We start from the raw sequence: 122,145 nt of genomic DNA on the forward strand, positions 1-122,145 counted from the left end.
CACCGGTTTCTTTGGGGTGATAATTCAGCTACTCTTATCCAAATAATATTCTCCAAACACCTTCATACTTGTGAGCTGAAGAAACTCTATCATTTACAGAACAAGATGTTGTTACAGCTCTATTCATTTATCGTGCTTTTAACATACTCTTAGGAGAAATTAAAAGTTCCTATTCAAGTTCCCAACATCCCATTTATCCATATGTATCCGAATCAGTGCCTCAGAGTCCATTATTTCCACCTTTTCAGTTAAAAGATGCAATTCTCCCTCATCCACGGCACTTCCTGAAAGTTAATTTTGTAATGAAACACCACAGAACCTCACTCGTCATCTCAAGGGTAATTTTTATTGATGAGAAATGTTTTTGCAGATAGAAAAAGACAGCTTTCTTATTTGTATGACATTTTCCGTTTTGAAAAATTTCTTATTAAAGATTCCAACCCTTGAAGTACTGTTTGAGAAAAGCAGCTTCGCCATCAATAAGGATCCCACCCTTTATCAAAAATGAATCGATTGATCATGTCGAAAGCTCTCAGAGGCTGGTCATAGGGTAAAATGTGTCCTCCACCGCGAACAATGATCTGATAGGAGAAAAAGAAAAGAAAAATAGCAATGTAGAGAAATGCATATTCTAGATAAATGGGAAAGTGTTGGTTCAGATTGAAGCATTCTGGAAGCTTACAGGAACACAGAATATTCTAGAAACTCATGCCTTGGGCTATGCCAGTGTCTTCCCTTGGACAGCTTCAGTAAGAGGCACTTTTAAGGTGGGAAAGTTTTGAAGTTGTGTATTGAATTTTTCACAAAGTTGGGTTCATCATTACCTTGCGTAAAACTGGAAAATTTCTCCTTGTTTTTCTCCTCTTGGGAGGGAGTTAAGAGCTGTCTGCTCTCCCCCACCCTCCGCTGAGCTATAATTCTTACCTGGTTAGGCCCTGACGTGGGGAGCCACACCCAGGTCAGCTCTGTCTACAACTGAGCGGAGAAATGTACCCAACTTCACCCTTCAGTTATCTGGTCCGCCTGACCCCTACACTGAGCAGTACCTTCCCATTAGCCTTTACCATTAATAAAGGGGACATTGTCATTATCTAAAAAAAGTAACGCAAAAACTCCTTGCCACCTGAATTTTAAAAGACCATTTTTTTTTAGCAGCATAGAGTTAGAACATTCTCTCCCCACCCGATTATGAATTTTTTTTTAAACATACAGCAAGTTTAAAAGATTTCCACATGCACCATCTAGATTCTCTCATTAACACCCATGTTACTCATTTTCACGCGTAAGGGTTCCACTATTTATGTATTAATCCACCTTGTTTTTTTACACATTTTAAAGTCAAGTGGAGGTATCAGTACACTTTCTCCCAAACTGTGTGCAATACAAACACACAACAGCAGGCAGACTCACCACGTCTGGGTAACAGTGAGCCCTCTCAGGAAGTAAAAAACATTCTTAAAACATCCAGTTGAGGTGAATTCAGACCCACACATGGTCCTACAAAGGGTCCACCCTTGTGCTAGGCTCCCCACTGACAAAAGGGGACCAGTGTCTACACTCAGAAAGCCTCGAGGTCCAGCAAATGTCCCAGATAGAGGACAGGGGGGCCTGCGTGATTCAATTCCCAACAGGAAAGGGCTGACACTGAGGTCAGGAGGCCACACGCAGGAGAGACCAATGTGGCCTGTGCTACGTGGACAACACAGGGGTTAGTAGTGGATGGCGGGAGTGGACACACGCAGTGCAAGCATCACATTAGTAAGTTCTAGCTGGTGAATCACACCCAGCAATTAAAAGCCACTGAGACGAGGCCCTTCCGGAGAGGCTGTGCCCATTTTACCTGCTCCAGCCTGGGGGGCGCCGAGGCAGGAAAAGGTACACATATATTACATAGTGCATTTATGGTATGGACCCCCCAACCCACCATCGTACACGCACCCTTGCTGGGAGGTAAGAGGGACCAGCCTGGCTGGATGAATTAGACTTAGCAGCTCTCCCAGCTGTGCACCCACAAACGATGAGAGCGCATTCACACCGGCTCCCTCGAGGTGGCTGAGCTGTTTGGAGCTATTGTGGCCTGTCCGAGCCACACCATCGCAAGGGAGAGAATCAGCTGGAACCCTGGCTTCCGATGCAAACACCAGTGTTTTCAATCAAATTGTTGTTCTGGTACCATAATTCCTTCCTCGTGGGCCAAACTTTACAGCTTAGTCACAGAACATTTCACCCACTTCTCAACAGCCCGCCGAGGTAGGTGAGGGGAGGAGACCACCACTGCAGACATGAGATTGTACCTACTCCTGCTCTGCGATTGGAAACACCTGCTTTGCGTTACAGTCCATCGGGGTCCTCTGTGCCCTGCTGCACTAACGGCGGGGCCCACCTACCACACGTGTCCGGGCTTGCGTCTGGAAACCCACCACGTCCCATTCTGTCACAGACTGAAAGTAAACAGATGTGCGACAAGGGCCCCTGCGGATGACTCTGAAGGAAAATGTTCACTGCCCCCACCCTCTCAGGGTACAATTCTCTTCCTGTAACTTCCCATCCAAATCTCTGGCCTTGGCAGGAATCCGATGAGTGATTTTTATGCAACTTCAGCTCAGCAGAGGACACTTAATGAAGTCATGTGTGTGACAAAAGCCAGCTGCTTCCACTGGAAATGAGTTTGGCAGCTGTGGTCCAGAACAGCAATAAACCGAATACCCCGGAGCCAAGGTCACCCTCTGTCCAGGGCCAGCCTGCAGCTCATGGGGACAGCACAGTGTGGTAAGGCCCGGGCTCAGGGGAGTGAGGGCATCAGAACATGACTCCAGGCATGGCAAGCTGTGACTCTGGCCAGGTAACTGAACCCTCTAAGCCTCTGTTTCTTTGTACGACGGGGAAAGAAGTGTCACCACGGGGGACAGTTGTGAACTATGTGAGAAATTAATGAAATCACGTCTATGGGACACTGAGCACAATGTGTGACCTGGGGAGATACTCAAGAAATACTAGTCACTGTCATTATTCCCTAACAATTATCCTTCTTCAAAATGCAGCATCAAAACGCTTGTATCAACGCCCCTCGAATATTGTCTTCCCACGTTAGCATCGACAATCTTGGTTGAAGGAAGTGGCGTAAAACTTGAATGTGCATAACAACTCCTGAGTTGGTTGAGTGGACTCCTGGGCCCTGCCCATCGAGGGTCTATTTCTGAAGGGCTGGGGCGAGGCCTAAGGATGTGCATCTCTAACACTTCCGAGGGAATGCTGCTGCTGTTGGTCCAGAGCTTCCTCTGTGGGAACTACTGTTTAGAAGAACCATTTCTATCCTGTGACAGATCAGGCAATTTATTTACTTTGTGGGAGATTACAAACAGAGATTTGTTTAACACCTATGTATGACCTCACCTTAGGGTATTTCTTCCTGATGTTCTGCTCTCCTGGTACCACACACACACACACACACACACACACACACACCATGTCCATGATAATCATGTGGTCAGGAAGGGATGACACAGCTGGGTATTATAATTCTTATTCTCAGAGACCTGCCTGACCCAGTCCAATGCTGAGCTGCCATATGGAATGGCCAAGGGCCATGAAAAATGGTGTCATTAAGATGGGGAAGGAAATTCACTTGCCGCAGGTTCTCAAAGGATGCTCTCCAGCACACTCCTGGCCAGCATGCTGCCGAGGTCAGCCTCAGGAATAAATGTGTGTGTGCTGACAAATAGCGCCTCTGCTGTTTGCAGCCACGCTGCTCCCCACTCACAGAGGGCGGGCACAGGCCTCCACAGCGTTAAGGTGTGCAACAAGATGTGACAGCGCTGTGATCACCTGTTTAAATGTGACAAGATTAATCTCAAGGCTCCCTGGATGGAAATGGCCTCGTCACCAGAAACGGTACGTCTGGGCTGTTTCCACACTGGAGCCGAAACCGCCGGGCTCATGTGTTCCAGATGTCCCAGGGGTCGCAAACATGTCATGGGTTTTAAAAGGTTCTATAAAACACATTAAAACCTCAGTTCACTTCGTGTTTTAGAAAGCTGTACAATTCTGCCTGGAACTAGAAACATGGACTCGGCAGTAAAGGATTTCCCAGTCGTACCTTTTTAGGGGACAAAACATAGAGGGAAATTCCCAGTGGGCGTGTGGATGTGGATTGTCGGGGCTTGCAAGGGAATCTTGGAGGAAACAGATCACGGGACAGATTGCAGAGGGAGGATGAGGAGAGGGGAGCATTGCAGACAGAGGAAACTGTGTGTGTGTGCAAGCACTGGGGCACGGAACTCATGGCACGTGCCATGCCTTAACCTGCAATGGTTCAATTTATGAAGGCATAGAGGGAAAACAGAGGGAGGGTGAACAAGTAACCCTGTGTGACATGGTGCTGAAATGCATCGACCTCATCTGATAAGATGTGTGTGTGTGTTAAAATACACATGACATAAAATAAAATGACTATTCTAAGCATTTGACAGTGACCAGTTCAATAGCACTTAGTGCATTCACAACCTGTGCAGCCTCGTCACTCTCTAGTTGCAGAATGTTTTCATCACAAAGGAGGCCCCATTACCATTAGCCATTGCTTCCTCTCCTCTCTCCCTGCCAGTACCTGGCAGTCACTGCTCAGCTTTCTGTCTCTATGGGTTTACCTGTCCCAGAGGGTGACATATGGTCCAGGTAAGGACATGCTCAGATGTGCATTAGAGAAAGATGACTGAGGGTGTGCTGAGGAATGAAATGATACTGGGGCAAGTGAGGCGACTAGCTGTTCAGGTGACGTAGGTTCGTAGCACAGGTGATGAGAAGGGGAAGGGTGGAAGCAGTGAAATTAGTGATTAATTATATGTAAAGATGGAGTAAAAGCAGCCCCCCTAAGTCACACCCACATGTCCCCCACTTCAGGCTTTTGCGCAAGGGATTTTGGCTTTGACCAAGACGGAAGAAAAGAAGCCCCTGGGAGATGCAGGCTGAAGAGGCAGAAATCAGCACAGATGTGTAGTTCTTGTTTGTCACGATGGAATGATGGAGACACAAGGGAACCTTGTTTGTTATGGCTTCTGACTTACACTAAATTATTTATTATTTTTTATTTCATTGCACATTTATGAAATCTTACCTGTTAGCTTTCAGAAACAACCCATACATAGAAATAAAATAAATATGCACTCAAATAAAAATATACTAAGATGTAAAGGTACTTGGGAAGGAGAATTAAAAACAAGCTGAAGCTTGTTAGCAGCCATTTCCCAACTAAGAATGAGACAAGTCACTTAAAAAAAAATACACAAAAAAACAGCCAAAATCAAGGCTCACAGTTACTCCCATGACACCCAGGGACAACTCCTGAGATTTACAGCTCTACACCTCTAAGGTAGCAAGTGATCATTAAATAAGAGGGGGAAGGCTGCTTTTGCTCAACTACACGTGCCCCTTGCAATGGTACACATTTTTAGAGTAGTCAATAATTACTGTTGGTATTGCCTTAAAGTTCCCAAAGGGCCTCCCAGAGGCACCATCTTGCTTAATCAGTTGCAACCGTATTGTAATTCGGGATTTCCACTTTTGCCTATGTCACAACAGCGTGTGCCACACCACTTCACTCCAGTAGAGCATACACTCAGGTCCAGCTTTCTGGCTTTAAGCCCAGCTCCATGACTTTGGCCAGGGACTTAACTGCCTCTACTTTCTCATCTGTAAAATGAAGTCAACATATGGGTGACCAGTTGTTCTAGTTTGCCCCGGATTGAGGGGCTCCTGGAAACACAGACATCTAGTGCTACAAACTGGAAAGTGCCAGACAAGCCAGGATGGTTGGTCACTCTAAGGATATTTAACCTTTTGTGGGATTCAAAGGGAGAATGCATATAGAATGCCACATGGCATTCAGCCCGCAGGTATGGCTTAAGCTTGAATCATGTGCCATGTTGACAAATAATAAGCTCTCAAGCAGTGGTCATCATGCTACTATTGACTGACTTTTTATGGTCAAAGGAATAGTTTTCCTTTTAAGAGTGGAGGAGGAGCATATGTTACAACTAGAGGCCCAGTGCATGAAATCTGTTTATGGATAGGTTTCCTAGACCTGGCTGGTGATCAGGGCCCATCAGGTCCCCCACCTCCTAACCTCCCCACCGCCTCCTTTTCTTGCTCCTTCAGTGCCCCACCGCTGCTGCTGATTGCCCACCATGTTCCATGCCACCCCCTGGTGGTCAGTGCACATCATAGTGAGCGATCAAACTCCCATTCTCCTGGTTGAACTCCCAAAGGGACACTTTGCATATTAGCTTTATAGATAGATAGTAATAACTACAAAATGCATTACTATACTTTTTCAGAGAGAAAAGATGATAAAATATTCACCAGGAGTGGGTATTTCTCTTCCAGGCTTCTTTCATTTCCATGCGATGAGCCCCTCCTTCCCATGGGCAAGGTCCCAGTGACGGTAAGAAAGCAGCTTGAACATGAGCTCTAGCCTCTGTCAATAGACTTGACTAACTACCAAGACTGAGTTTTAGCCTTACGTCTGCCAACACCAGGATCCACCCCATTCTTTCCCTCCACCGCCTTCCGCCACATTCAATGCCAAACACCCTCTTCTCCCCACACAGAAATGTCAAGCGAGCAAGACCTTACTTGTCTTAGCAGAATGAGAGAAAGCTGTTCTGTCTTTTTTCCCTTTTAAGAACCCACTTAAACAACAAAAGGATTTGATGCAATTAAAAAGTAATAGAAACTCCACTTCCTCCATGTCCAGTTTTATATTTGACAGCCACAAGAGGATAAGAAGCACAATCCAGGTCATTAATGGCCCTTCCTCAGGATCTGGCTTTACGATCTGCATTCATAGTTTTTCTTTGAGGACAGACTGAGTGGGAGGAGAGGGCACAGGGGCAACAGGGAATGCTAATGGCAGTGTCCTGAGCACCGAGAGCCTGACTCACTCGCCACTTCTGGGTGACATGGAAGCCAGAGCCAGCCAGCCTGCTAATACTGTGTCTCCTGCAGACACCGCAGGTGGACTTCACAGTGGAGTGCTGGGCTCTGGCACCTGTGCACATCGCTGCCCCGCTCCACACCCAGGACGTTGCCTTGGTAGCTTGAACCCAGCTGTGGTGGGCATATTCCCACCAGGGCAACTGACAGCCACTACAGATCAGCATCTCTCCCCCTCCAACCCCGTTCACCCTCAGGCCACTGGTTCTCTGACGTCTTGATTCTATTGGGCAAAGATGAAGTATTTGGGCTTTCTTCCTCTTTCTCAAAATAAATCACCCAAATGGGTAAATGAATGACCCTTCCTCAGTATCTACAATAGCTTTACAATCTGCATTCGTGGGTTGAAATGTCTCTGACACCTTGGTTCAGGAAGTCAGACGGGCCGGGTCGCAAATACCCGCAGGAAGGCGAGAACACCCAGTCGCCTGTGTCCAGCCCTGCTCTCCCTCTTGGTTCCAGTGAAACTGGCAAGAGTCCTGGAAGGGCACACCACCGGGTTCCGGGAACTTCCGCTGGTGTCAGAGCCCTTGAGGCACTCCAGAGCCGGTCTGTTTGGGACAACTGGCCAGACAGGGCTCCTAGGTTTAACTGTGTTCCTGGCCCACAGCCTAAGAGGACCCAGAACCTGCAAATGTCCAGGGACTTCTGATACGGAACATGCCAAAGGGCACAGCGTTTTCGTGATGCCATTACTTGAAAGAAAACAAGGTCCACAGTTGTTACTGCCAAAGCAAAGATGGCGCAAAGCAAAACGGGGCCCTGAGTCCAGGGGACAATGGAACAGTTTCAACATCTTCATTTTGTTTCGCCCCCCCTAACCATTTCTCTACCCCACTCCACCCTCCACCTTGTTAATTCTCTGGCTCTGTGTAACATTCCCACAAGCGATTTCTTGACCCGGCCTACACTTCCTTAAGTTAAACAACAAAAAAGCCACTGTTTAAAAAGCAAATCCAATTCCTTCTTTGTTCCTCAAATAGTATAAATTTTTAAAACCCATCCTCCCTGTGTGGATTGTACTTTAGATGTGAAACTTCTTCGTATTTATTCACTTCCCATGATGAAATGGTTCTCTGTGAAATTTCAATAGAGTATTAAAGACCACTCAACGGCTAAGAGAAGATTGTGCATCATTGCCTAGCAGCTATACCTCGGTAAATAGATTTGCTATCCAATTTATGTTTTAAATAATACAATAAATTAGCTCCTTCAGAATTAGCTAAGTGCATATTTGGGTAGCTTAATTTAGAAGCATTCTTTTATGCGAAGTCCTCTCTCATGAAAAAGAACCACATAAACCAAGAGGACTCTTGGCAAATAATCAGAGTAAAATTGGGAGTTGCTATTGTTTATTATTCCCTTTGTTTTCAGGAAGCAAGCTGTGTCCTTTTTTAAGGAAAGGAAAATAAATCAAATACCAAGGGTTCGATATTTTAAAAGGAGAGGACACTGCAGTCAGCCCCGGAGATAATGAAACTTTTGCACGATCTTCCATAAATTGGTTTCCCAGGCTGCTTCCCCTCACTCCCCCTATGTCACACAGAAAGGAAATAGTCTTCAGCTGACATCAGCAGCGCATCCTTTGGCTCCGAGTGGATTGTTTTGAACTATTCATTATCTCCGCATGTCTAGTCTGTTTCCAAGAAGACATTGTGGTGTGTACAAGTGGGGAGTGACAATAGCATTTCTTGAGAATTATAGTACACACACACACACACACACACACACACACACACACTGTGGGAACCATGCCAGGTCCCCGGATAGTCAAGGCCAGTCGCAGCAGAGGCCTTGTTATCAATACACCAGAATGGCCAAAGGCTGCTCTGGGCATGAGCCTAAGTAGGATGTTCAAGGACTCTGAGCCTGGGACTCCTAATCAGGCCAAGAGACCATGAGCAGGTGCAAGGACACACAGCACACTGTGCCCTTCAGTGGCCAATATGATTGGTGTAACTATTGGCACAAAGCCTTCTTTGTCTAAGTAGTGTAAAATAGGGTACTGACCAGCAAGTTGGATGGAGTAGGCTGGAGTCAGCTGAGGATGGAGTGAGAAGAAGTCTGCTAGAGAGAGCAGCTGGGCAGGAGAGACAGAGGAAGCTGCTGAGCCAGAGAGCTCAGATACCGCTATGATGTAAGGCAGTGAGTCTGGGAGGCAGCGTGTGACTGTTCAGATAACAGCTGTGGGCACAGAGGCTGCTGCTGCTTTCTGGGAAAGATAAGTGTTCACCAGCACTGGCTGCCTGCCTATGTGGATTTTGCTGTGAGGACTGTTCTTGTCTGATGGCTGTGTGGCCACTGGTTTCAGCAATAAAGACTCATTCTCATGCACCCACAACCTCTCATGGCTTCTCTGTCTGAGACCTGGCTGCTTAGGAGGTCCAGCCCCAGGCAGAGGGGCTCGGACCCAATACCTGCTGTCTGGTGAGCAGAGGATAAAGGAGGAACTTGGACTAAGCTCCCAACAATTAGTAGAGTGGGCAGAGTTCAAGCAAGAACCAGCCCTGGCGTAGTCTGATAGGAAAATTTAGAAGACATGGACTCACAGCCTCTCAGAGATATTCAGAGCACCAGAGCTTGTGCAGGGCTCTTGCTACTGGCACACACACACACACACACACACACACGAGAAGGGCATAGGCATGAGGCAGGGGCCAGTTTGGTTTTAATTCTAATTTGTTGACCATTTACTGAATGCCAGGATCTGTGCTCTGGGCTTGCTACCAACAGAAAAAATACATCTTTCCTGCCATCAATGAGCTCAGTGTGAAACGGGACTACAGAGTTAAAACAAACAAACAAACAAACAAACAAACAAACAGTGTGCCCCTGTCATGGGAAAGTGACCCAGAGAGGACAGTGAGGCATTCTGGGAGCAGGGCTTCCCACAGGTGACGCCTCAGCTTAGCTTTGGATGGTGCATGGAGGCTTCCAGGCAGTCAGTCAGAGGAGGAGAAAGGGCCTTATGAGAAAGAGGGAGGGCAGCCCATGGGAACTGCTGGCTGACAAAACAGCAGGGTGTGTTTGGAAAATTATAAGGAGTTTTGTTTTCTTTTTCAAAATTCTAATTGGGAAAAAGGGAGAGTGAGACGTCAAGTTGGTGAAAGAAGCCTAGGCCAGATCAACCATCATCACCGTCCCAGTAAAGAGCTTGGGCTTGGTTCTGCAGGTAGTAGTCAGAGAAAGGTTTTAAACAGAGAAAACACGACCAGACTTGCTTTTCGGAAAAAGCACAAAGAGGAGGGGAGATTGGAGAGGAGGGAGACTAGTTAAGACCAGCTATGGGGGCCCTTGTAAAAGGCAAAACATTTAAACAACAACTTAAAACACATATTTAGAGAGTTGTTCAATAGCAGCTCTTAAAACTTGTGCCTTTTCTTCAAACACCACAGGGAGAAATTGTTTTAGTTTAGAATTTATAATGTGGGGTAGCCATCATTTTTTTCCCTAGTGTCTCCACAATGCTGTATAAAATCAGTGTTTTTCTTTTTAAGTAATTCTGTGTGGTTTTTGTGCCGAGCACTGGGAAATGAATCAAGCCATGGCAATGAGAAGGATATTGGAAAGCAGATGTGAGAAATGCTAGCTCAGGGACTGGGTGAGTAATATTTGCCAATTACAATTTTTCTTAATTTTCTGGTAAGACTCAGAGCAAAGCAATTTCTAAATAACTTCCCTTCCTTGTTGTTTTAATGGAAAAGTAATGGAAGTGAGGGGCCTTGTGCTGTGTCAGAAAATACTCAGGTCCTTCTCCCAAATGGTCTGCAAAGCCATGATGTCAGTTGAAATCTGTCTATTTTATCTAGTTGCTTCTTATACTGAGCCACTGTAGATGAGTGGATGTAAAAAAGATGCCAAAAGAATACATTTCTTTTTTTTTAAAGCTGGATATTTTGGTAGCCAGTCTCAGCTCAGGACATCCTAAAAGAAAAATGCCTCTGAGAAACCGAAGCAGCACCAACACTTAGATATGACATGTTCATCAGCCCCCGTCACTGCGTGGATGCTGGTCTCAGGCTGATGATAGCCAGAGAAGAAGACGAGAAAGACAGCAAGAGAAGAAAGCAAGCCATGAGTGTTAGACATGGGAAGGACATTAATCCCTTCTTCAACTGAAGCCCGAGGAAAAGATGACTAGAGACAGGTCAATAAAATTTGACAAGACGGTGGAATAACCAGAATTCTTACACATTACTGGCAAGAATGCATCAATCTGGAAAACAAGTTGGCATTACCTTACGAAGTTGAAGACACTCGAATCCTGTAAACTCATCAATTCCACCTCTAGGCAATATTCTTAACAGAAACTCTTATACACAGGGCACAAGGAGACATGTACAAGAATGTTCACAGCAGCAAAATTTGTAGTTGTAGAAAACTGGAAACAACCCAAATGTCCAGTAGCAGTGGAATGGACAGAGAATAGAAGCACACAACAGAATACTATACCGCGATGAAAAAGGATGAGGCACAACTGCACATATCAACATGGGTGAATCTCACAAAGGCTTGCATAGCAAACGTATGTTATTGCAAAATACATACAGAGCAATCATTAAAATTAAACATAAAAGTAAAATATCATTTATGGAGATATAATATGTTGATGGAGATGCATATCTGTAATAAAACTACTAATTTTTAAAAAGGGCAAAAGGATGGTAGAAACAAAATCTAGGGCAGTGAGGAAAGGGGATGGGTTTGGGGAGGGCAAACTCACGCTTATGTTGCATTTCTTAAACTAGCTGGCTAAGTCTAAGGGTGTTCATTTACCACTGTTTGTTTACTTTTACACAAATAGTATACCTATTCTTTGGCTATTATTCAATTTTTAATTTAAGAAAAGAAAAGCCACCTTCTGATGTTGCCAACTCACAAAAAAAACACACACCATAAATCTTTAAAAAATTAAACATGTTCTCTGCTGTGCTGTTTTCTTCTGGCCAACCCAGAGAGGATGAGATGGGCTGTCAGCCTAAAAGCCAATCGGGAGGAGATAGAGAAGCAATTGAATGGAAACAAAGGCAACCTCGAGAAGTCCCCTTCTGGAAAGCAGCTCAAAGGAGACAGAGCTGCTGCCAGAATCTAAACCTTGGGACTCCGGTTGCTGCATAAAAAAATAAATGTTCGGAACAAAAACAAACACCCACATCTCCATGCTGGACAGCAGCAGAGCAAGTTGCCAAATATTTGACTGTCTTTTTTTTTTTTTTTTTTTTCTGGATTGTTTTTTACTCTCTAAATCTAAACTCCATATTCCTCTTCTTCTCTGTTCCCATATGTTAGAAGCTAAGTCCAGATGGGAAAAACAAAACAAAAAAAGGTTGGGTGCTCCATTTATTGTCAACAGGGATGGCTCAGATTATTGTTCAACTAAGGAGCTCAGTGCTTTAGAAACATCTCATTATTTGATGTAGCCACTTCTACATGCTATCATTAGACTGCCATGGAGCAAAATGCAGAATACCTCACAGCCCTCTCTAGCAGTATTTCTTCCATGTATCATCAAGAGTTTCCTTATTACAGTGAAGATGAACCTGGATACAATTACAGTAGGTCCAGGCCTTTCTGATAAATAATATTCAGTCCATTTAGTCATTTGAGCCTTTAAGTATCTCTTAAGGACCCTCTTAGAGAAAAACAGATTAATGCTGGACATCAATAAAGGCAGTAGAAGTATTTATTACATGCTTACTAGGTGCTAGGTAGAGTGTCAAGTAATGTATAAGCATTCTTTCAATTAATCCTAATAATTAATCCTCCCTTAAGAGAGATGGGAGTTAATATTATCCCAACGTCACAGATGAGGGATCTCTTGGCGAGCTTAATTTGCTGAAGGTCACACAACTAGGAAGTGGTGTAACAAGGAGGGAAACCGGGTCTAACATAGTATCTAGCCCTAATCCCTATACTACAAGGTCACTGGAGTATGATGATAGTAGAAGTAGTTAGAGTTGCCATTGAAATACATTAGAAATAAAATTCAAGTCTACTTGATAGCTATGCTTGTAACTTCTCCATCTGGAGTCACCAAAGGTGGTCAGTGGTTTGGGTTGGTGAGGGTCTATAAATTATTTTTAACAATTAAAATAGTGTAAAACATGGGTTCTTGGTCTTTTAGTGCCATGGATTTCTATGGCTATTATCTAATGCAGCCAGGGACACCTCTTAGAACAATGTTTTAAAATGTAATATATATATATTTAGTGTAATATGTACATTATACAAATATTTATCTATATAAAAGCTTAAGCGACCATTTAACCATTTGACCAGTAGCTATGATGCCCACTGACCACCAGAAGACAGCTGCTCAATCACAGGCATGAAAACATGGAATAGACTGATAAATCTCAGAGGGAAGTAGGGAGGGGGAGGGAAGGAAGAGATTAATCAAAGATCTTATATGGATACTAGAGGCCCAGTGCATGGATTCGTGCACTGGAGGGGTCCCTCTGCTTGGCCTGCAGGTTTCTGACGTACCCTGAGTGTACCAGATTGCGAGAGGGTGCAGGCCAGGCCAAGAGACCCCACCAGTGCACAAATCCATACACTGGGCCTCTAGTATATAATAAAATAGATCACACATGAAGCCATTACATTGAAATTATCAATCTAATAAGAAACACATTTGTGATATAGTAACGTACATATTTATACATCAACATATCCAATAAGAACTACCAATGGGTCTGATAACTACTATAATTTTAAAGTAGTGATGGCCATAAACACTGTTTTACGGTATTTGCAATGACATGTGTATTTGATATGGAGATACTTCTGCTTTCTAATGGAGACAAAGTCAAAGGCACTGCCAATGCTACTGTGGTTTGTTGCCTGCACTCATAATGGCAGGAAATGCTAAATTTTAAAATTCATAATGGCAGGAAATGCTTAGCAGTTAGTACAAATAAAGCTGCAATTCTTTTTCCCTTCTGAGTTCACTGACCCCTTGAATCTTAAGCACAGGCCTGAACCCAGGTTAAGAACCCTTCTTCAATAACCTAAAGATCACCTCCTGGAAGTGCTAAGCTTATTCCTGATAAGGCTTTGATGCATTTGAATTTTTGCTTTGACATGGAATCAGTTGTATTCATCCATTATAGCACATGAACAAAGAATAAGGACGTAAAATCCAGGAACAAGTTCACTGTGACTGGTGGACCACATATTGCTGAGAACTCTGTGGATGGTGTTTACAGTAGACCATGCTTGATCTAATGGTGTCTGTGTTGGAAAGCAACACACATCCACTGCTACCTAAAGACTTTGCATGGAGGATCACCTTGTTTCAGGATAGGGCCAAAACTCTGCTGGGAAAGGGAAGCTAATGTTTTGAATGAATGAGTTTTTCTACAAGTCTGAATTACCTACGTACGGTCTGTCAGTGTTTTGAGAGAACAAAGGCCACTTGTAAACCTACGATGCATGGTGGAGACTGTGATCTGAAACTTGACTTCAGGTCTTGGTTGAAGATTTCAGAGAAGCAGTGGACACTGTGGACTAGGAGGCACTTTGCTAAATGTGATGCTTCTGCTCAATGGCTGGTTTGTTTAGAGTAAAACTATGTTCTCAGGTTTCTGATTGGCCTGGAAGTAAATAACATAGGTCAGAGTTTAGAAAACAGAGTTTAGAAAACATCAGAGTGGAAGTTTATCCAAACAGAAGCCACACAGGATTCCTGTAAGATGAAGGCCATTTTAATACCAATAAAGGGACAAAGCACATACAAAGGACAAAGCTATGTATTAGAATTCCCTAAGAGAAATACTGATGCTCAAGTCCTGCCTCAGACCAATAAAGTCAGAATATCTGGAGACAGGGCCTGGGAATCTGTACTTGTAAAGATTGAGACACACTGATTTAATTAATGTAGTAGATCAACAATGGCCCCAAATTCTTTGCTATTCTTCTCATCAAGATAAAATCTGGCCTTGCTCTGTGATTTGCTATGACCCAGAGAATGAATGGGCTTTGGAACCCTGGTTTTACAAGGACTGGTATCTTTTGCTTCTCAATTTGGGGGACCAGCCATCATGCTGTGCAGGCCAGGCCAGGACACTGCATGGTTAGAGGCCATCTGGAGAGAGCCTTGGAGGAGAGGAGACCATCTTGGATAGACTAGCTCTCACCAAACTCTCAGCTAATGCATTTGCATATGTAACCTCAGTCTGCATCATGTGTGACCTTCAGTCTGAATTAGAAGAACCACTTGAGCCCATACGCCCCATATCATTGTGAGGATTAATACATTACTGTGTTTAAGTCACTACATTTTGGTGTGACTTGTTATTCCATAAGAAACAATTTTTTTTTTCTGACAATGCTCTATTCTTTTCTTGAAAGATCTGTTGTTCCTAGCTTGGAATCTTGACATGAACTGAAAAGCAAGGCAGATAGAAGACATGGGCACACTGGGAGCTTAGGTGAAAGCTTACCTAATACAGACAAAAAAAGACCAATATCCCATGTGGTCTTAAGTAAACCTCCTGCTCCTGTGAGTGGGGTGGCCATTGTGATGGACATAGAGATCCACCATCAGATCCCCCTACAAAGATGCACTTGCTGCTCGGCTGCAGGGAGTCCAGGCAACAGAAAGCCTCCAGCCCCTTCGGGGTCTGCCTCAGCTGCACAGAGCAGTCTTTCCTAAGATGAGGCCTACATTTGGTGACTGAGTGAGGTGGGGATAGAAAGGCCTGGTCATTTTAGCCTGATGTGAAAGACTCTGGATTCCCTGCCGGTTGGCCATGGTTTAGATGGCCTGGGCCACAGCTGGATTTCCCACCCCTTCCTTTTACATGTGTCACTTCCTAATGTAAACATCTTGTATCCCAAACTTGGCCTCAATGTTTGCTTCTGGAGAACCCAACCTGTGACTGCCATGAGATTTAGGCCGTTTTACTTTTGCTATGTTCTGGTTTTGCTGGCCACAGACTGATTCCTATAAATGGACAGAAGAACTTTCCTAGGTCTAAAAGATGGAGACAAAGAACCCATGAATCAGGACTTCCCTCTTTGTGGAAGGGAACAACGCTGGGAGAGAGATGAAGATCCTGTTGAACAGTTTCTGTAACAATGCCAAAACATTTTCCCAGGGAATTAGCTGCATTTGGTAATCATTGTCTCCGATCTGTCTAGCAGTTACTTTCCTCCATTACATAGTGTCTTAAATGCTCACTCCCTCTCAACCAGTCACATTTACTGCTCATTGCTTATTCTGAGTTTGTCAATGCAATCAAGAACTTGGTAAAGACCTGCCTGGAACTGTTATTTCCTTCAGAAATAGTTCATAATGCTCCCAAAGCTGTTTAAAATTATTTTTAAAAATGATCTGTCAGCAGGAAATTCAAGAAAGGCAAGTGGCCAGCTCTCTGTGGATTATCTGAGGAAACCCTCAAATCCTTCCACTCAATGGTTATTCTCTTCTTAATTGTGTGTAGTCAAAGAAACACAATAAAGACCATGTTCGTTTTGGAAAAGCGCAGTTGGGAAGCTGGAATTATGCTTTCTGTCTGCACAACATGCTTTCCCCATCCTCCTCCTCCCTGGAGGCACTCTTTCCTGTAGGGGACAAATGATTCCATGTGGACCAGATGCGCTGCCAAAGACTGTCCATCGCCAACACTCCACCCCAACTTGGTGACCACCACCACCTCGTACACACCCAAGGGCAGCCATATGGGCTAGTTCTGGCCAACCAGAGTGTTCCACCCCACTCCACTGCCCTCTCAGGCTCAAAGGCACAGTGGTGCAGGGGAAAGGTTGGTTAGGGTTGTCAAATCTCAGATACAACTACTATTTGAAGCCTTAAGTGAGTTTCTAGGGTGAAACTTCTCGTTCCCCATTTATAAAGTAGTAAATTCAATCCCATAATTTATAGGGGAGCTACCAGAATTTCACAAAAAGGGGTGTGGCAGACTACAGGCCCAAGGGCTTGCTCATGCTCCTGTGGCCTTCCTGATACCCTGTGAAGTAACTGATCTCCCTCTGAGTTTACAGAACAAGAAACCAGCCCAAAGCTAGTAAGTGACAAAGTTGACATTCAAACCAGGTTTGTCTAATGTCATAGTCTACCTTCCTCTCCTGATACCAGACAACCCACCATGGATCATGACTCTCCAGAATGACCCAGCTTTGAGGGTGGTGGTTCCTTTGCTCTGGACTCAACCTCTAGCTGAAGGTATCAGGAAGTTCGGGGAGCACCTTCTTCCCATAAAGCTCCTAATATATCCCCTGTTTTCCAGGGACTTCCCTACCATGACCTCTCTCCACCCTGAATTCATCCTCTTGCTGACATTTTAAACTTCTCGAAGAACACACGTGCTTAAACACCTTCCATGGTGACAAGTGCTGTCTGCTGCCACTTTGAGATACTTAGAGGAGTCAAATTCATGGAGACAGAGGTAGAATGGTGGTTCCGGAGCTAGGGAGAGGGTTGGGGTGGGGATATACTATTCAGTGGGCCAGGGTTTCAGTGTTACAAGATGAAAAGTGCTATGGAGATGAATGGTGGTGATGGTTGCCCACAATCATATGCAATACCACTGAACTGTACACTTAAAAATGGTTGAGGTGGTAAATTTTATGTTTTGTGTTTTACCACAACAAAAAATGTGGGGGAAAACCCAAACAACCTTCAATGGCTCCCCAGTGCCTATACTCACCCCTTTGCCTACCGCAGAGGCCCCACAATCCCCTTCCACTTTCTCTCCCAGCTTTTACTATCCAGACTCCAAACGAAGTGCCCTGTCCCAAATACTCTAAAAATACTCAAGATTCTGCACACCTACCCTGTTTTCTCTGCTCAACTTAGTCAATTTTAGCATCTGTTCTTTTAGCACAAATTCCCAGATAGAGTCATAACTTTTCCTATCAGTGCATGGACCTGGTCTTACCACCTACTTAGCAACTCTAGTGCTTTCTGAAAACCTGATGCTCTGTCTATGGGAGGTGAGCTATGTGACCTCAGAGCTAATCCTAGAGGTGAAACACATTATTTCTCAGACCTGCTGTAATTATAACTAACATATGTGGACTCCCATTTTAAATATATTAGCATATTGCTGCCAATCTGTCATTCCAGAGGTGGGTACTCTTGAGAAGCAGAAAACCACTGGACTGGAAACCAGAAGGCCTGGGCTCTCAGCTCCGACATGGAATTGGTAGGAGACTTTGGGAGAGTCCCTTAACCTCTGGGCTTTGTTCTCCATCTGGAACAGTAGATCTGAAAGTCATTCCAGCTGTAAAATGTTACCCCTCTGAGAGGTTCCATCCTGTAATCACTAAATAAAACTAAATAACCTGAACTGATATTGGTAATGAAAACAAAACAAAAATACAATGACATAAACTACAACCATGGAAAACAGACTTGTTGGATATTATGCTAAAGGCATAATATTAGAAGCTATGTCCAGTGAGGTTTGATAGGAACGAAAACTGACCAGTGCCTTTTCTTTCAACGTTCATATGAAAAATAATTTCAATAAAAATATTTTCATACAAATAAAGATAGAAAAACCTGTAATGGTTTCCATGCTTTTGCCAGAAAAATGTAGCTTAATAAAATTTGTTCAAGGAAAATGTTCTTGAAGAAAGTTATCAGTGTTGCTTGTATTCCGATTGCAAATTTATATTTCTAAAGGTGGAGTCAAAACTTCCGTGGGGTTCAGATGACGTTTCAGTAATGTAGGAGCAAAATGTCCTGCATTTCAAAGACCATGACAACACCGAAAGGATCATGGCAGCCACTCAGACATTCGGAGGACAGAGAAAGACCCCGAAGGAAGCAGCAAAGTGGCCTGGACAGCAATGGCCATGGGTTGTCACCAGCCAAGGAGAAAGAGAATTAGACCTCTGATCTACCTGTAACACTATTCAGTCAATATATATTGACTTGACTAGACACACACACGCATACACATATATACACACATGTATACTCACACACACATATATACATATACACACATATACATTTACACACACACACACACACACACACACACACACATAACATACCTGAATCAATGCTAGTATATCTATACCTATAAACATATACACTGAAGGCCACTATGCTGTTCTATATTTCTTGCTAACCGAGCCCCTTTGGGCATTACTGAAAAGCAGATATTTCAGCTATTTCTTAGAAGATATCTTAGTGATAACTCAGTCCAAACCTGGCATTTTACAGATGAACAAACTGAGGCTCAGAAAAGGCCACTGCCCCAGATCACAAGGCCCTGTCCGATTGTTAGGATGGTACAGATGCCAAAGGCCCCCCTTGCCCTTCACCTGGCCTCTGAGGCTGGCTGCAGCTGCCTGGTTTCCCTGGGCATCGCTTGCTGGGAGACCAGGGGACACCTGCTCCCTCTCCCCAGCACCCCGTTGTTCCCTGCGGAGAGCTGCCACTCCTTTAAGTGGGCATTTTAAGGAACCATCCAAAAATAAGTCTACTTTGGTTTCAATTTTTAAATTAAAAGCTGTGGCGTTTGGCAGGGAGGGAGGTTTCTTTTTTGGCAGACACACATGCATGCTTCTGTTCTGTGTGTCTCATGCTGAAAAGCCAGTCCATGGCTAAGGTCCGCTGTTTCCATGATCAGTCGCTTGACATTTGGACGGTGCCCTCAGTCCAGCCGGACGGAGGACGCCTTTATTAACACCCGGGACCTCTTCCCTCCTCCATCCTGCCCTCATCTCCACCCACCACCCCTCCCTCCACCAAGCACTTCAGGGCAGGAGCTCTGCCAACATGTGTAAATCACCTACATGACATGCTGCGCGGTGAAGCCCTCCCTATCACAAACATATGTGGGCCTTGTTCCTTTTGTTGCCCGTTTTTGGCAGCCGGGGGAGTGCCATGCCGCTCTCAATGTGTTTTGCATTCACGAGAAGGGTCAGCGGGCGCCTGTGATATTTGCCACCAGCTTCTGAGTGGCAGGTGATCCCTTTGTCCACCTCTGTGGCACATGCAGCCGCGATCTGGTCTCCCAAGCGGCTGCTCTATGCACAGAGCTGCACGGGACACATGTGCAATGCCAAGCCCGGCATCACTCACAGGCTGGGCTGGGACACGGAATAACAGGTGGTGGAAGCAGCCGTGAAAGGATCTGGAGGACACACAGAGTGTGCCCGCTGCCACCCTCCTCATGAAGCAGAGAGCAGCTGGGGGCCCCCTGACTTGTCCATTGCCCCCAAATCTGCCCTTCATGGCCTAAGAAGAGATTCCTCTCACTGGAGCCCAGAAATAGGCTTTTCATCCGTTTCTTTTGTTCAGCAAGGCAGTTAACATTTTGGGCAATATTTAAATTTCTTACTTGCTTTTAATGATTAGAATGACTAGGGTGGGGTAGGCAAATTAGAACACCCGTAATTTTACTTGATCTATCAATTCTTTTGACATAAAAGTACCTCAGGAACCCCTTATGAAATTCTTTGTGATCTCTCATTTATTATGTCAAATTGAAGTACCTTCAAGGAAGACTGTGTCTGATTAATTTCTGTTTGGAGCATGGATTTGCCTAATGGAAAACTCGAACATTTAGAATCCCAAATACTCAGGGAGCCAAAACCGAGGTCCCAAAGTTGCCTCAAATAAAAAACTGAGGGCCATAAAAATCAAGTCCAAAACATTTAAATTTCTTCTCTTGACTAAGCAAATGCTTGCTGAGGGGCTTTCTTAATTTCTCCAAAAACTTTCTGGAGGGGAACAGTGCAACCGTCATGTAATCATTGGAGAAGCCTTCTCCAGAGGAGCCAAGATCCGCAAAGGTGCGGTGGACCAGTGTGGCCAGGAATAATATCTGATCCCTAAAAGGGAGGTCACACTAGGGCATCAGGTAGAGAGATTTTGTCTTGGGCTCCATGTGTGATACACAAATATGATCATAGATTGGCCAGAGGAGATTGCATTGTCCTTTCCTCATGGAATTGGCTCAAGCTCCCCCTTTGTTCCCAAATACACAAATTCTCTTCTTAACGATCCACCTTCTGGGGGCTGAGTATTCTCTTTCTCACTGCTGAACAATGCCTACACTTTGGTCTTGTGTACTTCAACAGAAACTCAAACCACTCTTCCCTGTGGAAAGCAAGGCCACAGGGGCCACATTTTGGCTGCTGTGGGCCTCTGCCTGAGGCCAGCCGTGCCTGATCGGTGTTTTCAGACTTTGTTTTCAACCCACTCTCCCATTCCCACAAGCCGAAGGCCCCAACGCACGTTCCTACCTGATGGAAGTTACCCACTTGCCGCACATAACCAGCCACTTCCTTATCAGACTTAAAGATCTTCCAAACTTTTCGTTCTGCCTTCTTGTATTCCCGGGATCCTTTCCAGCTCATGGCCATCAGGGAGCGCTCTGTCAGGGCAGCTGCCACGATGATGTCCAGCTGGCCGTTGTAGATGAGCACCTACAGGAAATCGAGCCGGGTACAAATGCAGGAGCCAGTGAGTAAAGCCAGTGACTCTGTCTAGGTAGAGAACGTGCCCACGCACATGCGCATGTATGGGAGAAAAGGAGCCGTGAGCTTCTCCCACGTGGTGCTCACAGAGGCCCAGCTCCCAGGCCAGTGGGGTCATTTTCTTCCAGTTGGCCACATGCATAAACAACTGGAAATAAACTGGAGCCTTAGTCTCCACCATTGCATTCTCCCAACATTTGATTCTTCATAGGAATCTACCTCAAGGCCTCTCTTGGTTGCAAACATGTTTGTGCTGTCTCACTTGATGATATTACATACTCGGAGGTATGGCTATGTCGAAGAGTAGGACTGTACTTAGCACATTTTAATGGAGCTGAGGAATACTACACCCCGGGTTTTCATGAGGCCTGTATTTCATTAACTGGGCTTTCAGGCACCACAGTAGCTGGCGGGCTGGGCCTTCTCTCGGGGTTGTTAACCCATATGGCTCTCCTCTCCACATTGATTTCACAGTGGCCACTATAATTCTTTGAGGCAGACAGACAGATGCAGGTGCCTCAGATTTGTTACTTGTTAGAGGCAACTGTGTCTGGTATGCGACTCCTAAGACCTCCTTTTCTTAAATAAGACAGCTATTTGTCAACAGTGAGAAGTGTCCTTCCTTCCCAGAATGCATTTGTACTTCTTGCCAATTTGATGGATATGATAAAAAAAAAAGAAACAAGCCTGGGGAAGCTCTTATCTTTTCTTCCCAAACAATGTCCAATTTGCTTGGAAAAGAATCCGGTCGCACCCGGCGCAGGTGAAGCTGTGGAACTCCCCGGACAGGGTAACAGCCGCTCTTCTCTGCAGAGCCATTCGACACAAACCCTTTCAATGTTGAGACCTTCCATCTCACTAGTCCTGATTTTTTAAATGATTTTTTGGGGGGGAAAAGCCCAAAGAAACTATATTCATTGGTCTTATTATAAAGAAAAACTCAAACACAATTTAAAGGTACCATGATTAGTAAGTAATTAAATGAACTGTGGTATGGACATTCTATGGGATAGAGCAAAACCATTTGCCTGAACCATAAAGCAATGTGGAAAACCCTTATTCCATAAGTCTGAGAGCCAAAAGTCAAATATACAGAGTGGCCAGATTATTATGACCTCTGAACACATAATAATCTCATCACTCGGTGTATATCCTTTATAATAAAAGGCTAATATGCAAATTGTCCCCTCAATCAGGAGTTTGACCAGTAGGCAGGCTGGCCAACCGCCCATGTCCCCTCCCCCTGGCCAGGCTGGCCAGACCCCATCCAATGCACGAATTCATACACCAGATCTCTCTCTATTTCTCCCTCTCTCTTTCTCTCCAGATTATTATGCATTCAGAGATCATAATAATCTGGCCACTCAGTATATATATCACCATTAGGAATGGATAAAATATGTATACATATTCTCATGTGTGGAATGAGACTATTTTTTAAAAAATGAATACAACCCATTAATTTCAGTCCTTTTCTTAGCTTTCTACTCTTCTTAGGCTATTTTTATGCAACTCCCACAGTATGAATGCTCACACCGCACTGTCCCTGTCCCCAGCAAGGGGTGTTCCTCAGCTCCAGGCCACTGTTCATCTATTTGGAAGCTGGTTTGGCTCAAGTGAAGACTTTTGGTTGAATCCTTGAACCGATAGAAAAGATTTCCATCCTGGCCTCCCTGGTATAGGCTTCTTAAAAGGCTCACACATAATTAAAAAGCCCGGGACTTTGACACACTGCAAATCCTCCGGTAGTCCGGGCCGGGCTGGTGGGAGATGAAAGAGCCCTGGGCTCTGCCGCAAAAATGCGGGTCTTTCATGTCCTTCCGTCACCATCACCACTTCACTCCCCTCAGCAGAAACCCAAAGGGGAAAATCCTGGTCGATGTAAAGCATCTTGAAAAGACTCAACTCCCCCACAGCAATAAAATTTCGCGTTGTTTATACAAAGACGCTGCCTCAAAGTCCCTGAGTACTTCAGGCTCAGGCAAAACTCCTCCAGCTGGCTCGCCAGCAGTATGGAAACAATTATATACGATCTGTACCAGCAAACAAGGCTTAAATGCTTCCCCATTCTAGGAAGGCCTGATTATAGCTGATTAACAAAGATAATCATCGCTAAAGTCATTCCTCTGCTAGACCTCAATGGAAAGATGCTCATTCACTAGGGCCGTGGTCGGCAAACTGCAGCTCCGGAGCCACAGGCAGCTCTTTGGCCCCTTGAGTGTGGCCCTTCCACAAAATACCACAGCCCGGGTGAGTCTATTTTGAAGAAGTGGCATTAGAAGAAGTTTAAGTTTAAAAATTGGGCTCTCAAAAGAAATGTCAATCGTTGTACTGTTGCTGTTTGGCTCTGTTGACTGATGAGTTTGCCGACCACTGAGCTAGGGGATGCCCCGGAGTCTCTGGCATTTTCCTCTCCATGAAGCTTGCTGAGGGTCTCTTGTAGCAACTTGCTATCAACAGTCTATTCTGAAATTGATTTAAGGGATTTCATCAACCAATGTCATCTTTAAGGGATGAAAACCCACAGATTACAGCAAAAACAGGCTAAGATGTACAGCATTAGTGTGCATGGTGGTTGAACTGAATTGAGGTGAATCCCTGCCCTGAGCTACGTCCCTGGTAGCGTCGGCTGGTCCTAAACCAGAGCAGTAGCTCCCTGGAATGCTGCAGTGAAGGGCTGACCTGCATCACTTTGCAGAGAGAGGGGCAAATGGAAATCCTTTCTTTATAAAACAAGGAAAACATTTTTAACTTTTAAAGGGCACACAAGTCAAATGCAACCAAAAAAGAAATCAGATTCATGTGCAAGTGAAGCGATTTCAGGGCTGGCCTTTAAGGTCGCCAGCCTTAAATATAAGAAATTCCTGAGCTTTTATTTTTATCTAGATGTCATGTTTATTCTCGGCAGACCTCACAGGACTATCCCAGCTGCCTTTGGGGCTAGGGGAGTGGATGCAGTATCCCAGGGGGCACTGACAGTGGGCTGAGAAGCCAGGTGGGTGAAGTGCATGGGTGGGTGGTCCTGAAGCCCACGGGCACATGTGGGCGACCCCCATCCTAACAGAGAAGTTCAAGGTCAAGGTATACACCCTGATGAGTTGGCCAGTTATGCAGGATCTGCACACACACATTCGCTTCATTTCTTCCTTGGAGGTTGACCAGCTGTCCCGGTTTGTCCTGGGCTGAGGAGTTTCCCAGGATGCAGGGCTTTCAGGCTAAAACTGGGACAGTCTGGGGCAAACCTCCCCCGGAGGCTTGCTGGTATTTTAAGCAGCGGGATCTAAAGACAGAGTGGAGACAGAAATGAATGCAGCCTTGAGCTACACCCCCCCTTGTCAGCAGCGAGGCTAACAAAACCCGGAGCAGGGACAGGGCTGCCGGGAGCTGGTTTCCCAGGCAGCATCCGGAACACGTGTCCTGGGTGGTCAGCTGTGAGGCCTCCTTTTAGAGAATGTTCTTTTCTTTCAGCACTTGGAGGACTGGCTGGTGAGCTTGTTGGAGGTGACGGTTATGTGAAGACATGGAAAATACTTCTTATTAAAAAAAAAAATCAATGAACAACTATGATTCCACTGTCTGTGCTCTATAATTACTATAAAAAGTTGCTTCCAATTTGGGAAAAGAAAACATCCAATCCAAGCAGCCAGGGTAGTCTACGTATGGGGGATCTGTTTTAAATTGACTGTTTTCTAGGTTTATTTTAGAAGTGTGGTTAGGATGCTTTTATAATGAAAAACTAATTTTTAAAAAGACCACAATGACATTAAGAGGTTAGGCACCTCCGTTTGGCAAAAGGTGGGTTTTATTGCAGAATCGTCTGTGCAAACTCCAATATTACCTGTTCCCAAATTTTCATGACAACTAAGTCAAAAGCACAACTTTAGTTCGTTCACAGCTGATCCTAAAGACTCATTCCAGAATTCAAGCTTTTGCAAGAGACAGTACTAGGCAATCTGGATTACAAGCATCTTTCCTGGGGTTGGGGGAGCGTGTCAAATGACAGAGATGAGAAAAGCATTTCTATGATGTTCTTTACTTTCTGAAGTGCTTTCATGTCCACGTGGCTTTATTCTCATTCTGCTCCGCGTGGTTGGGATGGAAGTGTTACAGAGCTCACCTCCGCGTTAGGAGACTGTGACACAGCCAGGTGCCAGAATGCATCCTAGATCCCGACTTGCAAACTTGTACCTGGAACTCCTAGGGAAAAGAGCGGAGGTCCTTCGAACCAACCAGCATGCGCTGATTCCCCACAGCTAAGAGCGCGGTGCCCTGGAAACGGAGAGTTGGTTGAGCATGACAGAGCTCGCATCTCCAGTTCAGAAACAATCTTGGCCTGTGTGCCCAAGTCCAGTGACATAGCTGTGGCATTTCTCACTTTGGCTCTATGGACAAGGATGTGTGCAAGAGCATTGCTCAGCTGGTGGCAGATGTCTCACTTCTGCAGGAAGTGGCCTTAGTGAAGCTGCTGTGGGCAGCATCAGCTCCTGGAGAGGGAGGCTCCCTGAGGACCCAGTCCATCCACAGCCCTTGCACAGTGCCTGGCACCCCATGGGACAGATGGACACTCACAAGGCATGGTCAGTTGCTCTCCTTAGGCATTCTGCAATCCTGTAGAGTGATGAATGCTGTGGCTTGCCCAGGTCCACTCTTCCTTCTCCTGATGACAAGCCTCCCAACCACCTCAAAGGATACAGCCCTAGTGGAGCTGTCAATCACAGAGTCCCACCTCTTCTGTGTCAGGGATGAGCACGTGACCTAAGCTAGGCCTCCTGGATGAATCTGCTCGGATTTTTCCTAGTCCCTAGCTTTCCTCTTCATGCCAGCTCTTCAGCTTTTCTGTGAATTCTGTGACCTCTCACGTCTTCTGATGAAGTCCTTTCATGCTTCAAGTAACCAGAACTGTTTATGTTGCTAAGAGCATGCCATCCATACCCATGCACCGTCAGAGCAGTGCACACAGGCTCCAGCATGCAGAATAGGGAACCCCTGGACCCATGGTTTACCCTCCCTGAGCTTCAGTTCCCTTTTCTGGACATGCAGACGGTAAGGCCTCCGTTCCACTGCAGTGAGGGTGAATGAGGTCATGCGAGTACAGCTCCTAGGACAGGGCCTGGTACAAACTGGCAGTCCAGTGAGAGTTAGGACCTCTTCATTGTTAGGCAGGTTGATCATTTGATAATGACTTGATTCAACAAAGCACTTCTTCTAAAGCAAACCCCCAGTGTGTATGGATGATCTTTTTGTGCTCGATAGTTGGTTGCCAAGCTCACTCTTCCGGACGAAGGCCTCTGGTAGGAGGGAATCCAGCCAGGGTAAACCTGAACTCTATGTATTCAAACTCCTGAAATAACACACCTCTCCCTGGGGCTTTTATACACATTAGGCATAGCATCTCAGAAATATTTTCTTGATAGTCAGAGCCATAAGTTCGTGAAGTCCTCTTTTTAAAGGAACTTACAGATTTGAAGCATGGGATTCAAAATGACAAGGAATTTCCCCACATTTAAATGCTAGGGAAGTATGGTAAAAGTATAGCGTTGAAAAGGACATTTTGAATAATAATCGAACCCGTCCATCCTTGTTATGTTACAGAAAGTGTGCTAACCATTTTGCATCCCTGACGATTTCATAACACCCCCAGAAGGCTGGCGATAGTTATCCTTTTTTCAGATACAAGGAGTCAGAGGTGCAGGGTCGTGAGCCAACTGGTGACAGGTTCAAGTTCAGATCTGCCCAAGTCCAAAAGGTTGTGCTTCTAACCTCTCTTTTACACTGTCTCCCTGCCCAAGTCCTTGCCCTAAACGAACACATGATCAGATGGTGTATTCTGTGTTTGTAATTCCACGTGCCAGGAACAAACCTAATGATAAGTGTGACTCCTTGAAATGAAGAATTCATGTTTACAGTTACGAGCACAGGCCCTGTGTCTGGGTTTTGAATCATAGCACGGCTACCTACTAATGAGATTGCCTTAATTAATTACTCATCCTGTCTAGAGTTCAGTTTCCTCATCTGTAAAATGGGAATAAGGGAAACAAATAGGACAGAGAGTCACTGGGAGAATTTCATAATATAATGCATGTAAAGCGCTTTGCATCCTATGCACACAGTAAGTGCTCAATTAATGCTAGCTAGTATTATTGTCACCACATTTAAAGAGCTCAATATAGCTATTCAAACAGCTGCATAATTTCCAAAAGAAATGTCACCTGTGGGTTACAATTGTGAGTTAGGAAGAAGGACTTAGCATTCTAACACAAAGGCATGAGGTCATAAATTTGGTAAAACATATAGCAGGGCCTTAGGAAAGTAGTATCTTGCAAACAGAAGGCTTGAGACCCAGCCCTGGCTCAGCCTCCAAGGCCTGACTTTGACATGGCACCTACTCACTCTTAGCCTTAACTTCCTCCTCCATGAAGTGAAATAGCTACGTAGCAGAGTTGCTATGAGGGCCACATGAGATACGAGGTGTAAAAATGTTTTGTAACTTGATGAGTAGGGTTTCATCAATGGTTTTGTTACTCCTTATGAAGATTAACCTGAAAATTACATTGCGATAGTGGGGTGCAGAGGTTTGAGATTGGCTGCCTGAGTCTGCATAGTGGCACAGTTTTTGCAATTAGATGCCAGCATTCAAATCCCAGGAGATCTGACCCTGCTGGGCCTGTGTTCCCCCTGGGCCACCGTGCCTAACCCTGGACTTTAGGTGTCCCTCTTACACACAGCCCCACCCCTTCCTTAGTACCTCCTCCATCCCCTCCACCCTCTCAGGTGCAAGGGCAGTTGCCATTTTTTTCAGTGCTTATGCTATTATTTTTCTTCAAAGAGAAAAATATTTCTTCGTATCCATGACTTTGTCATGGGCAAAACAGAAAGATCAGTAGGTCTCAATCCAACCCTGTCCATTGATTTCATTTCCTTCCTGGATCCTCAGGCAGCTGAAGTTCACTTCCATCCAAAATGGAAGGGAAGTGTGGCCTTTTGTCTGAGTGGGAGAAGAGCCATGACTTACGTAAGGAGTGTGTTGTGTCTGTTTGTTTACTCTGCTCAACTGAAATGTCAACTTATTCAGCAGCAAATATTTATGAAGTGCCTAAGCCTAAGGATTAGGCACTTGGGGGACAGATAGGAAAAAATGTGACCTCTGCCCTGCTGATGCTCCAGTTTTGTTTTGTTTTAACTCTTCAAAACATGACTCATCAGAAGAGGAAAGGCAAGTTTACCCTTTCATTCTCTAAGTTTGCCTTAAAGGAGAGGTCAACAAAAGTCTCTTTCACATGCTTCTTCCTAAAACCTAATCACTTAACCACAAACTTTTCAAGTTCGGATGTATATAAATCAGTAGTTGATTTCTACATTTCCCTCTCTCAGCATGGAAAAATTCTCCCCAGTACAGACCTAGTGAGCAGAATCAAAGGGTGCTGAACCCTTATTTTGCAGTGTATGCCTTTCCAAGGTATTTTCTGGGCAGATATAAAGCAAGCCACTGTTAGCAAAACAGTACTTGCTCACCACTTTACCTGCAGACTCAACTAACAAGATCCCATGTCCTCAGAACTCAGATCTGGGCTCCAAGTAAGTTAGGGGGTGCCACATGCTACTCATCCGGGAAAGAGACATCTGGCCCTTCCATGGTCCCGCACAACTGGATTCTTGAAAGAAGGGGCTGGGGCCAGAGATGTATATAAATGTGCATTTTGTTGTAAATGTCATTCCTCCCTTCTCAAGGCAGAAGGATGGAAATAAATCATGTGAGCGCTACTGACTGATCGAAACTTTAACTTCTTTGTTAAATCAAATCAAAAGAACACAAAACTGTTCCCTCTGTCTGCCCGTTTGCGCAGCTCCTATTAGGAAAATGACTGAAACGCCGCTGGAGGAGGTTTGGTCTCTCAGCACAACGGGAAAGCAGGCGTGCTTGTGTGCGAGGCGTTTTGTTGTTGCACTTTTAGACGAAAGATTTATGCTTATATTTTGGCCCATTTACAAGCCATCATAATACTTTGCAGACAAAGTTATGCTCTTTTCCCAATGATCTAGTGACCTTAATCTCTAATATTTTGTGGTTTCCTGTTTGGGGAAATGATTGAACAGCAGCCTAAGCTATTCCAGGCGGCCCCGGCGTTCCCAGTTGGCCGCTATCTGTCTTGGTTTTGAATGTTCTCCTGTTCACCAATCAAAAAAAAAAAATTGGTTTAAAAAAGCTTTTCCTACAGATGCTAAATCAATGAAACTCCTACCAAGCGGCCCTCCATGCTTCCTCCTCTGGCTGCCTTACTTATCATTCTTCTATTACAAACCCGGCAGCGCCAGGAGTCCTTTCTGCCTGAAGCAATTAGCATGCTCGGCCACTGTGCTCTCTGAGCAGAAGGGAATTAATTTCACTAACATCCAACTTGACCCAGGGCCATTCCCTGGGGCTTCTCACCAGCTCAGCTGCAAAAGAAGAGCCGCACTTCCACCCAGCACAGTGAGGTTCCGGAAATGTTCCCGCCTGGAGGCAGGGCTGTTGTCCCTTCCCTGACAATGCCTGGCCCCCAGGCCCCAGCTGCCAAGGCTCCCAGGACTCCCTCTTCCTGGTGAATTTGCAGGAATATCGGGCTGGAAGGCTGGAGAAGCCCAATCCCTGTGGTCCACTCGGAGAAGACGGTGGTAGAACACTAATGCCACCGCTGAATGAAGCGGCAATCACGTCTGCCACCTCGTTGTGCTTCCAAAGGGACATGTTTTGCCTCCAAGTTTAAGGACAAGGGAAGACAATGAAAGGGAGAAAATGAACTTGGCATAAACACCCCCATGTGCCTGCCATCCGCCTACCCGCTAGCGTTGCCAAGACGAGCAAAGAAAAATGAGAATGGAGCAAAACAAGGTTGAGAGTGTGTGCAGCCATTCTACAAATAATGTCTTGCAGCCAAAGAAAATGATTCCTGCTTTCTTGCAACTTAACTCTAAATAATTTTGTTGCTCTTAGAGGGGAACAAGGAGCTAAGCCAGAGTGGCAAAGAGCCAGCAAGCCATCACTCCAACCCAGGCATCTCTGAGGAGAAATTAACCACCTTGCATAGCACACTTAAAAGGACTGAAACCGTCCTTTCAGCCAAACTAGCTGAAACCGGTTTGGCTCAGTGGTAGAGCGTCAGCCTGTGGACTGAAAGATCCCAGGTTCAATTCCGGTCAAGGGCATCTACCTTGGTTGCGGGCACATCCCCAGTAGGGAGTTGTGCAGGAGGCAGCTAATCGATGTTTCTCTCTCATAGATGTTTCTAACTCTCTTTCTCCCTTCCTTTCTGTAAAAAATCAATAAAATATATATATATTTTTAAAAAAGGACTTCTCAGGATGGCCCAGAGTAATATTTTTCTCTGGTTTGAACAGAGAAGTCCCAGGTGCACTCCAGGGTCTTTCCTCTGCCTTCTCACTCCAGGCTCTGCTGTCAGAGCCCTTTTCTGACCTCACCTCTCCGGGGTCTCCTATGATCATCGTCCATCCCTGGGTTTAGGGACTGAGAGTGCCCAGGAGCAGGCCGCTGCTGCCCACACTAGTCCGTCAGGAGGGGAAAGTCCTCCCTGGTTGTCAGAATGTCAGTCCCAAGGCTTCAGCAGAGGGCCACCCTAAAAGACTGCCACCTGCTTGCCACAGTGGTTACCCCAGTCCCGTGAAAAGGGGGCAGGTGCCTGGCTGCCCAGCCTACTTTCCCTCACTGAATTCACCAGAGAAGCCCGGCTGATGTCTGCGGCCTCTGAGGTCTCAGCTGCATAGGAAAACCTGCTATCAGCAGGTGCAGGATCCTCTGCCCGCACTCTCAATGGGGCTATTCACCAGCGCCGCCCCGTTAGTCTGCGATTAGCCTTTTCCTCCCCCAAACACAACTTCCCCTTGTTCGGTAAGTAAAGCATCCTTTTCCCCGCTCTTTCCTGAGAATGTCAGCCAGGCTCCAAAGGATTGTGCAAGCCACTGTAAACAACACGGGGACTGTCAGGAGGCGGAAGAGACAGACTTGAGTATTCAGAGTGGGAGGAGCGCAGGGAGACAGGGAGATCTGGACAGAGGAGGTGGCTCCCCCCCCAGAGCTCTCTCGTTTCAGATAGCTGGGTTGAAGGTTGGGGCTTTCACGCAGCCACACGCAGTTCAGCACGAGAAGCCTGCGCTGTGTTGCCTGTTACCGTGAGAGGATGGGAGCTTCTCATCAGCAGCGAGTAGATGGCTCAGACCGAGCCACACAGGGGGAGGATTTCTACAAAGCAGGCCAGGCAAGTCCAGGGATGAAAAGCTCCCAGGGAGACCCCTAGACTAGAGGTTGTGACTCTGGCTTTCATGGGCACTGCGAAGGGTGGGAATGTGCCTTCCCCTTTGGACTAATAGCCAGGGCTGGCCGCCCCTGGATTCAGTCCCCTGTGCTCAGGGGAAGAGGAAACTGCAGTGGAAAGAGCACTGGACCTGGAGTCACATCTCATGGCCAATGGACTCAGATGGTGATGACCATGACCAGAACCAAAATACCAGCTTTGCATTTTGTCTCTATGACTCTAATATGGGACTCTCACATACAGTCCAAAAAAGTGCCCCAGTGCCAATCCATTTAGCCATCATTGGCAAAGCTTTTTGTCTTGTTTTCCTTTGCAAAATAAAAGCTGAGGCTGCACTATTGCCCTCCCACACCTCCAGGGAGGGTGGTGGCACACACGGCTTTGGAGGCATCAGTCTACCCTCGTCCTGCTCCACTGTGACACGAGGCATAGACTGAGAGGCAACTACCGAGTCCTGACATTTATCACATGCAAACTACTCCTCACTGTATCCAGAAAGCTGTGCTCTCCCCCATCCCCCCGCCATTTCTCTATTTAGCTTTTCAAAGTAAAATCAGCTGATACAATGGCCTTTGGTTCGGAGAAGTTGGATTTCACAGCAACTGAGTTTAAATACAGTCATTCCTTGGTGTCCATGGGGCAGTGGTTACAGGTTTCCTGCCGATACCAATATTGGAGGATGCTCAAGTCCCTTCTATATACTTGCATACATCCTTCTGTTCAATTTAAATTGCTCTAGATCACTTATAATACCTAATACAAGGTGAGTGCTGTATAAATAGTTGTTATACTGAATTGTTTAGGGAATAATGATATGAAAAATAGTCTGTACATTTCAGTGCAGATGCAATTATCATTGACCTAAGTATATAGGAACAACAAAAGAACAGTTTTTCTCTGGAATGTTATTGATCCATGGTTGATTGAATCTGGGGCTGCAGAACCTGTGGACACAGTGGGGCAACTATATTTGCATTTCTTAACTTAATGATTCTTAGGTTCCCTAGAATCTGCATAGCAAATGGTAGTGCCACTTAATGTCTTTCTTCTTACACCACCCTCTGCCCTGCCACATTTGGGTGATGCCAGGAAAAATTCTCCTTTTCCTGTTGCCAGAGATCACAAATGCACCTTCTAATGTTTGAGCATGAAGTCCCTTCAAACAACAAAATAAAGCCCTTGCAAAATGATCGGAGTGCTCACCAAGCAAAGCAGTTTAAAACAAGCTGGTCCACATGGCAGAATATAATATCAAAGGGTTTTTAAAAAAAAGTCAGAGAACATAAAAATACACCCTGGTTCTCCTTTGAACATTTCGTCCCAACATAAATTTAAGGACAGACAAAAAAAAAAAAAAAAAAAAAAAAAAAAAAAAAAAAAAAAAAAATTGTCAAAAGCATGGCAAGTTTGAGTGAAATCGAAGTCTGTTTCATACTATATAGGTATTCTCATTTCCCCATAATCATTGAAATCCTTACAAATCAACAAAGTCCAAAAGTATGTCTCATTAAAAAAAAAAAAAAAAAAAAAAAAAAAAAAAAAAAAAAAAAAAAAAAAAGCTAACCTGCACTTGGATTATAACTGAAGCAGGTACAATGACCTCACCAGGCACCCTGCAGTATAGAGTATAATACACTATTTTATTTGCCCATAAAGTGGCGCTGGCTGATCTATGGGCTATGGTTATATAAAATAAATGTCCCAGGATTAGCTTCCTCTCTTCCGTTACGCTTCACTAGGAGCCACTTCCTCCTCCCAGACATTCTTCACGGAATGACACTGGCATTCTCTTCCTGGCCTTCAAAGGCTTTGGAAAAAAGCGATCACATCAGCCTACAGTCAACAAAGCCAAGGGTTTCCCGTCATGGTTTCATGGGCACTTGGATTCCAACTGAGCCGCCGAGGAACCAGGCCCATGGAAGCGTAAACTTTTTCTTGGTTTGCTAGACACTTATCCAGCCTCGTTTCCTGGCCACTTTTGCTATTGACATTTTGTTATCAGGTGATGTTATGGAGGAAAATGTCACAAGCAAATAGAATGACTGTGAGAACCAGTCAGTTTTACTAGATGTATGTATTCCTCAAACCTCTATGCCGCCTCCTTTAATCAGGAACTGCCCATTCCTAACTGAAGACCTTTGGCTAGCCCCGGACAAGTAAACAAAACTCCAACGACCTGGGTGTTAAGATTTCAGTCTGGTGGGGAAGCTGAGAAAATAGTAAGATCCCGGATTCTGAAGATGCAATTAGTGGGAACTTAATGAGCTGCAGAATGATAAGTGACAGGAAAATGTAACTTTATATTTACAATTTCCTGACTAGATGAACTTTTAAACACAGCAAACTAAGCCCTACCCCATGGCAATTTAACCTTTCGAAGCACAGGCATATGGAGGTTAAGAGCTGGCACTTGGAGATAGTACCCCCTACCAGTGGGCTTCCAGACAACGTAGCAATGGGGACAGCCTCAAATCCAAGGCCAGTGCTTTGCTTTGAATCCAAATTGCCTCCATGTATAGAGCTGTGGCTCCTATTCGTTAAAAAAAAGATTTCACACAGGAAATGCACTACACACCCCCAACACACCCACACTGATACTCATTCTCATGTCTTTGAAACTATAGCCCATATATTTTTAGAAATAACTATAACCAGACAAAGAAAGAGAGGCTAAAAATATGCAGAATCTTTAGCAGGAATCTTCGCAAGAACAATGTACCTTCTATATCAGAAAGAACTAAGGACCAGGGGACCTCTACAAAGTTCAAGGTTTTCAAAGCCAACAGCTCTTAGGGAGAATGAGTCACACTTCTTAGGTTTTAGAGATGCCCTGTAAGTACTGTCATTATTCCCGTTTCACAGATGGGGAAGCTGAAGCTACGTGTTTAAGTATCCTTCCCAAAGGAACCCAGCCAGCGAATGGTGGAGCCAGCATTCAAACTCAGACTATCCAACTTGAGAACTCACGCTCCTAACCACCATGTTCTACAACCCTGCTGAATCCTAAAAATCCTGACAATATTGTGACTTGATTGAATCATGAAGAATCCCAATAACCCAGCAGATTATTTCCCATTGTAGTTATTTTGGAAATTATTAACATGATGTTGTAATTTACCACCCAAACGTCTGAAATTACTGAGTAGAGTCAGTTTGAGTACTCATCCCCTAGAGGTCATTACAAGAAAAGGTTTATGTTTCATACAGTTTGCCTAGAGGTGCCACAGGAGTTCCATTAGTTCTCAGGAGCTGAGGAGGGTCTTCCCCTGTCCAAATGAGATAGTCCGCATTGGCTAAAATGAACCTACCACAGGAAAAAGACTTCCAGGTTCCCAGGAATAGAAATGTGTGCACCATTTTCTATGACAAATTAGCACGGAGTCTTACATACATATCACTTTGAGAGTACTAATGTTTTAAGCCCATCTACGTTGTTCCAATTCCATTGCATATGCATTGAGGGTCACCACCATCATGGATAAGCCAAAGATATTCGCTGCCCTGTGGCTCTGCCAGCAGAGCACTGAGTATGCAGTCTGTCTGAGCAGATTTGTAATAGCGTTGTAGACTCTGCATGTCACTGATGCTAGATTATTTTCAAAAAGGGTTGTGTGTTTAGAAACTCAAACTCTGTGCTAAAGCAGGACCAGAAAAATGACCTCCAGGATCTGGCATATTCTAAAACCCAATCTTGTAATTGTGCATTTAGCCAGAAAATCTCTTGACAGTACTGAAGGTTGTGCACAGAACAATCCCACGTGACACTATTCCTGACATAGACATTGTAGAAATGTGTGTTTCTCGAGATAGAAAATGGCAGCAAAGAGTGTAGTTCAAATAAAGGCAGTATATTAGGATAATTTTTGACAGATGGGAATAAAGTATCTTTATTAAAGTAATGAATAATACTTTATTACTAAAGTACCTTGAGAGGTTGCCTTTTTTTTCCTTCTAATTGATACAAAAGTATGCTGGCTACTGGCTGCTCTGTGTGTTTTTTTGTTTGTTTTTTATTCCAAACACTAGAGGTACGGTGCACAAATTTGTGCATGGGCGGGGTCTGGCTGGCCCACCCCAAATCAGGACCAATTGGGCTGGGCTGGCCTGGAGGATGGGATGCTTGAGGTTGGCCAGCCGGCCCCATCCCCTGGTCAAACTCCCAAATTACTAAAAATAATAATTTGCATATTAGCCTTTTAATATATAGGATTATTCTTGCTTCTGCCAGGAAATAGAGAGGAAATGGATTGGCTCTCTGGTGGTCTCCTCTATCATGTAAGCACACTTCTCCTGCACAGATGCCCCAGAGACCATGCCTGGGACAAATGACAGCAGCCCTGGAGGATCAGAACTGAGAAGAGAAGGGGGAGGGGATGCACAGGATGACTGTCCCTATGGCACTTGCTCATGGTATCCACCCTTTTGGTGAGAGTCCGTGGCTTCTTTCCAGAGCCCTCAGGGCTTCCTTTCCACAATTTCACTTTCTTTTAGTACCTCCAGCAGCAAATCAGGCAAAACATCTCAATCAGGTAACGTAGTGGTAGGCTTTCCACACCTCCAAACAGAAACCCTTTCTTATTCATTGTTTCAACCTGACAGCCTAGCAGTGTTTGGCTTCGTGTGGCTACAGAAAGAGAAAACTGCCTTTTGAGCAACATGAATTAATTCAATTATTAGGCAATATGCATTGTGGAGTAATCAGTTGGTTCCCTTTACTCCTGACTTCACTGGGATTAATATTACACAGCAAACAATAAGCAAAAATTGGCTCATCCTTTTAGCTCTGCAAAGACTTATTTTCTTAGGAAACGATGAGCGGTGGCATGTGCCAAGGAGAATTTCACATTAGGAACTATCGGGGTATGTGATTTAATTAGAAGAAAGAAACCACAAAACTTTTCATTGAAAGAAATCTAACAGTGAAAGGGATTGTTATTTATATCTGTAAAACATCATACAAGTAAAGAAGGAAAATGGTAGGAGTCAAATGACAAATCCAAGAAAGCCCCCTTTGCTCTGGGCAGTCCAAAAAGTTTCTAAAATAGTAACTGAAGTAACTTTCTCACCTTGTAGTGATTCATGATTTCCGTTAACCATGGCTTGACTGACTTCACTGTGTCTTCTCGCAAGTACTTTTCAACTTTGGATCCATCATTAAAAGTCCGGTTCCCCACATGGATGGCTCGTCTCACTTCTGAGAGGGTCAAGAATTGCCCATAGTAACTTTGGTCCTGGGGTTCCTGTCAGAAGGAGGCACCCGAAAGATATTAAGGAACTTGAACAGCCTACATTTGGCCAAAGCTTCAAATTTCTCATAACCTGCACCGCAAGGAACAGGACAAGACATGACTATTTACTTGCTCCCACCCTGAAAATTTTAACTTGGGGGTTTTGAATTAATTTAAATTTCACTAATAACAAATCTGGATGATCTAAGGAGACTCTTGAAACCAATAACAAATTTGTAAATGCTGGAATTTTTTTTTTTTTTTTTTTTTTGGAAATGCATCTTTTGCAATCTGTGACTCCAATGAACAGTCCCATTGGAGGTAAATACAGGGAAATGGAAGAGGTGAGATTATCCCAATTAATTTGCTCCTTGCTGGAGAAACTATGGGAAGAAGATCAAAGGAATACCTGGGCCCAAGGTGACGGTGAGTGGGTCACAAGCTGAGGATTTCTTTCCCATGTCCCTTTTGCTAAAGCCACTCACACCAAATAATCGGCTGACTGTGATTTAAGGGGTACATACAGAGTGTAAAGACAGATGATATACTTTGTGGGGGCACTTAACACTAAAGAAGTTATTCATGTGCCTTAGTTTTAAAACAATACTGTGTACAAGTCTCTGATATCCATTATAGATACCAAAATAAAAAGGACTCCAACATGTTTTAAAAAGTAACAAAAGGATAACTGTCAGAGTTTGAGATAAACAATTTTGTGCATCATCAACAGTTTTTGCTAACTGTGAATTATTACTTTGAAAAAAATCAATTAAAAATTTTATTTCTCTTTTGATACCATGTTTTTCTCTTGATAAAATCTAAAACCACAAAGCTGGAAAATTCCATTGATGTTAGCTTTATATTTTATTTACAAAGTAGTTCATGAATAAGGCAATTTTTATAAACAGAATTCATTGCTATATATACACTAGACAAAGAATATACTACCCATATCCCCACTTTGGTTCACTTTGTGATTAATTCTACCCAAAAGGCATCAACTTTGGCCTACCTTAATGAAAGACACTACTTGAATACTTTGAGAAATACTCAAGGGCTCAAAGTGAGGCCTGTATTAAATGCAAGAATCATCTTAAGTAAGGCAAAGCAAATATTTTCATAAAGGCTTTGGCAGTTTTGGTTATCCAAACTGTCTTAAGTACAGAACAAACAATGTGGGCACTTCCAAAAACTCACTGCAGGCTTGGAACTCAGAGACCTGCTACCCAGAACTGCAGTCCCAGCCTCTGTCCATCACAAAAGAACTTCCGTATCACAAACTCTTTGGGGTCATTGGGGGTGGGAGGGAGAATTGTGTTCATCAGAGATTGTTCTGAATTATCTGGAATATCACACAGTCTCAATGGTCAGATTATAATGTTTACAACATTGAGGGGAAGGAATTCTACAGATTAGTAGACCCAATAATGCATATTTGTCTAGTATAAAGTCAACTATAATATTTCCACATTTCTTTTTTTTAAAAAGTTTGATTTTTGCCAAAGATTTTAAGCAAACACTATGGTGGTATTTTTAAATGCCATTACCGTGCACTGTAGAATGTTATAGTAGTTAGAACATCCTGTAACATTCTGGAAGTAAGAAGGGTTTGTTAAGTCACCATCTAGTAGTTCATCCATCACCTAGATCAGAAGAGAGGGGGGAAAGAAGGAAGAACCACATCAGGGCGGGAAAAAATGTACATTTTTTGCATTTGTCATTTCTTTTATTCAATGGCTTTTTCACTTGTGCACTGTTCCATTCCACAGCCACTTACTGCACCTGTCCTCTGGGCTAGCCACTGTCCTGGACATTGGGGAAACAGTGGCGATCAGGAAAGACCCCAAGTTCTCCCTTGTGGAGCTTATACGGATTTGATTCTGAAAAGAGTCAAAATCATTTACTGTCAAATCACTCAGGTGGATTGTCAAGACCTGTGAGATCCAGTTTCTAATCAAAACTGTTTCCCCAAGAGAATACTGTCATGTGAAAAAGACAACACAGGACCAGTGATGGCCCAGGCACATCTTACAGAATCATTAGGATGCCCCAGGATTTTTCTAGAAAGCAGGAAAATTACTATGGGAGAAGTCCTGGGTGGGAATTGGGGAGGAGAGGTAAGTCTAGCCCCAGACCTCCCACAATCTGTCATGTGGGAGGGAGCCTTTGGGTAATTGATTGCACCCTCCCGGCCGGCCTCAGCATCCTCATCAGGGAACGTGGTGTGTGTGTGTGTGTGTGTGTGTGTGTGTGTGTGTGTGTGTGTGGAGAGATGCTCCCGACCTCCCCTCCAGCCCTGATGAACGGAATCGTTGTCAAGGAGCAAAGCATCAAGCGGGCTTTGTTATTTAGGCCTGCGATGCTGACAGCGCTTTCCTCTTGGGTTTCGGGATTTCTTACAGTTTCTATTACTGATATTGAAACACATTTGACCACTATTTTCGAACTTTCCTAAGAATCATTTTATCTCTTTCCCTTGAAAAAGCAACAGTCTTTATGTTTTAATTCTTCACTCAAGATATTGGACCGGTGGCCGGAGAGACATTCCAGGGTTTGGGGTGGTTTCTTTGTTTCCTAATGAATCTGGGTTGAGAAAGATGCTACCTAACCTCAGGCACCATCTCCTCATTATCTCTGGATATACAAAATACTTGAACTTTTCAACAGGGTCCCTGGATTCCACAACTGCTAGTTCACTTCACGTACAACAAGCATATTTCTGCCTTCCTTATCCCTTCGGGCCTATGAAATATTTTTGCTCTTGACACTGCTTAATCCCTGTATGCTTTGCCAAAAACACATCAAATGTCTCACTTGCAGATGGGTCTCCCAGGATGTGAACTTTGATAGGAATGCTAAATTCTAAAGGTTTAGTCCTTTTCGTGCTAGCACAATTGATAGCCCAAAACCAGCCTTGAAAATTCTGTCATTGTGGCCCTGGCCCGTGTGCCCAGTGGTTAGAGTGTTGGCCCACACACCGCAGGGTCCAGGGTTTGATTCCCAGTCAAGGGCATGTACCTCAGTTGCAAGTTTGATCCCTGGCCTGGGTAGGAGTGCATATGGGAGGCAACCAATGGATGTCTCTCTCTCTCTCTCTCTCTCTCTCTCTCTCTCTCTCTCTCTCTCTCTCTCTCTCTCTCTCTCTCTCTCTCTCTCTTTCTCTTCCACACACACACACACACACACACACACACACACACACACACACATCAATGGAAAAAAATATCCTCAGATAAGAATTTTTTAAAAAGAAAATACTGTTGTTGTGAATTGAAGAATGATCCTACATCTCCCCATGAAGCTCCCTCTTCCTTCATACTTAAAATCGCCCAAGAAATTCTGAACCACATTCCGCAGCCACGGCAGGCATCCTGATACAGAGAAAGGGGAGCCGGGACTTCCTGCGCCCCCTCCAGATGCACAGCTGGCTGCAACCAGAATTCCTGGCAGGGCAGGCACTGCCTGGGGTTTCAGGTAGTGCTAACCCTGGCACCCACGGGAAGACTGGAGTATAACTTCATGTTCCTCCCCTTCTCCCTAAGTGAGTCTGCCTCCTGCTTTGATCTGAACCAGCTGACCTGCAGCGCCTAGAAGACCATTAACAGCAGGCTTCGGTCTTCCCAACAACAGTGCCCTTAGCCAAACATCACCAATAGCTTCTGGTAACAAAGGTTCAAGTCCTCCAAACTGAACCTGGCCTCATCCACATGATGGCTCCATTCTAAAGGTGGCAAAACCCCTGAGAAAGACTGCTTAAACCTCATCTCTGTCTGCACAGGCGAACAATAAAACCAATCCCAACCTCCCATATCCTAATATTTCGGAGTCTAACATTTTAAATAACAACAAGGGTGAAGAATGTAACCACATTATTTGATTCTCAATTTCAATATTAGGGGGGCAATGTGCCAATGTTTACAAATACCAAAGGCTCTTGGTAAAAGTCTCCAATCACTAATCACTATGCTTTATCATCTTGGTTCCTGGCACAAGGAACAGGTGACATTTGTTACACATGCTGGTCACATCTTGGGCTGAAACCCTGTGTGTGGCTAACGGGGGGGTCAGAGGGTTCAGAGCAGATGTGGAAGCACATGGTCCACTTTCCAGGCTGCCTGCCTCCTCTCCCCACCCAGGGCGTGCCTTCAGGGCCACGCGGTGTTGAAAGAAGTCAGGACAGTTAATGAAGGACATGGTGTCAGGTGGGACATAGAGCCACAGGACACTCAGACAATCCCACACCATCCTTCTCTCCATTAGGAGTCCCCTGTCTCCCTCCTGAGCTCGGATGGCATAACAGATACACCTTCTCTAACAACAACAAACAGCCTGAGCACCGGGGTGCTTCCGGGACCCTTCAGATGGTTCTCATTGCTCCGGGCCACGTGGGCCCCAGGACTCACTTCAAAGGCTTGAAGCCACTTCTCCTCCTTGATGTATTTCATGCACTTCTTGCTCTGCTTCTGGAAGTACTTTCTCTGCCTCTCATCCAGCAAGCCAATGTGGAACAGCAATGATGCATAGCCGCCTATGATCTGGGGAGAAAAGAGACAAACACAAGAGCCACAGGGTGTGGAAGAAGTCAGGGAAGCCCATGTGCTTGGTGAAGTAGCCCTTTGTAATTTGTCCATCTAGGGCTGGAATTAGCCAAGCAGGACAATCACACCCCCCACACACAACCACACCCACGTACCACACAACACACAGTACGAATATAAACACACCACACATCAAACATATACAAACACACAACACACACACACACATGCTGTACAAACACGCCCATGCAATACACAGATACATAACACACAACATAGACACAACTTTACAAACACACACCACATAACACAAACATATACATGCACACACACACATACACCCCTACACCTTAAACATTTGGGGAAATTTAGAGGATTATCAGACATCTTTATCAGTTTGATTTCCAAGGTAAGAGGAGCCTCCATCAAATCAAAGGAAGTTTATTCTCTTTAAGGAACAAAACGGAAAGGAAAAGGAGACACCTACTGATTCAGGATCGGAATATGCATCTCCAATAGCAATTCCTTTCAGGTTGATCTTCACCGTCAGGACGGGGTTGAGCATGTGGATGTAGTGTGCGATGGCCGGCACATACTTGCCTGCATAAGACTGAGAAGGGCAGATGCTAAAATGAACCATCAGAAATGTACGCTGACAAAATCACGTGTTTATTAAGCTCATTCGATCACAATCACAGCGGCATTTTCACCTGAGCCACGCCAAGACTTTCCCAGCCTCACATGGCAAATTCCACAATAGCTGAGAGCACTGTCTCTTATTCCTTTGTCATCCCAAGTTGCACCCAGTGACACGCATCTCACAGGTTAAGAACATACAAAAATAATGCATGAACATGGAATAGTGAGCGTTTTCATCTTCTTTCAAAACAGTAAAGAAAAATGGACCAATGAACACAATTCTGTTCCATTCGGCTTTTCTTAGAGAAAATTCCATTAAAAGGTTTATTTTATTTTATTTTTAAATCTCTAGGCCAGAATTAGGATCTCAACTTCTGTATAATGACACAAGTTTTGACATCAGCATGTGCTCAAGGAAGAAGAAATGGGAAATACTACTTATTGTCCACTAAAATTGTCACTTGAACGCACCTCTATATCCAACCTTTTCCAGTATAAGGTTCTTTTCCGGTTTTGAAACATTTCGTGGACACAAACATAATAATAATGCTGCTTTTAAGGGTATGCTGAAAACGCTACTATGAGTTCAGTAATAGTTTAAAGCCAACTTGTATTTTTTCCAAACGTCACTTTCTTACTTAACATGTTTAATATTAAACTTCACCTGTTCAAAATGCAGCTCCATCCCAAGGCCTCCTTGCAGCCTCCCTTTCCGTTCCCATGAACTCTGACCTTCCCCTGCTTAGGCCAAGAGCAAGTGCCATTCTTCAGCTCTGGTACCCCACAAAAGTCCATCATTGACATGTCTTCTCACACCCCCGCTCCACCGCTTTGTTCCAGGTAGACCATCTCTCACTCGACTGTTGCAGTAGCCTCCTAGCTGGCCCCTGCTTTCACCCTCCCCCTTGTCCAGGCTACTGTCAGGGCAGGGATCTGGATAAAGCAGATCATGCCACCCCTCTGCTCAAACCCAAGGACTTCCCACTTCCCTCAGAGGAAGAGCAAAGGGTTTATCCTGAGACATAAGGGCTGACGTGATCTGGTCACTTCACTAACATGATCTCCTCCACCCTCTTGCTCATTCCTCTCCAGCCCATGTGGGACCACAGTCATCACTGTAATGCTCACTGCTCCCCCCGTGGCCTTTGCAGCAGCAGTTCCCGGCACCAGGAATGGTCTCCCAGATATACCCACACGCTTAACGCCCTCCCTTCCTTCAGGGAGGCCTTCTAAGGGATGCCTTCCTGGCCACCCTCTCTAAAATGGTCACACCTCCTTTTTGTCTGGCCAGAATGGCTCAGTGGTTGAGCATCAAGCTATGATTCAGGAGGTCATGGTTTGATTCCAGATCACGGTACATGCTGGAGTTGGGGCCTCTATCCCAGTAGGGGGCATGTAGAAGACAGTTGATTGATGATTCTCTCTCATTATTGATGTTTCCCTCTCTCTCTTTCTCTCTCTCTCTTTCTTTCTCCCTTTGTCTCTGAAATCAATACATCTGTGTGTGTATGTGTGTGTATGTGTGTGTGTGTATCTTAACTAATAAAAGAGAAATATGCAAATTAACCATCACTCTGCTATGCCCACAGCCAATCAGAGTGGGTATGCAAATTAACCCAATCAAAGTTGGAGGTTTATTTGTGTATGCAGGCACAGAGCGGCTGGTAGGGGCATGATGAGGGGAAGGGGGGTAGCGGAGGGAGTTACTGGACAGAAGCAAGGACTTGCTGGCTCTTAGGCGGCTGGGAGTAAAGCCAGGGGAAGGAAGGCCTATTCTTACACGAATATTGTGCAACGGGCCTCTAGTGTGTGTGTGTGTGTGTGTGTGTGTGTGTGTGTATAATTGTCACACCTCCTTTTTTTTTTTTTTTTTTTAACATTTTTTAGTTCCCTTCTCTCCTTTTTGATCTTATTCCTAATCACTTGCTAACACTCTTTTACTTGTTTATCTTGAATTGTTATTCCCTCACCCAGACTAAAAGGTCAGTGAACACAGGGATATCGGTCTGCTTATTTCGGCCTGATGCTCTTTATTTGTTAGTGCTCAATAAGCAGCTGTTGAATGAGTCTTGAATTAACCTAATGCATTTGAAGAACAGCAATGCAAAGTAGACTAGAGGCATTATGTGGGTTCATCTGAGTTTATAGACCCTTCACAACATTTCCAAGGCTCTCCGTGGGCCGGTAGTTCAGAGACTGGGAGCTCTCATTTATTTCAGGCCATGATCATATGCTGGAGACAGCACTGTTCCCATTGCAAAATGTGGACACTGAGGCTCAGAGGGGTTGACGGCTGTCTCATTATAAAACCTGGCAATAAAACACCTCTTCTGAGATGGAAGGATATGTATTTTAACTTACTAACCAGGTAGTGATGACAAACGTAGGCTAAAGCAGCCAGATTCTGAGGGCACTCCCCCATTATGACCATCATGAGTATCTGGGATATATCCAGGCAGGAAATTAAGAACAAACGCCCACTCAATTTCTGAGCATCTATTAAAAACTAGGCTTTTCCACTTACTTTAATTTAAGCTAAATAAGGTTAACCTTATCTTCCTATATTTTAAAATGATGGAAACAAGGGCCTGTGCATTGCCGTCACATGCCTGGCTGGAATTCTATCCAGGCTTGGCTGCCTCCATGGCTCCCATTTCTCACATCAAATCATCTTCCAGTCAATAGACCTGGAATAGATTATGGGTCTCTGGTCCCCCAAGTTGGGGCTCAACCTTGGGTTTATCCACGACAGACCTGCCACTTCTGGAAAACGAGAAGTGAGGTGGGTAGTTCTGTAACAACATCTAAAACAGATTCCTCAACGTTCAGTCGCATTTGCTAACCTAACCATGATGGTGTTTACCTCGTTTTTCCTTCCTAATGACTATCACACACTTCCCTGCCCGTGTCAGTGTGACAAATCCTTCGCTGCCGTCCCCATTCATCATCCCTCTGGCTGAGTGACTCTGGCTGTCACACAGAAGACAATTACAGGATTGTTTTATGGAAAACAGACTGAAACAGGATAGTGAAATTGCAATTATTTTGGCTCTGCTGTTGATAGATGTTTCTTCTTTTTATTTATTTTTTTGCAAGATAAGACTTGTTTATTCTTCCTCAATTATTTATTTCTCAAGTTAATGATTCTTTGATCACCATGGGCCCACACAAAGGCAACCAGACCATAAATCACAAATCCTGTTTTATTTTGCCCAGTGTTCCCTTTTCTGAATATATATATATCTATATACATATCTATATCTATATATCTATATATCTATATATCTATATATCTATATATCTATATATCTATATATCTATATATCTATATATCTATATATCTATATATCTATATATCTATATATCTATATATCTATATATCTATATCTATATCTATCTATCTATATATATATATATATTAGAACCCTTTATTTGGGAGGAAGACCTTAGGTGTGGCTGTCTGCTGGATCACAAGTGGGCTAAACAGCCACTCGGGACTTGTACTTGGGATCCTGTAATTTTATGAACTCTTGCTTCTTTTGTTCCGAGCTCTGCCTGTTACAAGGACAAAGGCAACAAACCGGCCCAGCGGCCGGCCCTGCGGTTCCTCTGATCTCGCTCTGGCGCTCACCAATGTGGGCAGCAGCTGGCCACAGAGGCTCCCGAAGTCTGTGAATTCCCACTAACCTTCCACCACGGGGGTAGGCCCTGGCCTCATAAAGGCTCAGAACAGCATCAAAGTGATGATAAAAGAAAAGCAGAAAGGCGAGGCCAGAGAGTATCTGGGCACGCATTAGTTTAGAACTCAGCAGTGACCTTCAGATGGGGAACTCAGCCACAAAAACATGTGTATTTGACGCTGGGACGTAAAGCAGCAGCGAGCCTACAGCCTTCCTTGTTGCATCAGAAGGATCTCAGCATTCAGCTCCGTCTTTTATGTCCCCCAGGAGAGAGCAAGGTCTCCATGGCACCGGGGAGCAGTGGTTTTGAATCTCGGTCTGAGATCTTTCTGAGTTCTTAAATGATGTTTGGAACAGCCTAATGGAAATCACATTAAGAGCACATTGTACTTGTAAAAATAGTCTGGGGAGAATGTAATGCTTGGTTAATTATCCAGATGTGTAAAAGCACAATGAAATTGGACTTTAAAAAACTTGTAACTGTGTATTCCGTCTGAATCTCTCCCTTCTTACATGCTTCAACAATATTCGTAGCAGACTTCCAATATCTATCCCTGCACCCGGTGACTTTTAAGGGAGGGAAAAACATTTCGTATCTAAAACCAAGCTTTAATCTCCTCCTCCTGAAGAAAGAAAAAAATCGTGTCGGAGAATAATACTATAATGGAAACAATGTCCTCTTACAGAAATTTCACATGTGTTAGCAGTTACTATTGTTTAAGCTCCTCTCAGTGGTCTACATTTCTTACTCAAGTTTAGTTGTTAAAAAAAAAAAAAAGCAGTTAATACATTTTCATCCTCTGCCTTGCTTCTAAGTTTCCATTTTATGGTGAAGCATGCAGCTTTATGGGTGATAATGAGCAATGGCCTTTGAAATGAGACACACCTCGACCCAGACACACACAGTGTCACCGTCCACAGCCCCTCATTCCCACCTCTGCTTGGCCAGTGGGAAAGGGGGGGTGGGTGTCAACCTCAGCCCTGGTATGCTGAGGAAGGTCAGGGTCATTCTACACCTTTCTGCCTGTTCCACCCCACCCCAGGCACTCCAGCTGAAATGAAAGTCTCTTTGAAGAAGTTCCTGGGGGATGATAGGAACTTCTCCATGTCCCCAGTAGGAGACAAGGTGGGCTGCCCTTCTTGGGGAGAGTCACACCAGTGCCGGGGCCTTTAGCTGGCACAGACTATGGTAGAGCCCCCCACCCCCAACACTTATGGGGGCGATCAGAGGAAATATGCCTTGGAGAGAATTTTATACACGGATTGCAAACCACAAAACCTAATGGAGTAACACAGGAAGCAGCGGCCAAGAGGACAGGATTAAGTAAGGGCGACCTTGACTTCATCCAGCCTTGGGGGTAGAATCTAATTTCACGGGACCGTTATTTTCTCTGAGGAGAGAAGAGGTGTGGCCTTAAGAAGGGCCACTTCAGAAAGTTAATGAATGGGGAAAGCTGAAACTTTGGTATTGTGGTAATCTCTACAACTTCCTAGACATTTCTAGACCATGCGTCATCCAATTTCATGACCACACTGCTGCAATTAAAAGAAAAGAATATGGCTTCTAACAAAAATATGACTTTATCTAAACATCTATTGCTCTGGAACATGAGCTTGTAAAGGAGCTCAGAATCTACAGGAGTAGGCATAAGAAAAAAAAAAACACATTTAGATCTGTACCCAACTTTTAGCTACATAAATTTAGGCAAAAAGACATACTGCCTTCCAAATGATAAATTCTTATTTCATATTAAAAGGATGCTTCTTTTCATTCTTCTTTCTTTTTTAATTGATTTCAGAGAGAAAGGAAGAGGGAACGAGAGATAGAAATATCAATGATGAGAGAGAATCATTGATTGGCTGCCTCCTCCATGCCCCCGACTGGGGATCCAACCCACAACCTCAGGCATGTGCCCTGACCAGGGAATTGAGCAGTGACCTCCTGGTTCATAGGTCAAGGTTCAACCACTGAGCCACACTGGCTGGGCAAGAGGATGCTTTAAAAAAAAAAATCCATCAATGACTACAAGCATAGGTGAAAAAGATGCACCTGCCCACCCCTTCCCCTGCAAGTGATTTTGTGTAGATTTGGCAGAAACCTAGCTTGCAGCCAGGTGACTCAACCAGATGAATAAATCCTTATGTTTAAAGAGACTACAGATAATTTGACTTTTAAACAAAGAGTACAAACATCAGGCCATGATCAACAAATTGAGGCCTTTGTTTGCAAACCACAGATAAAATCAGAAGGTTGAAGCTGCATAATAGATAAAACTTAGCATTTCCTGTCCCCACCATCTAATCAGGCACTACCCAGGTGGCAGCATGGTAGGTCACCTCAAACAAAGTTATAATGATTTCCCATTTACTCATCTTCTTTTCCATGGAACCAAGGAATCAGTAAACATGCGCTGACTCCACTCAGATATGCTATCCAAAAGCCTCAGGCCTAATTTGCAAACAGTTCCATATGTCCGTGTTCAGTTTTTCAGGTTGCAGCTTAAAGTTTAACTTATCTAAGATTAAATGCATTAAATGGTCACCAACCCATTCTCAATGCCAAACGAAAATATTGGCAAGTCAGATAAACATAACTGAAAAGAGATATTTGTCGTGAGCTTCAGAGTTAAAGCAGCTTGGATGTTATCTCATAAAATTCAGCAAGCTCCAAGCTTTTGGAAATAATTGCATTCCGAGGACGTCAAGCCTTTACATCACTTGAAACTTCCATTTGCCCCATAAAACTTGGTGATCAAAGCCAAGTCTTTATGATTAAAAACTAAGTCTTGGCCAGAAAGACAGGCACATCCAAGAAGCTACGTCTTTTCCATTTGTGTTAGATTGAAAGATTCTGCACAAAGTATGGGAAGGATGTTTGACTCCCTTCTACAGAAATGGGTGTGTTTTATGGGAAGAGGCAGGTCTCAGAGGCAGTGCAGTTTCGAAGAGAGGGCACCCAGGCTCCAGATTGCACCTCCACAAGCAGGGTAACAATCTTTTGCCAGCTCTGGAGCTGGCTGGGAGTCCTTAGTAAGGCCTCCATAACCTCTCTGAGCCTTAGTCATCTCATCTGTAAAATGAGAATGACAATAACAGTGTCAGCTTCGTAAGGTAGCTGTGAGGATTAGGCAACGTAAGCCATGAAACAGTGCTTAGCATTGTGCCTGTCATATGATCCACTCTCAATAAATATCCTCAAAGAAGACCTACAAATAAAACAAGTGAACCCTTGGGACCCCTTTCAGCTACCATAGTCAATGATCACAGCCTGGGCTGATGGGATAATGGTGCAGACCTACAAAGAATGAGGACAGGCCCACTGCTAGAAGAGTTCTCCCATCTCACACACCTTAGATGTCACCCCACAACTTGTAAGTCCCTGCTTGAAATTCCCCATTACAACTATCTTTTTATGATCTAGCCTCTGTACTGCAGTCCAGCGGTCGCCAACCCGTGGTCTGTGGACTCCTGGTGATCTGTGAGGTCCGAAAGTTTGGCATCCGCTGCTGTCGTCAAATACAAGTCTATTGGGACTACGTTTAATTTTTCAGATCCTTTCTAATAGATAGCGAGCTGATAACAAGTCAGAATGGAGGAGAGAAACAATAAATCATGATGGAGATGAAGGAAGTGTTGGAAAATAGAATCTGAGCACAATACAGTCAAGGAAAGGAAGGCTGAGAGTGAGTGGGGCATGGGATAGCCCTGGGAAATAAGGATGTAGGAAGCAGGGCCCTCAGGCCTGGGAAGTACAGGGAGAGAAGGGCCATGAAAGGAAGCTGGAGAGAAATACCACTGATATTTTCATTTCATCTAGTAACAGCCGTGGAAGAAGCCACTCTCTAACACTCATTAAGTAATGTGCTCAGGCCTGGCCAGTGTGGCTCATCAACCTATGAACCAGGAAGTCACGGTTCACTTCCTAGTCACATGCCCGGGTTGTGGACTTGATCCCCAGTCAGAGTGTGCAGGATGCCACGCAGATCAATGTTTCTCGTCACTGATGTTGCCATCTCTCTCTGAAATCAATATATGTATATATATATATATATATATATATATATATATATATATATATATATGTAATGTGCTCAGTATTATATGAAACACATTAAACAAACATGGCTCGGGCCTACAGGGAGCCTGCCCCTCCTGTTTCTCCCAGCCCAGTGAACCATGATGCTTTCAATCAAGGCTGTCAGGCTCCCTGATGCCAGCAGGACTTCGCTCATGCAAATGAAGATAAAGTATCCTGTTAAGCTCACTAATTTTTAAATAGCTTCCAAGTTTTGCCTTTATTGGACCCTGAAATTAGCCATGGTTGCAAAATGGCTTCTAAGGAGCAGAGGCCCCTTCTGCTGATCGGAAGAGCAGCCAGAGTTTCCACCAGGCGCCCTGTGCCTTCGAAAGAGCTCCATCCGCCCATGCACTGCGGCCGCCCCCGTGAGCGCTGGGTCTTTCACGGGTGGACAGAAAGCCACATGCTCCCAGGACAATGGAGGGCCGTTTGGTTTAAGGTCTCCCTGGGCCCGTGTCCCCTGGCGAGGAGGCTAAGTGGGCCTGCACCTCAGGAACAAGAGGCACCTCTCCAATAGTCGCTGGCTCAGAAAGAATAACACTTTGAAAGCAAGTTAATGATGTGAATTAAATGCAGCTTGTTTCTCCTCTTTGAAGTTCTTTTTTGCTCATGCCTGGAGGAGGGTGATTTACAGACACATTTTTCTCTCTTTAGAGCAAATTAATTCCAGTTGGTGTTCCGGGCAGACATGGAGAGAAAGCAGTCCTTCCTCGTCGCGCTGACTGAGGGCCGCACTGAGCCTCGTGGTCTCGCCATGGTCTCGCCATGGTCCACAGGGAGCGATGAGGAGCCTGGGGTTGCTTCTCATGCATCTGCTTTCCAAAATGTCCAGTATCAGCTTATGAGCTGCACTGTCAACCCGTAGATGAAGCAACCACTTCTTTTAAAGATGACGTCAGGATGACAGGGGAGACAAAGCCACATCCCCAACCAAGTGAGAAGAGCTTTCTAAGCGCCCAGCTCCAGTCCTCGTGCATTAAGCCATTGGCTTTGGAGCCATGAGACATTAGTGCAGCTTTTCACCATGAATGGTAATAATAGTCATCATGTGTTGGGCACTCACTGCAGCCAGGCACTCTGCTAAAGATTTGAGGAGGATTACCTAATTAAACGCCCAAAACAACTCTATGCAGTAGGTACTATTATTGCTTCCAGACTTCCTTGCATGAAAGTTGGGGCACAGAAGAGCTGCTCCAGACCCTTGGAGAGTTAGGCTACCCTCATCCATAGTACTAGCAGGTCAAGGACATTTAGGTCCAGGGCATTTGCACCGAGAAGTTGAAAACTCTCTCAAGTTTACCTATTTATTTTCCAAGGACGATTCTACAAATTGAGTGGCATTAATTGTTCAATCTCCCAAAGATTGCAAGGAAATTAAGAGTTCAGAAGGAAAAAAAAACTGTCCTCTTCTTGAAATATCTTCTTCTTCTTCTTCTTCTTTTTTTTTTTTTTTTTTTTTTTTTTTTTTGTAGTGGAGACAGGAAGGGTGGGTGGTATTATATTAAAACTGCAATGGCCCACAGATGCTTTAAGAGTGCGTGTAGGTAACTCCAGTTGGATTTCTGGTAAAGTAAACTACCCCTGGAAGTGATCTAATTTACACACCCACCCCTCTGATGGGAAGATGAGAAGCAGAAGGCTTCAGACATTAAAGAGCATGTTTGGAATCATCCAGAGAGAGGCAAGGCCCGCCATGACTGCTTATTTACCGAGTGCCTTCCACTTCTCCATCCTGCCTTGAAACAAAAGACCAGATAGAGCAAACCAGCCTGCAGAAACATGGCTTTCTAAGAACAATAAATCATCCAGGCTTTATTTATTTATCGAATCTGGGGTCTTCCTTCTAGGTGACGTGCCCCCAGATTCGATGTATCCTGTGGGGTCTTTATGAAGGGCTGCCTGCCCTGGCTCAAGTCTTCCTTCATCACTTGGAAGGCACAGGTTTCCTTAAACGTATCCATCCTGGCAGCAAAGCACGTAAAAATGAAATGGCCCTTTCCTACCCACATCAGAAATTACATGCGTGGAAACCACCAGGCAGACGTGAAATAGACAAACTGTCATCCGGAATTTGGCAGCTTTGCTGGAAGTTCACCATCATAGTTACCAACATCCCCACATTATTTGCAAGACAAGGGATTACACTCTAGGCCGATGGCTCTTCCATGGGCGGGGGTGGGGGTGGGGGAGACTGGGCATTCTCAAGGTTGCTATCAAGAATGATGGGAGGGTCTCTTCCTGCCCCTTTGAAATAGGTTAAAAGGCAGGGAATGGCAGGTAATTATTGGTAGAGATCCCAAAATAATCCCAACGGAATAATTAGCTTTTTAGCTTTAAAAAATAAGCAGTCAGAATGCCCTTTCCAACTGGCTTAGAAGAATGCAGGCTGAAGAGAAGGAGCTCCCAGATCCATTAACTAGTGATTTCCTTGGAAAACAAAGTCTATTTTTCATGGTGAGTCCCTTTGAGTGGACATCTGTGATTTGTGCTGGCCCAGAATTCTCCCAGCCCTCCCTCATCACTTGGGTATGATCACTTGGATTGTCCTGTGGAGACCACTCATCTCCCAGGCCTGCAGTTCAGGGGGTGAGGGCCCTACTATGATCCTTCCCTCAGGTTCCACTCTGGCCAGTTTGATATCCCACCCCCCAATGCCAGTTATTAGTTTTAGAATGGGCATGGGATCCAAATGGATCATATGAGATTCAGGAATATGGGTTGGATTATTGGGAAAGATAAGTTGAGCTGGTAGGCTATACCAGAGCTCCGGAGGGGGTGGAGGGGCAAGGGCACAGGTGAAAGAACTTACACAAGAATAAAACCAGTGAAGTGCAAAACCAAGTGAATAGATTGAGAGATAATGAATGACAAGATTCCAATGACTATGTTTGACCACCCATATTCAGCCTTATCAAGTCAGTCTGCCTTAAGCCACCTTGAATAGGGTTTCTGTCACTTGCAAGCAAAAGGGCCTAGAGTAATATACCCCTCTTCATCCTCCAAAATCCAGTTAAACTTTTGCCTCCTCTGCCTGGCCTTTCCTGATGATCCCATATAGAGAGGTAACTATTTGCACTCTCCTGTGCTACTTATTCTTATAGCTGCTTCTCTGATTGCACTTTTCATTCTGTATTGTGCTTAAATTGTTACTTTCAGCTATAGGATGGAGTCAATGTCATATGAATCATTAAATTTCCAACACTTATCCAATATCTCTGACATAGTAGATACTCAATATACGTGTGTTGAATTGAATTTGATTCTAACTACTCTTTCACTGCGCCCTGCAATGATTTCCCATTACACTTAGAATGAAACTGAAACTCTACCATGGGCATCAGGGCCCCACGTGACCTGCCTGCCCTTCCCATCTTGGCTTTTTCCTCGGTGGCTTTGTGCTTTCCCTTGAGTACACCAAGCCTGTCCCCACCTCAGAGTGTTTGCATTTGCTGTTCCTTCTTCCAGGAAAGCTTTTCTTCCAGATACTACAGCCAACCTTATGACATTATTTGTCTCCTTACCAGAGAGTCTTTCTCTGACCACTTTGTCCTAAGCAGCACTTCTATCACTGTCTAACCATAACTCTGCTTTTTCCTCCTCATGACACCTGTCATTGCATGACTGTACAGTGCATATTTCTTTTTTATTTATCACTGTCTTCTCTTAGAATATATAAAGGCAGGGAATTTTTTTTCTGTTTTTCTCACAACTGTATTTCCAGCACCTAGAAATTTTTCTGGCCTCAAAATACTGTTTGCTACACATTTTTAAAATAACCTTAAATGTAAATGAAAGAAAAAACAAATCACAAAATTGCAACCAATATATGCACGTGAACCTGTATATTCAACTGTAACATATCACTCTAAAAAGAGAATCAATTCTTATAACCTTTAAACATAGTACTTTTTTTAAACCTGCGGTGAAATAATAATCTAATGATAAAAATAATTACAACAAAAATATTGACAGTAACTTGGAGGTTTCTTGTTGTGGTGGTAAGTAATTGTGAAACCATTTTGCATACGTTGTAAGAATAAATACACCGATGCTGTTGGGAACCCTGGTCTTCGAAGTGAAAACACACACACACACACACAAAAACCCTGGTCTTCGTAGGGGCATACAAATACAGAATGGGAGGAGGGAAGAAGCTTGTGACATTGAAATAGAATGATGAGATGACTTTATACCATTTTGTTTCCTATCTCTGTCCGTAGACCAAATCTAAACGAAATTGCATCCCAGTAGTAATGAGCACACTTAGTACTCGGGTCTTGGTTTCTATATACCATTCCCTATTAAAAGGAACCAGGATTCCTTGAAGAAATGATTGGTTTCAGGGAAAGCACAGGATAATCCTAGAAATATATTTGTGCCAAAAGCGCAGACGTGCTCAAAGAGATAGAGATCTGTCAAAAGGACATAGGAACCAGACAGAGGGGCACCCATTGATCAAATGTGGGACAATCTGAGCATCAAAAGCAATAATGGTAGCAGGAAATTTTGAAACATCAAACAGAAATTACAACCTATGAGCTCACAGTGATATTTTAAAATGTAAACTACTGAGAAAAATAGGAGTGAACAATCTCTTTAGAAGACTGACAGATGCTATCCGCTAAGATATTCCAGTCCTCTTGGAAGACCACAAGAAAACATGATTTCAACTCACCTCTCCAGTGGCATAGAAGTCATTCTCTTGGTATTCAGGGAACAACTGGAAGAACTGGATTAGGGCGCTGCAAAAAGCACAGCAAGAAAAATCACATGGAGTCGAAAAGGCTTCATGCTACCCAGCCCAAGCCTTTGCACAACAGGTTTCACATGTGAGTTGGGTACCATGATGGCATAAACTCCTGCAGGCATCGCTCTCCATGTCTCATGTGCACAACACCTCATATTTGATGGTTAGAAAGTACTTATGGTCTTACTTTGTGATACTGAGAAGTTGAGACAAGTGGACATCAACACCCTGGGCACGATTGCAAATCTCTGGGCTAGCAACTTGGATCGTTTACTTTGAGCCCTGCAATCCAGGCTTTCACCTGGAGGCAGTTCTGCAAACCTTGTGACCTCATTAACTCGGGTTTGTGGTGAGGTAATGGGAACCTTCAGTGCTCACCTCCCTCTCCCCGTGGACAACCCTGAACGTTTCTAATGGTGCTCCCTGCTGTCAGTATTTTTAATAACCAAACACAGAAAAGATGTGAAATGACTGTACTCTAAAGGAAGTCACTGAAAGGCCACAGGTATGGAAGGAAATGTACCATGGCCTCTAGGCTCCAAAAAATCATATTTACTAAAGAATGCCAAAGCCACTTGGGTGAGTTATGCTGAAACAGACTTAAACAGACACAAGGAATCAAAACCGTGTGAAACGCAGATGCTCTGTGACTGTTTTCACCCAGCTTGCAATGCCTTAGGAGCCAGGCAGGGATTTTGTTCCAGCTTCCTGCTGAGGGACTTAAAGCCATGAACCACCCAGGAAAGATGAAAGGCAGGATGCCCTGCAAAGTCAGGAGGAGGAGGAAGTTCCAAGCTTACAGAGAGGCACAACTGGGTCATTACAACCCCCATGATCCTGGCTACACTTACTTTCCAAAGGCTCCATAAAAACCCACCATTACACACTACTATAGAGTTTCAGCGTACTTCTCTATTTATTATTTATAGAAACTAAGATCTTTGGAGCAACTAAGTCTTGGAAACTGCTCTATACAGCTTCCATGTGAGTGCTGACGATAAGCTGGCTTTGGAGCACAGAAAAAAATAGGAGTTGATCCTCCTCCCTTCCCTCTCTCACCTTTAGGCTAAAAGCCACTTCCCTTTCGTTCTTTCTGCTAATTGGGAAAAGGCAATATAATTTAATTTAGTACATTTCAGTTTAGCCATATGCCTTAGGTTAAAGCTTATTTGCTTGGAGAATTTGTTGTTGAGTTGTGAGGGTTGCCAGATTTAGCAAATAAAAATACAAGATGCCCAATTAAATTAGAATTTTAGATAAACAACAAATAATGTTTTAGCATAAGCATGTCCCAAATATTGCATAGGACATACTTAGATTAAAAAAGTATTCATTGTTTATCTGAAATTCAAATGTAACTGAGCACTCTGCCCTTTATCTGGCAATCTTAGTTGCTTCTAGCTCGAAGGAAGCCAGGACAATCTAGCTGAAGTAACCAATGCAAGGCTCTGCTTGAGGAAGTTATCATAGTTTTAACTTAACAGTAAGATCAGAACAACAACAAAAAGGCTAATAATACCAAGCCGTTGGTAGGTCTTTCTTAAATGGGAATGACAAATTTAAAAAGATAAATTTAATGAGTTAGATTTATTAGTACATATGGCACTTGCTCATTTAACTGTGTTTTACTCAAGGATTCTTCTTGTTACATGCTAGGTTTGCCTAAAACTATAATGTAGCATTATGGTCACATAAAAATTCAAATTTTTGAAGTGAAATTGCTAGAATATATAATACGTAATGTGTGTGTGTGTGTGTGTGTGTGTGTGTGTGTGTGTACGCACGTGCGTGTGCACTAACTCCATGCATGTGTTTAGGCACCAGGAAGCATGCCACTTTCAGGCAATTCTATTTGACAACCTTGCTGGCTTTGATCCAAGACCTTCTCGAATAATTAGAATTTAAGTCAAAAGCTACCTGATGGCGGAAAGGTGCATTGAAAGACAACAGGAAGAAACAGAGCTTGTAAGAGAAAATGACTAGAGATAATACTCCTCAGATCCAAAAAGGGAAGACAAGTTCGGGTCCGAGAAGGTGTGTGAAAATGACAATGCTTGAGAGACGCAAGACAGCACTGGGTCTGACAGTGGCAGAGGCACAACAAATATAAGACGTTCGGGAGGACTGAGGTTAAAATAATCTAAATAAAAGCTCCATAGTCACACAAGCCAAACAAGGAGCATCTTTAGTCACCAATGCTTTCCCAAAACAAGCTAAGCAAGAGGAATCTTAGTGGTTTCGTGCTGTTGCCACAGATGGGGCCCACCCTCTGCGTTCATTCATTCCATCTCTGGAGTGGCTGGGCCATGATCTTCTCCAACCTGTGAGGATTGGGCCACGTTCTCACTGAACACATAGCTATCTCATAGTCATGAGGTTGTGAGACTTTGTGCAGCAATAGACATCATTGCCCAGGCACTCCAGCACTTGGAATAGAATAGCGCTACCATTTCCATTTGGCTGTGTGAAAGGAGCATGGAGCAATCTCGAGAACAGGGCCGTGGGCTTGCTGACCCCAGCACCAGGAACAGGGTCTAGCACAGGGCAGGCAATCGATCAATAGGGGTGGAATACTCCAAGTCAAAGGTAGTAAAGTTATGATTCTTTGGCACATTTATTTTATTTTCTATACCGGAGAGGCACTGTGGCTCACTAGCACAATTCAAGCTCAAAGAACAGAAACAAAGGAGACATGAACATTTAAACATCTGGTCATAAAAACGTTTCATTTCCAAACACAGAAAAGCAACCTGAATGTGACTGTCAGATGCCCCTGGAGGAATTTTCTCCATACAGGCGGGCACTAGTAATAGCCCCAAGAAATGGGGTTTTCAGAAGAAAGGTGGTTTTCAAAGGGAGAAGGAGAAAGGTTTAATTTTTAAACCAGCAGTAGCCCCTTTACAGGTTTCAAAGAGACCTTTTTTATTCCGACCGCCCATCTGGGGAGCAGAAGAGAAGAAACAAATAGTGTAAACTAGGAAGGGAACAGCTGAAGTCAGTTTTCTGCACGACCCTTGATTAGCTATTTTCCAGTTCTGAGAGCCTAAAGCGAAAGAACTCAAACAGCTATAAACAATGCATGCTTTGAAATAGGTTCCCTTTACATGTCATGCAAGAGGAGATGGACCACATGTCCGCAGTAAATATCCACAAGGAGGGTCAGCTGGAAGCGGGGACCACCCTGGGTGGGGGAGGGGAAGGAGAGACCGAAAAGGAATGGCAGGGTTGCAACCCCCTGGCTTAGAGGGGATTGATGTGTTTCTTTAATACAGAACCTCCGCCCCCGGGGTGTTTGCTAGTTAAACAACTAAGCTGGTTTGGATTTAAACCAAAAGAGAGCCCACAGTCAGTACTAAATGAGAACGACATGGAACTTGAGCACACTGGGAAAGACAGCCATGGAGAGTGTGTCTGTGCAGGGAGGTGGGGGAAGGAACCAGATCGAGGGGCGGGGGTGGGGACCTCTGCCAGGATCTGCCCCACCTGCTCCCAGGATCCACTGTACCTGGAAACATGAGGGTGGTGCCCTATGCAAACCCCCTGGAAACCGGGCGGAAGTGTTCAAATAATGGGATGCATGGCCAATGAAGTGTAGGAGACAATAGCCATGTTCTTTTCTGGGTCAGACAGCAGAGGAGAGAGTGATGTCTTCGGGAGAAAGGCAGGGAGTTCCTGTCCTCTCACTCCTACCCACCACCTGCCTGGGGACAAAGAATAGAACGGAAAGCTTTCTGTCAGATGAAAAACCTCTGACTCTGTTGGATTCATTTTCACTTTTGGACTTGGCTGTGGTTCCCTAACCAAGTAATTAGCAGAGTAAGTGTTTGACGAGTTTGGGGGTCAAGGAGCCGGTTAACTCTTTCTGGCCACTGGGGTTCTTGGAGTGAATAATTACAAAGAGTGGTGGCCCAATAATTGGAAAGAACTCAGGACTTGGTCTCTAGTAATAAGTTGCAGGCTGGAAAAATGTGCACAAATATGAAAGATCACTTACTTTTAAAAAATATATGCATATACTAAAAATAGCTATGGTCATGTAGAGAAAAGAAAGGAAGAAATTATATGTATACTTTTTGATCAAGCTTGCAACTTTCCATTTTCCTTCAATTTTTTGAGTAAAGTAGTAATTTTGTAAGATGAAGGGGAAAGGAGGAGACTAGCTAATGAGCTGAGCTTTTAGCCCGAAGAGTCATGAGAAGATGCAAGAGAATGAAAAACTGCCTCGAAGGCCACACGAGGGGGAACCCTGGGAGAAGAACAGACATCCGAGATGAGATGCTGCTTCCTGGAATGCCAAGTTCATGTTGCATGGCCAACAGAAACCTCCAGGCACCTGGTCAAAAGGTCTGAAGATCACGTTTGGTTGAATAATCTGCTCTGTTCCCATTGTTTCTTAAAGGGTATACTTTATCCAATCATAATTATGTCTTAAGCTTTTCCCCCTCCTTGTTACTTTCTCTGCTGGCCACTTTTACAATGATCAGGGATAAGGTAACAAAGTGGAAAGTAGACTGTGTGTGCCTTAAAAAATGTCTTTGGGAATTATACTAGTGCTGGGAGGACCAATCAGTAATATTTTTACTACCACAAGCACTTTCCTGCTGAAAGAGAAAAGGGTTGAGTCTGAAGAGAGAGTCAGGGCCTCTTACCTGAATAAGTCTTGAGCCACATCATCCTCGGTGACTGCATATCCCTGTGGGTCATCAGTAAAGCTGAAACCAGTGCCCACCTGAAGGGGAAATAATGAGCAGGTATAACCACAGAGAAACATATGCTTTGGAGCCCTGCAGAGGGTCACCACACCGGAAGGAAATAGACCTGTTCCAGGGGCCACGCCTCTGACCTGGGCTTTGTGCCATCGCCATGTGCATAGTCATCCTCCCAGGAGGATGCGACCTTCCACCTACTTCCCTTCCCCCCTCCAAGCCCGAATACAAAGCATCAGCACAAAACTCTGCCCGAGGTCAGTGGCCTAGCTGTCCTGATTCGCAGTGGGGACCCTGCCAGATGTTGATTTAAGGACCAGGAATTCACCTTTCCTTGGCCCCTGCTACAGTATCAAAGACCCAAAGCTGTCTCCTCTCTGAAACCTGGAGAGTGCATTGCTGTCCTGCCAAGAAGGAACTCTCTAGGCTGGAGGTCCCAGATCGTGTGAAAAATATGGCCACTAACCCCTTTCACCTTCAGTAGACAAGAGGTTTTAAAACAATTAACATTTAGTTTTAAACTCATGTTTCCTTCTACCGAGAAGTTCATAGATAACTGAGTTGTAACTAAAAGAAGCTACTACTTATTCTGCATGAATAATTTGTCTAAGGAAGACACCACCTACAGGATATAAATATTTTCCCCCTGAAACACACAAGGGAACAGGACATTTAATTCGATGTGTATTTTATTATAATATTAGTGGCCCGGTGCACAAAATTCGTGCACATTAAAAGGGGGCTAATTAGAGGAAATGTTTTAATATTACTATATGCCCTTTCTGTATAATAGAAGTGTCAGAGATGAAAGAAAATTAGTAAAATGTATATGAAAATCTCCTTCCTGTCAGAGTCTGAGGTGCACCCTGCCCACCCGCATGCACCTTGAAATTGTGCAAGACCCAGACCCTGCCAGCCTCACTCCCATCAAGCTCCATAAGGAGGAGGCACAGCCTCAGGTCCCCCAGCCTGGTGCCAGGTGCAGCCTGAGGTCCCCTGTCAAGCCCTGCAGGGTGGGGTGTGTGGCTTCAGGTCCCCTGGACACAGCACGAGGGCGAGAAGGTGCAAGGACATGAGGACCATTTGCATATTTCTTTATTATCTGGGGTGCAGTTACTGACCAGGAAAGAGAATGGTTGATGGGGAAGAGCAGGGACAAGAATGCTGGGACATTTTTCCTCGCTATTTACTTGTTTTCTTTTTAAACCATCTGGGAAGTGAGAGGGGTTAAAGAAATGAGGGGGCACACATCTGCAGAAGCTGGTCCTACATTCACACTCCTACTCTGCAGCTTATTGGACTCAGTTTCAGAAGAACTTCCCAAGGAGAAGTGTGCTTTCTGTGCCGAGAAGAGGCATTCTGCCCGCTGTGACAGTGAAGGAGACCAGTTTTGGCTTTTTATATCTAGAATTCTATTGGAAAGGTTAGGATTCCTGCCACCATATAATAACCATAACATCGGGAAGTCACATCATCAGTGGAAAGGAACGAATCCCTCAACCTGAATGATGTCATTCAATGAACAGGGCATTCCATAAGACTGACGGATGGAGAGAAAGCACCAAGCAAAACCCCCAAACTTAGATGTAATAATCCATGAGAAAAACTACATCTAAAAAATAAGTTTTAATAGATTAAATTTTACTTTAAAAAGAACAAAACTAAATCTCTATTTCCCTTTCCCCCTATTTCTTAAATGTACTGAATCAAAAGGACAAAGATGAGAGGCCTTCATTGCCCTGTCATGGGCCACTGTACTCACTGGATTATCGATGTAGAGCATGGACAGGGTGTTGGTCCAAGGAAAGTCTCGGGCACGCACTGGGGAAAAAGAGAAGAGGTTAGCGAATTGGTCATTAACCGAACATCCTACCAAAGGTCCAGAGCCCAACATGCCTACCTGTCCCCACCATGTCAACACGGCGCCCCTCCAACTGCTTTGTCTTCTCACAGTGGAACGGACACCAGCCCTTTCTCCTCTCTTCTCCCTTACTTTCCCCAACCCAGAGGGTCTCTACATCTAAGAGGCAATTTGGAAACAAAACTCTGTGCAACTGCCCAGCTAGTGTGACTCAGGAGTTGAGCATCAACCTACAAATCAGGAGGTCACAGTTCGATTTCCAGTCAGGGTACATGATTGGGTTGTGGGCTCAATTCCCAATAGGGGACATGAGGGAGGCAGCCAATCAATGATTCTCTCTCATCATTGATGTTTCTCTCTCTCCCTCTGCCTTCCTCTCTGAAATAAAACAAACCCCTATGCTACTTGGTTCGTGTAGAACTCGCATCAACCAACTATCCGGTATACCAGTCTCTTCAATCCAAGGGATCATCCTCATGTTCCATCCTCCCAATCCTCTTCCTCCCACCTAACGCCTAAGAGAGCAACCTCAACAGAGTTGGCACACACTTTTCTGCTGAGTCACAAGCTGGGTCACCCTCCAGATTCTAACCCATGGAAAGTAAACACCCCCCTCCCACACCCCAGCCCCCAGAATAGATGGAGGCTAACCTGGGTTACAGCCAAAGTGGCTCCTCCTCCACCCCTTTCTTCATTCCAGTCCCCACCCACAGTATCCTGCTTCCAAGATATCCAATCACTTACGTGACTGAAGTGCACAGTGTTCAATTCCTATGAATAATTAGGGATATAAAGCCACCCATTAGGCCCATGCAAAAGAGCTTGCCCAAGTGGTAATAAATACCACCTGTTTTCATAGGCCCAGATTGCTTAAGTTAGCAGCAGACTGCAAGAAAATAGCTGAGAACCTTTCACCCAAATTTCAAGGGAGAAAGCAGCCCAGCTGGGAGGCTCACCCTGCTGGCCCCTCCTTCTTGGGTAGACATTGTTTTTATAATCTGGAACTGTTAAGCTCTTCCTAGGGGTTCAGTGCACACTCTAAATTACTCCTGGAGCAGATATAAGGTTCAGATGAAGAATTCTCCATAGGAAAACAGGGTCCAAGCAATACTTACGGGTCAGGTTTTTTGTGACAAAAAAAGGTCCATGTTCCACAAAGAGTCCAAACATGGAGGAGCCTCCCGGCCCGCCCTGCAGCCAGAGAACCACTGGAGCGTTCTCTGGATCTACCTGGAGGGACAGAGAGGCCAGTGACCACACAGAGCAATGAGGCGGTGCAATACGCATAAGCAAGTTCAGGCAAATCTTCTGTCTTCCTAGTCTGGATTGCACCTCATGAAGACACCCCACACCCAGTGACCCTCTCCACCACAAGCAAAGTAATCCCCCTCTTTCGTAGTTTTGAAATAGTGTTTGCCTCATATCCTGGGGTCTATCTTATGCCCTTGTCTGAGTTCTCACCAATAGTCATAGTCAGAAAACCTGATGAATACAGAAGCCGTGCCTTTGTATGTCCCTAGGTACTCAGCACACTGTCTGGGACACGGTTACAGCTTTTCAGCTGTCTAAGCTTTCCAGGGACTCTTCCATTTGACCAACATAGTCCCAAAGAGGCACAAAGAATCCATCATTCTCAATGACCGTTTGCCCCCTTCACTGGCCTTTCTGATTTTATTCACTCAGAAGGTGTCCCCAGGGACACAGCAATTTCATTCAACACAAGGAAACTGAGAAGCATTCAGCCCATGCAAACAGTAACAAAACCCTGAACATCAGACAGGTGAATGGAGGAGATGCTGAAGACGGAAATAAGAAAAGGTCCCTGGCGGGGTTGGGATGTTGTAGCAGTGTCAATGTCATCACTCTCAATGACAGAGGAGTCCTTAGTTCTTTCATTCAGCCCACACCTGTGCTCTGGAGCCCCTCCTATACTTTATAAATAGTATTCCATTTAATTTAGTGATAACCACAATCAGTGATTATCACTAAAGAAATAGGTAAAAATGGTAGGAATCCAGAGTCAGAGGGGCAAGCTATAGTTCCAAGAGTCAGCACAGTATAATGGATAAGTCTGTGAGCTCTTGCACTAAACTGGATTCAAATCTGGGCTTTGCTATCCACAAGTTGCGTGACTTCAGGCAGGTTACCTAAGCTCTCTGGACCTCAGTTTCCCCACTTGTAAAATGGGGATCAATCATAGTACCTATGCCATTTAGTTATTGGGAGGACTAAATACATTTATTTTCAGGAAGCCCAGTGGGAGGCATATAGCATGGGTTCTGCAAATGTTAGCTATTGTTATAATGGATAAATATGAGGAAGTTATAGATGCTTTTAAGGTAAACCATCTCTACAGGAGAGAATAGAAGGGGGTGATTTGGTGCTTCTCCTTGCTCCTTTGGCCGACATTTTCTCTAATTAATTTTTTACTGCTTAGTCCTCTTGCCTCAAGTGTCGTGAATGTACATAAGAAATTCAAGTGAACGAAGGACTTAGTGTATATATGTTGAAGTAAGAAAAATTAAAATCAAAGACAGCCTTTCAAAGCTGCTGCAGGGAAGCAGAATGAGCCCTGGAACTGAGAGCCAGATAAGTTCTGGTCACCTTGACCACATAATAGCTGTGGGGGTTTTTGGGGGGAGGGTCCTGGCCCTCAGTTTCCATCATCCAATGGTGATAAAGCCCACCTCATAGGCTTGCCCGCAGCCCCAGTGAAAAAATACATATTGGCACAACACTCTAAACTCTCCGGTGCTGAATAAATACAGCCAGCTCCAACTGTGTGTATTTTGTTTGAAGAAGTGACTTTTATCTCCGCTCAGATCCTCAAAGCTGCTATTCAATACCACTCACCAGGACCACCTCCCACTTGTGTTCATGCCTTAGAAGATACTAGCTGGGGAGAAACAATAGGATCTGAGTGGAATGAGTCCTAGCCCCCAGGAGGTGAACTACAGTGAGCCCACCCATCCAGTGGACATCCAGCACCCCACCTCAACCCACACACCCTTCCTTCCTTCCTTCCTTCCTTCCTTCCTTCCTTCCTTCCTTCCTTCCTTCCTTCCTTCCTTCCTTCCTTCATCCCTCCCTCCCTCCCTTCCTCCCTCCCTCCCTAATGGGCACCTGAGCTTCTAGAAACCTCGGTGTGCTACACACGAGCTCCTGGTTCTCAGCCTCGGTTCCCATTAAAATAACCTAGAGAGCTTTAAAACACACATGCCCAAACAATCAAACAAAAAACTACTGCCCAGGCCCAAATCCCAGAGCTTCCAAACCAATTGGTACGGGGTGAGCAGACATCAGTCTTTTTAAAGTTCCCTCATGGTTCCATGTGCAGGCAGGGCTGAGAATCTGGCTGGACCATGGCGGGGTGGGGGGTTGCCCTTTTGCATGCCCCGGGCCATCTGGTCTCCACCCTATCCTCCCAGCCTTTCATGTCCCTTCCTGTGACCTGGCACAATGAGGGAGCTCCCACTCTCAGAAAAATAGCCTGATCCTGAGAGGCCACACTACAAAGTCAAGCAGAGCACCTTGGTGCCAAACATCTTTATTACGCAACTTGGAAGGCCAGGTCACTGCATTCTTGGGATGCTTACACACTAAGAGACCTGCTTGCACACCTCTCACCTCAGCCGCCCTTGCTCCTCGAATTTACTTTCCTGAAGGAGGTGCAGGAGCTCAACCACCCTTGAACAAGCCCGTTTTTTAAAGGAAACTCCATGCACACATCTTTCTTCCCTGACAGGCCAACCAACCTGTCTACTAATACTGCCCTTATCTGGAATGACATGCGAAAGTCAGATGCTGGAAGATAAAGATTTACAAGGTCAATGCTAGAAACCTAAGTTAGGGTTATCACAGTATGTAGACTTTTTAAATACTGTGCGACAGTGTAATATAATAACACATAAAATAATTATTCTACAAGAATGGCACAGAGTTATTAGGTGACAATTCTAAGGGAATATACTTAGCACTCCATCGGGAGAATGCAGCCCTTCTTGCACTCTCCCCCCAGAAATTAGGCAAGAATAAAAGGGAATGAAAACATGCTGAACATAAATACATTGCAGAGCTTGTGGTCAAATGAAGTAAGAAACTGCTTTAATTCATTCACAGTTTTTTACAAAATTTAAGGCTAAAAATATTTATTGTTTGAAGCCTTGATTCAACAGTGTGTGAAGCCAAGAGAGATAGGGCATTGATTTTTGCCAAAAGTTTTAAAACTTTTACTTAAAACATTTTATATTACAAAGAAAGGACTTATTCATAATAATTTTTATTCAAATAGGGTATACGAAAGTTTCCTAGAGATGATCATGGGATATTTAGTCTTTCAGATTTTTCTGATAGATAATTATGTATGCTATATAATATTTTATTCAAAAATAGTATCAGGCTATAAATAATACTCTGTATTTGCTGTATTCATTTATCAACCTGCTGTGAAAATTTCTTCATGTCAGTGCATATCATCATCTAGCTGAGGAATATGACACTGAAGTTATGACAATGTATTAATTCATTAAACCTATACCACAGACTATCTACAGGCCTTGCTCTAGAGCTGGGGATGGAGACCCGTTCCCACTCGTGGACAGGTCATGTACTGAATGATTAAGAGCATGGATTTTGGCACCAGACTGCCAAGGTTTGAATTCCAAATACACGATTTTACAGCTGTGTGTCCTTGGGCAAGTTGCTTAACTTCTCTGTTTCCCAGTGACCTCTGCTTAAAAATAAGAAGACCAAGAATGTTTATCTTATATGGTTATGGTGCAGATTCAACTAATGAACATATGCACAGCACTCACAGCAGTGCCTGGCATACTTATCTACACATTGGATCTGATTAATTTTTCTGGTGAGGTGGAGTGTAAAGAAGTAAATAAATGGGTGCTACTGGAGAGCAATGGAGGGAGAAGATAGTGAATACTTAAAGAATGCCTCTGGTGATAGCTTAACACTTGGGCTGAAAGATGAGTAACCCCCTAATGATAAGCATTTATATATTTAATTAAAAATCAAATCAAATCTCTCTTAAGGACAAACAGGTTAGAGTAGTGTAGCAAGTGCTGATAATTAAAAAAAGGCACAAATAAATTCCAAATATAAAGAGAATTCTACATAATTAAGTGAGAAGTCTCTCTTGCAACTGAAGAGTATGGGCCTGTGGGTCCCACAAACCAGCATTTCTTGTTAATAAACAATAACTGTGGCTTTGCCTCAGAAGCCCTCTTCAATTCTCTGGTGACCCCTGGTGGCCAACTTGAACTTGTGCACGCTTTCCTCTGTGTTGGCTCCAGAATGAACAACCCAGGAGGCAGGTTATCTATTCCAGTTTTTTGTTTGTTTGGTGTGTTTTCCTTTATTTTTTTATTATTTTATTTTATTTTTTAAAATCCCCAAAGGAGAATATTCCACAATTTCTCACATCAGCGCATTCCATTGTCCTGATGTCTTTACAGGTTGCCATTTGAAGAAAGTAAAACTCATTTATTTGGTTGAACATTCTGTGTATAAAGAGATTCTTAGAAACTGGGAGTTTTTTCCTTTCTCCTGGCCTCTAAGCGAGCACAGTGGAGCTAAACTAGTACTAATCCTCCTGCCCCATTGGACGTGTCCCCTATGGATAGCATCCCCTGATACTCTGAGTCTTCCTTCCGCCCCCCATCAAGCCATACCTGTCTCCTGGTCCATCCCCCCAAGCCTCTTCTACGTAACATGGTAGAGATAACCTTCTATTCAGGCCTTACACATAGAACTGAGGCAGTACGTTCATACCCTGGGGTGTGGGGGAGGGTGTCGACTAAAGACTTGTCAGTTTCAGCACTTTCAGGTACCATGACTGTATTTACCCAGAGGACTCATTGGAGTGACTCCAGGAAATCATGGGTATCTCGGCAAATATTAGGGCAATATTTTCTGCCAATGCCCAGGGCTGGGTATATAGTCCAGCCAACCCCTATTTCCCATCCCAACAAGGAACATCACACTTTATAAGAGAAAACAGCAACTAAACCAGCAACAGACCAAGATCAATGGTACGGCTTAAGATGAGAAGCACAATTGGTAAATTAATTAAGGCTCTCTTCAGACTTCTATATGCAGAGGTGGATCATCTGTTTGGTTTAAGTAACATGCTCTATCTTAATGGAAGTCATTAGTGTCCCTAGCAAATGTCTTGAAATCCCCCCAAGTGTGTTTGAGTGGACTCCCATTTTGCCACAGAGATTCCAGTTCAGATGATACTTTAGCTGCTACACTAATAGTGTTTATCAGGGCAGAGCTTTTTATTTAAAGCCATTGGTTCATTAACTAAGTACCTTAATAGCATTTTAATTCTATACACACACACACACACACTGCCAGCATATACTAGCCACTTGCTTAAGATGTTCTGTGCTTTTCAGAGGAATTTTACTGATAGTGGTTGGCGTTAACCACTCACAAAATCTTCCTCTCTTATGATGGTTGCCACTATACCATCAGATGGAAAATTAACTTATTCTTTTTTTTTCTTTTTTTTTCTTTTTTCTTTTTTTTTTTTTTTTTTTTTTGTTTTTAGCCTCCTTACATCATTCAAGCGCCCACTGGTTCTTGTCAAGGTTTGAAGTGTCTCATTTATCTGAGCCAGCTCAGACCACACTAGAACCCTTCCCATCTTTCTCCTTCCTAATCTTTCTACTCACCTCTCATTCCTTTGCAAGGTAGTTATGTCTTCTGTTTGTGCTTCTTGTCAGAAAGTTGGACTTTAGAAGGAAGGGCAGGAGGGAAAGGCCTGACTTTCCTTACTTGATGCAAAGATGCAAAGAAGGAAATGGCTGGCTGAAACCAGTTTGGTCAATGGATAGAGGGTCGGTCTGTGGACTGAAAGGTCCCAGGTTCGATTCCGGTCAAGGGCATGTACCTTGGTTGCGGGCAAGAGGGGGGTGTGCAAGAGGCAGCTGATCGATGATTCTCTCTCATCAATGTTTCTAACTATCTATCCATCTTTCCCCTCTGTAAAAAATCAATAAAACATATTAAAAAAAAGAGAGAGAGAGAGAAAGAAATGGCTGAAAGAGTTAGTTGCTTTCTTTCTCTGTTAAGTTTTCATTTCTCAAAGGGGATCATGCACACATAGGTTTCTGCACAGTTCAAATGTATCTATGAATGGAATTTTAGCTACTTTCTTCCTGTTTTGTCTCACCTACCTTCTATTCTTCCAGATTCCTGATGCCCTACATACACAGCAAAGAGAAGATGGTGACAGGTCAGAGAAAACTAATGTCCGAGACTTCCAAATCTTTGCTGTGTGGCTACTGGTTTCACAGCCATCTATGGTTAAGACATATTTTGAGAGATCTGTTCAGCCCACACCCCCTTCTCTAAAAAGTAACTCCGCATGGACCATTAGAGAGGGCCCATTGCCCATGTTATGTCACATGGCCCAGCTCCCTCAGCCTCAGCTGACTGGCTCAAGAAAAAACACCTGACCCAAACTGGACCAATCACATTCTGTCCCTAGGAGAAGTGCTAATTGATTTTTGTTGATTGAGACAGGTAAACTCAGAAACTGTAGAGTAGCCGTCTTCTCCCAAACACCTGGAAAAGCAACACCTGTTGATCTGCCAAGAGAGAAGAATGAAGCACAGATGTGTGACCCTGTGATCTTGGGCAGAATAGGGCTGAGACAGAAAGACTGGCTGCCCTTGATCCTGATTTCAAGTCCTGGTTCCTTAAACCAGACAACACTTTTTGCCCTTGGTGTCTCCAGGAAGGAAAGAAGGATTTAGAATCGGGAGACTATCTGAAATTAGGATCCAACCAAACGATAGAAACCACAGTAACTTTAATATTAAAATTTTCCTTTCTTTGGCCTGGCTGGCATGGCTTAGTGGTTGAGCATTGACATATGAACCAGGAGGTCATGGTTCAATTCCCTGTCAAGACACATACCTACGTTGTGGCTCCATCCCCAGTATAGGTATGTAGGAAGCAGCCAATCAATAATCCTCTCTTATCACTGATGTTTCTAACTCATTCTCCCTCTCCCTTTCTCTCTGAAATACATAAATAAATAAATTTAAAATAGTTTCCTTTTAAAAAAAAAGTATTATTATTTATTTTACCTGGAAAGGTTGACCTTCAATGTTACAATTCTGTTACAATTTCCAGTGTTTGCTCTGGCCTGCATCAGCCATGAGCAAGCATGTGGAGCTACATCCTCAGTGTTGGCCAAATACTGGGGAATAGGAAACATTTCATATAAAACGTATTCATTATAATGGGAGAATAACCATAAACATGTAAAGTGAATTCTAAAAACAACCTGGGTTCAGGAGGAGCACCCATGGATGGACAAACCCATAAGTGTGAATGGGGTTCTTCCCAAGGCTACAGTCTGGACCTCATTGGAGAAGGGAAGGCTACAGCCCACTGGGTGGCTGAGAAGTTCACTAGGGGGCCTGGCCCAAAGTTGCCAACAACCCTGGACAAATAGGAAAAGCCTCCAGAGGCAGTGGGCTGTGGCTGGAGGGGTTGGAGGTACAAAGGAAGTCAGAATATTGGGAGCCCAGTTACTTGAAGGGTGACACACCACCTGGAGTGCATGGTACCAAAGATGGGAGGGCTGTGGGAAGCCACCCTTGGGGTATAGGTGATCAAGGCTGGTGAGATGGCTGCAGAGAGAGCTGGATTGTAGGAAGCTTGCTCACGGGCAAGGCCTGAGATGAATGGTGTCCATGTTGAGGGGACCATAGCCAGGACTGTGTGCCTGCTGGGTGTCTTCATGGTCTGGGTCCCCAGCTCAGGCAGAGCGCCACTGAATGTCCCCACACACATACTGCTGACAAACTAGGCAGCAGGGTGAAGGGAAGGCAGAACAATGGACAAGGGAACAAGAAGAGATGCCAACCCCCTCCTGCAATGTCCCTCCAGCACCCTCTGCTGACGAAGCTTCATATCATGTTCGCTGCATAAGACAGTGTTTCAAATTCTATTACTACAAGAGCAGGCAAGAGAGGAGAATTGAATCTGAGAAGAAAAAAAAAACAACAACAAACAAACCAAAAACAGTAACAAAATACTGGCAGTCACCACTCTGGAAGTTCTAGTTGTTCCAAGATGTCCAGTAACAGCTCAAAAGACAAGAGGCCATATTAGTATCTAATGCTGTGTAACATGTCTCCAGAACTTAGTGCTTAAGACAATAATCACTTATTATCTCTCCTGTTTTCTGTGGGTCAGGAATTCGGGGGGTATCTGGCTGGACAGCTCTGGCTCAGGGTCTTTCATGAGGTTGCAATCAAATTATCAGCCAGGGCTGCTTTCTCTTGAAAGCTCCACTTGGGCTAGAAGAACTTCATCCCAGGTTGGGGGAGGTCCCACGTGCTCCCATATGGGGGTGTGTCTTCTTTAACCTCCCAAATTATGCTAATAATGAGAAAACTAAATAAGGATAATGATGATAATAATAAAATTGTAACAACAGCAACTTTACTTACTATGAATCAGGCACCAATGTAAGGGCTTTCCAACATTATCTCATTGGTCTCAAAACCATTGTCAAGGAGGTATTTTGGTCTTCATTTTTAAACAAAACAAACAAAACAACCAATGCTCAAAGAAGTTTTTTTGTTTTGTTTTTTAAATGTGCCCAAGGTTGTATTTTGCCCAAGGAATGGAGTCAAGATTTTATGATTGCTTGACTAACTCAAATGTCTTCTGGTTTTGTTTCCTCAGGATCACTGCATGACCATCAAGAGCAAAGATCCCTCTGTCCCAGATCTAGTTTTAAATTCCAGTTCTGCCAACTTCTTGTTGGGCAACAGGAGACTAATTATTTAGTCTCTGTAACCTCTTCATCTACAAAATGAGGATAATAATTCCTTCCTTGGGTGGTTCTTGAAAGGATTAAATTTTTAAAAATGCACAGCGTTCAGCACAGAGTCAATGTTCAATTAACAACAGCCATCATAATTGTTACATTTTTATTGGCTTCATTATACTTTTTCCCCATGCAAAATGCCTATTCATTTCGCTTGCAGAGTGCATCCCCACTGCACACCAATTTCCAGTCCTAGATTCCATTATGACCTGATTTGTATACAATAACAGGGGAGTCTCGCAGAAATAACAGGAAAACAAAACTAATTTGAGAAACAGCAGCCCAAAAAAATTACTCGGAGGATATTACAAATGTGGCATCCTTCCTGGATCTCTTATTTTCTCTACCTCCAGATTTTCTAAGGGGTCATTTCTCTCTTGATGACAATATCAGCTGCTTCCCCGAGACAGGCAACGGATTAATATTTCTGCCAAATAAAAGGAACTCTTCCCCCATCTGTTTTTTCTTCCCGCATGCTTTATCTCCTTCACCCAAACTGGCCGGTTCCATAATTTATAACTCAACTGACTGGGCCGGAATGGTTGCTCTGGTGCCTCAGAGAAGGGGCTCTGCAGGTGGACCCTCCCTGTCTCCCGCCCCTCAGTAGGTCATGGAATAATCTATCCTGGATGCCTTGAAGTGATAGCGGTCAGCGACACTGTCTTTTCATCTCTGCCTCTCCCCTAAAGCTTGGTATATCGTGTCCAATAGAACACTATGCTTCTGTGTCTTCCTTCCAGGCATGGCAATGCCTTGTGCCTTTTGTACTCTGGGATCATCTTGCACGTGTTTAGGGCTACATGACTGGTCCCCCAAAAACAGAATCTGGTCAGGAGATGCACAGCTAGGTCTTCATTTAAGTAAGGGGGGAACCCCAACAGCTCAGCCATTGTGTCATGCAGGGGGTGGGGGTTTCAGAGCTCAGTCTCACAACCAGGAGAGGGTGCAGGACCTAAGCCCATGTTCCTAACCAGCTTTCCCGCCCCCTGTGGTACCTGCACTGTAGACAAAGCTGGTCGCCCTAAGACCTAAGAGGCGACCCAAGAGGCAACCTAAGAAAGAGAAGACTGGGTCTTTGTTTTGTTTTCAAGACAAAAGATCTCTTTCCCCACCGTTAATTCCCGTTTTCACAAATCAGGATCATTATTAGAGAAGACTCACTATGCAGAAGTCATTGAGGAACTTCCTGGTATCAAAAGCAGCCACAAAGCAGAAGCGGAAGTAAGGAATGAGGTTTCTGGGGCCAGGGCTGGGGTGGAGGTGGGGGTGAGGGTGGGGGTGGGGGCACAGGGAGTGCAGTGGAGGCTGAGGACCAACAGGCTTCAGAGAAAAACCAAGCAGGATGAGGGGAGCTGATCCCCACAGGCTGCACTTGCCTCCTCAGCCCCCCATTCCAGCCCTCATCCCCGGGGGCATTCAGGGGACAGTGCCACCTGTATCTGGGTTTGCCTGCTCTAGAAGTTTCTGGAGAAAAGAAGTATGAGCCACTTTGGGGTCAGGATCACTGAACACAGGGGTAAGGTCCATAGGCTAGAGTGATGATTTCTCAAGCATATTCTGCCTGTTAATTCTCCCAATTTTAGGTCACAATCATTGGGGGGTAAGGGGGTAGCCAGGGGGGATTTGGAGATAATTCTCAAATACAATAAAGTGTGGGAATCATTGAGAACACATTGAGAGCCACTAATCTAGGCAAACTTTTCAAGCATTCATTTTACAAAGAAGACTGAGATATCACCAAAGATATCCACACCCTAATCCCCCAAACCCGTTCACCCCATGGCCAAGGGGAATAACCATCGCAGATGGAATCAAGGTAGTTGGTCAACTGACTTGCAAATAGGGAGAGTTCCTGGGATTACCCAGGTGGGCACAGTGTAATCAGAAAGGTCCTTCAGTGTAGCAGAAGGAGGCAAAAGACAAGAGTCGGAGAAGGCAAAGTGACTGTGGAGTCAGCCAGAGCAATGCATGTGAGGCCTCAACCTACCAAAGCAGGCAGCAGGCAGCTTCCAGAAACTGCAAAAGGCAAGCAAACAGACTCTCCCTGGAGCCTCCAGAAGCACCCCGGCCCTGCCAACACCTTGATTTTAGCCCAGTGAAAACTGTCAGACTGCTGGCCTCCCGAACTGTGAAACGATGCATGTGTGCTGTGTAAGCCACCACGTTTGTGATCATTTGTACAGCAGCAATAGAAGACAAATGGAAGACATGATAAATGTCTGTGCTTAATTATATTAACAAATGTGATATTAAAACACGATTGTGCATTATGGGTTCTAAAAGGTGTAAAGTTTAATAAGAGACTTCCAAGAACACATGGATAATTTCCACCTGTTAGATTAGGTCATATTTCTAGGCTTCATCTCTATCAATTCTCCCTAAGATAGATGTGCTGGGTATTTGCATGTTTTCCTGATTTACTTTGAAGGTCTATTCTCTGCTCTGTGGCCTGGAAGGCAGACCTCTATGGACAAACTTCCTCGCCCTCTGGGTTCCAGTTTGTTTCCATCAATGGGATGGACCAGCAGGAATCTGGAGGACAACCAGCTTGTACCTGTACAATCCCGTGAGTGAATCCCTCCTTAGATCTTTGCTCTAGTTTCCTCACCTGCCTCACTCTACGGTAACACCAAGGAAGAGATACAGAACTCTCTAGGGTCCAGGAAAGACTTTCCAGAGTAGATGACAGCTGAAGGACTCCCAAAAAGTGTCTAGAATTCTTCACCATTTCTTACATGCTTCCCCCGACCCACAATTAGGTGGTGAATTCCATCAGAAGCCATGATTGGGAAAGCAGAAATGAGAAGTCTAGAAAATGCCAGTGTGACTCAGTGATTGAGTGTTAACTCAGGAACCAAGATATTTTGGGTTGAATCCTGGTCATGGCACATGCCCGGGTTCTGGGCTCAATACACAGAAGTGGGCATGCCAGAGGCAGCTGTTGGATGATGTTTCTCTCTCATTGATGTTTCTACCTCTCTATGTCTCCCCCTTCCTCTCTCTTTAAAAATCAATAAAATATATTTTAAAAAAAAACAACCCAGCAATACCAATAGAAGCAATTTAATTTGAAAACCACCCTGGATTAAGCAATTTACCCAGTAATTATACATGCAGCACTGCTATATGCAAATCATATGCAAATGTAAATAAGATCCTCCATAGGGACAGCTTTTTCATTGTTTTCTCTGGCTTCTAAAGCAAATCCAATTTGGAAAATAAAAATAGAAAATTATCCTGCAGTGGGATAGCATTCATTTATGCCTCTCAGCACCTCTACCAATACCCCCAACAGTGCCCAGAAGTCTAACATGATTTGTTTATGCTGAAGGACTATGTGACCTTGAAGTAAGCTTATTAGAATTGGAAAAGTACAAGGATTTACCTACCTGTGTCTATTATGGACTTGAGAGGGTGAGTGGCCCCCTTGTCCAGAAAGCCAACCTAGATCACCACAATCTGCCGCCCCTCCCCCAGATGTCCAGAGTAGATGGGTTTAGTTTCTTCTCCTGTGTCTTCACAGAGTACTGCTGAATTCATGGGTACTGAAGTCACGAAGGAGTGAGGGTAGGAATATTAATTGGCCTAGCATAGTGGTTGGCAAACTCATTAGTCAACAGAACCAAATATCAACAGTACAACGATTGAAATTTCTTTGGAGAGCCGAAAACCGACTTCTGCGCATGGGCCACGAAGTTTCAACTCACTGTACTTGTGTGCCTGCATGTGGTATTTTGTGGAAGAGCCACACTCAAGGGGCCAAAGAGCAGCATGTGGCTCGCGAGCCACAGTTTGCCCACCACTGGCCTAGTAAAACCCACAGAGAAGACAACCATCCAAGACCACAATCAACCACAGTCAGCCATGCTTGTATGCATTACCTGTGAACTTCAGGAGTCTCCCCACTCCTTATCCTCCTTGGCTTCCTACTACCCGGGTATTTTTTATTATAGAACAAAACAATAAAGAGATAGGAAGAAGGCGGCGGCAGGAAGAGGTGGCAGGATTAATATTCCTAATAAGGCTGCGGGACCTTAAAAGCTGGACCTCTCTGCAAACATTTGTTTCCTGCCCATAAACAGGAACACCATACACAGTCACTTATTTTTAGAAGAAAAAAAAAATTTTTTTAAGCCCACAACTCTTCGTTGAGTTGTAGGTTAACATTTCTACCCTGGAGGGAGCACAGCCGCTCTGGGGTGGCAGGTCCCTTAGGGTGCTGGCGCAGGCTTACCAGGGCTGGGAAGAACCAGAAGAAAAGGTTGCTGTTGTAAGTGCTATTCACAGTGAGGAAGCCGGCGTAGCTCTCCATATTCTGTCCTGGGAAAGGAGCCACCGCACTCAATTGTCTCCCTAGTGAGAGAAAAATTTACCCAAGGATTAGAGAGATGACACAGGGTTAGCCACTGCAACCTGGACCGGCTCCTCCCAGGGGTCAAGTCTAGGAGGCAGTGATCAGAGAGACTAAGAGGGTGGGCAGAAGAGAGCTCACAGCAGGCAATCATAGCATGCTCTGGTCATCTACATACACAATTTAGCCAAGGACAGTGACATCTTTCAGATTTTTTTTTTAATTCCCAAATATAATTTACAAGTGATGATAAGATTTTGATTAAAAGAACAATCACCTAATCTCAGTTCCACTTGAGGAAGGTAAGTAAGCCAAGGGATAACTGGAGGGCCAGGACAGAGGAAAGCCACCTGATGCCAGAGGAACAGCATAGTCAAGTAGCCCTCGGCCTTGGGAGGCCTGGATTCTGCACACTCCCCTCATCATGGAGGCCGAGGCCTGCCCCGGCCACGAAGGGACATTTCAGGCCTGTGGGGGCGGGATGGCTGAGGATGGCTGGGGAGGGTGCGGAAAGGCAGACACTGAGACTGAGGTGGGCCTGGTGGCTGTTCAGAGGGAGCCAACTAAGTCGAAGAGACAGTTGTAGAGGGCAGAGGTCTTATGGCAGCAAAGGGGCAAGGACAGTGGGGGAAGAAGGGGAGGAGGAAATGTTCATATAGCTAAGGCCGCCCAGGAGGAGATAATACTGATAGGAGCTAACACTGGAAAGGTCACTGTACATTGAGTGGCAGGTATAATTATGATCCCCACTTGCCAGGTGACAGAACACAAGCACAGACAGGTTAAGTGACCTGCCCAAGGTCACACAGCTAGTCAAGGGAAGCTGAGGTTTAAACCTCTCCCACCCTCCCCTCTGCCTCTCACTGGCAGTTAGTCATAAGGGGTGAGTGGAAGGGGAAGCAGAGATTAGGAAAGGAGTGGAGAAGGAACAGAAAGTAGGCGACAGGCAGCGTGGGGAAGTGGAAGGGGAAGTCTAGGTAAAGGAGAGTCCTGTGGTGGTGGCAAAGCAAGTGTCCCCGATAAAAACAAACGCCTCAGGGAGAGCCATTTAAGTCTGAGACAGATTAGTTGAGACTGGTTAGTGGTTGGGATCGGAGGGGAAGCCTGATCCTTCACTCAGCCACCAACTAAAGTCTCCAGTGTGGGTCCCATGGCCCTCAGGCCCCGCAGTGCTGATGGTTCCCATGTCTTCCCTCCTGGGCGTTCAGGGACAGCCCTGATAGGGAGCAGCAGCCACAGTGAGAACATATGCATTCAGGGAATCAGTGCGATCCATCAGGGCCCCACCCCAGATGGCTGTTAACTTTCACCAGGACACCACTGCTCTGGGCCACAGGTTCCCTTTTCAAATGATCAGCCTCCTGAAAGGGAAACTCATCCATACCATTCCCCTGCCCGCCCCAGCCCAGGTCCCCCAGCAAAGATTGCTTAATCCAACCTTGCCAGCTCTGCTCTTCCTCTTCCTATGAGACCTACCTCCCCACCGGAGAGAGAGAAAAAGGGAGACAGACGGATTTGAAAAAAAGAAAAGGGAGATGATTGGTGGGCACCTTTCTCCCAGCCATACCCTTCCCTCCTGCAGACAGGCTTCCCTCTCCCCTTCTTTGCTTGCCTGTCCATTAGCTTAAAGAAAAGTCACCCTCCAGGGTTGGGCAGCCATTAAAACACTTGTTTGGGGGCCATTTTTCAAATGGAAATATAATATAGTATTAGTTTCAGATGTGCAACCTGGTGATTGGACATTTGTGTATATTGCAAAATGACCATCACAGTCAATCTCATTAACATCCATCACTGCACTGATGTACAATGTTGTTCCTTGTCATGAGGACTTTTTTAGCAACTGTCAAACATGCCCTACCATATCATTAACTAACTGCTGTACATTACCTCCCCAGGATGTTTTTTTTTTTCAATAACTAAAAGTTTGTACTTAAAAAACACTTTTGAAGTGTTTCTCACAAAGATGTTACTCTTCTGAAAATCAGAGACCTCCCTCCAAAAAGGAGGGCAGAGAACTGACGATGAAGAGTTGGGGATGAATAAAGGTGTGAATCAGGAGGGGGTAAGAGAGCAGGAGAGGTTTTGTGAAAAAAGACAGAGAAAAAAATGAGAACCGTCAAAGTAGAATAAGGAGAAGAGAAAATATAGGATGGACAGGAGATGGTGGAATCATCCATCTCTTTGAGAGCAGTCCTGCTGCTGGTCCGCTGTCCTGCTCTGCAAATGACTCTGCACAGCCAGCCTCCTTTTCTGAGCACCCCAAGTGGTTTCTCTACTCCCTGTCCTTACTCAGGCTCATTTCCTACCTGCCCTTCTAGGTCAGGGGCTATGGGAAAGCAAGGAATTTGTCTAGTTTATCTTTGTACCCCTGGGGACATACCATGCTGACTTATACACTTATGGCACTCAATGCATACTGTTAATGAATGACTGTGAATGCATGAATGAATGAATGCATGAATGAGACAAAACAGGCCACACTGATAATGCACTAGAATTAGCTTCCTTCTACAAAAGCCTTTTAGGGCAGAGAGGCCTTATTAAGATCTTCAGAAATGTAGAGAAAAGATTTTTCTGGCCCACAAAAAAATAAAATAAATAAAAATTTTAAAAAGTGGTTCACCCTGTTTCAAATATTAAACTTCCTTTAACTAAACCACAGTAAATAATTTAAAAAGTTCTTTCAATTCAAATGACTTTTAAAAATATTTTCAAGTGTTCTGTTCATCCTTCCGAGTCTATTAATGGAATGTGGAAAAATAAACCCTCAAGAGATAGAGGTTTCTTTCTTCCTGGAACCGTGACTCAACAATACAAACATTCAAAACCGTTACAGAAAGGGAAAAGGTCTCTTTGAAGTGATTTCACTTCCTCCTTGTTATGGACCATGGTTGCCAGGGTTAGTAATTCTACCACATTCAAAAAGATTGGAGTCTGACCACAGAAGAGCCTGAACCAGCTAATCAGGGCAGACTTCACATTCACCAAGACTCAGGCCATCACCATGATTGTACAGAGACACAACCAGTACTGATAAATGGAGATCTACTAGCGAGAGAGCCTTTAATATTTGTGAACATGCTAAGTATGTGTTTGTGAACATGTTAAAATTTGCCTCCTAGCTTCATTTTGTTTCAGAGAGTTAGGATTTGGTCTAGCTACAGAGAAAGTAAACATGCAATTACAATGACATAAAATGAAGCCAGCTAATTGGGGATGAAAAAAAAAAATGTATCTCATTTTTTTGGAAATGATTATTCATCCCCAAAATGTTCCATTGCAGCATCAAGACTCATGTTCCTAAGCTTTTGACAGACTCGATAAACAAAACAGATTTAGGAGAACAAGAGTTTCCTGAACTTTCACTGAAGATGATGAATAAAAGTACCCTTGATTATGTTATCAGGGTTGCATTTGAATGCCCAAATGTACCAGATTTTGGATTAGCCATTTAACATTCCATTAGAGATTCTGAGTGTGTTCCAGAAGATTACAAAGTGACATTACATTAGATTTAATATTTTAAATATCATCACTCATCGCATGAGGATCTATCAGGGCTGGCATAGAAGGACAGAACATGAAACACTCTCCCTCAAAATCTTTCTTTGCTACTTTGACCAGAGCTGAAATGTTCATAATCAAGAAATTCAGGAATGAGAGGGATGTGGACAACCTCTCAGGTGGATTTCTCTACAGTCTTCTCACTTGATGCTACCAGATGTCTGATACAGACATCACTTTCTCGTTATGTCTTTGTTTAAGCTGTTTCCTCACTCAGTATGTGCAGGCCCTTTTCTATTTACCCCAATTCTGCCCAATACTCTCCAGTCTGGAGCTGGTCACATAGTTCAGTGGTTCCTATTTCACACTCTGGAGTCAGCAGAGAGAGGTTTTTATTCCAGCTCTGCCACTTACGAGGTTTAAATAGCCCTGGGGAAGAGATTTAATTTCTCTGGGCCTCATTTTTATAATCTGCCAGCACTGCCTTTGCTCCAGCCCAAAGCCATCTTTCTACCTCCCCATGCTGCCCAGAGGCCCAGAGCAGCTGGGATGGTGCGGAACACCATCACATCGCCATGCAATGATGCAAGCATCCTGCCCCCAGCCGTTCAGCGGCTGTGTATACAAATCATCCCACCATCTTTGTTGGGTTAATTTGCATACTCACTCCTGACTGGCTGGTGGGTGTCACAAAAGTACAGTCAATTTGCATATTTCTCTCTTATTAGTGTATATATTTGGCCCCCATAACTGACACATAGTAAGGTGTAAGGTTCCTATTAACCTTACTAAGTGCCCAGTGGTAGACAGACACTGTTCTAGTTTCATCAACAGAAGTGCAGGGACTCCACCACCAGATAAATGGCCTGACACACTCTCATTTTAGCTCACAATTCTGATAATAGATGATACAAAAGCATTCGTATTTGAAATAAACCCAATGAGTAAATAAATAAATAAATAAATAACAATACATTTTGGATCCTGTAGGATAATTGATTTTTTTTTAAAAAGGAAAAGAACTGCTGAGAGTACACCAGTGGTTTCCTGGTTAGACTTACCTTGTTTGAATTTCCCAGCTTCAACATAGGGAGTGAGAAGTAATGGCTGCCCTGCATCTCCCTTATTCGGCAGGGAAACCAGGGCATTACTGTATAAGGAGCGGAACAGCCCGTCCCCACTGGGACAGAGCACCAGCAGGACCAACAGGACAGTCACCTTCCACATGGCACCAACTATTTCCTCGAGGCCTAGGATGGAAACAACATTCCACAAATGAATCAAAAGAGTAAATATCTCCCTCTCCCTTTTACACACATGCACCATGGTCATTTACCCACTCCAAACACAACTGTGTGTAAATGCCTTTTGCTACCACTTAAGTAAAATAAATCCAATTCCTGCTCACCCTGAAATTAACTGTCTAATAGGGGGTTACACAAGGGATTTACTATGTATTGTACTATAGCTGGAGAAACAGTTTATATTTACAAAACCCTGGTCTGGGAAGTAAATTCAATGGAGTTAATTAACACCTCAAGACAACAAGGGCTCAGTAACTGATCCCCAAATGAGGGGTAATGACAGTTCATCCACAACAGGAGGGCAGACCTAGAAAAGCCTTGGCAAAGTGGGATGGGTGGAACTCAGGCAGGCAGGAGGAATGGGAAGGCATCCCCAGTGGGTGGGTGAGCGTGAGCAAAGGTGAGACCTCAGTTGTCCATGGGCACTTTGCAGGGAAATTTAAAATAAACAAAATGGGTGTCTGGTTCCCTCTGCCATAGCTTACAAAAATCAGTACACTTTGCATCCAAGAACAAAAAGAAAGAAGGAAGACCTATCGTTAGGTCCCTGCCCCTAGAGCTCCCTGATAAAGAAACTCAGGAGTTAGGCTTTAAGTTTTACTAACACAAAGCTCTCCAAGGATATTCGAATCTGATGTTTGCTAAAAGTGTTCATCTGGGTTGATAACAGCAGGGGATTAAAATGGCATGGCGATTTCCCTAGCTTGTAAACAAACATGCAAATTGTATTTAGTGAGCCTTCCCTTGTATTTTCAGCTGATTCCAATCTCTTAATAACTCCACCAGGAAAGCGAGATTATCACCATCATGATTAGATAAGATAATTTGACTCCAAGGTGTGCTTTGTGCAAAGCATGAAAGTGGAGAAGTCAGAACTATAGCTCAGCCAGAGTCAGTACTAGTGTCAGGAGGAGATGAGAGTCAAATCACATCTTTTTATCTAAAGTTTTGACCTTTGGTTCACCATGGATTTTTTGGCATTGATTTTGATTTTTCCCACCAAGAGTATATTAAAATACTACTTATCTTGATTACTGAGTTTTTGGGGGACTGTTACATGATATACCCAAAGGCAGATACCTCACTTGCTTCACCTTAATTCTGACCTGCTAAGTATTATGATGCCTACATCAGAGTTAGTAACTTACTGGGCATCACTGCTATTGAAGCATGGTCCAAGTTCTTAGCTCTAAAGTCTAGGTAAAGTATATGAAGTGAATAAAGACTCCACTCAGATTACTGGATGCAAAAAGAAATATGCAACCATGCAAATATAACGCCTGCTATTTGGTGCTTTAAAATATAGCAAACTATTAAAACATCTTAAAAACAAAAAATGGGCAAAAGTCTATTAACCACATGTTTACCACGACTCAATTTGGCACAATATGAAAATACTGGTAGCAAATTTAAAAAGCTTTTTAGCCATACTTCCCCAACAAGATAAAAATGTATAATTAGAATTGGATTGAAAATGTAATCCTTGTAAAGTCTTTCACGGCTAATTTAATAGAATTCCACATAATTGCTCAATCATCTACAGTATGTAGCTAAAAAATGCTTTCACCTATTATTGACTATAATAAAGAACAAGATGAATTTAGAAACTTAAATTAGGTTCCCAAGAAGCCACAGGTAATGACTAGTACAATACTAATAATTTTTTAAAACTATGTGAATTTGTTACACTGATGTTTTAATAGCAGTTACTTTTAAGGAATGTTTGAAATCAACAATCTTACTCTAACTCAGGAAGAAAAAAAAATCTGTGGTATTAAAACCATAGTGGAAGAAGCTTTTCCAGTAAGCAGGTTTTTTCCTGGAGGCAAAAACAAGAAACTAATGATGCCATCTAATTTTTCAGTCTTCCTGCTGCAAACCTCCAGGCCCCTTTAATGGAAGCCATTAATAATTAAATAACCGGGCTAGTTACAGAAGTTCCCTTGTGAGCAGATGTTGACTCAGAGATGTTCAAGAAAGGCAGAGCTGGTCTTATTTTAATTGACATATCTAATTCATAAAAGTAAGAGTTGGGTCAATTTAGAAGATCACATTAACATTTAATTAAACAACACTTAGTCATGGCTTCTCATGTAGGTGAATTAAAGCAATATTTTTCATTTCACAGTTCTCATTTAGCAGTCAGAATTCCTGAATTGTGTGCTAAGCTGTCATCTCTCTTAATGAAATGAAAGCTATTACCCTGAATGGGAAATTTTTTTTTTTTTTTTTTTCATAACATCCATCTCAAATGTTTTTGCTTATCCTAAACTAGCCTGAATCTTTTTACTTATTGAACACATATTGAGTACTTTCTAAACTAATAAATCCTTACCAGAATCTACTACCCATAGAAAGTGAAAGAAAAATTACTCACCATACGCTTTATTGTATGTCTATTTGAAATAATATGAAACATTGGCACTATTTCCAGTTCAAATATACCATACTGAAGGATTCAGACAAACTGTTCCTCTTAAGAACTGTTTAGAAACAGAATAAAATCTAGGCAAATACAAAGGAATATTGGCAGAATCAAATAAGCTAAAGGTCAGAAGTTTATGATTTGCTAACATTGTCTACTAAACTTTAAAAATTAGAGTTGGAAATTGTATCCAATGTTCAATATTTAATATAAACAAAGTTATTTATCAGAGTTTTATAGAATAATAAAAACAGTCAACAATGTAACCAACTTAAGTTTCTGTACACTGAAAAGATAAAATTATATACAGCAATTAATATATCTATGAAAATGCTTTGAAAATATACTAAAATATTAGGTAAAGTAAAGCAAGCTATTAAATTTGGATATGTGGTATTTTTTTCCCTTATTTAATACTTCTTAAGAATTTCTAAATCTTCTACAATAATTAATCTTATAATCAGAAAAAAAACAATTTTTGGTTTTGAAGACAAAGAGAAGCAACTGAGAGACATGGCAACAACAAAAAAATGCGTGTTTCTTATTCCTTATTACTACCTGTTATGACCTCTTGCGTTTCCTAGGAGTCAGGTTCTGTTTGTTCTTTTACAATAGGTCCTTCTCTCTCTAACATTCTGAGAGGACGAGTCCTGACCTGCTGAAGCCATAGAACCTCGGAGACTCAGGGTACATGTCCTCCTTGGTCTATGAGAAGGCTCTGCATAAATGTGAGATGTGCTAATAACAGTTACCGTTCTTACATTTGTGTTTAATCCCGCCTGAAGTAGAGTCTGTAACAGATGTGCATAGAGTTGGTACTAAGCAAATATTTGTTGAACAGATGGATCCAAAAAATGAATCATGAGATTTTAGACCTACATGAGATAATACATGTTCACGTGGCCCAGTTCTTTCATCTTACCAACCAGAGAGCGGAAGCCAGGGGATTAAGTGAGTGACTTGCTTAAAATTCTTCTGCGAGTGAGTAGTAGGGCCAAGCAATACTCAAAGCAGGGATTTGTGTATGGCTCAAATCCAATCTGCTTTCCACTTTCTTGTCCTTGGTTATAGTTACATTCAGATATTCTGACTCCTATTGTCTTGATAAGATAATAACAGCCTGTAATGAGCCTAGATCCTTTCCTAGACCAGTAGAGGATGTAGTTAAACAAATAGAAAAGAAACATTAGTAAGTAAATCTTTCCAGAGAAATTCGGTTTTCGGAATAAGTTCATACTAATCCTGCCATAACCAACTCAGTAGACCTTGGGCAAGACAGTGACTTCTGTGGGTCCCAGTCAGTGTGTTAGAACCAACAGCTAGATTTCCAGGAGCGGTAAGTACCAGTTGTTCAGCATGGCCATTGTTACAAACTACGCTATAAAAGTTTACCATTAAATAAGTTATACTGAAAAAAGCATCATAATATTAAAACTTACTACTTCTAAATTATCCTACTTCATTTCCTGTTCTCTGTGTCCTGGAGATAAATTTTTCTGTATTTGTCAGGTGGGTGGATTACATAACAGTTTGTTAACAGGCATTTCTTTCCAGCTCTATGCTCAGTGACATCTATCGACGGCCTTCAGTCAGCCACGGTAGGAATATTTACACCACGGACATCAGCCAATACCACAAATCAGGGTTTTCTTGTCCCCCACACTCCCTGCCAGAGAGCTGGTATTGAATATACACCTGCATGTGTTGGTCTCATGTTTCTTATTTTTTAAAATAAGCTGAGAACCACTTTCTATCAACTCAAATGTAATTATAATTGAAATGACCAACAGAAAAGGCAAACAGGAGCATCCTGCCGAGTTGTCATCTGTGTGTGGAAGCAACCAATGACCTGCTTACACAGGCAAGGCCTCTAAGGAAGGAGCCCACCGCTGGAAGGTGTGTGTTCCACCAACGGAAAAGAAGCACACAGAAATTCCAGAATGAGGACAAAACACAGAGCCAACATTTCAAGCAGCCCTGTGTTCTCTTTGTCTCTCCTCCCAGCTTCTCCATTTTAAATGATTCCAACTAAAGGGTAAAATTCACTTAGGTAGTAATTGTTATAGCTGAAATTCAAAAAGTTACATGGGTCCCCGTAACATGTTGAATTGGCATTAATAGCACCCAACACAATGAAAACATTGCCCCAAACAACAAAACCCGACCAACTAGTAATAGACATTTCCACAAAATCTGTAATTTTTAAAAATAGTACAAGAAAGTGGTCCCTCTAATTAAAAAAATGACTCAGTCACCTCTCAAGATTATTCATGCATACCCACAGCATTTGGATCCTGTGTTAAAGGACTCCTGTGCAACCCTCAATTAAATACCAACCCAGATCCCAAATCTAGGTATTTTGTGGAAAAGATTTCCACACAAACAGGTGATAAAAGAAACCCTTTGTATAGAGCACATGTGTCAAACACAAGGCCCGAGGGCCAAATCCGTCCCGCCAGGCCTTGCAATGTGGCCCGCACCGCGCTGTCATCACTGCACTCTGCTGCGTTTCCATCACAATGACAGTTTATGACTGTTCAGTAAACCATTCGGCCCGAGATTTAGACTGGATTTTAGATTTTGGCCCCTTCTCTGGTTGAGTTCGACACCCCTAGTATAGAGCGTCGGCCTACAGACTGAAAGGTCCCAGGTTCGATTCCGGTCAAGAGCATGTACGTTGGTTGCAAGCACATCCCCAGTAGGGTTTGTGCAGTAGGCAGTTGATCAATGTTTCTCTCCCATCGATGTTTCTAGCTCTCTATCTCTCTCCCTTCCTCTCTATAAAAAATCAATAAAATATATATATTGTGGGGAAAAAAAACCCTTTGTTTTGAAGAAACCACTATTCATTTTTTTATTTTGGCATCATTTTAGTTTCTAAAATTGATATTTGAAGTGCTCTGTTCTCAGAGAGGACACAGCACCTGACACATCTGGTGATGAGCAACCTTTTGCACAAGTGGCACTGGGACCACGCCTATCGCCTTCTCACAGGCCACCCCTCTGGCATCCCACTGCGGTGTCTCATCTTGCAAATGAATCAGGAGTGCCTATCTCTGCCACCATACCCTTGGATTCCCAGGGAAGAGAGACAAACTTGAGTTATGTGGCAGGTAGGGAATGAAAAGAATCAGGAACCAGAGAAAATATTAACAGTGTAGTAGGACAATTTTACCTTGAAATCAAACTCTAACCAGAAGGAAAATTTGGGGGGGGGGGTGGAAATAAAAAGTAGACATGGCCCAAAATGTTAACAATTTTGAAATAGAAAAACAGAAAGATCATCCCCATGATGAAAGGCATTATCATGATAATGATACAAATAAGTTCTATCAATTATTGAATGCTCCCTATGCACTGAAACTGTGCTAATGGTTTTATATTTTTATTTCTAAGCTTTATCCTGCAGGTATTATTATCTCCCATTTTACAGATGAGAAACCGATGCTCAGAGAATTTATCTTACTTGCCCAAATACACACAGCTAATAAGTGGTAGAACAAGGAATTCAGGCCAGTCCTTATCTGTCTCCAAAGTCCATTCTACAGTCCCAATACCAGCATGTCCCAAAAGGTGCTACATGGGCCAAGATCCTCCTGCTTATCCAGGTAAGTTTGGAAGTACAACATACTCTATTCTCCCAGAATTAAATTATTATTTTGCTGAGAAGTTCTGCTGTAAATAAATGTGTTAAAACTTTATCCCAGTACTCCCCAAACCAACAAGATTTCATTAGGAAAGGCTTTTTTATTCTTGTGTAATATCTAAAAAAAAAAAATGGAATAGAACACCATTCTGTGACCTTTAGCTTAGGCCCTCCCTGTTCCAAATGACCTCAAGAAAGTGTCTGGGCTAACAGTGCAGGAAACACTTCTCTGGGTGAAGCCAGCCTGGAGGAAGCGGTGCAAATGTCCCGGCTGCAAACAAGCTTTGTTTGTGGGTTGACAGGCATAGAGAGGATGTAGGAGGAAGTGGCACATGAGTTTTGAGGGTAGTCAGGGTCAACACATGTGAAGTCTTATCTGTATTCATAGGCATTCGTATTTTTTTCTAGCTTAATGGGAGACCATTGGAGACTTTTAAATAAAGGAGCAATACCAGTCTAATTAGAATTGTGAAATGTGAAATGATCACTCTGGTTGTTACCCAGCATATAGACTTTAAAAGAATAAGGATTAGGAGGCTGATGTGATAATCCAGGAGAGATGACAGAGGCTGGGGTTAGGGAGTATCCATGGAGGTGGTGGGAAGCGGTTAGCTACATTTGAAGGCACATCCATGAATATTTGTTAATAAACTGAAATAGAATGGAAAGAAGCAAGGATGTCTTTTGCCCAAGCTGGCTGCATGAATTATGAAAAGTTGAATTGTTTCCCCCCAGAATATATATGGAAGTCCTTCAGAATGGGACCTTATTTGGAAATGGTATCTTTGCAGTTGCCGTTATGACCCCATTCTAACTTAATTAATGAGGTTGGAGTCCAGCGAGTGATAGGAGGGTGGTACCAAGTGGGATTGGGTATCAAATCATGGGGGTGTTTGGGCTCACTTCTTCCCAGCTACGCTGTTTCCATAAATGGTGAGGCTGGCCTCTTGCCTCCTTCTTGCTCACTCTACCAGGTGGGGGGAAGAGGTGGAAAAATATCTGATGATAAATTTGGGGAAACTGTTAGTCTCAACTTCCTTGTCACACAGGAAGCAGTGTTTTTCTCTCTCCGCCAGATGTGAGCCTGTGAACAACAGGCTGTGGGCTTTAGTCCTTGGAAGTCCATTGTTCCAGAAGTAAAAGCTCCAATTCAACCCTTTCTCAGTAATCAAAGTGATCTATTGCTATCCACCTGCCTTGCTCTTTTGTCTTCTCCATTTCTCCAAAACTCAGGCAATGGAGAGAAGTTTGCTATTTTGGGGCTCCCTCAGAGACCTCAACAGAATGGAATTTGGGTTCTATTCTGAGTGTAATAGGCTGGAATATTTTTTTTCAGTGTACCCCAGTGTCTCTATTATGCTGCAAACATTTCATCATACACGTAAATACACAAAGGCATGAGTAATAGTATCAGCATCACCCACATATCCAGAATTTGAAGCTCACACAGTATGGCTTGACCACTCCAGCTCTGAAGGTAGAAGAGTTGATCCACAGAAATAATTTCTAAAATCAAATCAGCTAAACTATCTTCACAGGATGATCATATTCAACAAAGTCACACAAAACGAGTTAGTGAGAACAAAAGGATAGAAAATCAAATCCCCTCATTACGTATTTTAAAATCAAGTATGTAGAGTATCCAAAGCAGAGACAACAGAAAAAGCATGGAAACACCTCTATATCACTCCTATCAGCAATTTCTAAAATCAGAAAAGCTATTTTTGCTCTTTGGCTTGCTCCATTCTGACTTCGGTCCATACCATCTTTCCAAAATCATTAATGATCTCCATATCCCCAAACTCAAAACAAAAGTTTCTGCCATTATCTTAACTGATTTCTCTGACACAATGACATTACCCTTTAGGACAATTTATCTTTGACTTGCCTTCTGTAATCTGTGCTCTCATAGATCTTCTAGAAAGTTCTCCTTCAGAGTTCCCTCTTCCTCTGCCTTCCCTTAAACACTGGGATGCCTCAGATTCTCTCCTTGGTCCTTTCACTCCACTCTCTCTCCGGGGTAATCTTATCACTTTAAGTAGCACCTTTTACTGACACCGCTTGGAATAATAGCTCTTCTTAAAAGCCTCACCTCATCCATCCAACTGCCTACCATACATTTCCACCCGAGGCCCCATGGGCGTAGTGAACACAACTTGTCAAAGTGGAACCTAACCCTTGTGCTAAGACATAGTGAATTGAACACATTTACTTCTACCCCCTCATAAAACTGCTCTAGAGTGAAGTAAAGACATTTTTTTAAAGGTATAAATCCTAGGGCTCATGAGAACAGGAGAAACAACAGCACATAAGTCAGGTCAAATTTTACTGTCGTGATGTGGAAAGGGAACAAATAGTGTGCAGAGAATAAAAGCAGACTATAGATGAGGCACCAGCTAACTCACGTTACAAAGCCACAGAAAAGCCCAGACATTCTGAGGACTGGAGACTGCAGAAGGCAAAGGTGACACAGGGCTGCAGAGAAGGATTGGTCCAAGTCTGTAACAGCAGGCAAAGGCTCAGATCCCGCCACCCCCTGCCTGGCTCTAACTTATTTGGTAAAACACTTATTCTTTGAAAAATGAAACCAGGAGAACTCTAGACTTGGGAATAGTACATACAGTAAAAACTGGGGAAGGGGTACCAATTGAAAGCTGTCTCCACACTGACATACCCTGAACACTCCTCCTTGAACTTGAACGTGACCTGAACCCAGGCCTTGACCACTCAGCTCTAAGAGCTGGCAGCACATACTATGTGCCTCCATCCTTCATCCTGCACAGGAGCCTGAGGACTCCTCTCTGGGATTACTGAAACCTCTTAGAAAAAGGGCCTAGCAATACTGGCATAAGAGGTCTTCCGTGGAACTTCTCGGTCCTGCCAATTAATTCCATGGAGCCAGGGAACTGCTGATAAATCCCTTGGACCCAGCAAAACTTACACTCAGTGACTTTGTTTTTCATATTTAATATGCAACCAGGCTGCAAAGAACCACTGCACATTGGAAGGAAGTCTCTATTATAAAAGAAACTACTTGAACAACACAACAAAATAAATAAATAAATAAATAAATAAATAAATAAATAAATAAATAAAACCACCTCAAAAGAAACAGTAATGCATGAAATGGGTAGCCCTTCAAAAATAACAAAAAATTATTTGAAGGAACAAGAATAAACGTTGCATTCACTAACTAGCAGAAAGTTGTCTTGAAAAGAAACAAAGAACAAGAACACACTCCTGAAAATTAAAAATAGGGTAATAGCAGTTTTAAAATTTTAATAAAAGAAGGGACAAGAAAATCTCCCAGAAAATATAAGGACAAAAATTTAAGAGGAAAAAAGGTCAGTAGGAGATTTGTTCTGAAAGACCAATATCTGAGTAATGGGCATTCTATATATAAAAAATAAGGCAGATAAAATTCAGAGGAGGAGATTATTAAAGAATTAGTACAAAAACATTTAGTAGAAGTATGGACATGATTTGCAGAATTAAAGGGATAACAATTTTCCCAGATCAAGGCATGGAAAGACATGGAACAGTTTCCAGGAATAAAAAGACTACATAAACTGAGAGCGAGAGAGAGCAAAGAACAAACATTAAAAGAATCAAGAACCAAAATGGCACCAGACTTTTCAAAAGCAGCTAAAATACATTGCAGGGAGGCATGGACAATAGCTTCTAAATTGTAAGAGGAAAATGAATTTTAAGCTAGAATTCTATACTCAGCTAAACTATCAAACAAGTGTAAAGATAAAGAATGTTCAGGTGTACATATGATTTAAAAATTGGTTCTCATATGCCATTTCTCAGAAACCTAGTGGTAAATGTGTTCCACCAAACTGAGGAAGTAAAGTAAAAAGGAGAATGATGTTCCCAGGAACAGGGGAACTAACAGGACAGAGGTCCCAGGATGACAGCTCTACCTAAAGGCCACCCATGCAGACTGGAGCAGTGAGACAGAGCAATCCATAGGAGAGGGTCAAAGAAAAAAAAAAAAAAAAGAAAGAAAGAAAAAAAAAAAAAAAAAAAAAAAGCATGTAACTAACTACCTCATGCATTTTTGTGAAAAATCATATCCATAAGGATACTACAGTTCTGTCAGCAGGCTTGGACAGAAGTCCTGATAATTACATAGAAAACTAAAATCAAAAAAGAGGCAATTATTGATACTAACCCAATGAAGAATATCAAACTGTACAAGAAAGGTATTGCAATGAGAGCATACTACTTACATAATAAAGTCAACTGGGACAAATTTAGCAACAACAACGAATTCTGTAACCATTGGTCAGGATAGAGGGTAGGCAAGTTGAGATGTAAGTTTGGTAAGAGTGATAGGTTATCACCTTAACAGACAAATACCTCAAGTTGAGTTTTTTAAAGTTCAACTCTAAATCAAGAAAGAGTTCAAGAAATCAAGAAATAGATTAGGCAGGTTACTGAGAAATTTGGAGGTAAACACAAGAAGAAACAGGGGAAAGCCTGGGATAAGACTTCAGAGATAAGAGCAGTGTGGAGAGTAGTAGAAAGAGGAATACAATTTTTTTTGTTTGTTTGTTTGTTTGTTTTTTGCCATGAGAATGGTACTCTGACTTGGCTTTTTCACCCTTGGATGTGGATTATGTTGACAAAAATCAAAAGTAGTTAACGGTAACTCAAAAAAGTAAACTCATTACCTTCTTCCCTAAACATGTCTCTACTTCCCTATTTCGTCTTGGTTGGAAATACTCAAGTTCTGAAGCTGGACATCCCAGACTGACTGACTCCTCCACCTCCCTCTTGCTGCCTTTCCACAGCCAACCAACCACCACTGCATGTCTTGGAAGTTTTTCAAATTCTTCCTCTCCTCTGTAACTCTACTCCCAGGTATGAATCTTGGTCCTTTCCATTACTTCCTGGACCAATGTGAATCTCCAAGCTACTACCTAACCCTGACTTTAATGCCTACTTGAATGACTTCCCTACTCTCCTTATTCGCTGTTGTCTATTTTCTTGGGCTGTGGGTGTTACACTTTTCCCAACTTTGTTGCATGGCAATAGGTAACCACTACCTGAGGCAAGATATACGCAAAGAGTAAAAGTGCTAAAGAGCAGAAGAAGCCAGAGAAATCATGGAGAGGCGATTGCAGGGGATGTTGGAGGTGTGCTCAGTCTTCACCCTCCAGTAACGAGAAACTACCTAGGGCTTCATATTTGTGAAGAATACTATGGCCATGGTGCAAGGATGGACTTCAACTACAAAGACAGAGGGAGATACACTATTGAATGGGCTTTATCATAACCCAGAAGAGAGATGATGATGCCAGGCCGGGATAGTAATAGTATAAATAGGGAAGACCAAATATAAATAACTAGAAGGTAAAATTAGCAGAACCTTGTGAGTGATGAAATATTATATGCTGAAATATTGTAGAACAGAATCTAGGATGACTCCCAAATCTGACTTAGATAGCTGGGCCTAAGGTGGCATCATTAACTAAGATTCCTCACTATGTGATTTTTTGTGAAACAAATGCATTAGTGCATTCATGTGTGTGTGTGTGTAAGAGACAGAGAAACAGGGAATACCAGATCCCTGAGAAAGTGGAAATCAGCTCCCTGCTAATGACACTGATATTCCCCACAGAACATCGACAATGCTTCTACACACCGAGGCCACAGTGCCAATGCCCGATGACTGACAACCCTTTCTTTTGAGCAGTCCTGGTTTCTTACCAAAGTGCCTGAGCCCCACTTGTTCCTTCCTCTCCTGAACAAAGACTGCTGAGTGGTTAGCTGCTGAATTGCCATGGCTACTTAACAACAGCCCATCCAGGGCCCCCTCTTCACTGGCACACAGCCAAAAACCTTTCCGAGTCCCCTACCTACATCCCTGATCCTTTGACCTGGTGTCTTCCTTTGCTGCAATCAGGCTAATAAAATGAACGGTGTCATTGCAAGTGTATCCCTGGTAGTCTTTCATCAGTGAACTTCAACATGCCCTTAAAAGGTGTGCTGAGACCAGGTAGAGAAGTTAGGGAGACCACAGCATACAGTACAGAGAGAAGAGGCAATAAATCCAGAGGCAGCTGCTGGCTCTCTTATTCTGAGACCGGCCCCCATTTCCGAGTGTACAGAACTCTTTCCCAGACCAAGTCAATTCTACAGACATTCCAACCCTTAGAGGGAGAGAAAAAACCTTATTTCTGGTTGGTTTGCTGATTTATAATACTATTCTTCATCAAGAAAACCAGGCAGAAAATTGTTTCATTTTCAGAATTAGCTATGAGTGTCACTTTCTCTAGGTGTCAAATATCAACTTTGCACCATGGGGTCCACACAGGCCTCAGAATGGGTTAGTCTTTAACTTTCTACATTTCTTATTGCTCTACTTTGCCCAGGCACAATCCCATTTCCCATTTCTTTCAAATACAGCGCGTCCCCCACACTCTTTTCCACACAGTTTCCTCTCCTTTAATAGAATTCAATTCTGGGCAGATGATAAACTTTATGAGATACTTTGCTAAAATTCGTGGAGTCAAAGGTGAAAATGATATAATACTTGCCTTCACGGAGAAGAGACCGGCACAAACCCAGCAACTCCAGGAAGACTGGGCATGTGCTAGACCAGTGGTCGACAAACCGCGGCCCACAAGCCACTTGTGGCTCTTTGGCCCCTTGAGTGTGGCTCTTCCACAAAATACCACGTGTGTGTGGGCACATACAGTGCGATTGAAGGAGTACCCTAATTAAGTTAATAACAATGTACCTACCTATATAGTTTTAAGTTTAAAAAATGTGGCTCTCAAAAAAGAAATTTCTATCCTTGTACTGTTGATATTTGGCTCTGTCGACTAATGAGTTTGCCGTCCACTGTGCTAGAATAGGGTACAAGAAGCTCAATTCTCCAAGCCACTACAAATCAACACTGTACTCAATTCAAGTTCTCATGGGTGATGACCTCATTCTCAACCCAAATCTTATATTGCTCAGTGTGCAACTGGCCACTTTCGATTTCAGGAAATAAAATGGAGCACAATCCTTGTGTCTAACTGAGTTGATGATAGAGTCAATACAATCTTGCTAGAGGCCCCAGATCCTATCCCAAACTCTCTACAGTCTCACAATGGAAGGAAAGTAAGGAGAAAGAAGAAAGTGGCCACAGATATGTAAATGAGCAGAACAATGGGAAAAGCAGAAGATTGATGGAATTAAACACACAAGTAAACAAAACTAGAGTTTTCCTCTAGTTCACTCTGAAAGAACTCAACAGAGGACTGGGTGTGTGATCTTAAGGAGAAGTAATGAAGTGAGTGTTAAACTTAGCTGCAGGAGTTGGCATTTCCGAGGGAGTCTGACAGAGTTCAAGGAGTGAGGTGGAAATAAGAAAGGGCCAGAGGGCAGAGCTAATAACCAACTGAGGGGCCATACTAGAGGGGCCCAGAAGGGTCCCATGGGTGCAAACATTTAACATGATGCCTGCACACAGTAAGCATGTATGCATTTCATCTCATGTATCTACCTGTCCACTCAGAATAGAAGTACTTTGTCTAAAGGTACTTTAGGTATCAGAGCCACACTTGAAGGTATTATAAATAAACATGTTCTCTCTTTTAAGTGCACTAGGCTTCCTATTAAGAATGGGGCAGTTCTGTGGGTATTTGGGTGCTAATAAATGGGTATATGCTGTTTTCTGAGGCAGTAACTAAGCTCTCCTTCCCTCACTATCTTAGTTCTGTGCCTACCAGAGTAGAATTCAACACTTAGTGTTTCCTCTAACAAATGGTATGCTTCTGGAAACATAACAAAGCCATTAACAAAATACTGTCACGCTGTTTGCTTCTGTGGGAGGCACTCAAACAGACATGAGCAGAACAAGGAGATGGGCCAGGTACAGAAAGTCACCAGGGCACGCCTAACAAAGAACAATTGTAGGGTGGGACCTCTCCCCCAGGGCGAATACCTCCTGCAGTTTTGATCCCTGACCTTTCCTCCCTAGAGATAACATCTAGGCCTCAATTGTAGTTCAGCTTCAGACCCAGAAAAGCAGCAAAACCAGCCAGAGCTACCCAAAGGGCCAGCAGTATTGAAGAGTGAAAATCTCCACCCTTAAAACCCTTAGGAGGAAGGACCCAGTGTGATCTCCCAGGGGCAGGCTGTGCCTTTCCCTTCCCTCTTTCCCCCCCACCTTCCCTCTCCTTCTCCCCCTTTCTCTCCTCCTCTATGTCCCTCTCCCTGCCCCAGGCATGTTACTATTAACTCCTCACTCCCAAGCTCCAAGGGCCCTTCCTTTACCCCCATAACTCATTTCCTAAGCCCATTTCTTCTAGGGGTTTCCTCTTCTGTCTCTAATTTACCAAATAAATGTTCTCTTTCGGTTTGGATCTTGGCTCTGAATTCTTTCCCAGCCAGAACCCAAGTAACAAGGCAGCTAAACCGGGTTTGATGTGACTCCCTGGTCGGACACCTGGTGCCATTGCCACTGCCCACAACACTCCTTGTTTTTATTTGTTCAAGGGGAGTGAACTGGTAAGCCCGGTGGACTTGCTTCATACTCTTCTACGTCATTTGAACCTCCTGTCAGTCAAAGCTCACTTATCTCTCAGGCTATAACATCAGGTCAGTAGAAACCCACGCAAACTGGTTTAGAAGCTAGATTCACATATATTGGGGTCTGCCGTCCAAAACAGCCAATTCCTTAAGAAAGAAGAATAAAATGGCTTCTTAGAAAGAACACTGGCATTCTATATACAGGGTTTCCCCTGGGCTTAGGTTAACCTGGGACAGACGTCTAGAAAGCCCAACCAGCCGGAGGGGCTTGGCAACTACACAGGCTTTCATATGCCAACAAAGCCAGTGCGTCTACTTTAAGAAAAGAAAAAAGTTCCAGTTCCTATGGAAACAACTTTCTTAAAAGTTACTTTTCAAGTTAGTAAAATGCATTCTCTTTGGATCTCTTTTTCTCCTAACATCTTTGTTCTTTCTCATCACTCATCACACACACACACACACACACACACACACACACACAGTAAAAAACAGTTGTACATTAAGGGGAGAGGGTGTTCAGACATGAATGGAGAGGGAGAGAGAGAGAAAAACATCAATGATGAGAGAGAATCATTGATCGGTGGCCTCCTGCACGCCCCCTACTGGGGATCAGCCTGCAACCCAGGCAAGTGCCCTGACTAGGAGTGGAACTTGGGACCCTTCCATCCACAGAGGCGAACGGGTTAAGGAAACAAGTGTCTTAAATGTGCAGAGACTAAAGTGTAGTGAATTCAAATAATCTGCTCAAGGTCACCAATTCATAAAAGGCAGGACTGGGATTCGGACCCATAAATATGGCAAAAACCCATTTCCGCCCTCGAGACCAAGTTGACCTTAAAGGTACTGGCGCTCCCATTTCTCTGCACATCCCACTGGCTCCCAGGGGCCCCTGCCAGGCCCCATCCCCTCACTGGGCAGGGACTGTCGCCTGTCCCACGCCCCTGGTGTCCCCCTAATCCCACATCCCAGAAACAGTAGTCTTCCTGCTGTGCCTCCTTCCTGCGCTCAAGCCAGCTCTCCTTCTGTGCGGCGCCCTCACTCAGAGGCACCCTCCGCTCCCGCTCCTGCGCAGCACCCCGGAATGCAAACACCCAAAGCGGGCGAAGGAGGAGCCGGGTTCCTGCCTCACACTGACAGCCATGGAGAGACCCCACCGCTCCATCTTCCCTGAGGGGAGGAGGTGCTCCTGGACTTGGAAGCGCCTCCAGATCCGGAAGAAACCCGGGTCCCAGCGCCTGGATCCCGCCTGGCCTGGCGCTTTGGGGGTGTCCCCGGGGCTGGGCGCGCCGCAGGCGAGAGGGTCAGGCCTCTGCAGTCCCCCGCCCTGGGGATCCCGAGCCTGCAAGCCCACCCATCTGGTCCTCCGTAGCATTCCCCCGCGCTTTCCCCCTCCCTCTGGGGCCCAGGGCTCCAGGACCACCCGCCCGCACCGCTGGGTCCGGGAACGTGGAGGACCCGCCCCGCACCCGCACCCGCACCGCGCACTCACGCTGGGCCGAGCGCTCCTTCCCGTCTGTGCGCGCAGCCCGAGCCCGCAGGTCCCCAGTCCGGTCCGGAGGCCACACTGCCCTCCCAGCTCCTCCCAGTCCCCAGTGCCCTGCAGGGCGCCAGCTTTTAAGGGCCCCTCTCAGCGACGCACGTGACCCAGGTTTCTGGGGCCCAAGGTAGGTCCCCACCCTCCTCCCCCGCGACCTGGCCTCGCCCAGGGAGCAGTTCCCATCCTGGGAGCAACCTGCAGTCCGGGGGGAGGAGGAGGGGGAGGAGGATCTCAAAAATGAAAGGAGGAAGGTGGGCAGAGGTCAACGCCCTGGGTTTGTTCCTCTGTGCCTTGTGATTTTCTCTCCTGCGTTTAAAAAGCTGCTGTCTGAGACTCTCCGCACTGAATTTGGAAATCATTGCCTCACAGGCGCCTTTGCTTGCAAGCTGAGAGTTTGCATCTGGAAACCCAGTGGTGTTTCACTCCCCGCCGTTTACGAAGCCCACGCGCATTCTTGGATGGTCCACGGGCTCAGCGCTGACAGAGAGCAGCCGGCGCCAGCTCTGAGTGAGGAAAGCTTTCTCTGCGTTTCCGCTTAGGAATCCTAGGGCAACCGCGTGTGCTATGACCACAATGAGCCCCATTTTGCAGGCGGGAGACTGAGATTGAGAGGTTAGGTATCCCATTGAGAGTCACATCTCTAGTAAGCGACCTGAGTACTTATTAGTAATGCCCATCACTGGGTGCTGGGCACTGAGCCAGACTCTGGGGGAAGACAGAATGCAAAGGTATTGCAAGCAGAAAAGACAAAACACACAATCCTTCCCATGTCCAGGTCCCGCAGATGCCCTGGCGCTCAGAGATGGCACAGTTATTTAGAGGACCCCAGTCTAGCCACCTGGCTTTGAATCCTTTGGTAGAAAGAAAGGAAGAAAAGGGAGGAGAGGGGAGGGGAGGAGGAAAGAAGAAGAAAGGAAGGAAGGAAGGAAGGAAGGAAGGAAGGAAGGGAGGGAGGGAGGGAGGGAGGGAGGGAGGGAGGGAGGGAGGGAGGGAGGAAGGAAGGAAGGAAGGAAGGAAGGAAGACCAGCAGCCTGGCCTTCTCCTGGCCCTGGGACTGAGCACACCCATCGCAGTGTTATCTGCCTTGACAGCATAGACATGCAGACATCACAGCTGGTGTACAGGCCCTTGAAGGAGGCCCAGTGCCATTTGGGGAGGCATTCTGAGGATCCTAGACTCTCAGAACAAGGTTTGGGGAGGTGTGGATTTGGGGGCAGGGGGAGCAATGGGCACAGCCCCATGGATACTTCCGTCTGTGGGGAGGAGCACAGCCATCAAGGGCCAGAGAGGGGCCTTCTAAAATGTGGGCCCTGGGCAAGGCCCTTTGCTCTAAGCACAAGGACAGCTCCTGGCCTGGGAATACCTGCACCCACACTGGAGCCACTTACATGCAAACCGAATGGAGCTTACAGTACACATACAATGAGTCATGCTTTAGTGTACTCACTCAAAGACGGGGTTGCAAAAGTCTTACTGAACTTTTCATGACTTCAGAAATATACATGCTGCAACTTACAAAAAAAAAAAAAAAAACACCAACATTTGAACGTTTAAATGTATTTTACACTTATTTAGCATTGTGAATTTTGAGTAACACAATTTTTTTTGTTTCAGCTCACAAGTTAAAAAATGGCATATGTTGCCTAAAGAAAAAAAATACTTTTATTAAAACAATTAAAACTTAGAGTCAAAAGAAGTAAGCTTTCAAGTGGCAGTTTTCAAAGTTTGTAGCATTTATACTGATGAAGTAATTAAAGCTTAAAGCTGCACTAACATACTTGGGACACCCACATGTACATAGAGCTCACCTTTATATCAATGTTTAATATTAATATTTTAATATTAGAAGCATTTTGGGACTTAATTTAAAGTTTGGTGATGTTTTCATGACCAGAAATTGGGTGTAGAAACTTAATTCTTCTTTATATCAATTAGCCTATGGTGAATTTGGTTTTGTTAGATTTCATTTCTCTTAAAGTCGCAGTGTCCAAGAACCTATAGACGGCATGAAGTGAGGACTTTGTATTGTCAGAAAGAAAACCATTATTTCTTACTATGCGATGTGGTCAAAATAGCTTGGAAGCTACTTCACTGGAGGACTTCTAAAGTTTTGGATCAGATAGACATTTTGCTTATTTTTCTTTTGATGAGTATAATACCTGATTATTATAGAAATATGGAGATATGCAAAAAGATCAGATAAAAACCCCATTCTGACTCCTCAGAGATTATCAGATGTATTTCTATCTAGTCTTTTATGTATAGTAACATGTGTTGCAAACAAAATTGGAATCATATTATATTGAATTATTTACCCTGCTTTTAGCAGTTAACATTATATCCCAATTATTTTCACACATTATTAATTCAAAGTCATGATTTTAATAGCTGCATAATGTTCAATCATAGGAATGTACTGTAATTTATTCAACCATTTTCCAACATCTGATCATTTGGGTTGCTTCCAATTTTCCCTTATTAATTCACTAAGAAATATTCTCCTATAAAAATTATGTGCATCTGATTAGTCCCTTAGGAAAGAAACATCTGGAAAGCAGAATCCCTGAGTCAGAGGGTCCTTGGAAGGTTATCTAGGTTCAAAGGACTCTGTTGGTAAAATATTTTACTTTGCAGGGTGCAACATGGGGTGAAGGAGCAGAATGGATAAGTAAAAATAATTCCTGCAAAAGACAATGAGGGAGGCCCGCTCTTAGTGCCTAGGAGTACCCTCATGAATGATCACAGACTGGGTGGCTTACCACAGCAGACATGTCCTCTCTCACAGCTCTGGAGAAGCCTGAAATTGAGGATTATGCTGAGGCTCTGGGGTAAAACATGGCATTCCTTGCCTGTAATTGCATCACTCCAAGTCTTTACCTGGCTTTCTTCTCTGTGTGTGTCTCAGAGTGTCCTCCTCTTCACATAAAGCAGTGGTTCTCAACCTTTCTAGTGCCGCCACCCTTTAATACAGTTCCTCATGTTGTGGTGACCCCCGACCATAAAATTATTTTCGTGGCTACTTCATAAGCATAATTTTGCTACTGTTAACGAATCATAATGTGAATATCTGTTTTCTGATAGTCTTAGGCTCTACAGCAATGGTTCTCAACTTGTGAGTTGCAACAGTAATTAAAGCTTAAAACCTGTTGCCATCCACAGGTTGAGAACCGCTGCTATAGAGCCTAAGACCATCGGAAAACACATTTACATTATGATTCATTAACAGTAGCAAAATTATGGTTATGAAGTAGCCACGAAAATAATTCTATGGTTGGGGGTCACCACAATATGAAGGAACTGTATTAAAGGGTCGAGGCATTAGAAAGTTTGAGGACCAATGACATAAAGACACCAGTCATTGTCTTTAGGATCTAGCCTGACCTTATCTGAACCAATTACATCTGCAAGGACCCTGTTTCCAAGCCAGGTCATATTGTGAGGTTCTGGTGGACATGAATTGTGAGGGGGACCTATTCAAAATCCACTGACATATACTTAAATGCCCTGAGAGGATTTGGGGACAGATAAACATGGGATGAGCAAAGAGGGTGAGTCTATAAATTTTCATTAAATAATACTCGCCCTGACTTTCTGTGAGATCCCAGGCCAGTAACCATCATTCTTTTCAATTGCCTCACCCAGGATACTGAATTACTAGTATTGTATATTCTCCCCCCCTCCCCTCCCAGGGTTTCCATTGTAACTGGACACCACAATATGATACCACTTGCTGACCCACAGCCAGAGCTCTGCAGTGTGCCTGACACTCCAGCTAAGACACAGGGAATAGCTTTTGCACGTCTTGAGCAGGTAACTACAATTCCAGTTGTCTAGGTTTGGAGGTTTCATTTCACATTTGTAGCTTCTGCCACTGAGATAAAGGTGGACTTGGAATGAAAACAAAGGGAATTGGTTAACCTTGTAGACAAACATGCTCCTCGTGAAAGTCATTGCTTCTTTTCGGTGTTGTTACGTGTCTTCAATTTGGTAGCCTCCAAGCTTGAAAACACACACAGCTAGGGGCACATTGAAAAAGAATAATATGTTGAGTAAAATGTCAGGTGTGTTGCATTCACACACTTGTAAATGCCACTGTGCTATTCAAAGGGGAGAGGAGAGTGATTCCAGCTGAGAAGACCCCACATCTATTCTGCACCGTGACCGTAGCTTTGAGAAGTGGGCCAAGATGGCGGTGACCCTGCTGTCAGACAGACAACTGCCCTGATTAACTTGTGGAAGGGTCCAGCTCCTTAGACATAGTGAGGAAGGGCCACCTCCTAAGACTAGCTGCAGGCTACAGACTCAGTCATGGAGGTTGTGGGTAATTCCATGGTGATTATTTAGGTAAGTGCTTTCACTCTCAGCATGATTATCCTTCCCTGAGTTGCTTGCCTCCGGTGTCTGCTTTTTGTAGGGAAACAATGTCCAAATTAATTTCAGTCTTTTATAAGTGAGCCCTTCTACTCTGGTGACCCAGCACTCTTCGCAGCAGGTGTTAAGCCTTTCTTACAAAAGGCATATTTCCAGTTTCCTTTGGCTATTAAGAAAGCCAGACTTTGGTGGGTGAAGGATGAATGATGGGATTAATAGACTTGGCTATGAAGCACAGCAGAGCTAACCCGGTGTAAGACTGTGAGGAATAATCCCATCAAACCTTTGTCAGACTTGGTGGTTTGCCGAATACTTTTCATATACATCATCTCTTTAATTTTCATATCAGCCCTATAAGGTGTTAGGATGAACCTGCCAATATTCTCTGTACAATATCTGAGTAAGGGCACAGCATGGTTTTAGGAGTAGACTGATGGGGGTTTGAATCCCAACTCAGCTACTCATTAGCTGTGTGACCTTTACTATGTTAATTAACCTCTTCAAGCCTTACAGTAGCTTTCTCATATATGGAAATAGGACAGCCCTACAGGACTGATCTGAGAATTGAATGAAATTGTATGTGAAGCTGGTAGCACAGCGCCTGGCCCATAGCAAACTGGTCATTCATTTGTTAAAGGCAGGAAATTTACAAGTGATAAACAGGAATCAAAGAAACTAAGTAAAATGGCATGTGGTATCTTGTCTTTTTCTTTTATTTAGGTTTTATTTTTTTTTTCTAATTCAAATGGTGATTTGTTCAGGTGCTGTACTTACTAATGAAATATTATGCCTATGGCTAATTGCATGATTCAAAGTAGAATTGACCTAGAAAAGTGACTCCACTCTTTTGGTTCTGTACATTTGAGGGCTTCATGAGCTTCAGGAATTAAGTAATATCATCAAATAAGGAATCCTATCTAATAAAGAGGGAATATGCTAATTGATCCTCACACCATTGCAAAGATGCCAGTCCCCACAGCCAATAAGGAAGGAATATGCTAACTGACTGTCCAACCCTCAAAGATGGCGGCACCCCCAGCCACAAGATGGAGGCGCACAGTCCCCTCAGTTCCACCAGGGCGGCAAGTATGTAGCAAGGCCGGGCCCACCCCATGTATCTGCCTTCAGAGTCTCCCAGTCCCCTCAGCCCCCCAGCCGCCCAGGGCCAGCCTGTGATGCAGGCAAGCTTTGGATGGTGGCTATCCAGCTGCCCAGGGCTGTCTGAGGCTTAGGTAACCAGGGCCAGCAGAGGCTTGCACTGCTGGCAGTGGCAGCAGCAGAGGTGTGATGTGGCATTGCCACCTTCTGATTGCTGGGTCACCTCTCACCCCTGAGGACTCCCGGACTGTGAAAAGAGGCAGGCTGGGCTGAGGGACCCCTCCTCTAGGGTATGAATTTTCATGTACCAGGCCTCTAATACAATTATAATTGGCGAAGAGCAGCATAGTCTTTGCCATTTGTTGCTTTTTATGTGTGGTGGTCCGGGCTGACTGTGGGGAACTTCCTTCTTGGGTGACTGCTGTAGATTAAAGGGACTGCCCTTGCATTTGAGATGGCTACACCACGAGAGCACAGTGATTGGGAAGAGAAGATGCACTACCAATCCCAGGTCTCTTCATTCTCTATTATCTTCCTCTTAACTTTGGTTTCCTCGCCTGAAAATGGAATTTTTAACAACTCATCTACTCCACCACGTTCCCTGCATAAAACTCCAAGGAGTCTCAGAATTCTAAATTCAAATCTTGTTTTCCAGGGTTGTCATAAAGGCATGTTTTTTCAAGGAAATAGGGTAGAACTTATTTTACTTTCCAGTTTGTTACCTTGGTTTATAACTTTTAAATATTTAGACGTGGTATGTGGATCTTCCTATATGTTCTTGCCCCCCCCCCCCCCCCCCCCCCCCCCCAAGACTTCCCAATAAAGAGGCAGGCTTGGGAAGAAATCAGCCTTCGTTGACTTGAGCTGCTGGTATTTGGGACCTGTTTGTGACCACATCATAACCTAGTCTATTGTGACTGTTACACCTGGGGGAAAAGATGGTGGGAGTCCCTGTTATAGAACCTGTGTAGTATAGTAATGGCACTGTGGGTGTCAGGAGGGGCTCAACTCAACAAGGAGTCCTGGTAGCTGTGAGAACAGGCCTGTAGTCTATGGTGAGGGCGGTTGGGAGGGTTATCTCTGTGCTTGGCCTGGGCAGGATGCTGACAGACAGATGAGTCAAACTGGTGAACTGCATTGAGTACGTGAAGGAACAACGATCAGGATGAGGGAGATTGTGAACTTCAAGATCAGGCCCTTCCCATTTGTGTACGAGGAACAAGCAAGTCCCTGGCATGGAGAAGGGATATTCCCCATCCCTCTTCCCTATCCCTCTAAACCAGTGATTTTCAACCTTTTTCATCTCATGACACATACACTAATTACTAAAATTCTGTGGCACACCAAAAAAATATATTATCTTTTTGTTGAACTGGTAGATTTCTTATAGTGTGCAGGGCAACTGGAGAGGACACTTCTTAGATGCCCTCTGTCCTTGTATAGACAGTTAGGGCATCTGTCAGGGTCTGAGAGTTGATGGTCCAGAAGCAGCCACGTGCTCTTTCCTACAGAGCAGACCAAGCATTCACCCTTTGGCAACTGGATAGAAAACTTCCTTTCACATTCAACCTTGTTGTTCTCCCCCTTTAAATCTAAAGAGGGTTGTCGGGTAGAAGAATGAAGAGTGATGAGAGGGAGGAAAGTTTAGATAATGTATACAGGTTCTCCTACACCTCAGAGGGAAGCAATTTGGAAAACCACGTATTTTCTTTCATTTTTTTTTTAACCTGGAGACCTTTTCTATCTTCTCACCCCAGACTAGACCATTTCTCCCTCTGTAAATCCTCATGTGGCATGTCACCTTCCTCACAAATCGGTTGCAGTTATTACAAGTTAGTATTAGGTTCTATGTTCTAAAAATGTCAAAATGAATCTCAATGATTAAATGCCATGGATTAAGCTTGTTACTTCTCTAAAGTTTATATAGAGGATATCATTTGAATTAGAATATTATCAGTCTAAGCTTCTGTTTCACAGGTCACCTCCAAAATATGTATAAGGCTCTCACTCTGAAAAAAAAAAAAGTGTGTAAAATTCTATTTAAAGACATCTTATTAAATAGCCAACCTGAGCTCAGCTCATTTCATTTGGGTTGAAATTTTGCCCTGTGGCATCTGAGAAAGGTCATCTATGAGGGAACTTTTGAACTTTTTCTCTTTAGATGTCTATTCGCTCTAATTAAATATGAACGTATTGATGTGATTTTGAGTGTAGAAGTGACTGGTACTCTGACATACTTACCCAGGGCATCATGTTCCATTTTCAGATTTATCTGTTCTGCATAGCTAAAGACAAAAGCCACGAGGCCGTACTTCTTTATTAAAGCTAACAATTGCTTTATGCATCTGAGGATTTGTCTAGAGCAGTGTTTCCCAAACTTCTCTCATGATGAGAATCACCTAGCACTAGTGGAGTATACAATTTTACCTATATGTTCCCAAAAATTCTAGTTTAGCACTTCTTAGTTGGGATTCAGGAATCTGTATTTTAACAGCTCCACCAGGTGATTCTCATCATGAGAGAAATTTGGGAAACACTGGTCTAGAGAATGCTGCCCTGTGTTCTCAATGATAAAATCCTGTGGCTGCCAGTAGCCAACACCTTGAATTTTAACACAGGAATAGACATCTAGGAAATATCAAAACTAAAGTTACTCTTAGAGCGGGGTTTTCTTTTTCACACATTTGTGCATTGACACCCCTCCCCCCCACCTTGATGTTAGCAGCAAGAACTCTCACCTATGGAGAGGAAGCTGGCACCCTAACGGTGCTGAGAAATTGAAGAAGAGGAATGAAGAGGCTTGATGATTGCTGAATTGTATCCCACTTTATTTCCCAAAGAAGAGTCATGCAGAGCTTGCTTTTCTCCCACTTAACATTCTGATCACCACGTGTGCAATCTGTATTGCAGTTACCTATACCTCTGCATGGGGGCGGGGAGGAAAAGAATCAGAAGTGACCCCTCCCTGACCCTGCCACACCCATGGGAACCTGTAGCTAGTGATCCTTAATCTCCCAAATTGCTGTGGGAATGTCCAGTCCTACCCCAGTCAGGGTCCCCACACTGTGGGTGTATAGCTGCAGAGCTTGTAGTGAATGCTATCTATTATCCCGCTATACCTAGAACTTCCCTAAGAAATGGTGTTACCTCAGTCACTAAGCTGCCAGCTGCTTCAATTTAGTTTTTCCCTTTATGCACCTTTTATTCAACTATTCAGGTTGATGCACAACTCCAAAAATGCAAACTATTGAAATATTACCTCCTAGAAAATTGACTATGATTTGCATTTGTTAATGTCAGAGTAGGTCAAAATGTTATTTTTCTCTCTCTTCTCAATAACGTTTCATTGAAGGTAAATCCTACTCCTTTCCATCAGTGAGAAGCCACTCAGTGACCTGAATCAGATCTGGTGAGAGGAAACGTATTTTCAGCAACACTGAACTCATTTTTCTGCCAGAAAAAATTAGTCAGTAGCTATTGAGTACGTCTTAGAGGTTTTCAAGAGGCACTTAGGAGGATGTTAAGGAAAAAAAATCTTTTTCTGTAGATTATTAGAAATGTCATGGCACTACTGTAAAAACGCTATGATGATCTTTCTGTTTTCTACTTCCCTACTAAAATACTGTTTTCTCGTTAACAATTCTGGCCCTACGAGAAAAGATGTCTTTTGAAAATGATGCTAAAGAAAAACAAAAAGGAAATTTTATAATTTAACCAAGAAAAGGCAAGATGAAGGGATTACCAAATAATGGAGGCAAAGACACAATGGAGGTTTCTCTGAGTTCCATCTCCATGGAAAACTGAACAAGAAAGAGGAAGTGGGCTGGATTTATATGAAGCTTTCCTTAGATTAGTGTATGTTAAAAATAGGAGTTTCTGAATGAATGAGTGGATGGATGGTGGATGGATGAAAAGATGAATGGATGGATGAATGGATGAATGAATGGATGAATGGACAGATAGACGGATAAATGAATGAATAAGTGAATGACTATGAGCAAGGACTGCCTTCCTTTAATATTCTTTGGCATTTGAAGCAAAAGTAGTTTATAGCTCACACAAAACCTTGGTATCTCAGTTTCTACCAGCATGTAATAGAATGAACAATTGCTACTTCTCTGGGCTGTTGAGAAGATTAAATAAGATGATGTGAATAAAGAATCTAACAAAGTTTATCGGAAAGGGGGAAAAAGCCTTCTTCAGCATCCTCTACATGACCCATTTCTTCATGTGGAGAGTTGATTGTGTGTTTGCAGGGACAGTTGATGACTTTCTCCCAACTCTCTGTTATAACTTGAGTTATTAGGCATGACCATGGAGTCAACAGTTTAATATATCAAAGTGTTCCCTGGGATTTTGCTCATTTCTTTTGGCTTCTACTCAAACTTCAAGGAGATTATTACTGTAGAAGCAGTATTTGTGATATCCTGTTTTAAATATTTACAGATGCTTAACTCTTAGAAGATCCTTTCAACATTCCAACAGTTCTTAATTCTAAGTATAAACATTCTTTGGGGGGCTTTTATTTTGTATTGATAATAAAAATTACCAGAGGAACATGGCTTAAATCTGATTTCCATATGAGATATCCTCCAGCAATCAAAATATCCTGTGCAGTTATTATTCCATTAGAAAGTACACTCTGCCAGAGGGAAAGTGCTAGAAGAGAAGATTAAAACCGAGCTGCCCATATGAAATCCCATTAAATCATTTGGGTCATTAGGTGGCTCTTCAGTATTTGTGAGCTTTCTTGCCCTGCTGGGCTTCAGGGCATAAGGAGCCCTCCTGGAGCAGGTGAACAGAGCCTCCTGCAGACTCCTGCAAGGAGGTGTTTTAAATCCAGGAATTACAGCATTTAGACCTGAGCCGGACCTTGGGTATCATTCTCTTCAGCTCCTTCAGTTTGCAGAAGAGGAAACTGAACATAGAAGAGATTAAATGGTTTTCCTCAATATCTCCAACTGGTTAGAGGAACAGTCAAGGGTAAGCCCCAGATCTCTATAACATCCTGACATGACAGATTTCATCTTTCTGAAGGTGGGGACAATTATTCTAGACTGATGTGCTTTGGATGGTGGAAATGGAAAACTACCTGGGTTGATAGTTGGCTTTGGATGGAACAAAAACCTATTATTATTTTTAAGTAGAACATTTAAAGTGTGTTTCATTTTGTAACATGTCATTTACTATCATTGATCCTGGTTCCATGGAGTTGTTATATGCATTTAATCTGTATTTTATATAAACAAACTGCCAAAGATCACTATCTTAAGACTAACAATTTAGAAAGCAAGGTAATTCAAAATTAATAATTTGGCTCTTTTGAAAATACAGTTTGGCCTCAATAAAAGTCTCCCATAAAGAAGCAGAAAGTGGAATCTGTGAATGGCTTGATGAAACTATTTAGGATTAAAGGATCTTGAAGCTGAAAGGGATCACAGATCAGCCAATCCAGCTCTTTATTTTACAAAAAAAAAAAAAGGGAAACTGAGGCCCTAAAGGCACACAAACCAATAAGTGGCAGAGCTGGGGTGTGTATGACTCTACAAAAGACTGTTCTCCTTTTCTATATCAGTGAAGTCTCCCTTAGAGAACATTAGGATAGAATCACAATGACTTCATCTATTTTTTGTAAATTTTTGTAGAATTTCTAATGTAGCCAAATCTTGAATACAGCGCAATGATTCACTTATTGTCAAGCACTTATCATTCCCATGATCTTGTCTATATTACAGTTCTCAACTAAAAAAAGACATATTAATGTGGTAATAAAAAGAAACATTAAAATTAAGGGGAGTTATCTTTATTACTTAAATATGAGTGCTACATTTTGGTGTCAAATGTGAATCGGCAAAGAAATACGACATCCATATTAATGGGAAAAGTGGAAACAGGTGAAGAGTGATCCTCAACCAACTTTGTTTGAAAGAGAAGCAAAGGATGGCTGCCCTGACGCATGGAGATCTAGCTCTCAGGGAAGGGTTGAGGGGACCATGGTTCTTCCTCTCATACCCATTTAGGTAGTTTATGCATTGTATTTTTAGCATTGTTGTTTTTTAAGAATAGATAATTCAAAATATATGGCAGTACTATGGGTAAAGGCACTACAGTGGTATCACCATTAGAGAAGAATCTTGAAAGAGCATTTTATCTTTCAGTCTTGTTATATGTATCCTCTTACCAAGTTGGCTTCTTCTGAGGTATTCATATGCAGTGTACTGTGTCTTTCAGAATTTAGCAATGTCATTTACATGCCTCTCTAAAATAGTGCTTTTAATTATTATTTTAAACAACTCCCCTTTCTCAATGAGTGATTCTGTCTTACATTGTTTTTGCATAAATGTCTAAATGCAATGATTTTTTTTATCAATTAAAAAATTTGTTTCGTTCTATTAAGTAGCTGACAATGTATCAGAGGGTCAAGACCAGCACATGGCCGCTGGCTTTTTCTGCCTTTTCTCCTTTGGTTCCTGCTATATGGCGTGCGTGTTGTAGGCCTTTCATTGTTTGCAGCTCTGTCTCTGTCCCTCAGGGCCTGCTTGACACATTGATGCAGAAAAGCTCCTCCCTTCCCCCTGTTAGATTTGCAGTGGTTTGCCTGTAGCTCTCCTGGCCCTTATTCCGAGGTTGTCTTTCAGGGATGAGACTGTTGGTTCCTTTGATCCTTGTATTTGAGGTTGTCTTTCAGGGATGAGACTGTTGGTTCCTTTGATCCTTGTATTTGACCTTGACTAATCCAGTGCTCCCAAACTTCCAGCCAGAGCCCATTCTCTGGGGTTGTACTGGAGGGGTCTTATGACATGGAGGTGCTTCTCTGAGCTCTTGAAGCTGGGTCTAATGTGCTTTTCGGCCACTTTAATAATTGATTGCTTGTGATACTATTGAAACTATTCCTTTGTTTTAATATGTGACATATTTCTTTGCAATCTTCATTGCCAGAGCAACTCTATGGAAGAGCAAATTTTCAAACACAAGGTGTTTTTTTTTTAAATATGTTTTTATTTTTTTTAGAGAGAGAGGAAGGAAGAGATAGAAACATCTATGAGAGAGAAACAGCATTGATCAGCTTTCCCCTGAATTCCTCCTACTGGAGGTAGATCCTGCAAACTGGGCTGTGCCCTGACCAGGAATTGAACCATGACCTCTTGGTTCCTGGGGCTACACTCAACTGCTGAGTAACACTGGCAGGCAAAACACAAGATTTTAATATGCCTGGAGGCTTGTCCTTCTTTTCAATTATTTTGGATACTGAAAATGGTAGGCCCCCTCCCCATACTGTCTATATTTTCTCCAGTTGTTCATCTGATGACTCATTTAAGTCACTTGTCCCTAACCCCACTTTATAATGGCTTTGGCTTATTTAGCAAATATTTTGAAGAGAGACCAACCATTACATGACAAATGTACGTCCTCTAGTATCTTGGTTCCCAAGCTCCGTGGAATGCTTCGGAGTGGCTTTCTGTAATGCCTAACCTCAGGCGGAAACACCTTCCACTGCTCCATGACCCAGCCGAGCCATTGCTCTCATGCACACAAGCCCACATTTCTCTTGTTGGAAATGACTGTTTACAAGGTGCGTCCATCGAGATGAAAGGTGCTGAGCACAGTGTGCTCCTGGTTGGGTCCTGGCTTTCAGCTCTGACTCCTGATTGCATGGCTCTCCTGCTTCCATATATGCACTGCTCCGGCTCATGAAATAACTTAACTGGTGCTGACACCACCTTATAGGCGTCCTGCTGCATTCTTTCTGCCATACTCTGGGAAAACCAAAAAGCCCTTAGGAGTGTCCAGGGGATCTCCTGGGTCTGTAAGAACTACCTGTTAATTGGGCTTGTTATTCTGTAGCAATGTCATTCAACATAATACATGCATAATGGAATAACCAACAGTATTAGCCAGTTCAGAGCCCTCAGGCTGAGCTTGGCAGAAAAAAGCATCACACCCAGAATAAGGTAATAGAGTGAGGATTCCCAAGGGGGATGAATTTACCCAGAATCCTCCTCAACACAGCTCTGAGGTTTTTATTGGGGGTCTTCTGTGTTCAGATTGTAAGGTCAGAGATATTAATATTTATTTCACTTGTGGACAGGGAAGGCAAGCTCTAAAAGCCTCAGAGATGCTATTTAATCAAACTCTACAAACTAAATATTGGCCAAGAGGCAAATGACTCAGAGCATAGAACTCATTAAAGCCAAATCCAGTCACATGACATAATTCAGAAAACTACCAGTGTGTCTCTAAAGAATGCATTTTCATTCCCCCACATAAACACATGCCAGGAAGGACTAGGCCTTAATCCAAGGCAGTGCAAGTTAGAATGATAATATTACTGTTTTAAAGATGGCCGTTCCTTGATTTGGAAAATAAAAATGTGGTTCCTTCTTCCAGATGTCATTGTCTCCAGGGTATGTAGCATAACAAACAGACAGGAACACCAGACGGTTCTACAGACAGACAGTGCAGAATAACAAATGTGTGTAAATCCTTTTCCAGTCACATCTGTAAGGATTCTTTTTTTTTAAGATACAGATGTGTGATCGGAGCCAGTCTTCTGAATGAATGAAGTGATATTCATTTGAAATATAACTTAAGGGGGACCAGTAAAAGGGTGGCCCATCTATCGATAAAATGTTGTTTCCATAGCCGTATCACGGTGCCTGAAATTCAATATGCACTCTTGGGAGCTAGGGTCTCTCCCAAGTTTCTATCCTAGTAGTTTCCACGAGAAAGGTAACTCATGAGCACATTAATCAACATTCTCATCTCGTGTAGGATTTTCCATGGCTCCATGGCTCCTTTCAGAGTCCTAGGAGTATGAGTTGGAGACAGGAGTGAGGAGGCTTTCCTTGAGAAGTTCTGAAAGATAAAGATAACTAGTAATATTGATAATAAAAAGACTTTTCTGTGGGTTGGGGTGAGGGGTGTGGGGTAGATAGCTAGCAGCCTGACTCTGTACCTAATCAGTGTCCTTACTGCACATTCTTGTTAGCCTATAATCAAGTCACTGCCCCTTTCTTGATTATCTGGTCTTACAAGACCTGTTTTCCTAAATACTCCCATTTTACAGAGGCCATAACCATAAACCATACACAACCCCCAGAGCGGGTGATCAGTGCTGGTGCCAGGCCAGGCCTTTAGGTGTGGTCTCATGGACCCCATCCCAACAAAGGTCTGGATATGCAAAGCCCTCGAAAGGCCTGGAAGTCTGATCCATATTTGGGGAACAAAGAAACCAAAGGGTATAAAGAGAAAGCTTCCTCCATATTGGCTTGCTCAGGATTTGGAAACAGGCTCCTCTGAGTCACAGTATTATTACATCTGGAAATAAATGGGTTATCCTGAATCTCCGAGTACCCCTGTGTATTTTTCAGTTGCCTGGTAAATTCTGTAACAATATGAGGTCTATTATGTTCCAGGCATTGTGCCTGAGGCCACCCTGTTCAGTTCCTAGAATATTCTTGGCAACCCAAGGACACTGGTAGTTTACCAGCCGAGCCTTTTGTAGTGGCAGGGAATAAAACCAAAGTTAAACAAAAGGATTGTTGTTGTTGATGTTTTTTGTTTTTTTTTTTAAGTTAGATAACTAAAATGTATAGAGGTTACGTGTTCTGGGTATAGCTGGATCTAAGTTATCCTTATCCTAAAGTGGGTTTTCTCCTGTAGTGAGACCTCTAGGTTTATATGGCCCGTGTTTTAGTTTGCCATTTTAAGAGAATATATTCTCTCTGCCAACATCCTTATCACTCCCAAATGCAATACTTGGATTGGGCTTGCTCAGCCGTGATCATGTCTGTAGTGGTGCTTCTGAGACAATCACAAGATCTCATGAAGGCACTAGAATATGTGGGTAGAGTCAGTACAAAGTGAAGCAAACAGTGAATAAGAGATATGGATACAGGAGGATGTTAGTTTCCAAGTGATGCTGTAACAGATTACCCTGCATCAGTTGGCTTTAAGCAGCACAGACAGATGACTTCATAGTCCTATGAATTGTAAGTCTGATATGGCCTCACCAAGCTAAAATCCAGGAATGTACAGAGATGCATTTTTTTCTCAAGGCTCTGGGGACCAGTCTGTTCCCTCATGTAGGTGTTGGCAGAATTCAGTTCCATGTGGTTGTGGGACTGAGATATTCATTTCTTTGCTGGCTGCTGGTCATGGTCACTCTCAGCTTCTAGAGGCTGCCTGCATTTGCTCTGTGGCCTCTTTTATACTTAAAGCCAGCGACAGTGAGTTGAGTCCCTATCTTATTTTGAATCTCTCCTGCCTCTTCTTCCTTTGGAGTTGTCTGATCATAGCTGGGAAAGGTTCTTCAATGTGAAGTGCTTATTGGACCCACTTGGATAATCTAAGATAATCTCCTCATTTTAAGATCTATAACCTTCACCACATCCACAAAGTCCCCGTGGCCATGTAAAGTAATGTATTTTCAGGTCTAGGGGTTAGGATGAGGATGTCTTTGGGGACCATTATTTACCGTATTTTTCAGACCATAAGACGCTCCAGACCATAAGATGCACCAGTTTTTAGAGAAGGGAAATGAAGAAAAAAAGATTCTGAAACAAATAGTGTCCTAAAATATTTTATGTGCATTAAAACCCAACATCACAGTCATAAACACATGTAATCAACCCTGTAAAGTAAACAGCAGCATTTAGAACCATTTTAGAGCCGGGCAAGCACACAGAGACCACACAGAGCCGGGCAAGTAAAAAAACTTTTTTTTTTAAAGTATATGTGTAGGCTATATTTGGACCATAAGACGCAGGAACTTTCCCCCCCCACTTCTGGGGGGAAAAAAAGTGCGTCTTATGGTCCGAAAAATACAGTGGCCTGCCAGAGAGGGGCGGGGAAATGCCAGCTACCGAATCTATCATTTTTAAGGAATGAAGTAGTTGTAACTGAAGTTTGCAAGTATATCTTCCACACCCAAGTGGAATTAAGAGCTGACTGGATGGGAAGCCCCCCATTCCTATACTCCTTTTTTGTTTTGTTTTTTGTTTGTTTGTTAATCCTCATCCAATTTTTAGGGAGAGTGGAAGAGAGAGGGAAAGACAGAGAGAAACATCTATGTGAGAGAAACATAAGCCTGCATAAGCCCCAACCAGGGCCTGGGCCTGGGCTGGAGAAGAACCTGCAGCAAAGGTATGTGCCCTTGACCAGAACTGAAGCCGGGACCTTTTGGTCCAGAGGCTGACACTCTATCCACTGAGCCAAACCGGCTAGGGCCTATATTCTTGACTGTAAAGAATAATCAGCTCTATCTGAGAAGGTTGTCCTCCTCAACTGAGGAGTCAACATGGGCTGTGCATGGGGAAAACTCATGGAATGGTGAGGAGGAAGGAGATAAGCATCTAGTCAGCCAGATTAGCCAAGTCAGATGCAGAGTCACCTAGATAATAATAATATTCTTGGTTATGTTGCCACCTGTAAATGGAACCCAGGAACTCCTGAAAAGTCCAGTCCTTTAATGAAACATCTTACTGTGGACCATTAAATCTCAGAATCACATTCTCTCCAGGATCCAGTCCCACTGAGGTCTAGATACCACAGGTGCTGTAGGCATCTTGGCTGATTTCTGTTAGTTGGTTTGTTGTAATTAGTTGATTGACTTTGGGCCTAGGACTCCTCTGACATCACTTTGACTATAAGATTGGCGTCTATAGTTTATCTTAGTATACTGTAACAACAATCTATTCATTAATCAATCTGTTTTTCATCATGTAACCATTCATCATTTATCAAAAAAAAATTTTTTTTGTTAAAAATAACCAGGAGAATACTCAAAATCAATTTTATTTCTCTTGCAGTTGGAAAATTAATTTTAAATTATTCATGCTAATACCCTCCAGATAAATTGAACTGTTTGAGTATTTGAGGAAAGATTATTAAGTCAGTCTTTTACGTTATTGGATTCCATTTAAAAAATATTAACCATTTTCACATTAACCATTGCTTTTTGACTTCTGCAACCATCAGAATCAACAACTTCTGGAATCATTCATCTTAATAAGAAAAAAGGTAAATTGAAAGTTTAACATTATAAAATATTTTTTTTCAACTTACACTTATGACTTACTACATATTTAGAGGAGTCTTTCTGTTATGTATCAGCTAAAAAGTGCTGGATAAGATAGTGTTGTTATTTTAAAAACACACACATATTTTTAAACGTATGCCAGAGTTTACAAGAAGATTCTCTCTGCTAGCAAATAAGACAGCAGGAACCCAGAGAGGCAGGAACCCATGAAGGCATCTGCCAGGTGCCTGTGCCAGGAGCTTGGGCCATACCTTCGGTGACCATGCAATTTCCCCTCCAGCCCAGAGTGCGTGTGAAGTGAACGGTGGTGCTGTTAATCACAGCTGACAGTCCCACTCCTGCTTGGGGTGTGAACCCCTCCAGAGAGCCGCTCCTCCCAGCCTAACAACAAGAAAACGCTGGCCAGTCTTCAAAACCATCCCTTTCATGAGCTCCTCAGAGAGCTGAGGTCACATGGCCAGGAAACAGAAGTTCGAGGAGTAGAAAAGTCACCCCCCAATGAGAGTCAAAACACATGATTTCTTTTACTTTTGGCAGTGCCTGGAGGAAGAGGAGGCTGCTGTAGAGTGAGGAAGGAGACATCATTAAAAAAAAACCTCAAAGCTGAGTACGCACTAGTATATCAGCTTAGAATAACTGTGGCCTCCAGACACAAGGGGAGTTTGTACCCACTCCCACGCTCCTCTGCATGGTCACCAAGGTGAAAGGGCTGAAGGGAGCTCCTGTTGGTGGCATGGGATGCAGGAGTCACAGGCACAGTGCCCCGATGCTCCTCTCTTGGGAAGCAGAAGCCTCAAGCTGCGGGGACCAAGCAGCAAAGCTGCTGGCCTCCAACACTGCAGGGGAAGTATCTCCCTGTGTAAGAAGGTCAGCACGCCCTTCTTCCCATTGTCAGTATTCAGGCACAGATTTATTGTTTCCGGGGAAAGGACGGAAGCGAAAGCCATCAGACCTGCAGAGAGACAGTGAAACTCTTTGGGTCCAAATGTTATACCAAAGAAAAGCAAATATTCCGCAGTCCTGTGAGAGGGCAGCAGCCTATCTAGACAATGGGTACTTGGACCTGTGGGCCAGTTAATCCGCCTCTCAGAGCAAAGAGCAGGGTGCAGCAGGGTGGAGGGTGGATATGGAAAGAACATAAAGAAAAATGCATGTCGTGGAGTAGGATGGAAACCCTCGAGAATGCTGTAAACGTCTTGACCAAGCCCTTTGCCTCGTGGCACCTGCAATGAGCATGCTCCACCCATGTGGTGCTCTTCCCTAAACCCCAATCTATTATAAGGGAAACATCAGAGAATCCAAGAGGTATCCTTCAAAACACAGGACCAGCATGGTGCAGCCAGACACCACCCAGGTTGGCCCTGAGAGGGGGCAGCTGAGAGGCTTAGAAAAGATAGAAACAATTAAAAATTGTGAGAGAACATCACAGTTATGAGGAAGGAACAAGAAGCTATGAAGAACAACCCAATGGACTTGAAAAATAATGAAATCATATAAACGAAAAATCAAAATTATATATTCAGTTTAGTTGAGAAAGAGCAGATGAGCTACATCGCTCTTTGGTTGGATAAATAACCAGCAGAACAGGAAACCAGTGTGGAATCCACTGTGTCTGATACCCTCTCAAGGTGGACCCCTGCAGGCCCTGCCATTGCCATGTTCACTCACAGCAGGCCAGCCTGGGAAAACAAACAGATTTTTGTGCAAGGATTCTTATCCCAGAAAAATCTACACAAAAATAAAAAAACTATGAACAATTTAAATTTCAGTAAATAGAGGGGTCATGAATGGACTTACTGCCACTTAAAAATCACATTAAGAATGTGTAATGACATGGGGAAATAATTCATACAGCTTCATTCCAAAATGAAGGTAGCTTTCTTGTTGCATACAGTTATAAAATATAATCATTTAAAAAATCACACAACATAGAAAAATTCAAGTAGAATAATTTCAACACACAAAGATAGCCACTCTTGATAGAGGTCCTAACAAAGTTTTCCCACAGGCATGCTCAGATTCCCACATATCATCAACTGCAAAAATCAGACTGCTAAATTGCTCATCCCCACAGGGAGAAAAAAAATGCCACAAATTATTTTTTCTTTTACTGCTCCCTCCTTTACCTCCAACTTGTCTATAGTTAGCATGATTAGTTTATAAGAAACATCTTAAATAATATAACTGAAGTAAATGATTGGATATTAAGATAACTCATGACTCTTTCATTGCTCTGAATACAGAATATAGAAAATGGACATATTCTTTTTGCAAAATGAGAAATAGCATGCATTAATCACTTTGCCGTCTTCCCTAATGAAGACATGCAAACGCCTATGCAGACAAGCTGAACTTCTCTTGGGAGACCATGACAGGCAAGATGCTCGGCACAAGAGAGGGTAACGATGAAGGTGGGAAAATGGGAAGGCAGAGGAAGCTTGGGGCGGGAAGGGGGGGATGAGGGGAGAGATTTCTATTCGGAATGCCCTATAAGAATTGTTTTAACATGATAGTGTTCTGACAATAGTACAAAAGATCACAAGCAGCGTTAAGAAACAAAAGCATCAGCCTGCGGACTGAAGGGTTCCAGATAGAGCATCAGCCTGCGGACTGAAGGGTCACAAATAGAGCATCAGCCTGCAGACTGAAGAGTCCCAGGTTCGATTCTGGTCAGGGGCCTGGGTTGTGGCTTGATCCCCAGTATGGGGCATGCAGGAGGCAGCCAATCAATGATTCTCTCTTATCATTGATGTTTCAATCTCCCTCTCCCTTCCTCTCTCTGAAATCAATGAAAATATTTTAAAAGAAACAAAAGCCAGGCATTGTGATATGACACATAGAATGTTTAAAAAAAAAAATGGGGTATGAGGATGCAGATCAAATGAGAATGCATAAAGTTGTATTATTGTTCAGACTTCTCCCCAAGTGTTGGCAGATCATTATATTCAATTACTTGTCACATTCAGTCAATGTTGCCCGTGTGTAATGCTAGGATATTCTTATCCAATATTACACTTTTGGATCAAAACAGAAAAAGTCAATTCAGCATTCAAAGATTTTTTTCTACACGATGGTTCTGCACATTCCCATGTCTATAAATACAAACTGAGTAAACACACTGTTCCTCAAGAGCATTCACGTTCCATAAAGCCTGAACGTCACATTAGGGATCTTGACATGCCATCCCGAAAAGGATTGGAGCTAGATTTATAGAAAATTAAATGCCTTCGACAGAGCGGAGAGAATATCAGACAGCACCCTACTGTGTTCATTCTGTTCCCGCTCACTTTTGGATCAAAACAGAAAAAGTCAATTCAGAAAAGTCAACCCAACTCAGTTGGGTTCTGCAAACATGTTTTTCATTTTATTATAGGGAAGCATTGGGGGTTAGGGAAAGGAGGTGAAAAACAAACAAACAAAAAACTCAAACGCCATCACTGCCCTCCAGAACCCTCCCATTGCTCAAAGGCCACAAGAAGAAAGATGATAGCAAAACATGACAGAAGGGAGCAAAGGGCAAATTGGTGGAATAAACACAGAAGTCCCCTCGAAAGGGGCTGTGGTCATTATTAGAGTCATCAAGGTCTATGACCACAGGGTCCGTGGGGGGGCATCACGGGGAGCCTGAGAGATGCAGACACCACCGCCACCACCAGAACTCTTGAATCAGAGTCCATGAGGGGGGACCCATTTTAATGGCTCCCCACGCAGTATGTTTAGGTTCTAAAGTTTGAGGAGCAGCACTGCTCTGAGGTACAGGCACTTGGTGTAAGAGGACATGATCCTTCCCGTTCACGTCATAACAAGGTTTTAATATCAATGATTACTGTGCACATGCTCATTATAGAAAAATTAGAAAACCTGGTGTACAAAAGGTGAAAAATTACCCTTATGAATTAGTCAGTTTTCCAGTGAAAGAAAGAGAACCAATAAGACACACACACACACACACACACACACACACACACACACACTAGCTCATGCCTGTTCTTTTGCCCATGGAGGCCATGGAGGTGATAAGTCCCAGGCCTGCATGTGAGTCAGCAAGCTAGAGACCCAGGAAAGGGATGGTTTATTTCCAGTCCAAAGGCAGGAAAGGGGCTGACGTCCTAGTCTGGAGGCTGTCAGGAAGAATTCTCTCTTACTGAAGGGAGGGCCAGTCTTTTTGTTCTCGTCAGGCCTTCAACTGATGGATGCCCCCCGACCTCCCCCCCCCCCACACACACACACATCAGGGAGAGCCATCTGCTTTATTCACTTTACTGATTTAAATGTTAATCTCATCCAAAAGGACCCCCATAGAAACACCCAGAATAATGTTTTGCTAAATATGTGGGCACCCTATGTCCCAGTCGACACATGCAATTAATCATCATACTCGAATTGACTGCTGTAAATGCTTTGATTCATTTGACTTGCCATTTTGTAGAGTCAATCCTGGGAGTGGGGGTAAATTGTTTGGATACAAAGAGTCAGCTAAACTACTTTTTGCCTCTCTGCTACCACCATTGGAAGTGGAAGGCAGGTGCATTCACCTCTTTCTTGAGGGAAGAGTTTCATTTTCATGAATTCATTACACATAAGCAGCTGAGGGCTTTCTTTCCCCAAAGCAATTTTTGTAGCTGTGGCGTGAAGTATATCTCTGGCATAAACATCACCCTTCAACCCCATCTGGGCCAAAAGTCCCATTTCTAATCTTCTTTCTGATTGAGAAATGATAGGGTGGATTTGCTGGAAAAAACCTGCCTTACTGACAGCTGGCTGCTCTTAGGGGAGTGGCCCTAAAGTAAGTGCATATTGTTTATGCTTGTTTACCGAGAAGTATATTTTAAAAATCATTAATGTGGAGTACAATTTGAAACAGAATCACCCCCATGCCGATTGAAAAATGTTGTCCTAATGTTAGGTTATAGTCTTGTTTCTCACATAGCTATGGCTGTGGTTACATCGTCTTCTGAAAGGTCTTGACAAGAATTTGATTCTCTCTCCTTCGTGACCAGAGTCCTGGCAAAATGGTGGGGCAGCGTGAGCCCTCACTACTCCCAGCTGACTCCTTCAGCAGTGTAATCTCTTCTCTAAAGCCCAGGTTTCCCATCAGTGGTTCCAAACATAGCAGCACATTGGAGTCGCCCGGGAGTTTAAAAAAAATACTGATGTTTGGTTGCCATCCACAGAGATTTCGATTTGATGGCTGTGGGATGTGACCTGGACGTTGGGGTTTCTGAAAGCCTTTGGGTGCAGGCAGAGTGGTGAACCATGGCCCTAGAGTTCTTGTTGCTGCAAAGTGTGGTGATGGGACAGCGTTGTCACCTGGGAAGGTGTCAGAAATACAGAATCGGGGCCTGCCCCACACCTACCTGCTGAATCTGAACCTGCATTTTAGCAAGACTCCCAGGTAATCTATAGACATGAAATTTGGTCTTCCCCTTGGTATTAAAATCAGCCTTTGGGAGAGGAAACTCACTCAGGTGAAAACAGGTATTTGGCTTAGTGAATTTTAGGAGGTATTCACAGTACTTTTTGAATCAGTTGGGAGTATGAGAAACAATGAGTTTATTCTTGTACTATTATTATTAACTAGAGGCCTGGTGCACAAAATTCATGCACAGGGGTCAGGTGGGGGGGGGGGGTCCCTTAGCCCAGCCTGCACGCTTTCCAATCTGGGACCCCTGGAGGATGTCCGACTGCCCATTTAAACCATCTTGATTGTGTTAATTTGCATACTCATTCCTGATTGGTTATCATGGCTGGTGGATGTAGCAAAGTGATGGTTAATTTGCATATTACTCTTTTATTAGATAGTATTATTGTACTATTTTCCATATAAACAACTGCTTTTGCCCCTATATTTGCAAAATGCTAAAATATGTTTTCTGTATCAGATGATTGGCCCAGATATTGTCTGTTAGCTTTCCTCCAATGCCATTTACCCTTCCTCCTTAAAAATATTTTTTAAAATAAAAATGGTATTCCTCCTTTGTTGCTGCATCCATTGCTGCCACAGGTGAAGAGATGGAAATAATGATTCAGACCTTTTTCTGGGGAGTGAAGGCACAGAACATTCAGAGTATTCGCTTGGTTCCCCAAGCTGACAAGCTAAACCTGCTAGTTATCTAGAAATAGACCTTGAGGTTTGATTTTGGAGGTTTTGTTTAAAAAAAATATATGCTGAAAAGAAAATTGATACTTGATGGAGAATCCCTACCTATAATTAAATTAGCGCTCATTTCTGTGCCTTGTCCCAGCTGAAATGTATATGTCCCAGGAAGGGTAGGGAGGGTCAGACTAAAGGATGCACAGGGCAAGGATGTGGTTTCCTCGTATCCTTCTCCCCGGGGCTCAACAAGCATCACAGAACGAATTAATGAGAGCATAGATGGCTGCACAGCAGAAAGTCCATCCATCAGACCCTCTGTGGAAGCAGATTTTGATCGTGCGGGAGCATAAAGCCAGAGGTGCCCCAGAAGACACAATAAGCAAACTCACTGCACAACTTTGCCCAGAGCAGACTTCACTTTAGCTCATCCTGGATGTCTCTGAGTGCATGAAGGGTGGGAGAGCTTTTTTTTTTTCTTTTTTTTTCTTTTTTTTTTTTTAATATATTTTATTGATTTTTTTACAGAGAGGAAGGGAGAGAGATAGAGAGCTAGAAACGTCGATGAGAGAGAAACATCGACCAGCTGCCTCTTGCACACCCCCTACCGGGGATGCGCCCGCAACCAACGTACATACATGCCCCTGACCGGAATTGAACCTGGGACCTTTCAGTCTGCAGACCGATGCTCTACCACTGAGCCAAACCGGTTTCGGTGGGAGAGCTTTTTGTAATCTAAAATGCCAGGGAACAAAGCCGGAAAAGGCAATCCGCAGAAGAAAGCACATTCAATGAGTTTCTGGAACTCTATATCTGAATTCTGATTTTCTTTTTTCTTCAGAAAGAAATACCCTCCTTTATGTCTCTGTGTGAGTCTGTCTGTCTTTCAAGTCAAAGAGATTGTAGCTGGCTGCGTGGCATAAGTGTGCGTGGGTGTGGGTGTCTGATCTTGGCAAGCTAAGTGGCCAAATAGGAGAGTTGGGCGATACCTCTGGACCCCTTTGCCTGTCACTGAGGACATTCAGGAGCACCTGTGCTGGCGGCATGTGTGGCCACTAGGGGTCCCCAGCAGCCGGCGATGTGAACTGGGACTTGGGTAGCTGAAGCGGCCTCTCTTTGTCTGCACCCCAGGTGTGGGTTCCTTTTGTTCAGAGGCAGGTCTGAGCCGTCTGCTGGATAACCCCACTCTGGGCCTTCTCCCCACTTCCAGAGTAAGGGAGTCTTTCTGAGCTTCAGCCCGTAGGTACGCGTGTGCTTAACCCAAAGAGCCAACGCTTTCTCTTGAACAGGACTAAGCACCTTTGTTTTCAGAAACACTGCTGTAACTACAAAGGGAAATACTGCTCACTCCAACAATGAGTATATCGATGTTGAGAAATTGATGGCGAAAGGACCAATTTTCAGGGGAGAGGGGAGCATTTGCCATAAAATATTTAAAGCTAGTTGACAAATAGCCCCACTAGCCTCCTGTGCATGCCAGCCACTGGATTAATCTTGAAAGGAAGGAATATTTCATTCTGTGCATAACGCCAAGGGGGAGGACCGACCTTCTTGTACACCCCGGAGTGCCAGGGATGGGGGAGCCCGCTCCCACCACCGCAGCCCCATGCCCTGCGGTGTTTCCACGTCTGCTTTTAAACTTCAAAGGAACAGTAAAGCAAAAACAAACAAATTATGGCAGCATATGAGCTCCTCTGTAAACAGTGAAGTGCAGGTGTTGTAACAGCCGCTGATGGAGGTGGGGTGGGGGTTGCAAACATTTACTCCATCAAAATGTCAGTCTTTGGTTTTCAACATTCAGCTGTTGCTGTAAAACAGCAGTCCTGACACACACGTCCACTTCTCTACACTCATCCTCTGTGGCTGAGTGGTCACAGCCACTGATGTGACATGTAATTGCCGGTGTCCTTGGGAACCATGTATGGAGTCATTTGTTCCTTGGTCTACTCATGTATTCAACACATGCCTGCTGAAAGCACCGATTGTGTGCAAACGTGGTAGGGGACACAAAGGCTGGCCAGATAAGGACCCTGCCCCCTGGAAGCTCTTAATGGAGTCCGGAGATAGAATATGTTGCAAATTTACCAGCCAAACAGGACAGAGCATGTGCCAATGGGGCGGTCAGGAGAAAGGAT

At 43.6% G+C, this 122,145-nt stretch overlaps 1 protein-coding gene across 1 annotated transcript; it reads right to left on the reverse strand.

Moving 5' to 3' along the window:
- Positions 1-327: 327 nt before the first annotated feature.
- CPVL (carboxypeptidase vitellogenic like) lies at positions 328-96,487 on the reverse strand. Its single transcript, XM_036453748.2, has 13 exons — positions 96,360-96,487; positions 80,025-80,213; positions 75,340-75,458; positions 62,350-62,464; positions 61,136-61,194; positions 59,317-59,396; positions 54,596-54,662; positions 42,011-42,133; positions 41,389-41,520; positions 38,533-38,628; positions 36,824-36,997; positions 21,217-21,399; positions 328-581 (listed from the first exon to the last, which is right to left on the reverse strand). Exons 2-13 carry the CDS (start codon positions 80,188-80,190, stop codon positions 477-479), a joined length of 1,419 nt encoding a protein of 472 aa, XP_036309641.1. The 5' UTR covers positions 80,191-80,213; positions 96,360-96,487; the 3' UTR covers positions 328-476.
- Between the last annotated feature and the right edge of the window lie 25,658 nt (positions 96,488-122,145).

The sequence above is a fragment of the Pipistrellus kuhlii genome, unplaced genomic scaffold, assembly GCF_014108245.1.
Source record: "Pipistrellus kuhlii isolate mPipKuh1 unplaced genomic scaffold, mPipKuh1.p scaffold_m20_p_26, whole genome shotgun sequence".
In the NCBI taxonomy this organism is placed as follows: Eukaryota; Metazoa; Chordata; class Mammalia; order Chiroptera; family Vespertilionidae; genus Pipistrellus; species Pipistrellus kuhlii.

Coding starts and splice junctions, on each gene's coding strand:
- CPVL (XM_036453748.2), bottom strand. CDS start 80,190: ATGTGGAAGGTGACTGTCCTGTTGGTCCTGCTGGTGCTCTGTCCCAGT. Junction 75,459..80,024: donor AGCTGGGAAATTCAAACAAG/GTAAGTCTAACC, acceptor TTCTCTCACTAG/GGAGACAATTGAGTGCGGTG. Junction 54,663..59,316: donor GTGGCTCAAGACTTATTCAG/GTAAGAGGCCCT, acceptor TGCTTTTTGCAG/CGCCCTAATCCAGTTCTTCC.